Source organism: Vigna angularis, chromosome 4, assembly GCF_016808095.1.
Source record: "Vigna angularis cultivar LongXiaoDou No.4 chromosome 4, ASM1680809v1, whole genome shotgun sequence".
Lineage (NCBI taxonomy): Eukaryota > Viridiplantae > Streptophyta > Magnoliopsida > Fabales > Fabaceae > Vigna > Vigna angularis.
Genome location: NC_068973.1, coordinates 35,627,940 through 35,759,335, shown reverse-complemented (window position 1 = coordinate 35,759,335; position 131,396 = coordinate 35,627,940). Strand labels below are relative to the sequence as shown.

The 131,396-nt window shown below is 32.4% G+C and overlaps 9 protein-coding genes across 26 annotated transcripts; 5 read left to right on the top strand and 4 right to left on the bottom strand.

The window, feature by feature from the left end:
- Positions 1-3,005: 3,005 nt before the first annotated feature.
- Positions 3,006-9,806, top strand: LOC108331530 (uncharacterized). The gene is made up of 5 exons (XM_017566257.2): positions 3,006-3,261; positions 3,432-6,058; positions 6,209-7,945; positions 8,492-8,747; positions 8,828-9,806. Exons 2-5 carry the CDS (start codon positions 3,506-3,508, stop codon positions 9,385-9,387), a joined length of 5,106 nt encoding a protein of 1,701 aa, XP_017421746.1. The 5' UTR covers positions 3,006-3,261; positions 3,432-3,505; the 3' UTR covers positions 9,388-9,806.
- A 16,120-nt stretch (positions 9,807-25,926) lies between these two features.
- LOC108330922 (molybdate transporter 1) lies at positions 25,927-27,613 on the bottom strand. Its single transcript, XM_017565523.2, has one exon. The coding sequence runs from the start codon at positions 27,526-27,528 to the stop codon at positions 26,155-26,157; it is 1,374 nt and encodes a 457-aa protein (XP_017421012.1). The 5' UTR covers positions 27,529-27,613; the 3' UTR covers positions 25,927-26,154.
- A 2,873-nt stretch (positions 27,614-30,486) lies between these two features.
- On the top strand, positions 30,487-35,488 carry LOC108331938 (uncharacterized). 5 transcript variants are annotated; one of them, XM_017566968.2, is made up of 9 exons: positions 30,487-30,556; positions 30,710-30,981; positions 31,523-32,183; positions 32,501-32,700; positions 32,800-33,044; positions 33,350-34,503; positions 34,604-34,682; positions 34,779-35,015; positions 35,124-35,488. In XM_017566968.2, exons 1-6 carry the CDS (start codon positions 30,506-30,508, stop codon positions 34,066-34,068), a joined length of 2,148 nt encoding a protein of 715 aa, XP_017422457.1. In that variant the 5' UTR covers positions 30,487-30,505; the 3' UTR covers positions 34,069-34,503; positions 34,604-34,682; positions 34,779-35,015; positions 35,124-35,488. The 5 variants fall into 5 exon arrangements, with proteins under 5 accessions (XP_017422457.1, XP_052733059.1, XP_017422458.1 ...); XM_052877099.1 differs by having other exon boundaries at positions 34,592-34,682; XM_017566969.2 differs by lacking the exon at positions 34,604-34,682.
- On the top strand, positions 34,649-39,781 carry LOC108330483 (uncharacterized). The gene is made up of 4 exons (XM_052876534.1): positions 34,649-34,744; positions 35,124-35,183; positions 39,026-39,375; positions 39,574-39,781. Exons 1-4 carry the CDS (start codon positions 34,649-34,651, stop codon positions 39,680-39,682), a joined length of 615 nt encoding a protein of 204 aa, XP_052732494.1. The 3' UTR covers positions 39,683-39,781.
- A 1,775-nt stretch (positions 39,782-41,556) lies between these two features.
- On the top strand, positions 41,557-48,112 carry LOC108331533 (probable E3 ubiquitin-protein ligase RZFP34). Of its 11 annotated transcripts, none has more exons than XM_052877091.1 (14): positions 41,564-41,715; positions 41,836-41,943; positions 42,697-42,742; positions 43,675-44,381; positions 44,466-44,553; positions 44,984-45,043; positions 45,156-45,188; positions 46,165-46,242; positions 46,523-46,566; positions 46,875-46,915; positions 47,031-47,113; positions 47,214-47,305; positions 47,396-47,507; positions 47,760-48,112. In XM_052877091.1, the coding sequence occupies exons 4-14, from the start codon at positions 44,188-44,190 to the stop codon at positions 47,868-47,870; spliced, it is 936 nt and encodes a 311-aa protein (XP_052733051.1). In that variant the 5' UTR covers positions 41,564-41,715; positions 41,836-41,943; positions 42,697-42,742; positions 43,675-44,187; the 3' UTR covers positions 47,871-48,112. The 11 variants fall into 11 exon arrangements, with proteins under 11 accessions (XP_017421765.1, XP_052733051.1, XP_052733053.1 ...); XM_052877093.1 differs by having other exon boundaries at positions 43,666-44,381; XM_052877090.1 differs by having other exon boundaries at positions 41,565-41,715; positions 44,127-44,381.
- Positions 48,113-56,206: 8,094 nt separating this feature from the next.
- On the bottom strand, positions 56,207-58,861 carry LOC108329883 (FCS-Like Zinc finger 10). The gene is made up of 3 exons (XM_017564252.2): positions 58,528-58,861; positions 56,999-58,117; positions 56,207-56,737 (listed from the first exon to the last, which is right to left on the bottom strand). The coding sequence occupies exons 2-3, from the start codon at positions 58,102-58,104 to the stop codon at positions 56,581-56,583; spliced, it is 1,263 nt and encodes a 420-aa protein (XP_017419741.1). The 5' UTR covers positions 58,105-58,117; positions 58,528-58,861; the 3' UTR covers positions 56,207-56,580.
- Positions 58,862-79,394: 20,533 nt separating this feature from the next.
- On the top strand, positions 79,395-80,232 carry LOC108331204 (uncharacterized). The gene is made up of 3 exons (XM_017565851.2): positions 79,395-79,494; positions 79,761-79,812; positions 79,928-80,232. Exons 1-3 carry the CDS (start codon positions 79,428-79,430, stop codon positions 80,073-80,075), a joined length of 267 nt encoding a protein of 88 aa, XP_017421340.1. The 5' UTR covers positions 79,395-79,427; the 3' UTR covers positions 80,076-80,232.
- Positions 80,194-87,787, bottom strand: LOC108331203 (potassium channel KAT3). Its single transcript, XM_052877089.1, has 13 exons — positions 87,054-87,787; positions 86,737-86,955; positions 86,440-86,601; positions 85,415-85,472; positions 84,990-85,307; positions 84,418-84,663; positions 84,216-84,314; positions 84,108-84,140; positions 82,301-82,486; positions 82,074-82,145; positions 81,325-81,403; positions 80,612-80,764; positions 80,194-80,321 (listed from the first exon to the last, which is right to left on the bottom strand). The coding sequence occupies exons 1-13, from the start codon at positions 87,209-87,211 to the stop codon at positions 80,218-80,220; spliced, it is 1,887 nt and encodes a 628-aa protein (XP_052733049.1). The 5' UTR covers positions 87,212-87,787; the 3' UTR covers positions 80,194-80,217.
- A 515-nt stretch (positions 87,788-88,302) lies between these two features.
- LOC108331427 (uncharacterized) lies at positions 88,303-129,234 on the bottom strand. 4 transcript variants are annotated; one of them, XM_017566092.2, is made up of 36 exons: positions 128,309-129,234; positions 127,234-127,378; positions 126,725-127,003; positions 126,423-126,590; positions 126,109-126,324; positions 125,699-125,793; positions 123,086-123,260; positions 118,127-118,551; positions 113,892-114,015; positions 112,144-112,218; positions 111,968-112,039; positions 110,911-111,048; positions 110,122-110,275; positions 109,618-109,985; positions 108,479-108,942; positions 107,595-107,927; positions 106,969-107,193; positions 105,853-105,943; positions 103,256-103,333; positions 102,728-103,018; positions 102,413-102,610; positions 100,024-100,512; positions 99,701-99,862; positions 99,189-99,518; positions 99,008-99,090; positions 98,752-98,856; positions 98,080-98,308; positions 95,847-96,209; positions 95,085-95,186; positions 93,761-93,904; positions 93,389-93,477; positions 92,796-92,878; positions 92,573-92,688; positions 91,346-91,431; positions 90,529-90,628; positions 88,303-88,540 (listed from the first exon to the last, which is right to left on the bottom strand). In XM_017566092.2, exons 1-36 carry the CDS (start codon positions 129,061-129,063, stop codon positions 88,475-88,477), a joined length of 7,416 nt encoding a protein of 2,471 aa, XP_017421581.1. In that variant the 5' UTR covers positions 129,064-129,234; the 3' UTR covers positions 88,303-88,474. The 4 variants fall into 4 exon arrangements, with proteins under 4 accessions (XP_017421581.1, XP_017421583.1, XP_017421585.1 ...); XM_017566094.2 differs by having other exon boundaries at positions 127,234-127,373; positions 128,309-128,476; XM_017566096.2 differs by lacking the exons at positions 127,234-127,378; positions 128,309-129,234 and having other exon boundaries at positions 126,482-126,590; positions 126,725-126,742.
- Positions 129,235-131,396: the final 2,162 nt, after the last annotated feature.

Sequence of the window (131,396 nt, the reverse complement as noted above, 5' to 3'; positions counted from 1 at the left end):
AATTTAAAAAGTTATTTTTTGACTCTGTTTAGACGTCTGATCCCGCCACTCCGACTTCTAAAGCACTTTAGACGTCTGTTAATTGGGGGAACCGATGTCTAAGCCCTAAATCCAGAAATTTAAAAAGTTATTTTTTGACTCTGTTTAGACGTCTGATCCCGCCACTCTGACTTCTGAAGCACTTTAGACGTCTGTTAATTGGGGGAACCGATGTCTAAACCCTAAATCCAGAAATTTAAAAAGTTACTTTTTGACTATGTTTAGACGTTTGATCCTACCACTCCGACTTCTGAAACACTTTAGACGTCTGTTAATTGGGGGAACCGATGTCTAAATTTTGGCATTAAAACACCGTGAACGCGAGACAGCTGTTACGCGCACTCATTGTTTTCTCACTTTTGCACCGTTTTAAATTAATTTTACTCCGATTACATCACTCTTTGATGCATTATCTTTCATTTTGAATCGATTAAAAGGTGTTTTCGTTGGGTTTTGGTGCAGTTATTCTCATGTCTTTAGGCGGCGTTCTATGGCGGCGATTTCTTGCGTTTTGTACTCCTCCAATTCCCTCCACTACGTTTTTATAATCATCCAATAAAAAAAATTACAATACATTCTCTTCAACTAAAATATAAAGTTGTAAACTCGAATCACCATGAGTCAGGAGCAACCTCAGAAACGTCTAACATGTATGGATCAGACGTCTATATAGACGTTAGACTTATATAGGTCCGACGTCTATAGAGACGTTTGACCTAAACGGTCCGACGTCTATAGAGACGTCTAACCTAAACGGTCCGATGTTTCATTAACGTTACCCATATAGACGTCGGACAGAGATCAGACGTTAAAAGCCCAAAATAACAGACGTCTAAAGTCCTTTTTGCACTAGTGTGAGTTTAGAAAGTCAATGTGATGATGCTTAAACTTTGCATGATTTAGTATTTAAATCTCACTCACAATAAGGTTTATGTCCAACCACGTCTTCCTCACATTAACATTCTTGAAGATTGGTTATTTAAGTACCACAACTCTTTTGTTTATTATTGTCGAGCATACTTTACCATTTAATTTTTTGTATAACTTCTAAACCTCTTGTCTCTAAATTAGGTTACTTAGTAGAGTGTCATAATAGGTGTTACGCTATGTTCACATTAAGGGAATTCACTGTGCACAAAAATTTGCTCAAATGGATTGTGAATTAAATTCGTGTTCGCTTTCATTAATTTGAAAGCGTAATTGCGGGATGTTGATTTTTCGCATCCACTATAATATGTCGCGATTTGAAGGGAATGAAAAGAAAATCTCTTTTTTTCCCTGACAAAATTGCTATACTAGTCTCAAAGTGGTGCTTCAACTATTTTAATTTCCTTCAATTCCTCATTTTCTTATTCTTCAATATAGTGTTGCACCGTGTCTAATTATATAACCCGAGCTGTGTAGTGAATATATGCATGTAATTTCACACCAACCCATGGCTTGATAAGATGCTAACACCTCACAAATGTTACCACGTAAGTTCACGAAGGTTGAACTTTCAATTTATTATAATTAGATGTTTGTATTACATAAATTTAATTATATTATATTAATTTTAATTATATTTTATTATATAAAACCTGTTATTTACTTCTAACCAATTTTTTAAACATAATTATTTCACTTTACTTAAATAATATTTATTTATTTTAAAAGATAATTTTTATTTTTTTTCATCTTTATAAACTTTTTTACAATTAAATATAACGTTAACAATTATGATTTTATATTACATTAATAACTAGTGACATTTTAGTAATCTTCAATTTCTACCAATTAAACAAATTTTATTTATTTATCATATCAATCAAATCATACCCTAATCCTCATAAACTTTATTTTCAAATTTACTCTGGTTTGCCTTCAAATCCACTCAAATAAACAATAATTAATTCATCCTCAAATCTCTTCAAATCCATCCACTCACTTAATTCTTCTCTCCAAAGTGAACAAAACATTAATCACAATCTTCTCAAGCTCTATCATGTTATTCTTGGAGCCTATCTCGTGAAGAATTGTCTTTCAATAAATCTATCACATATTGACCTTAACACACATATGTTTATCTTGGATTAATCAAAGTTCCTTTTAAATGGAATATTTTCAACCTAATCATTGTGTTTATGTGTATTCCTAACTTTCTAAAAAAAAGTTACTAACTTTGTCACAGCCAATTCTCTCAGTTATAATATTTGGGTTGAAAATAATATGTTATCACTATTTCTTAAATATTCTTTTGAACATGTGATTTAGTTCACTATTACCATACAAAACTTTTATGTAACGTTATTACAATGTTATTATCCCACTATTTAGAAATTTATTATTATTATTTTTGAATTAACCATAATTTTGATTCAATAAAATTTTACACATTTGTTATTATTTTTTGTCATCAATAATTTATAATAGTCCTGAAGATGTTAAAATTGAGCTAAAAGGACACAAAACTTTTAAACCAATAGGAATATTAGTAAGGAAAAATAAATAAAAAAACTAAAAGAGTAGAAAATATAAAAATAAAATGAACATGATTTATTCTTTATTTTCAAAAACATATTTATTTAACACCTCTTGAAGGGTCGTCGTGGAACTGAACTGATTGCATGGTCTATTTTCAAAAACCTCGATGGCATTTCCGATATTTCACTCAAATTTATTTTACTTTCTATTTTCTCGTGAATAGGCGGTATGCATAAATCCTATCGCCCATGCCTCGTGCAACCTCTGGAACCTAATGGAATCTTCGTTACCTTCGGGTCAACAAGTTCAATCCTAGCCGTTCCTATCAGCAGCGAACCTTTTCAAAAAGGTCAGTCCCATTTTCTAATTGTACACCTCGAGCAGGTAATAGTAGCCCCATGCAAAGGGTTTTCCATCAAGTGGACCTTAGTGAGCCACGTGTCGAGACAAATCAGTGTTGGAGTGTTTTCATGCTATTTACCATTTCCATTAGTTATTATTTTCAGTATTTTTTCAATCTAAAAACCCTTGCTTGCCTAACCAAAAGAAACCCTACTTCTCGTGCGTCTCTCGCGGGTTTTGAAACAAAATATAAACACGTAGAAATCGAATTTGTCGGTGAATTTAATTTCAAAATTGGGGATTCATTGGGGGTTTTAAATCGCCTGGGTCGGATTCAAACCCTAATTCATGTTTCGTGATCGTGATCGCCGAGTTTTGGGGAGGAATCGACTTTGTCGTGCTGTGTTGTTGGTTTAGGTTAGTGTGTTATTTCGTTATGATTTTAAAGTTAATATGTTTGGTATGTTTTTTTTAAATTTTTTTTATAATGCAATTAGTCCAGTGCGTGGTGGGAATGGTTATCGTGATATTAGTTTTTGCGTTGTTTGAGAGATTTTTTGTGATTTTTCATGTGGTTGTTGTTACAGATCTGAAAAAGCGCACAGTCATGTATGATGGAATGTGAACATTGTAGAGTCTCGGTCTGTTCTGCTTATTGTACATGGAAGATAGAGAGGAGAGCACCCATGGTACTGCAATTCCCAAAAAATCGAGATCTTTGGATCTGAAGAGTTTGTATAAACCAAAACTGAGAAAAGAGAGTCCAGAGAAGGGCTTAAAGAGGAAAGGGAGTCATCCTGGGGGTGTTTATGAGAATACGAACAAGAAAAAGAAGACCAGAAAGGAAGTGTCTCTAAGTAGCTTAGAGAATGCTGATGCTGGCAACAAGAAGGTTATTGATGAAGAATTTCAGAAAGGGCATGGTCCTGGCAGGCAGGAATTGTGCGAACAAAAGTTGGAGCCAAAGCAGGGATCAGGTACCAATACTTTGCTGAATAAAGGCTCGTTATGTTTTGATGAAAATGTTTACATTCCAAAGCGAAGGAGGGATTTTGTGGGGAGAAGGAAAATTGAAGTTGGCTTGGCTCCGAAGTTGGCTGGAGAGTCTAGTAATACAGGTGACCATGGTGATCAGATACTTAAGTTAAGTAGTGATGATTTGGACAAGGGGATTGAGTCGTCAAAGATCAAACACAAACGAGATTTTGATGAGTTTAAGGGAACTAAGAGTAAATCTGCTGTAAAGAGTGGTGATTCCTCCTCAAAGAAGTCACTGAAGAAGGACAGAAAGCTAAAGGCATTTGCTCCAGATAGAAATAGGGTTGCAACGGAGGTTAAGCCTCGTATTGATAGTAGTAAAACATCTGATTACAAGCAAAAGGCTGTGGCTCCGGATAGGGGCAGGGTTGCCAAGGAGGCTCGACCTCTGATTGATGATGGTAAAACATCTGACTACAAGCAAAAGTCTTTGGCTCCAGATAGAAATAAAGTTGCCAAAGAGGTTAAGCCTCTGATTGATGCTAATAAAATATCTGATTATATGCGGGAAGATGAGGAGGAGAATCTTGAAGAGAATGCAGCAAGGATGCTGTCTTCACGATTTGATCCAAATTATGCCGGCTTTTGTTCAAGTAGTAAGCCCTCTACATTGCCATCATCAAATGGGTTGTCCTTTTTGATCTCTTCGAGTCGGAATATTGATAGTTGTGCGTCTAAGTATCATTCAGGCTCAGAATCAGCATCAGTTGATACTGCTGGCAGAGTCTTGAGACCGAGGAAACAATACAATGAAAAAGGTCGTTCCCGCAAGAGGCGGCACTTTTATGAAATTTCATTAGGTGACTTAGATAAACATTGGATACTGAACCAGAGAATTAAGGTGTTTTGGCCTTTGGACCAAATTTGGTATCATGGTCTTGTCGATGACTATAACAAAGAAACAAAGTGTTATCATGTCAAATATGATGATCGAGAAGAAGAATGGATTAATCTCGAAACGGAGAGGTTCAAACTCCTGCTACTTCCAAGTGAAGTTCCTGGAAAAGCAGGGAAAAAAAGAGCAGTAAGGAAAAATAAAAGCTCTGGCCAGCAAAAGGGAAGCCTGTCCAGCAAAGAAAGGCAAATAAGAGATGTGATTACTGAGAATAATAGCTGTGGTGAAAGCTGTATGGACACAGAGCCTATAATCTCTTGGTTGGCTCGATCTTCCCATCGGTTTAAATCTTCTGCCTTTAATGGGGTTAAGAGAAAGAAAAATCCTATTACACTTCCAGGTACAGCCTCATCACTATGCAACGAAGCTGTAAAAACAGGGAGGCCCTTAGTTGAGAGTTCCCCGAGGGATGGGAAAAACAGCTTTTCCGGAGATTCTTTATCAGAAGATAAATTAGGTGATAACTTTGGGGGTAAGTCTCCATTGCAAAGCTTCAATTGCCCTAAAGATGACAAACGACCTATTGTCTATTTTAGAAGGCGGTTTCGTAAGCCAACCCCAATGTTACATCATATTTCTCTAAATAAACATGTTAACACGACTGCATCTTGTTCCATTTCTTTTGATCCTGTGGCTGTTGGGCCTATGGATGTAAAAGAGTCCAATGATGTGAGGGGTGAGATGGAGGGACCATTGTGTTACACACATAATGGGGGGGTTTTAAAATTTTTTTTGGAAACTGGTTCAGCAACGTTCAAGTTTGGCTTAAAGTATCCAACACAATCTGTGTTGAATGGCTCGTTCAAATTAGAGAATTTGTGGTTGTTCCGTGCTATTCTGCTACTTAAGTATGGTACAGTTATGAGCCTGTGGCCAAGAGTTCATTTGGAGATGCTTTTTGTTGACAATGTGGCTGGACTGAGGTTTCTCTTATTTGAAGGCTGCTTGATGATGGCTGCAGCCTTTGTCTTTTGTGTCCTTCGGTTATTTCATCAACCTGCTGAACAGGGGAAGTATATTGACGTGCAGTTGCCTGCTACATCGATCCGATTCAGGTTTTCTAGTGTTTATGGTATAAGGAAGCCTCTTGTGTTCACATTTTACAATTTCTCCAGAGTGAAGAATTCAAAATGGTTGTATTTAGATTCAAAACTTCAGAGACATTGCTTACTCGGTAAGCAGCTCCATCTCTCCGAATGCACATATGATAACATCCAGGCGCTTCAAAATCAATCTAGTGAGTATCCAATTAAGTCCATCAGAGGGAACCCGTTAGTGAAGGTACTTTCTCCAACTTCGTTATGTTTGCTGATTGGTAATTCCGTGTCCTTCACCTGATTTCAAGGTTATGTGTACTATATTTAATAATGTATACTGCCAAAACCCCCAGTCACTGCTATTTGAGCTTTGTTGGTTATTTTGCATGAACAGGTCATGCAGAAGAGGATTAGGCCAGGGATTAACATTATGGGTGTTTCCAGAGAGTTTTCTCAGGCCGATACCAGTGAATATTCTGACTCTGGCAAGAGGAAGATTCCTCCATTTTCACTTTCTTTTGCTGCTGCACCTACATTTTTTATTAGTTTACATCTGAAGTTGCTGATGGAAAAGTCAGTAGCTCATATTAGCTTTTGTGATCATGCACTGGTAGATGATGAGGAAGACTTTTGTCCGATGACAGATGACTGCTCTAGCATCGATGATTGCTCTAACCGGAATGCAGAATTTAATGTGAAGAAAAATATGATTACTTTGTCAAAGGATGCGGTGCCTGATGGATTGACTTGTGCCAAGCCAGATTTATTAATTAGTCCATCTAATTGCAGTGATCAAGTTCTCTCCCAAAATTACCAGAATATTGATCGTAGTGCTGATAGAACTTCCATATTGGATTGTTCTGAGAGGCATCGCAATGTTCAGTTACCAGACTGGCAAACATGTCACTTTGACCATTCTTTTCCTTCAAATTCTTTATCTGATAAGATTAAAGCCAATGATGATTCTCATTCTTTCCTGTGCGATTTGAGTATACAAATACCTTCTGTTGATCAATTTGAGAAACCTTGTGATGGTGATTTGCGTGATGCTCAACACTCTTCTGATTTTTCCTGGAATGCAAATGGAGGTGTCAGTCTCAGCCCCAACCCAACAGGTCCCAGAAGTTCTTGGCATCGGAACAGGAATAATTCCTCATCTTTTGGATTCCAGTCTCATGGGTGGTCTGATGTGAAGGGTGATTCTCTTCACAATGGTTTAAGCAGTGGACCTAAGAAACCAAGGACACAAGTACATTATTCAGTGCCTATTTCTGGGTATGATTACAATTCAAGGCACAGAAGCCATTATCAGAGACAGAGAGGGTTGCCTCACAAGCGAATTAGAAAGGCTAATGAGAAGAAATCATTGGATGTTGCTAGGAGTCCTGAAAAGAATCTGGAGGCCTTATCCTGTGGTGCTAATGTGTTGATTACCCTTGCTGATAAGGGGTGGAGAGAATCCGGTGCTCGAGTTGTACTAGAATTGTTTGATCGTAACGAGTGGAAACTTTCTGTAAAACTTGCAGGTATTACAAGGTATTCATACAAAGCACATCAGTTTCTGCAGACTGGATCAACAAATCGTTACACTCATGCTATGATGTGGAAAGGAGGGAAGGATTGGATCTTAGAATTTCCTGATCGGAGTCAGTGGGCTGTTTTCAAGGAGATGCACGAGGAATGCTACAACCAGAACATCCGTGCTGCTTCAGTTAAAAATATACCTATTCCTGGTGTTGTCTTGATAGAAGAAAATTATGATAATGAAGCTGAAGCTACTTTTGTTCGTGGCTCTAAATATTTTCGACAAGTTGAAACAGACGTAGAGATGGCTCTGAATCCATTGCATGTATTGTATGATTTGGATAGTGAAGACGAGCAGTGGATTTTGACTATTCAAAATTCTGAGAAAGATAATGGTTTCATGGATGGGATCTCCAATGAGATGTTTGAGAAAACAATAGACATGTTTGAGAAGGCTGCATATGCTCAGCAGCGTGATCATTTTACTCCAACTGAAATAGAGGAACTGACTGTTGATGTTGGGCCCTTCTGTGTAACCAAAATCATTTATGAATATTGGCAGCAGAAAAGGCAGAAGAAGGGAATGCCGTTAATACGACATTTTCAGGTACTGTCTAAATGATAACCTATGTAATTTATGATATTATCATTTTATTTTAGGAATGTTACTCACGCTGGTACTGATTAATGACATTTTGAATGATACACTAACGTTACACATGAATAGGAAGGGGGATAGAGAAGTGAAGGGGAAGGGATTTTAATATGTGCGGCAGTGGATTATTTTTTACTTATTTGCCCTAATTGTACCTATCAGCAAGCTGAAGGCCTGCCGAATGTAATGCTAGGTGTTTTTAGTTGTTACTAAATCACTTGTTATTCGTTGGTTATTTAGGATGATGGTTGACGTGAGCACTTTTTATTGCTTGAATGTCTCTATGTGGAAACCATTCGTGCCTCTAGTCTATATTTCTGCCTATTGATTGAGATGTATTCAACGTTGTGATTTTGCAATTGATTATCTTAAAGTATGGGGTGTTAAGCAATTTACCTTTTGTTTCGTTTCAAGATTGTCTGTTTCTTTTGAACACCTGATATTTAGGCACGTTATCAAGGTTGGAAATTTACCTCTATTTTTTTATGCTCTATTCAGCCACCTCTATGGGAAAGATATCAACATGAACTGAGGGAGTGGGAAGTTGCCGTGACGAAGAATAATATTCCCATTTCTAATGGGTGCTTGGACAAGGGTGTGGCTTTGGAGAAGCCAGCTATGTTTGCTTTCTGTTTGAAACCAAGAGGTTTGGAAGTACCAAACAAAGGATCAAAACATCGATCACAAAAGAAAATTTCGGTCTCAGGCCATTCAAACAATGTTCTGTATGAACAGGATGGGTTCCATCCTTACGGTGAGTATTTCATTCATGAGATGATTAACATTTTGAACAACTTATGTAATTCTCCTTACATCTGTTTGGTGTGTCCTCAGGACGAAGATTCAATGGGTTGGCATATGGTGATGAAAAGTTTGCATTCCCAGGGCATAATTATGATTCGGTGGATGATTCCCCATTGCCCCAAATCTCTCCGATATTCTCACCCCGGGACGTTGGCAGCATGGGATATTATTCTATAAACAACCGTTATGACAGAAATCATATACCCAAATATAACAGGCACAAGTCAAGGAAATTTGGATCATTTGGGTTTCATAATGATTCCTATAATCAGAGAATTTCATCTTCAGGGAAGAAAACTGGGGATGGTAGGTGGAATGTGGGTTATTATGACTTGGCAGGCCACAGGCAGTACCTGTTGGATGGTTCTCAGAGACATGGGATTGATCAAACTGATGGTCCAGATCTCTATGAACTTAGAGTGCGTGATGCCTCTGGAGCTGCTCAGCATGCAGTTAGCATAGCTAGAATGAAGAGAGAGAGAGCTCAGAGATTGCTTTACAGAGCGGATCTAGCAATTCACAAAGCTGTGGTTGCTCTTGTGACCGCTGAAGCAATGAAAGCTTCTGAAGATTCCAATGGTGATGGGTAGATAAAACAAGAATGTCTGACTCTGATAACTTCATGGATCCCTCCAGTTTGCAATTGAGCTGCACAGGGGCTGGCAGCAAGTAGACTCAGCAGTGAGTTTACCAGACAAAGCCATTGGTTCGACTTTGTTAATGGCTGTGGCCTATTGTCATTATACTGAACTTCAAGCCGTGAGAGCTGAAATCAATGGGATGGAGGTAGTTTTGTTACTTCAAAGTGCAACTCTTTTGCACGGTTTGCTGGCACCTTCCCCAGCTATGCCTAGTTCAGTAATGTTGTTGCGCTGATCTGCGTGGTATGGATCTATGGAATTTTGGCTGCCTATATTTTGTACAGAATTTTTTCCCCTTGACCTCAGTTTCAAATGTTAAATATGAAAATAGAAATCGGCCAAATAATACAACACCACCTTGAATGGAATTGCAGTCCTATTTATGTCATAACTGGACACATAATTCGCCAGATAGCTGGTGGTTATGAAAATAGTAACGCAATTGCCCTTTTTTTTCAGCACAAGGATCATCGAAAGAAATTTGTCTTGCAGCAAAAACCAGCTTATATTTCATTTTTAAGCCTTGAGAAGGGTCCTGTAAATCTACAACCCTCTTTCTCGTATATGGCTAGTCTTTTATCTTGGTTGGGTATATCAAATGTGTTAACGGGGAGAACTTTATTGCACGGATTAGGATCCTGTTGAAATTTAACCATAATGGATCTGAATCATAAAAATTGATTTGGTATATAAATGCAAAAATTTAAATGGATGCTAGTTGCAACAGCACCGAATGCAGTTTATGAAATGCTGAAGATCCGATTCCGAAGGTAGGATTACCTGATACTGATTCAATGTCGGGCTTACACTGATAATTAAAATCTTCGGCTCGAAATGTGACCATTGTTTTTGGGTTAGAAGCAACCATTTGGTCCAAAGTTTCGCCTTGTCTGTGTAGCAAGTGTAGATAATTACTTTCTGCACCCTTTTACTCTTAGACCTCTAAACTTTTTTGGGATTGACGTATAATAATAAAAAAATAGTACAATTTTTTTAAATTTTATTAGTTTTGTTTGAATTTTATAAATGTAGATGTTATGTGTTTATTGAAAGTTAATATGTAATTAATTGTAAATTTAAATTTTATAATGATTTTAAACACATAAAATACGTGTTTAATTCTCTTAATCATTAACAACTTAAAATAAAATAAAATAAAAAACTAGTTTTCATTGATATTTTTTCTTATATGAAAATACTATATTAGATCAATTATTTATTCTTTTTATCTAATGCTCCTTTAGCCCTTTGTGATGTACATCTTGCCATTTTTGTTTCTACTGCAGCCTTGGCATTACTGTTGCATATTGAGCCTCAGTGAATTACTCATGAATAGCAAAAGTACCCCGCTGGGGAAGTTGAAGCTAAACTGCGATGGTTGTCTTCACGATACAACATAGTTGGACAGTTGAATATAGATGAATTAAGACATACAAATTGTTGAATATAGATGAGAATGCTCCGTATTAGAACTTGTTTCACCAAAATGCTATTAGTTTTAAACTCGTTTATTCAAGTATGAATTATGACAACTTGGTATACTGTTTAATACAAGATCAAATTTAGAAAACTAGCTCATCATTTACCACAAATTCGTTGGCTTGGATAGAGATATTTGCATACGAGACCCTGTTTATTTTGGATTTTAGATTTGAATGTCATTTTTTTTTTCTTAAAAACAATATTTATAATATTTATAAGGATCCTTAGCATGTCGAGTCCAAACTACCTCGAAGAGGAAAGGGATATAAATGAGTACTTTTCTTGTTGAAAAGTCATTTTTTTTTAATTTAAGTATCAAGAATATTGAACTCTTAGCTAAATAATATATATACGTTTGAGAGCAGGGTATATGAGGATGTAATGTCTTTAGGAGAGTAAGGGCCATAGATAATGTTTGTCATGGTTGAGAGAAGTATAGGGAACACTTTTTCTATGTGTATGTATCTTTTTTCCTGCATCTTCACGCCAGATTACCTTTCAATTAGTTCACAATGAGTGTTCTTTGTCTTTTAAATGTTGTGCCAACACAACTTCATACAAATATTTGGGGGTTGCCTTTAAGCGTTTAAATTAATATGCCGAGTCCTACCTATTCCCATCACCTGAATGTTACTTTCATTCTTACCTTACTCGACCAAAGGATCCAATTATCTAGTTTTCTCTAATAAGTAACCCAATTATTTGCTTGCTTAATGCATATTCTCAATCATTTAAGAAATTTAAGAATGGATTTTTTAGGGTAGTGGTGAACCCGGTTGGTCGATCATATTTTTATCACAAAAACAACAAGTCCAAATTTTCCTTTTACTGGATCACTAATGTTTTTAGGTATAAGGAGTGGTCGGAGGACATATGGTCCGTGATGGCAAACCCTTAGCCAAGGGTCCAATCACAAGAAGCATGACCAAGCAAAATATTATTTATGCAAGGTGAAACTAAAATGTTATTTACTTAAGCCATCATGAATAATTTCTTGACCTTGTATTAAAAGTCAAGTAATATAGGATTTCCTTTTTTGGCCTTGATGGCAAACCCTTAGCCAAGGGTCCAATCACAAGAAGCATGACCAAGCAAAATATTATTTATGCAAGGTGAAACTAAAATGTTATTTACTTAAGCCATCATGAATAATTTCTTGACCTTGTATTAAAAGTCAAGTAATATAGGATTTCCTTTTTTGGCCTTGTATAATGGGTCAAGTAATGTAGGGTTTTGGTCAATTTCGATCAACAAAGGTCACCACCCAATGTTGACCCAAGAGAGACGTTTTTCTAGAGAAGGGCGTCCCACCTTTGAGGAAGAGTGGTCATGTGTCATGCTCCCAATGAAGAGGTTTCCCTTAGGTAATGGACATGTGTCATTTTAGGAATGGAAAAGATTCTCTCATGTTAGTGGCCACATGACCTCCTTCTAATTGGAGGATTTTTACCTTGGTGTCCAAGCTAGCCAAGTTGATAATTTAGGGTTTTGATCCTACAAATTTGAAGACACCTTAAAGCTATAAATAAAGGTGTCTCCCGGTAAATCAACTTTGAGATTAGTATTGTTATGCCGCAATTTATTATTCCATCTTACTTGTTTCCAAAGTCATGGCTAGAGCATCCCATGTGGTTTTCTCTAGCCACCTTCCTTGAGAGTTGTCCAACTTCTCTTAAGAGCATTAAACATCACCAATCCCATCCTTCTAACATCCCAATCGAGAGTTTTCCCACCATACAAACACACTGCTTCTGCACATTCACCTTCATGCTTTGGATCATCCTCACTTGTCTTGTTTGTCCATCATTTCATCTTTATTTTTCATGGTTCTAGTTTTTACTATTCTTTGAACCACTCAAACGTCTGGCTTAAGATTTCATATATTTTTTGTGTTTGTGTACTTTTATATTTTGTTGAGTCTTTTTTCATATATGTGTTTTGGTCATCATGATATATTGGGTCATTTTGACTTTTAAATCCATCCATGTTGTCTAGAGTCATGTGTAATCATTTTAATGTCATTTCTTCTTAGTTTAACTTTTGAAAAAATCACAAAAGTATATGTTCAAGTTGGATTCAAAATTGCACCATATACATCCATTTGAGTGCTTTTACTTTGCATGTTTGAGTTCATACTTGTCATATAGTTCGTTGGAAAGTTCTTAAAGTTAAGTTTCTCTAGGTTTTGTTGAGTTTCATGTTTTATTTTTTATTCTAGTAGGCTTTTTTTCATTTTGTGTTTCTTGTTCTTTTTGAGCTTTCACATGAAAATATGTAATCTGTTTTGTATGTGTAGTGGTATCGGTTTGCACTTAAAAAAAGTGAAAAAGAATTGTTAAAAGATCAAAGAAAAGGCTACAAAAGAAATACCAAAAGAGCATATAAAAGTGTTGGAAATTATGTGCATTTGCCCACAACTACTAGCTTGTTTGGTGAATTAATTTTTCTGCATTTTGCTCTCTGTTTTTTGTGCATATTACTACATTTTCCAACAATGAGTTTTGGCTTTTGATGCTAAAAGAGTGTCCTTAGTGCACCATTGGTTCATAGCTTGCAAAGACAAGAAGCACCCATCTTTATTATAGTTTTTTTTTTGGTTTTGTACATCTATTCTAGTGTCTTTCTTTAGGTAATTTATTTTGTGTGTTTAACCTTTATTTCTTACCACTTAATTTCTTGTCTGTCTTCTTTGGTCTTCTCAATTTTTTCATCTATAAACCCTTTTTGGTAGCCTTGCTTATTTTAAGACCTTTTTCTTGCTTTTTCTTGGCCGATTTTTGTAATATTTTGTGGTGTAGGTTCCCTTTTGAGGTGAATCAACATCTTGAGGTAGCATCCTAGATGGTGGAGACCTAATTGAATCTTGAAGTCTTGCAAGGAGATAAGAAAAAAAAAAGAGAGAAACACTTGGGTGGAAGACCTTCAATTTATTTGTATTTCTTTTAAGTTATATTTGTTTCTTCTTTCATCTTGTATCTCATGGCCTAATTAGGTGTCTTGGAAGAGTCTTTAGTGCTCAATCTCATCTCCTAATTAGGTGTCTTGGAAGAGTCTTTAGTACTCAATCTCATCTCCTAATTAAAACATTTTTTTACCATATTGAAAACGTTTTTTTTTAGGTTGGTAAAGGTTTGAAGGTTCTAAGTGCCTTATAACTTTACCATTAGGATTCATAGTTTAGTTTATTGGCTTATAGTTTAGTGTGTGTCCACTTATGTATCAAACTTAATTCCATTTGAGAAGTTTGGTGCAAGAGGACTTGAGGTAAATTTTGCTATGAAAGACTTGGTTAACTAATACTTTATGATTCACCTCCTTTTTCTGGAAGTGAACTTGAGCTCCTTTTATCTCTTTAAGTCTCTTAGGAAATTTCCTTTTGAAATACAAGTTTTGTTTGCGCATATCATCTAAAAAGCTAACATGTCTAAATCTCCTTCCTTACCAACTTGGAAGTGATTCTAGTGAAGAGGCCTAACCAAGTTTTTAAACAATGTGGCCCAAGAGTTAAAATCACTTAAACTTTGGAGGAAGCAAGAGACAATCTTAAAAGAAAAAAAGAAAATTAAAAGGGATACTTATCTTTCCATCTTTGAGGAAGGGCTAAGAATAGTTAGACAAAAAGAAGAGAAAATTCAAGAAAAGTTTAGAAGTAGAAACCGATTAAGGAGAAGTTCAAAAACTCCAACACTATGAGAATGATAGTAAAATTCTTAATCAATACTATTAAAATTCTCTACCTAAAGTGAATAGAAAATAGTGTAAAAGAGAGCATACACTATAAGAAGATAGGATAGACCTTCTTCATTTATACATGGAAAAGAAAATGTTGAAACATACTTAGACTGAAAAATGAAATTAAAATAATTTTTCAAGTGTTATCAAATAATTTGATTTAGAATAAATTAAAAAAGTATTAATTTAGTTTGATTTAATATGTTAAATTTAAAATATTGATTTAGTTTGATTTAATATGTTAAATTTATCTATTAATACATTTAATTTTTATGGTTTGTTGAACTTGCTTTTCAACTATGGGTGAAATCATCAATGATCTCTACTCCCAAATTCTTACGTGTATATAAATAACATTTTGTAATCAAATAGACTTGTAGATTTAAAACAATAGTTTACTTTAGATTTGGTTTAAGAAATGACACTATGAGTTGACATATGACAAATTTATATTATATATATAACTACAAATTTCAATTTACACATCAATTTTATAATATAAATAAATATTAAAATAATTTTATTATAATTCCACTAATAATTAAATAATAAGAATAAAATTTATATCTACTTATATATTACTAATTCACTTTATTTTTCATTAAAATTGGATCTCCATCAACTTATCTGAGTTGAAGAAATAGCTATTCGAAAACATGGTTGAAGGAGAATGTCTGTGAAAGGGTTTAATTCTCTGGATAAATGATGAGATGACATCAGCAATGTGATGAAAAGTTATGGTGTAGCTGTTTTTGCAATTATTTTATGTTCCTGTAACCTCAAATTTTCATATTTGATTCGTGTTGTCTATTGAACAAATGATTCTGACAAAAGTCGGTTCAATTAGAAGTAAGAAATCATTGATTTTAGACAAATGTTTATTTGATGCCATTTTCTTTGCATATGCTGTGTCCATGATTGAAACGTTACATTATGCCATTAAAACAACATAATGAAGAGAAGGACCAATTCCAAATCCAATTCATTTCAGAGATCAGTTATGCTCAAGACAAATGCAGATACATTAAAATTATACCAAGAAGGTTTAATAATTTTAGCGGTTGGTTTTTTAAGTTGCTTATTACTTTCTTTATTTTATTTTATTTTTCTTAATAGATTATTCAAGAATCTTACTTTTATTTTTCTATCTTAAATTAGAATTAGATAAATAATTAAAAAAATTAATGAAAAAATAATCCAAAATGTTAATTGGTATTTATTGAGAACTTGAATAAAAAATAAAGTTTTTTTTTTATTTTAGATTAGAATTTTTTTATCAGTATTAATATAATTAATTAAAGTGTTCCGTCTGTGTTTTTTTTTTCAATTTTTTTTTTGTCTGTTTCAAAAGTAAAAATTCAGTTTAGACATAAAAAAATGAGAAATCATTCTATAACTTTTAACGAAAAACAGGAACAACTGAAATGGTTAAACCATAAATAAATTTTATTATCAATATTATACACAAAACAAATGATATATCATCAATATATTTTAAAATAAAATATGACAAAATGTTAAAAATTGAATTTTAAATTTAATTCAATTTCATAAAACTTATTTACAAGATTTGCACATATTTATATTCTAAATTAGTTTTATTGAAACTTTTAATATACAAAATTTTAAAATGATAGTGTATAACTATGATACAATATATAAAAGTTAATGTAAAAATATAACAATAAAAAATAGTTTAACTAAAAAATTGTTAATTAAGTTTCAAAGTTTTTTTTTTTGTAATTAATGTTATCTATCTAGTAAAGTTTAAAAAACTTTCAATTGAATTTTTCTTATTAATTAGAATAACATGACTGTTTGATTTTATAATTTTAAGAAAAATATTACGAACTTTGATAATATATAATAAAAATAATTTTAAAATTCTGATTATCTTTATAAAAAAACATCATTTTATTTTATTAATTAAATATTAAAATAAAAATCAAATGAAACATATGGAGACACAAAATGGTGATGTTTCGTAAAGATAATCAGAATTTTAGAGCTTCATTTTTTTATGGTTATATGAAACTATAAAATTAAATAGTCACATCATCATTATGATAGAAAATCAATTAAAAAATATAAAAAATTTAGACACTTGATATATATATTTTTAAATAGAGATTCAAATAAAAATATTTAATGAAGACACATAAATAATAACAATGCAAAATAGCATTCACATCATCCCAATTAACAGAAAAATCAAACTACATATATTCAATTCAAAAATATATCTTAATTACTCTTTAATAAAATTTACTTATAAATATAAAATAATCAAATCTCCAAGAAAAAATTAGACACAATAAGAATCAATATTTCAAAAAATAATTAGAGTCATTGTGAACATAACAATTTGTTATAAACTTAGCAGAGTGCGATATACCAATTCCTATTTAAAGTTTAAAATCAAGGGAAAAAATAGTAATGATTAGAAATATAAGTTTTAAAATAATTTAAATAAAGGAAAAAAATGTAATTATTAGTATAAGTGGGTCTTTGTAATGTAAAACATAAATATTCAACACAACAAATAAGTACTGGTTTGTGTCTGTGATTTTAAGAGTTAATAAATTCTATCTATATATTATTATCTGTCATACTCTTATATACTCATTTATTTAATGAAATTAAAAGAATCAGGTTTTCTCTCTTAATATATAAAAATAAAATAAAAATTTAAGGCAAATTTTATAAAATAATCAAGACAATATATATGTCAGTGAGTTCACAATTTTTTCATTCTTTTTTTTTAAATCTTTTATAATAGAGAAAATTAAACTATGTGACATTTACTTCCAACTTTTATCAAAATAAACTAAGATGATATGTTAATAACTTTTTTAAACAACAAATTATCACTATTTTATTAATTTTGTATATTTAAAATCAACCAATCACGAATTTTACATAAATTTTTATAATAGAGTTCTAAAATAAAATTGTTAAAAAGATATTTTTCCAACCTTATATCTCCAAAAAGGAATTCCTTTTATTTAGGATCTTTGTAAGACTTTTTCTTTCACATTTGGTTAGCTTTTGATGGATCTTTTGCATAAGTTGTGGGACATTAAAGTTTCATCTTTTACCTTAGTTTGAAGATATTGTATTATATCTTGTTAATATTTTTTATCTTAATTTGCAACTTTTATGAAAAGTGGATGAATAGAAGTCTAGGGTAATCTAGCAGAGTAGGAGATTAACTATCTGAATTTTTTAATACGATTATGGCCATTTTAAGTGGTTAATCTTTCATTTTGACCTAAACCCTAAACCATATCATATACTCATAATCTTTATTCTTTTATTCCTCACCTTGCTAGAGTGCATTATTATCACTCAGAGTGAAAGCAAAAAGGGCTATTCATTAATCTATAATAATTCACACCACAGAAATTTCATAGTTCCAATAAAAAATATTACAATTTAGCACTGTTTTAACTTTTATAGTGAGTTTTTTGTGTATTGAAATTATCTTTTCTATTTTTTTGTGTGTTTTGAATTCATTTAATTATAACTCAATAGTTTTCTTGACCTCTATATTTATAGTAGTAATTGATTTTTTTACTCTATTTATATTTAAAAAAGTTCAATGTGATGTTTTTTTTTTCATTTTAACATATTTTATCTTTGGGATTAAACAATAAACATATAAAAAATAATAGTAAGTAATTATATTAACAGGTGTCAGTTTATTATCTTATAACTTTATATATATATCATAAAGAATCACATACCGAGTCTTTTTAGAAAACAGTAAAAAAACAATAAAAAAACATTGAGTTATTAATATAAATATAGGAACTATAAATGCTATTAAATATTTAATTATTAATTCAAAATATAATTGTAATAAAACTTATGAAAAATTTATATTTATTCTATAATAACAATACATGTTACGATTAAGTAATTGAGTTCCTTAAACTAGAATAAAGATTTGATATGGTGAATGTGGCTACAATTATTAGTCCATTTTAACAAAGAAACCCTAATAAATAAAGAATCTTAGTTACGACATTATACCATATAAACAATTATTTTTTAGTTATCTTTGACATGTATGAGATAATAAAAACTATAAAAAGCGAAAACATGTATACTATTAGTAATGGTAAGGTCCTTTTGTTGGAAATGGTGTACGTCATGGCATCATTTTTTGGATAATAATTATTTAGCAAGATAAATCAAGGTGTAGCTATTTGTCAAACTATAATCATATCAAATTTTCATATCTAAATGGGAAAGGTGAACTCATTTATTAACTAAGAATGGAAAGTTAATTTTTCTTCTTGTTCTTTTTTTACTATATAGACATAATTATGTAATTGAAAAAAATTGAGAATTTATTCCTCTTTCTAGAAAATATTTCTTTAAATAAACTAACTTTCTTGGAATATATAACTATTAAATGATTGATTTCTTTACTTTGTTTTTGGAAAGTTACCAAAGATTTGTTTTCCATATCTTTTCTTGTTCTTACACTTTGAAGAAAGTTAAATTAACTCCATTACAATTTTCTTAGATTCTTAAGGGGTTAAAGATCTTTAATCCTAGTTGACACTTAAATGTATTTTGGAATATGATTTGATCATTTTCAAGTATTAATGTATTCTTGAAATACTTTAAATTGTATTTTGTAAAACAGTAACAAGAAATATATAGTATTATTAGTATTATTATTATTAGGCTTAAATGTTTACTTCGTCCCATACTAATTTTCAGTTTAGGATCCGGTTTTAAAAATGAAAACATTGGGTCTTTATGTTATGAAAATTGTATGACTTCAGTTCTATCCGTTTAACGGCGTTAAAATTGATAACGGTGAACTGACTGTGGATGTGAGGTATGCAAGAAATATCGTTATGGCAATGAGTTGACCTAAATTAGTTGAGGTGGCAGCCAATAGATTATATTACGTGTTTTTAAATTGGAGAAATTAAATAATTAGGATTTTTAATCGTGGAAATAAAAATATTAGGAAATTTAGTTCATAAATTGGGAATTTTTCATTCGTTGAATTGCAAGATAGTGTCGAAAGAGATTGTCGTTCTCGAAAGATTGACATTCTCGAAGAGATTAACGTTCTCGAAGAGATTAACGTTCTCGAAGAGATTGTTAAGCGAAGAAAGTTTTATCTTAGTAATCTATTTCACAGTTTTACTACATGAATTATTCAGATGAAAACTAGTTCCTGTTGTATAAGGAGCAGCAAACAAGATCTAAAAAATTTCATCTAAGCTTTCTACTTGAAAAACTCTTGCACTATTACATCAAGTGCACTATAGTACATGAAATAAGAACAACAAAAGAGATTGATACCAACAATCAAAGACCCGAATAACTAATAAGTACGAGAAGTCCTCCAAAGGAAAACAATGCAGACCCATAATTTAATTTAAAAAAAGAAATTATTTTTGTATCTGTATATAGAAAAGTAAAGTGAAATGTGAACCTCCAAAACGTCAATGCATCGCCGATGTTAAGAAGTCGTTTGGTGAGGCAATTGTCGTTTTCAAACATGAGCTCAATTGTCTCTCTGAACACGCCCAAGTTCTCAACTTCAGGAACCTCTATTCTACATATTTTGTTACTCCCATTCCAAGACACAGCTCCTTTCTTGTAATCCTCTATCAACACCGCGAACACTTTGGAATTCGCGTACAAAACCCCGGAGTTCACCTCCAGAACCATGCACCCGCCATTCTTCCCTCTCAGACTCATCCTCACATCCCTGTCGCCGGCTACTGATGTTGGAGATCGTGAAAGCGGCGGTTCCAGAGAGAGGGAGGGATCAGAGGTAGAGGCTACAGGATCAAAGTCAATGGGGGAGACTCTTCCCGGAGAGAGGATACATCGAGGGTCGATCCGAGTGGGGATGCGGGATTTGGGGGACGTCGGGAGGGAAAACGTCAATCTCCTGCAAGGAATGAAAAATTCCCAATTTATGACCTAAAAATCCTAATTATTTAATTGCTCCAATTTAAAAACATGTAATATAGTTTATTGGCTGCCACGTCAATTAATTTAGCCCAACTCATTGACCAACGCAAGGACCACCACAAGGACCGCTTCGAGTGGAAGCTTTCCAGTACAATGTTTCCAAAAACTAGTTTTCTCCAATTGGAAGGTTTCGAGCCCTAATTCGTAATCTGATTTCAATCACCCACACACGTGCCAATCACTTAATCTCATTCCATTAATTAAACAAGTAACGTGACATATACTTAAGACAAAAGCTGGCAGAAGACCTGGTCTCGCTGTTTGCCAAATCAATAAAAACTTGACGTCGTCCATTTTTAAGGACTAATATTACTTGTTTTAATACTATGAGGACTAAAAACCATCAAAGTGTTGAGTAAGAACTAAAACCAAAAATCAGTGATACTTAAGGAACCAAAAACATATTTAACTCATATTAATTTGTCATATTAATATACGATACTTGTTTTTTCTGTAATAAAGTTTATACGTCTTCATTTACAAATATTTAAGCTTAATACATATTTTAATAATGATTTTTTTTCATCATTTTTTTAAGTGTCTTACCTTCAAAACATAAAATTATGAAACTTTTTTTTTGCAGATTATATTTGTTAAGATTTTAATTGAGTTTGGAATCCACATACATATTATTTTAAGATTTTAAGTTAATAATAATATCTTGACTTTCTTATATAAAAAAAAAATGTTCACCTTTCTTATTATTATAAACCTTCTTAACATCAAATTTGTCGCCCATGTTCAAATTTGTATAAGCTTTTTTCTTCTCTTTTTCCACATACGCATTATGTTCAAGCAATATAAAACATAAAAAAAAAAAAAACTATTGCATATTAACTGAAATATCATACATACACGCATAAAATACATGTAAATAAAATAACAAACAGTTCTATATATATAGAACTTAAATATGATAGTAATAATACTGAACAGGTGTTATAACAAAAATAATGTAATACATTATTACACGAAATAACAAAGATGAAATGTTTATCATCTACTGGATAAATAATACTATGTTAAAAGAAAATTTTCTTACAAATAACTAGATTTTTACGCTTTGTTTGTATTCGGGTGAGAATTATTGACACATGAATTTGAAGAAGGTTCACATATTTATATTTGTTATTCAAAAGGTATCATATTAAAAAATAATATTTTATAATTTTATTTTTAATATTAATTAAATCAATTATATATATATATATATATATATATATATATATATATATATATATATATATATATATATATATATATATATATAAATTAAAACAAAAAGCAACATAGGTCAAATACACTAGTACCAGTTATAAAAATGCATGCGTAACTCAGACCCTATATTACACCAACTGAGATTTAAATTCCTAGACGAAAATGTAATCAGTATCGGTTCTAATTTAAAATTTAAAATAATAAGTTTATTGATATTTTAAGTTATTTATATCGTGTTATTTAGATTTAGAAATAGTAAATGTATAAGTGGAAAAACTCCATTATGAGTAATAAACAGATATTTTAAACGGGTGAGGAATAATTTAATACTTAAACAGATCAGATATTATCTTATTCGTATGTATTCATAGGTAAAAAGTTAAAATTAAAATTAATTTATATTTTATTAAATTAAAATTAATTAAAATTTAATTTATATTTTAAAATATTAAAGTTTAATTAAAATTAAAATTATATTTAATTTAATTTATATTATTTTATATTTCTTTAATTTTATTTATATTATTTTAAAAAATTATAAATTATTTTTTAAAATATTTATGAATATTTACTAGTGTTTTAAAATATGTAGATATTTTTTAAGTGAGTATATGATAGATAGAAGAAGAGTAACGAGTTAAATTTTTTATTATAAAATCAGATAACGAGTAGAAATTATATAATTTATAATCATATTTTAATTCTTAATATATTTATATTGTGATACAGAAACTATAATCAATTATCGAAATTTCATTTATGTTTTGTTTGTTAAAAACATTAGTCCAGTTTCTTCCCCAATTCAAAAGCCTGAACTTAAATCCACTTCAACTCTTTCTTTTTACCTTTGAATTCGATTAGTATATTATTATGTTTATAATTGTGGAGAAGAAATGGTTTCTAATGTCAATTCAGAAGTACTTTTTCATGTTTTTTTTTTCCTTAAAACGTGATTTCTTTGAATGAAATATGTATGAGTAAGCTATAGACTAATCTACTGATAAAAACAAATTCCATCAGCAAAACTTACTAAATCACATGTTATACATATATAATACGTATGGCAAAAAAAACTTTAGTACATACGGATAAAATGTGATATTTACATATATTTATGTAACAAATATTTTAATATTCGAACGGATTAGATGTGATTATTATATTATTTGTGTATTTATTATTGAAAAAATGATAATAAAAAAATTATATTTTATTAAGTTAAATTTTATTAAAATTTAAATTAATTTATATTTTATTAGATTAAATTTAATTAAAATTAAAATTTAATTTATATTATATTTTATATACTTTTTTGTAATTTTGTTTTAAAAGTTATAAAATATATATAATTTTTAAATATTTACAAGATGTGTATACTCATAAATTTTAAAATATTTATAAATATTTTTTTAATCGAGTATTAGTATAAATAAAAAATAGGTAATAAATTTTTTTTTTACAAATTAGATAGTAGGTAGATACTATCCATATTCATGATAGATATTACCTAGAACAAAAATAATACTTTTTTCACTTTACAAAAATATTCGTTTTACAACCATTTTAATGATATACATCAGTACTTTAAGTTTAAAAAAACATAATTAAAATATTAATATATAAAAAAAGTAATATGAAAAAAAAATTCCATGGAATAAGAATAAAGTGTCTACAACAAAAACTTTTCGAAACTATTATTATTTTAAGACATATCACTACATGCTGAGGTACTTATATAGAGTAGAATATGAAAAAGAAAAGTATGCTAAAATGCTAATTTTCTTTTTCTAAAACCAAAGTATCTAATAAAAAATACATTTTAAAAACCCTACCTAAATTTGAACTATAATGTCTCTCAATTGATATTATTCCATTTATACACATGAATTTGATTGATTATATATTCAAGAGACATCACGAGGAACAATATTATTAATACTAATTTTCGAGAAAAGTAAAATAACTAAAAATAATATTTATGGCATAAAACATTCAACAAACGAGATGAGATTGAAAGCAATCAATTCTTGTTTTTAATAAGCCAACGTGACCAACGGCCGGTACTACAACACTAACAAACTTTAAATACTGTCTTTTCCTTTTTAATTTTTATTTATATTTACAATTTATTAAAACTTGACATTGGTGAAATTTAGTCAAAGTGGAAAAAAAATTGATGAAATTCAAGTAATTTTGTGACAAAAATTGACATTGATCCAATTAAGCATCAAAGTTAAGACTTGAAACACATAAAAAAACCTCCATAATGAGGAAATCTCAAGTAGTGAACTTGAAACTAAGACATGAAGACTCATTTTAAATAAATTATCTTAGATGTTACAACACCAAAGCATGAAGTCTAAAGCCACATAAGCAAACTCACCTTGGAAAGAAATTTTGCAGTTAGAGGTAGAGGTAGAGGTATCCTCAACAGTTTATAAAAACAAAAGTTGCTATTTTGAGAGATTTTTTGGAAGTTCTTTTGAGAGAATTTTGGAAAGCTTCTCAAACACTTATCTCTATATTTAGATAACATTATTAAAGCTCATAAAGAGGATGATTTTAAAGTACTTTGTATTGTTGTAATATATCATGAGGAGCTAAATATCTTTATTGAAGCAAATATGTAATTCTTTTAAAATTATATTGTATTGATATTTTTTTATTTATCAAAATATATTTTTATGATATATTTGTAAATTAATTTATATCTATTGGATGAACTAATCACTCATTTTATTTCACTAAGTGAAAACTGATTTCATGGTCAAATTTTCGTTTTAAAAAATAAGTATATATTTAAATAATAAATGTGAACTCATTTATAGGAAATAATTTTTAATTGAATTTCTAATATTTTATTTATTTTAAAAAATTATATTCTTTTAATTGTGTTTCTATTATTCTTTTTTATGTGATTCTTATCTTACTTTTTTTGTATTCATGAGGTAAAAAATTCTAAAATTTTATGAATAATATAAAAATGATAATGTCAATTGCGAAGAGATTAATATTCTTATAATAAAAACATATTGGATACAGAGTTCATCATATTCTATTATGACTACCATGTCATTATGTCATCACTTATAGTAATCAATATATTATCTTTGATACCAATATATATTTATAGTAGAGTCTTCCTTTGTTATCTAATATTTTCATAATTTATTATTTATTGATATGAGAGTTTTTCTATGTTTTCTTAAATGTAAGTCGTTGTAAAAGTGAGATATTGTATATAACATCTCAATACAAAATCTTGTATTAATGATATTTTAGAATATGATTAGTGTTTTGATGGCTGTTAATTAAAATGAAAAAAAAAATATTTTGACATATTTTTACACTCTCATTTCACACATTATTTTCACTTTCTCGATATAATAAGCATATGAAATAAGTTTAAGTGTGTCAAATTATTGTGATGTTAAAATAGGATGTCAACGGCTTTTATATATATATATATATATATATATATATATATATGTATAAAGTTATGTTTGTTCATTCCTATCTAAAGTTGCATCCGAAAAGTTTGCTCCAAATCATGGAGAAGACATTTTTTTTATCATTGTGTAAAATAAGTTTAAAATTTTAAAAGCCAGAGAAATTAATTAGCACCAGCTGAACCATGCCAGCCAAAAAGCAATATAAAAAGGGATTATGCAACAGTTTCTTGGATATGGTTTTGATTGATGAAGACAACCCTCATGCATATTAGGATATCATGAAAGAAAAAGAATACAACAAACTTAATTGGTAAAATGTTACCTTCACAAGAAACCGGTAATAAGATACGAAAACAATCTTTTCACACTTAAACATAACCTAGTTTTAGGACTAATATAATAAGTAAAAGAATATATTTTTATATGAAAAACCAAAACCATGGATGTGAATCAGAGGTAAGAATTATTGGGTGAAAAATTAATGAATGTAAACATGACATAAGAGAGTCAAATAAAAAAAACAAAAAAAAAAACATCATACTCATCATTTTACATATGTATGTAAAAGCACAGATAGAATAAGAGCCATAGCTAAACTTGAAGTAGAAGCTACATTTATATTCTTTCCTTACAAATACAACACATGACTAAAACTTCAACACTTCAGTCAAATCCCAGAAAAGCTAGAATAATTGGCAACAAAAAGAAACTTGCATGAGACGATTTATTCTAAGTCATGCAATTATTTACACTACAAGACACTGATAGCAACAGCATATATAGATAATGAGATACATATTTAATATCCTAATTTTCTCCTTCACACTTGTTCATTTGGGTCTTCATGCCTCCAAATAGCATTCAGTGGTTTCCCATTGGTCCAATCCCTGAGCTTAAGAAGCATAAAAACAATCATCCCACACAGAAAACCAAGAGCAGCACTGGAACCCACCAAAGAAACTGCAGTACAAATGAGCATAACAAAGGAATCTTCTTTAGTGTTCATGTCCCTAGAAGCCATGGCTAGTTCAATCCCAGCAAACAATAGCAGCACCCCTAATATCCCCACAGGAAACTGGTTGAAAAAGTGAGCCAAAGAACTTCCCAACACAAACCCCAACACCAATTTGGCTGCACCAAGAAGTGCCACACACCCACCACTCCTCCCTCCAAACTTGTACTGCCCCGCAAGCCCACCTGCCCCATGGCAACATGGCATGGCCCCAAACCACCCTCCCACAAGGTTCATCAACCCCACAGTTACAGACAACGATGTCACTGAGAAATCCTTACCCGGAAACAAGTCTGATGAAAGCTTACAGACAGCTATCACAGAGTTCAAAATTGACAATGGGAGTTGAGGAATAGTACCCTTTATAAATCCTTGCCTCCATGCATGTTTTGACATTTTCACCACCTCTATGGAAGAGGGTCCAAATCTAAACTCATGCATAACCCTTGGCCTTCTTACAAAAGCCAAAACCACACCCAGCACAAAAACCAGAAAAGCAGAAGGAAGGGAGAAAAAAACCCTTCTCATCTTCCTCATTTTGCTTCTAACTTCGGTTTCACGGCTTACTTCTTGATCTGGATCCTGGCGATGGCAACCATGGTCCTCGTCAGCACCGTTTATAATGACAATAAAACAAACACATAGTGTGGCGAGAATCAGCCCGTCAAACCCGAGCCAGTGCCTTTTCTCCAAAGACGTGGATTTGGGGAGGTCTTGCACTTTCCTCACATATTTGACCGCGGTCAACGCGAAGGACAAGCCCTGCGCGAGCTGAATTCCCCTCACGACGCATAAAGGAATGAGCTTGTAAGCTAGCTGCATGAGTCCGGTGACGCCGAGCACCAAGAGTGTGGCTCCGGTGAGGATGCCGGAGGCCATGATCTCGGGAACGGAGAAGGTGGGGTCGGCGAGGGCGACGGCGGCGATTGATTTCATTGGCTGGACGGGCATGGGGACGCCGTAGATTGCTCCCGTGACGATGTTGTAGAAGCCGGTGAAGATCAATGTGGTGCCGAGGTTGAGGTGTTTTGCTAGGGTTATGGACAAGACTATGGGTATGTAGGTGCCTAGGTCACCCATGGCGCCGTTTAGTTCGGCCCAGGTGGAACGCATGACGAGGTTGCGTTTCACTTTCTGCACGGTGGAGGAACTTGAGTCTGCGGCTGGAGAGGGTGTTGCCATGGAAATGGAGTGAGAGCGTGTTGGTTAAGCAGAAGAATGGAGCATGAGAAGGGTGAAAGGGAACTCTGTTTTTATACTGTCCAAACCCGCGTTACTGTCGAAAACATGTTTCCATTTCATATCAATGTTTTTCTGCACCACTAATTTACCATTTTTATGTTATGAAAAATATTTCCTATATTTCATATGTTAATATATAAGCTGTTGAAGTGCTCTGAATCCAGCTCATCATATAATTTCATAAATTTTTTTCTCTTGGAATTTGAAAATAAATTAGAAATAACGATTATCTTATAAATAATTTTTACTCAAAAATTCTTATTATTGGATATCTTTTATGAATCTACCATAGACAACATCACAAAATTCACTGAAAACAAATCTAAAGTATAGTTTATGTAAATGCTTTAGAAAACAAATTCCTATTTTTTATTTTTTTAAATTTATTTTTATCATCTCCAATGTTCTCATATAATATAAAATCATGATAAAGTATAAACTTCAAAACAAACAATATTTTTGATAAAAAATATTAATTTTAATAATATCACTCTTATTTAAAATCAGAATTTATACTAACATATCAATTATATATAATCAATTAAAAAAATATAGTATTAAAAAAGAATATGAAGAAAACTTATATTGAGCTAATAAGATGTAATTGATAAGTGATATTATAATAAATAAATGAAAATAAGTTGAAATTAGCTTTCCTTTTTATCCAATTAAGATTGATTTTAATTTGACTATCTAATATTATTTTTTAAAGTAGGTTTAATAAATTAAATACTTTAATGTAACTCATTTTATCTATAATTTTATTTTATTAATTAATAATTTAGTCTTATATTTAGTATTTACTTTAATTGTTTTTTCTCAATTAATATTAAAATGTTTTAAATAATAATTTCATTAAATTGATATTAACGTAAAAGATGTATACGTAAAAATTTGAATATTTTTTGTTTTGGGATTCTTCTCATTAATACGTAACATGCTTAAAAGGAATTAAATTGACTTTATTTAAAAATATTGAGACTTAATATATATATATATATATATATATATATATATATATATATATATATATATATATATATATATATTAAAGTGAACCATAAATTAATTAAACCTAAATTTGTTGATTAAATTAAAATGTGTGATACATGTTAAAGTGTTAATAACAAAATACCATATTAAAAATAAAAATATAAATAAATATTTTTTAAAACCCTAAATGAAAATTTTATAATTTACTATTTATTCAATTTGGAAAAGTAATTTATTTCACGTTTCATAAATTTCATCCCACATCCATATAATATGGGAATTTCTTATATTATTTTCTCTTGCGCTTTCAAATTTTATTCCAATTGTAACACCTGATACTTAATATTTTAGAATGATAATCCTAAAATAAAATTATTATATTTCAAATTAACTAACTCAAAATTAAATATATATCATATTACAGGACATCTATCATAAGAAAATTATACACGTTTTGAATTATTTGTATTCGAAAACTTTATATAATTTATATAAATATGTTTACAAATAAATTCTTTGTAATTACAACAAATGTGCATGCATGTATATTAGTTCAGTCGTAAAAGAAAACAAGAACCAATAAAACATTTTTTTTAAATAGCTATTTAACGAATAACGCAAAAAAGAAAAAAAAAAACTGTGAACTAGTTGGTAGTTGGAATGATATTAAATCTAATATGCATTTTGTATAAAAAAAAAATAAAATATATTGTGATAACTTTTACACTTTTTTTTTCATCCATTTATATACATTCTTGTTACCCTACTTATGACTATGCATATAAAATTTATATTCTGATAGTTTGTGTTATAAGTGCATTTGATTATGTTATTGATGAAGAACTTTTTATAAATATTATCATACAATTTATATTAAACTCATAATAAAGTAAAATAATCGAACCGCTTATGCGGGAATTTAAACCAGTGTTTCTAAAAGTAATGATTTTTCGATGAGAAATTATCCAAATAAGAAAAGTAGCTTCTGAACTGAACTTGAATATTTAGTGAATGGTTCTTCGTATGAAAATAGTCAAAATTAATATATGTTTTATTTAATTTAGAGAAATATTTTGTATAATATTGACAAACATTATTTTTAACTTATGCTTCAAATTTTTTTATGGAAAATTTTATTTTAGTTTTTTTTTTCTTTCCTAAAGATTCTTATTCAGAAGTTTCTCTAAATGTTCACTTTTAGTTTTCTTACAAACAAAACTGAAAACATGAATCTCAACATCGCTGTTGGTAGTAAAAGGGCATTGTTTTTTCAGCCCATAAGTTGACTGGCAACCTTCTTGCTTTTTACACCCCACAGTTACTAATTCCACTACCCCACTAATAGAAAATTTTAAACATGAGGAAAAAAAGAAAAAGAGAGAGAACACCGTAGACGAAAAATGATAGAGAAAACGCAAAAATAGTTCATTTCGTATTTTAACTTTCATATTTCATTTTAGAAGTGAATTTTGTATTATATTTTTCTTAGTCCATTAAGTAGAATTAATTATAACACAAAATATGAAAGTGTTACATTCCTTTGTAATTGCTTTTACTACTCTCTAACTGTTGGTTGTTTTCTAATTAAAATAAAATTTCAATTTTAGAGTAAAATGGTAGAGGAGATTGTGCTGAGGTTTTTACAATAAATAAATAAGTGAAATATACTATTATTTTATTATTAGTGAAAAAGTTATAACAAGATATTTTACAACGAAATGTATAACCCATTCCTCATAAACACATTCAATAAAAACCTTCATATTGAATAATTAAATTTTAAAAAATAGATTGTACAGTCTAAAAGTTTTATTTTATATAAAAAATAATTTTCAAATCACAAAAGTTTTTTTAAAAAATATATTTTAAATTACATAATTTATTAACTCTTTTAATGTAAATAAGCACTTTCGGATCCTGACATATGCTAATCCCAAAACATTGCATCCACTTCGTTGACGCGAATGCGACCAAGGTAAACCGAATTTCCCACTCAAGAATTTTTACTATTAATGTTACACGAATTCTTTCGGTTTAATTTTGGAGAATGAGAATGATATATGATTCATTAATTGGAATTGAAAATGGGTGATGTTTTGAGTTGTTGATTTTGTTTGGGGAATGTTAGATGCCGAGAATGGAGGACATTCTGAACCTTCCTGTGCAAGATCCTCTTTGTACAGAGTTTTCTGCTGCTCACATAAATTGGGTTAGATTGGAAGGTGGTCGCCAAGGTGGTGATGATATTGCTCTCATTCCTTTTGCCAGAGTTGATGATTTTGTCAAAGGGGAATCTTTCAATCCCGAATGCCCTGCGAGTTTTCGCATAGAATCAAGAAGGAAGAGACCTGAAGGAAGCATTGCCAAACCAAGGGTTGATGGTTACCTTGAATACACTCTGTAAGATTAGTTTTCTTTCAATTCAAAATTACAGTTACGAAAATATGCTAACTATTTTCTTAGTTTAATTTCTATGTATGGTTGGTGTAGAGGTAAAATTGGGTTTAATTTCAACCGATAAGGAACCATTACTGATATGAATTTGAAGATAGATATTGTAGACATCAACAAACTTATCATAGAGGCCACATGAGATTGAATGACAATATGGGCTGTTGGGAGAAAGTTCTCTATAAACAATTCTTGGTTTGTTTATTAAGCTAAAATGTGTAAGGTAATTTGTAGAGGCTATCTCATATAGTTTCTCTATTTTTTATTTTTAACTCGTGCATTAGCTAATATTTGCTTACGGAAAAACTTATTTTATTTTTTCTCTTGGAAGTTCTTATAAAAACTTTCTCTCTATGTAAACTATTTATTCATTTTTCCCTCAAATTGTGGATCTTTTTGTTTTTATAGTTTTGTGATTCAAGCCTCAGTTGACTTATAATATGAACAGATTTGGCTAATTGGCAATATGAAACTATGCATTGATATTTAGATACTGGTGTTCTTATGGTCCCGAAGACTACCGAGACAGCGACTCAGGTGTAGGGGAGGGTATGAGCTCCAAGCCTGCTTCAGGGAAGGGGAGCAGGCCGGGGAGGCGTCACATGATGAGAGGGTGCCTTTGCCATTTCACTATTAAAAGACTTTACACCAGGCCTCTCCTTGCACTAATCATATATAACCAAAAAAGGCACGTAGATAAATCAGGGGCACCATGTCATGGATTGCTTGACAGGGATGCCGTGGGGACGAGAGCCATGTATGCTCCACGAATTTCGGATGAGTTACGCCAGAAAGTGATGTCTTTGCTTTACGTTGGAATATCTTTGGACAAGATAATACAGCACCATACAGAGGAGATGCAGAAGCAAGGTGGGCCCCAAAACCGTGATGGTTTTCTCACTCGAAATGATGTACGTAACATGGAAAGGACTATTCGTAATTCTTCACATGAGCTACACGAAAATGATGAACACAGTGTAAAGATGTGGGTTCAGAGGCATCAGAAGCATGTTTTCTATTTTCAAGATAACTCAGCTTCAGAACCATTTGTGTTGGGTATACAAACAGATTGGCAGCTGCAACAAATGCTCCGTTATGGAAATAATAGTTTAATTTCGTTTCATTCAGGTTTTGGCTTGAAAAAGCTCAAGGTATTGCACATTGCTCTTGTGTTTACCTTTTCAACCGAGGAACTTACATTTCATTACTTAGTTATGCATGAAGTCAGGACTGGCTAAAGGCTATGATTTTTAGCTTGTTTAGATGGGAAAAGTGCATGTTTAGAAGAAACATATATTGTCATCTTTTGAATCTGCCTTGGGCATTAGTAATAACCAATTTCATCAATATAATCATGAATATTACACACCCAGGCCATCTTTTGTTACGAGGAAAAATTAGTTACGTCAGCAGAACATTGCAGGACTTTAGAATGTCTCATACGCTTTTTCTTTATTCTCATTGACAGTATCCTGTATGTTCTTTACTTGTTTTCAATTCATCCCAAAATGCAATTCCGGTTGCCTGGATCATCACCTCATCTTTTGTTGGTAAATCTATTCATAAGTGGATTGTATTGCTATCTGAAAGATTACGAACGAAGGATCCCAGATGGAGGCCAAATGCTATTTTGTTGGATGATCCATCTTTGCAATTTTCTATCATAAGGTAAAGAGATTAGTGTGGTTCTTTAGTTTCGTTAAACGTTTTTGTATTTTTAAGAGACCCACCTGAATAGCAAATGTAGTGTGATCTTGCTCATTGCAGAGAGGCTTTCCAGTGCCGCGTCCTATTATGTGTCTGGCATGTTTGTCGTACTTTGATTAAAAAACTCATCAAGAAATGCTGCAACTTTGAGGTGCAACGTGAGATGTTTATGCATTTGGGATGGATTCTGTACTGTACAAAATGTGGGCCAAATGCTATGGATTCTGTTGAAGAGTTCATTCAAATTTTTGTTGACCAGTGTGCCTTTATGGACTATTTCAAAAACCATTGGCAAACTAGAATAGGTATTGCTCAATTGATGATTCATTTTGTATTCATTGAAGAAATATCTGCTCTTGCTGCTGTAGGCACACATCATAATTAGTTTTGATCTGAAACATTCTGATTCAGATTTTATATCCAAATTCATTTCATTCTCAGTCTCACCACCAGATAGGTGCCTTAAGTTTTGTGGGGCAATAATTGCGTTAGTGTTTCTACAACTGGCTGATTATTTTTATTATAATTAGTGGAGTATCCAGTCGTTTGAGAGTATTTTTAGAATTAATACCGTTTCTTGAATATCGTGGCTCTGTGTTTTCTAATGCAGATATGTGGATTGATGCAATAAAATCATTCCCGGTGACAACCCCTGAGTCCCATGCTGCAATAGAATCCTATCACCTAACATTAAAATCTATGCTTCTGAAGGAGGATTGTGGTAATTTCTGGCTAAGAGTTGACTGGTTAATCCATGCTTTAACTACCAAATTTCACTCGTTATACTGGTTGGATCAGTACAGTTTAGAGACAGGATATTTTGAGAATGTAAGTGACAATTCTTTCTCCCCTAATGCTTGGAATCATGCTCTTCATATTCCTGATGTTGACGTGATGCTGGATGAACAAAATCTCCATATTGCCAAAGTTTTATCCCAGACTGACAGAAGCTTGGTATATACAGTTTGGAATCTTGGTTCAGATTTTTCACTTTGTGATTGTTCCTGGTCTAGGTTGGGAAACCTCTGTAAACATGTCATCAAAGTGGCAAATTTCTGTAGACATCGGCAGGTTGCAAAACCGTCATTGACTGCTCAAGTTTATAAACAGAATTTGCTCACCCTTCTCCAAAATCCTCCTGATGATCCTTTAGTTCTGGACCATACCGTTCTACATGTGGCCCGTTTGCAACAAGACATTAAGGCCTTGGAAGACTTGTCCAACAGTGGATTGCTCCAGCCTATATCTCTTGATTTAAGTTCTCAAATGGCTGAAAATCCTATGCTTTTTCAACAATCCAGTGACTGGCCCATATTGAAAATAGATTGACTATGTTAGGGTTGAAACTCATTTTCAGCTTATCCACTTGAGGCTATGTCGTGGCTTGTTATCCTTAAGCAATGAATTTGCAAGAATAAAAAAATTATGTAATATTGCCTTTAAGGAGGTACCCATTCCAGAACTGTTCAGTTCACGAAACCAGAAGACTTTTTGCAAAAAGATTATTGACCTTCCAAATACAGCTTAGGGTGGAGTTTGACCCATGGTTGTTGGAAGTTTGAGGAAGCTTCTCTAATGCATATTTGAGGCTGTTATCTGGCTGGCTCAATTTTGTCAGATGCTTTCCCTACTTTGGGGAGGATGAACTCCAGAGTGCCAAAAGAAATGAAAAGGAACGAACAAAACAGTCAGGGTCTTGTTGAGGTTGTTAACATGCATTCAGACGTCAAGGGGTTTTGCAGATCAAACCATCATGCCGTTAGTGTAAGCAATCAAATCTATAACAACACTAGATTAATGTTTTGTTTTATATTCACTATACATTGTTTGTGTGTACAATAATGACAAAAAGGTTTGAATTTAGACCCTCATTCAAGCTACCTAAACCCCTACTGCCAGACTGAGCATAATGGGTTATGATCTCTATAACCCTATATCACTTGGTAAATACTCCTTTCTGGTGTTCCTTTTAACTAACCGGAATGTTCTTGGTCTTCTGACTGCTGTAATTGGCAATTTGGTCCATTGTTTTTGTATAGTGTGCCCTGAAGGTAGCCACAGACAAGAATTCAAGTTCATGCTCCAGAATAGAGAAAGAAGTTATTCATGGTTGACGATGGGGCTTTGTAGATATTCCGTGACCAGATGCATTTCTTTCTGAGCTTTAAGTTGCTTTGAAATCTACATCCTTGTCTTCTTGTTAATCTTTCGGGAGATCTTTTGACTTCTGTGCTACAATCGCCACCAATTCTGTGGTGGTTGCCTGGCACCTACATGTATGGAGCCATTCAACTTGTACACTAGTGGAATAGACATTTTCATTTTTTATTCTCACCATACAATGTTTATGGATTTGATGTCTAAATTGATTCGATAATTTTCAGGGCGTGATTGTTGAAGTAGATTTTCATGTGGTTCCCAGGCTCCCCGCAACTTCGGTTATGGTCTCTTGGTGGAGTATACTCAGGTGACAAATCATTAGATGTCACATAATAAAGGGTGGAAAGAAAATTATAGAAAAAGACATGTGTTGGCAATTAGCCGATCCACCCTACTTAAGTTCAACAATAGCATCATTGAAAGAGATATTACTATCTCAAAAACGAAACTAGGATTCTATGGTTGAGGCATCAACCATTTGTACAGTTTCATATCTGTTGAATTTCTAGGTACTTTTTTCTCTCTATCCAGGAGAAACCCTCATTTGGGAGCTTTTTGACTTGTTTAAGCATTTTCTTAGTTAGAAATTTATCTAAGTGTAAGAAAAGGTTGATTATTTCGGTATCTTAAATTTAAGAGGGTAGCAGTACATTTGTATCCTAAATAAATCAATAAAAAAAAACAATACTCTCTTCGTTATTAAACTAACATGGAAAATGTAAATGGATGAACAAAAAAGTAATTCTATGGATTATTTATCAATAAAGGTAAAAGTTAATATCCTAACAATAAGTCATTGGTACTATTATTTTTCCACCAACAAATTTTTACACATATTTTACATCCACTATTTTACTATTCAATCTCTTTTTTTTATGTAAACGTTAATTCAAAATATCTTAAAAGTGAGTTATCAGTTAGTGCAATCAAAAAAATGTTTTTCATAAGTGATCATCATTTTCATTTCATCTACTAAGTGAAAATTACAAATGATATATGTTAACAACTTTTTTTAATATTTTTTGATAATAGACCATGTATCATTATTTTATTAGTTTGTATGCAAAAAGATATTTTCCAATCACAAATGCATCTCATACCTACATGTATAGACAAACTACTAGTTTATTTCCTTCTTGCCAACTAAGTTTACTAAAACGTGAAAAGAAAATAAAATTATGGAAAATGTTTGTGTATTATTATTTTCACACACAATATATTTTTATACATACTTTACAATTTATTTTTAAGAATGTTCTGGTCAATTTTTGTATTTGTAAAGAAAGAGAGGGATTGAAAGATAAAATAGTTGATGTAAAGTGTTGGTAAAATTTTGTTGAGTATCAAAATAATATCCTAAAATTACATTGATATTTTTTTCTTCCATGCGAATATTTTGTCGTCATCCTAAGATACAAATGGCAATAAGTATGACTGAGTGTACAACCAAAACAAGAAAGTTTAACAAATTTCCATAAGTTACATAATCTTTAGAAAATAGTTAGACGAAATCGAAATAACTCTGACGCAAACAAAAAACTAAGACATTTCTTGTGTCAATAACGTATGGTAAACAATTTCCATAAACAAACCTTAGTTTGAACGCATTTGCATAAAACTGTTCGTGTATAACTTAGTTCTTATATAAATCATGTAACGATGCATGCATTGTATGAGTTAAAATAATCATGTTTCTCATACATTTTTCTTACGTGATTTCTAGCTAGTACACCTTATCAAAGTGGCAATCAAAACCCCAACACTACAATTTGATCTGTGTTTGCGAAAGTCCTTTTCAGCTTTCACCAATTTATTAGATAAATCTCTCAATGATTGACACTCGAAAAAGCTATCTTTGTCATGAAACGCATTATTGAGAATATGATTAACCAAATCTTTCCACATGGCACATACACATCGGTACACACTTCCTCTTTCGGCATCCTCAATCTTGACTTCAGAGGTTAACACATGAAAGCAACAACGTTTATTTGAAGTACTCCAACCAATCAGATTTTGCTTCGACTGAATTAAAGTAATAGTTTACTTACGGATTAGGTAATTATGCAACAACCTAAATGCATTTTTTTTTCATTGCCACGTAACACTCTTGCGTGTACATGATAAAATTCATTCTGTGCATCTTCTCTTGTTGAAGATTGCTTCTTAGGAAATTGACTTTAGAATAGAATGAATGTTCAGACAGCAAAAGAAAAGATTCATGCCTGAGGACCGTGCCTTTTATTAAATTTATTATTTATAGGAAGTCAGAGAAACCTACGTCTTCTTATAACATAATATTCTTTAAGGCAATCCTTGAAAAACTCTTATTTGGAAATTCTGAGACAGTGAATAGAAATAATGAAAAGTTTATGGAGTTTGTGTTTGATGATACATTTGTTGAAAGTTCCATATCGACTAAAGATAAGGTCAATTTATGATATATAAGTGAGTGTAAATTTCACCTTATAAATCGGTTGTGTGAGTTTGAGTTAGGCTTAAAGTTCATGTGGTCCGATAATGACGGCTTGATAGCGAACCTGGCTCTGATACCAGGCTTAGTGAAAATATCTACTTCTGCACTCGAGTGACACTCTTGAGATGATGTATATACTACGACGTGAGAGGTGTGTGAGTTAGGTTTAAAGTCTACTTTTTAACATATATTAAACTGATTAATTAATTTTTTATACCATATTTCATCTTTCTTTGACAAATAAAACAGTATTTTTTGTCTTTTTCCCAAAATTTTACATAAACCTCTTTGGGATGAATAGTCTTTTCGGTGCAATTCAAAATGTGAAGTAAGTCTTCGTATTCTATTGGTAAATTTGAATATTTGAAATTCAAAAAAACTTTATTTTTCTATTTTTATAAGAAAGAAAAGTGTTACTTTAACTATATGTGAAGGAATAATTTTTTTTATTAGATTTTGTAGGATTGCTTAGCATAAATTCTTATTAGTTTCGTTCTTAAAGATAGAAGAGATGTTGAAGTTTGTAAGAACTTTTGGTAAACAATAATTAAGTATTGAATGAAAACTTTATTTGATATTCATAATATGTATTTATAGGTAAAGCTAAAGAACAAAATTATATTTGATTATAAATAAATATTTGTATACCGACATTTGATTCTTAATTTAATACTTTATGCAATTGAGTTAAAATTATCAAGCAAACACATTAGATTTTGATATAGTAAACATTTAAGTATAAATTTAATATTAAAAAAGTTAAGCATTGTATAAAAATAAATACCTAAAATTTTAAAGTTAGTATTAATGACCAACTATATCGAAAATTTTATCCATAAAAAATTAAACTAAGATATCTGTTGAGATAAATGGGAAATCCTCATTAATAGGAACAATATCAATTTATTTACAACTAAAATAAACAAAGTTTTTACCGTTAAGATCAAATTTTAACACATTCACTAATCTTTACGTGTATATAAGCAATATTTTATTTATGTTTAAGTGAACTCCAATAAATGTAAAAAGTGATTTATTATACATTTTATCTCTTTATTAATAAATTAATTAGTCAAACAATCAACTTTGATTTTAATATATTTTATGTTTTGGAAATGATTAATTGTATTATATACATATATTTGTTTTTGTTGTATTTAAAATAATAAATTTGTGTTGTAATATTAAAAAATATTTACTATTTATTGTATTTAAATTTTATATCAATAACATTTTATTACTTTGTTTACTTTGAGTTTATTACAATATTAATAATATTAAACTATTGGTATTGTAAATTGTTACGACAGTTAACAATAACAATAATACTAATAATAATAATAATAATTTCTATTATTGCTGTTAAATTTCTACTGTCATCATTATTTCTTTTAGAAAATGCTTTTCAAGTAAGTTATCACTGCTTTTAAAGTAACATTTACTGTTTTAAAGTAAAAATTAATTATTGTTAGGAAAATATATTTGAACAACCTGTTTTTGATAACATTTAGACACTGGACGCGTGTATAAATGTGACTGGTGCACGTGGAAATTTTTTTTTAAATGAAAGAATGACGTGGTAATGAGAGAATTGGGGACAGATTCAAAATATAGGGTTATTTTGAAAATTTGAGATTGAAATATTTTCAGAGAGAGAAGCGGGAGAACATTTCATGGAGCACCTTCGAACCAGCCACCACAACTCTCGTCGGATACTCGCCGCCCCTAGACGTTGTCGTTTTCCCTCCATCCAATGTCGTCGTAGTGTCGTCGGTGTCCGTCGTCTTCCACCCAGCCAGGCAGTTCGAATTGTGGGTCGCCGCAGCTCCAGTGTTGGCAGACGAACCGAAGACGGCATCGTCTTCCCTCTGGCCCAGCCAACCAAGGGCGCGTTTTGAATATCGATTCCTCCCACCCGCTTCCTTCCCTGTGTCGGACCCTTGCGGTGGCCACCGGAGCATCGCCGGAGTATCGCTAGAGTGTCCCCGGACCCTTTCAAGGTATGGTTTAGTGTGGGTTGAAGTGGTGTAGAAGATTTAGTGGTTGATGGCGTTTTTGGGTGGAAAGTATGAAGTTTTTTTCTAATTTTTTTGACCATTTACTGGTTTAGATCTTTTGACACAATTATTATGCCATTTATATACAATTCCATGTCCAAGGAACCATTTTTTGTAAAACTCATGGTGTAGAAACTGCAGTGGTAGCAAAGACAAAATAAGTGAGGACTTCAGTCAAATGTTTTGCACAACCAGGTCAACTACGTTGCAGGTACAACACTTGCACACTCCAAGCCAACCAAACTTGTAAGTTTTTAATGCTTATTTCTGCAAATAAAAAATTTTATTGTTTCATTTATATGTTAAATAACATTATTTGTATTTTGGACTTTGTTTGATGTAAGTATGATTGTGGAGTTATTGTTTTGAGATTTACGGAGTTGTGGGATGTCGCTGAGGAATACGAAAGCAACACAATGCCCACCTACAAAAATGTAAGGTATAAAAATTTTCATTTTTGGGAGCTTTGATAGAAGATGTTGCATTTTATTAATATATTGTGCATTTATCTCTTTGCAGGAGGAACTGCAACAGGTTAGGGAGAAATATCTTTGTGATTGGATCTTGGATGTGGACAATGTGCGGAGGGATGAAGTAAAAAAAGTGTTTCTCGAGGTAATATATATATATATATATATATATATATATATATATATATATATATATATATAAAATACAAAAATAAATGAAATGAAGATAAAATAAATTGAGTTTAACTATCTTATATGAAAATTTACTATTCAATATTTATTTAACAAAAAAATGTTACCTTAGATGTCACTAATTCCAAAAAAAAAACTCTATAGAAGGTTTATAAAAATATGTATTTGTTGGAGTTAATTTTATAAATATCTGTATTCATTAGAGTTAATTTTAGATTTACTTTTAGTTTCATAATTAATTATGATAATATTTTACTGATTATCTCTAACATTAACTAAACTAACATTAAATAACTTCAATCAGTAACTACTCTTATTTCATTAACTAATTATGATAGTTTGATATTGCATTGATGAACTCTATCATTAACTAGTAATGCTATATTTTTCTTTTACATTTTCTTCTTTCTTAGTAAAAGCAAAATAAAAACAAAAGTACATGATAAAGTGATCTAATGTACATACAATAAGTAAAGAAGGATTATCATTTCAGTTTTAATTATATCTTATCTTATTGGAAGAATATAAGTATTACTTAACTCACCTTTTTGACATTTTACTTTTTTTATCGAGAAACCCATCAATAGTTAGATAAAATAATTTTGACCGCGAGAAAACTGAATTAAATTGTTAAAAAATATACTTCAATTGTTTGTGTCTTGTCAAAGATTATCTTCATGCACAAATTTAAAAACTATTAAAACTATTTTGTTGGAAACTATGGGCGGATACCATCCAAACCGACCATGTCAGGATTTACGGTGCTATTGTCGTGTTATGCGACAATGGTGTTATCATTATCACACGTGTTCAACACACGTGTCCTCTCTAAATATCTTTGTGTCTTCTTTAAGTTTTATACGTGTCCTTTTCTCTCTCTTCCTTCACTTAGAAAATATTTTAAATATATACCTTAAAATAATTTATAACTTAATTAACATAATCTAAAAATAAAATATTTTAAAAGTATTTTATAATTTCTATTTTTATCTCATTATTACTAAACAATTTATATTCAATTTTAAAAAATAAGTTAATAATATAAATACTTTAATTATTATAAATAAAAATTTAAATTATGAATATTTTCATAACTACTATGTCTTTTAAATTTCTATACTTTGTATAAGTAGATCATTTAAGTAGATTCATAGACTGTCTTTCAACTTGTTCCAATAATAATATTAAGAGGGGATAAAAGTCCTGGCACACATTGTACATAAATAAATAAATATTTTATAGAGAAACTTTAACAATCCACAATTTTACTTTCTCAAATTAAAATTTAATCATTCCCATTAGAAAGAAAAATAATGTTAAATATAAAGTGAAGTTGAGCATTGAAAAACCAATCTTATCTTATATGTAAACATTTCAGATGTGTAAAATCCAAAATGTAAAAGGGTAGTCTTGGAAGTTTGAGAAAGCTCTGGAAGGACTTGCATATCCCAGACCTATAAATTGGGTTGTGATTCTAATTCACTTTCTCCCTGTGTGTTCCTCCTCCACATCCTTTTGTGCTGGGTCAGGGGAGAGATACCAATCTCTACTTTCGATTTGGGACACCGTCGTCGTATCTATATTTTGAATTGGATCGCCCAACACTCTCTCTGGCTCTAAAGTTCGTAGTACTGTCACAAAATTTTTACCATTTCTTCTTCTTTCTTTGCTACCTTTGCCCGCTATTGTGCTTATTTTATTCTTGTATTCTCTTTAAGTTTGTGCTGTGCTTTGTTTCTAGAAATGCAGCATCATTTCAAGTATCGGGAAAGCTTGGTTGAATTGATGCTGTCAATTGACAAAATGTGTGGGATTGCTTTCTTTGTGGTGTTTGATGATTTTATGGACGGTTAGTTTTGGACTTGAATTGTGTGTTATTAAATGCTTTGAGAAGCATTGGTTGCATTTATGTTATTGTTTTGTATATAGTTCAGATTGTATGATAGTATGTATGTGCATCTATGAAAATTCAGGGTCTGAGCGTTTTCTGCTTTTGCTATTTCTTCCATTAATCTCGTGAGTGTATTCTGCATTCAAACGCAGAATCACAATCAGCTATTTACAGTGGTGTATTTAGTCTTATAACTGTAAGAGGTAGATTCTGTTTCTCCGACTACTATAATCGTCTTTTCTGTTTGTGGAGTCGCATAATCGCATTACGGTGACACTTGGACTACCCAATATTATTAAGCGTTTTGGTACTAATCTTATGGAGATGTTCTATTGTGGAGAATCTCTATACCTCTTCTTTGCCAGTCGAATAATATAGAGGATTTGTGACTGCAAATGTTTTGAGGTAGAATAATCGGTAGCATGCGACTGAGTTGAAATATTTTGCAGGGTATTGTAATTTAGGAGGATTCCCTTTATCAAAACGTTATCCCTTTATTTATGAAGGGCAGAGTTGCCCGAAAAGCACATCTTTATTACCGTATCCTTGCCTTTTGTCTACAATACCTTTTTTTTAGTTTGTCTTTAATGCCTTCTATTAGCGGCGACAAAAGATATATGATAGAAATTTGGTTTGGTTGAAGCATTTATGGAATTTCCTTTTGCATAATTCATGACGATTATGCATCTGCTTCTTTGCCTATATGAACAGTGAAAGGGTTGGCTTGATGCTTCGGCTGTTCAAAAAACACTTTCTGGTGAGTTCCACTCATTTTTCTCTCCTGATTTAGAAATTAAACCACTGAAAATTATGTTTTCTAATAAATTCTAACCAAGTCTTGGGAAGAGAGTGTCAGAGATTGTTAGCATTCCTCATTATGAATATACCGATCTTCGTGTTCTTTTTTCTTCCGTCCCGCTTTTCATCTACGGCCTAGAGAAGTTTCCATTAAAGACAAACCTATTTGGAATATGGACAAGGACATCATGATTTTGAATCTTTAATACGGATTTGTCTTTTTAGTAGTGCGAACCATCCTTTTGCAAAGGGGTCACGACCTTGAACGAATACGTTGTCGAGTAAACTAACTGAAATAAGAAGAAGAAGGAGAAAAAAAATGAATTTAACCAAATGGGATCTATCAAGCTGCAGATTGCATGAAATTTCAATAATAGGTTAAACTATTGGTCCTTTAGTTTCATTGAATTCTCAATTAAGCTTTTTTGGTGTCTAAAATTTTGATTAGATATTTATACTTTTATAATAAAGGCGATTGCAGGAACGGCAAAAAGGCATGCATTGACTTTAAACAAGCATCAATGGGGTCTAAATGGCGTTAGCCAATATAATCTATATGAAAACATCTGTGAGTGTTTGAAGGGGTTTATTTGGTCTTGCGACCTTGGAGGCCTCTTTTTTCAGCTGAAAAGGTCTTACGAGCAAATTTATCAAAATAAGCTTTTTAGCCTAAATTTGCAGTTAAGTTTTGTATAACTAAGCTCCCATTTAATAAGCGTGTTAGAAACTTGATTAAATTGTTCTTCCAAATGTATCCTGATAATTAGTAAAATATACCATGGTAAATTTCAGTTTTTGGAGGACTCACTCAGAAAAATTTATAAAGTTAGGGACCAATTGAAAAAGTAACCTTTTTAAGTTTTTGCTTTTGGTAAGTTTCAGTTCTTGCAGGAGTCTTGCAGAACTGCCAAGTATGGAAGGCCCGGTCCTCCATGGAGAATAAAATTAAGACATAATTACTCCATCTTCATTATTTGGAAGGCATATTTGATCGAGTGATTTATTGCTCTAAACATAGTTGGGGTGTCTATTGCTTGGCTCCAGTATACTGGGACTTGATTCCAGAAGTTCTTCAAGAAATCAAGTGATCATTGTGTTGGTTGCAATCTATTGGTTTATGTAGAATTATTGTGTATGCTCTTGTTTTGGTGTGTTCCCTCTTGGAGTATTACTGATTGGAGCTGGCCAACCTGAATTCAATTTTGTTGTTGCTGCTTTCAATTGATCTTCAGCAGTGTAGAAGAAAGCAACAGTGGATTCAGTGTTTACCTGGTTTGATGGGGGCGACAACATATGACTTCTAGAAGTTTTGGGCTTATTTCTAAATACTTTCTTGCATGCAGATCATCAGGCTTACTTCTGCTTCTAGATAGCTTTTAATCTTATCTGAAGATAGCTTGCATCATGGGAGTGGTGGCAGTATTGCACACTTCTGAGTCTCTGCAGCTTGACTGCAAGGACAAGAAGCATGTGACTGAGAAAGACGTGTATAATCATCTACCATCAAACGAAGAGCACATACTTGGAGAAGAATCAAGTCAATCAACAGATCACCAAAAGATCAATACTTTGCGTGAGAGAGGATATATGGAATATGGGTAAAGTCTATGTTCCTACACTATTTCTATTTACATTTTTGCATTCCCTTTTCTTTTTGTAGAAGACATTGGTTTCTCCTGCAGATGTCAACATTACCGGAGAAGATGCCGTATTAGGGCCCCCTGTTGCAATGAGATTTTTAATTGCCGCCATTGTCACAATGAGGCAAAAGTGAGTTGATTTCTCATCCTAGTATTTCGCTATGGTTGTTTTTATTCAAATACTTTATCTACGCTTGTTGTCTTTTTGACATTAATGACAAGGTTCCTTCTTATTTTAAAATTAGGAAACCCTTCTCTCTTTTTCTTTTGTTTTCTTGTAATTGAGGCAATATGCATAGAACCAACGAATACTGATTTCAAATTTTCTTGCCTGTTCATTTTGTGGCACTGCCTACGGGAAAAGGTTCTGTAAACTTGAACAGCAAATGAAAGTAAATTCGACCTACTGTTTTAATGTGGGGTCTTTTCTGATAAATTATGTTCAAGCTGACTCGGATGATAACTTAAAACTGAGAATAGAATGGAAATGTGTCATTGTGTATAACCTTTATGTTTAGCATTCCTTTAATTTTTGGTGCTGTTATTTTGTTATTTTCTAGAATAATATCAACATTGAGCAGAAGCACAGACACGATATTCCCCGCCATCAAGTTAAACAGGTATCCTTATTTATTTTAACATAACTTATTTGGATATCCGCTATTTCGTGCTCCATTTCTCTCTGTTGTTTCACTGTTGAAGTAGTGCTAATTAGTAACTCGACAAATGCAGGTTATATGTTCACTTTGTGAGACCGAACAAGAGGTGAGTTTAGATTTTCTTGCTATCTTTCAGTATAATCTTCCACAATGGTATGTTAATGGTAATGCAAGAGTTAACACTTTATTAGGCGATTAAATAAGTTTTGTCAAATAATAGAGTAATGATGACCTATGAAGCACTAGCTGTTGTGACAGGCACCTGGACATAACTAATATCTAAAATATAAGATACAGTGGCACGATGGTACGTAAGATACAATGACACTTCTAACACAATCACATTGACCAATAAAAATAATTAATTCATTTATCAATGTACCAATCTTACCTTTACTATTAATAGAATACACATTCATTCATAATATTTAATAGGGACAAATAAAGAAAAGAAATTTAATGTTTTGTAGCAATTATGAAATCCTCTGTACAATAGGAACACCGATTTCTGCTAAAGTATCCTTGATATTAAGGACTATAGGTAGTATATAATTATCACCACAAAGACCGTAACATATTTATTAATAGTTAAAATAACTAGTGTAGTCGTAAAAAAATTGAGCTATTCTTTTAATTTCTTATTGTTTTTTAGTGATAGTAGTATCTCGAAAGTACTTAACCAAGAATAGGTGTTTGTTTACTTCTTTATTCCTCTTCTGTTGAGTTTCCGGGGACCAGGGTATTAGTAAGATGTGTTGGTAGGAGATGACCTCTGCATGTGAGTACGCGAGAGCGCTAATATGCCTAGAAATAAACAGAACGATTCATTATTGAAAGGAATTTTATAGCTTTTTACTGTTATGAAATATCTTTTAGATGGTTTAAGCAAAGTGTAAACAATTACTAGTTTTGTTACGATCTTCTAGACATGACCGGGTAATGTGCCCCTCTAAGTTGAAACTACTGAACTATTCATACATTGTTTGTCAAACCGTCGATAAGATCACTATGAATATTGATATTGCATTATTAAGATATGTCATTAAAGTAGTTTTTCTTGTGTCAATATATGCTGCTTCCAGGTTCAGCAAAACTGTATTAAGTGTGGTGTTTGTATGGGCAAGTACTTCTGTGGGACGTGTAAGCTCTTTGATGATGATGTGAGTGCTTAATCCAGGGCTTTTTAATTTTTAATTTAATTTTTTTTACTTTGTTTTATGTATATACGTCTATTTATTCTATCTGCTAAATAGCCAGATTCTATTCTCTCTACTGAGATAAGTGGTTTAGTGATGGATTTGAACTGATTATAAGAACTGTTAACTATCCAGATTTCCATTATGTTGCATGTTCTCCAGTAATGCTGATAGTCTTTTCACATATTTGTTAGATAGAATGTGTTACATTATTAAACTGTGTTGTTTATTTTGTCTGCTGCAGGTATCTAAGAAGCAATATCATTGCAGTGGCTGTGGAATTTGCAGGTATGAAGTGAGCAAGGGTCTATTTGGACAAATTCTACCATTAATTTTAGAAGGAAAAATATGAACTAAAATTGAAGTTAATTTTTTCATAAGCTTCTTATTTCTTATAGATGTGTTTATGAGAATCAAGTTAAATTATCTGAAATATTGAAGCCCCCCACCCCACCCGCTCAGCTATATCTTAAGGGTTAAAACTGCATCTTGTGCGTGTCCTTTATATATCGATGGTCTCATCAGTGTACACTGTTAGATTGACTTTATTTAGTATCAAGATTCAGACTGATTGATTCGGATATGTTTTGATACAGAACTGGAGGATGTGAAAATGTCTTCCACTGCTACAAATGTGGTAAGTAATATGTTCTTATCCCATGTTGTTTTTGTTTTAATAAACGCTAAATGTCAACACTATGGTGTCAAAATGATTTACATACTGATAATGCTTTCATGATTTCCTTGCACAGGTTGTTGCTATCCAACTCAAATGAAAAACAGTCACCCTTGTGTGGAAGGAGCAATGCATCACGATTGCCCCGTTTGTTTCGAGGTAACATTTTACAAATCTCTTATTTCAGCAGCTCCGCGACTAATTCCCAATTTGTTAAGTTACTGGAATTGACAAAGTGCAACAAATTTGGTGATTACAGTATTTGTTTGAATCTGTGAATGATGTCCTTGTTTTGCCCTGTGGACATACAATACATAAAAGCTGCCTGAATGAAATGAGGGAACATTTCCAGTGAGTATCACAGCTCTTGTCTCCTCTCTTCTATCTGCTTGAAGTCCTATTGCAGTATATGAGCTGATTTTGGGTTTGATTCTGCATCAGGTATGCATGCCCTCTCTGCTCGAAGTCAGTTTGTGACATGTCAATGATTTGGGAGAAGTTTGACATGGAGATTGCTGCTACACCAATGCCTGAAGCATATCGAAACAAAATGGTCAGTATCTTTATTTTTATTTTTGCTCTCGTGTAATAAGGACCTCATGATAATAAACTGTGCAACAATATATCTAGTCCTTGATTTATTGATGCTTTGTTGTGACTGGGCAAATGAGGGAGAATGATAGAGGGTGAAGGTTGCATAATGAATCAGTAGTTAACTTTTAGAAATTTGTCGTGGATCGAAAACATATATAAGTTACCTGATGTTTTGATTTGTGAAGAACTAAAGGTGATATTCTCTCAACAGATTTGGATCCTTTGCAATGATTGTACTAAAACTTCTCACGTCCAATACCATCTTGTTGCCCAAAAGTGCTTGAACTGCAAATCCTACAACACACGGCAAATAAGAGGCTGATGAAATGCCTTTACATGTGGGAATTCTTATTTCAACTGCACGAAAGCCAAACTACATGTAAGAAAAAAATAGTTTATCATGTGGCTCAGCAGTTACCATGTTCAGGTTGGGGGCAAACTAGTTACGGTTACCCTTTTAGTTTTAGTGTTACAGTCTTCATTGTGTAACTTGTTTGTTTGGGGTGATGCCAACTTTCAAATTAGCTATTACTTTATATATATGTTCCTACAGGTACTGATAAACATGTTGCCAATCTTATCTTAATAGTTGAGCTATGGTCAATTTTATCGTAGTTTTCTTAGAACATTTGCGGAAGTAATTTATTTGAGTTGTTTTATATAGTAAAGAAATGTGATTTGTGTTCATTATTTTTTTTAAAGAATTTAAATAGTTTATAATTTTATAGGTTCTAATTTAGATTTAGATAGAGTGCATAATAAAGTTTTTATTATTAGAATGTGGGAAAATTTATAATTATTATTTTTAAGAAGAAGCTACTTGTAAAAGGATTTTTTTTTTTTTAAATTAAATAACTTCAAATGTCATAAGAATGTTTTATCAACTTCCATCCCACTCTTTAAGAAACAGTTTCAAGGATGATTTTGCTCTTTTTCTTTGTACAATTCTTTTGTGCTTTTAGTTGATGATGCTGGTCCATTCACTATTTCTTTTTCTTTTTCTTGTCTCGTGTCTAATGTAGAGAAACACAAGATTAGTAACTATAAAAACCAGAAAATGATATAGAGATACAAAAAAAGTTGAGGGTGTAGGAGGAAAATATAGAGGTGCAGCCAATACTTTTATGTTTTTTTATGGTGGGGACCGGAGGCCCAAATCACTTAATATAAACACAGAGCAGCTTCTTACCGCACCTCACAATTTGAAATACAAACATTGTTTTACATTCTGAAATATAAAGATTGTGTTTTGAAATGTACAACTCAATATAAATTTTGTATTCTTGTACGTTTTAAAATATAAAATAAATGAAAATTATCTGAAATATAACATTTGTATTTTAGATTGTACGTTTTGAAATGCAAATTTTATATTTCTAATTATACAGTTTTTAATTATTTTTTTATTTTGAATTTTAAAATGTATAATTCAGAATGTGGAAATTGTATTTTTTACACAAAGTAAAGTACATTCTAAAATGTATATTCAGAATAAAAAATTGTATTTTGAAATACAAAATGAAAAATACATTTTTGAATGTGAAAGAGGAAGAAGATGGAGGAAGTAGACAAGGACATATGAGTTATTTCACATGGAATGCAGGTTGAAATGTATCTATGGAGTAGCAAGAAGAAGTTTTCTAAACACAGTGAATATTTACTTTCTTTTTCTCAGTCTCAGTAGTCACTGTGATGGATTTGATAATAGTACTTTTGAATCAAGTTAATTTTAATAATTGATTTGGATATGACATGATTTATATTTAAACGTTTTTACATCAAAAGCATTCAAATAGTAAAAGTTTAATAAAAGTTGTTTTGATTCATAATTAGTTATAGAGACTTTCAGGCTTTGTTTAGATTAAAAGGAGGGTGGATGTAAGAAACAAAACACTATGAAGTGAGGTTATTTAAATTGGAAGAAAGTGGGTGACATTTTTTAACTAATTTAATTAATGTATTAAAAATAATAATTGCATATTTATATGTTTAGAAAATAACTTATAAAATATTTTTTAAATAATTTAATATAAAGGTGATTTGAATAGAGAAAAAGTGGGTTAAATTTTTTTAATTGATTTGATGGATGAAAGAGAAAAAATTTATGGGTTTATAAAATAACCCAGTAATTTATAGAAAAATGAAATTGAAATTACATTGAATTTTAAATTAAAATAATCAATTACTATAATTTTTAAGTATATAAAAATATATTTTAAAATAATAGTATAATAAAACAAATTATTTTACTTCATAATAAATTTTAATTAATTAATTTTATATACTTTTTATAAAATATAATTATTAATAATATTAATCCTTGTATTTTGATCTCAACATCAATAGAGTTAATCATCATAACATTTGGTAATATTTGAGGTAACATCTGTTTTATTATGAAGTTTAATGGCAATTTTATCTTTAAGAAAATTATAAATAATGTATCAAAACAACTCCTTAATCAAGGACCATGAAAACGAGATAGTCTTTGGATTGCTGGTTAAGTGTTTTTCAGTTTAAAAAATATTATTTGCTCTTATTCATCCATTCTTAAGCTAAAACAAAAAACAAAAAACTTTACTGTATTATCACCTTTGGGGTGTATACTAAACAGTAACCTTTTCTAGTCTTAAATTTCATGAAATAAGTTCGTATTTTCCCCTCATATTTGGTATCTGGATAAGAGAATAATCTTTTACATGATAATGGTGGTGCTGTTTATAAAGGTTTCAATGCAGATTCTTCAACTTTTACATTATACAATTTTTTATTCCTATGTTTCTAATCCAGTGATTCTAGTTCCTTAATTTGGAAATTTAGTGCCTTTATTATCCTCACATCTAAATACTGGTGAGATTTATTTATACAAATACTATTTATATCATCAACCTCACATCTCTAATTTTTTCTTTTCAGCTTTCTTTCATGCCCATGATTAATCTATAAGTTTTATGCCAATCTATATAAAAAGAGAGGGTATTGTGGACTTTTAACACCCTTAAAGAAATTGGGGAAGAAAGCATGGGGTGGCAGAATGTAGAAGCGGCACTTCTATTGATGCCACTTTACACTTTATCCTCCTTCAAATCTCGTTTCTAACGTGTTTCTTCTAGGATCTATTATTTTACATATCCAACAATTTTTTACATCAATTTTTTACATCCATTTTGTATTTAATATTTTCTTAACATTTCCATTAAGAAAATTATTTTTTTGTCATCACTTTCACTTGCACCATTCACAATCCAATTTTAGAAATATTTTTAGTCAATAACAAAGGCTAATTTTTGTATTTATAAAATGTGTGTAAAAATTTGTTAGGTAACAAAAAAATATATGTTCTGTTAATTTTAAAAGTAGGTTAGTTTGCAAGACAACCCCATACTCTCAACCTTTTGCTTGAGACCTATAACCTAACATCATATCGACCAAGACATTATGGATTTGAAAACATATATATTGCATTATGATCTTGGTTTTTTTATCAGTAAAATGTAATTTCAAACGTATTTCTCTAAACTTTGAAAACTTTTTTTACCAAAATGAGATTCACATGAACTATCTAAATGAAGCACACCCAACTGATAACAATTTAAGCCTACAAGAAGATTACAATAATATTATCAGCAAGAACCTATAGATTACCAAAATATTTAATTGATTATAAATTATGAAGAGTTGGATTGTTTAGAGGAGGAAATATTTTGTTATAAGCTGTCAGTTTGTTAGTGGATTTGTTGAGAGTTTGTTATTTTCATATCTTTGTTATATTTGCGTGAGTCATGAAAAAATAAGGGAGATGAGTTTTCCCCATTTTTATATTTCTCTCTTTATTCTGTTGTAGGAGGCTCCTTGACCTCGAATCAAGGCATTTTCTTCTATCAATTTGGTGCTCTCGTTGAGAGACGCGACGTGAACATAACAGATCACAATACTCGTTCTAAATCTATCACCAATTTGGAAGAAGCCATCCTGAAGCTCACTGTCAACCAAAGTGAAATCACCCACCATTTGGATGCCATTGCATCCCAACTTACCTTACGCGACCCTCCCTTTCCAAACCCGAAGATCGTCGTTTACCTTTTCTGAAATTAGACGTTCCCCGTTTTGATGGAATCGATCCTATGGGTTGGATCTTTAAGATCTCTCAGGTCTTCGAGTATCATCAGACACCAGAGGCTGGCCGACTTCGAATAGCTTCTTTTTACATGAAGGGCCTAGCCTTTAGCTGGTTTCAGTGGTTGCATCGGAACAACATGCTTCCTTCTTGGCATGAGTTTCTACAAGCCTTAGAGGTTCGTTTCGCCCCTTCATATTATGACGACCCACGCGGCTCTCTCTTTAAATTAACGCAAAAAGGTACAATTCAAGATTACCTAAATGAATTTGAACGGCTTGCTAATCGTATAGTTGGTCTTCCTGCCACTTTTCTATTGCACAATTTTATTTCTGGGTTAAACTCGGATATACGTTGTATACGCAGTGAGGTTCAAGCATTGCAACCGCAATCATTAACACAGGCGGCAGCTCTGGCCAAATTACAGGAGGATAAGCTTAACGACTAATGCCGACATTTGCGTCAACGTCCCCATAATATGTCTTCTTCCGGTCCTTCATTGTTACCTACCCCACTGCCACGATCGTACCCACACCGCCTAAAACACATTATAAGAAATTGACTCATGAAGAGATGTTGGATCGTCGTGAGAAAGGACTATGCTACAATTGTGATGAAAAATTCAGTCTCGGACACAAGTGCAAGGGTCGTTTCCTTTTATTGGTTGCCATAAATGAGGATGACGACATATGGGGGAGTCACTGGCCCTTGAGTTGGACCCTAATTCCCTTCTTTCAGAAGAAAGAAGTCTGACCCACAATGAAGCCCAAATCAGCTTTAATGCTCTAGCTAGTTTACCTGTCCCAGAAGCACTAAGGATTGTGGGCCACATTAAAAAATAGTCCATCACTATTTTAATTGATAGGGGAAGTACTCAAAACTTTATTCACGACAGAGTTGTTAAATTCTTGAATTTGGAAACCTAGCCTACTAACATATTGAGGGTCATGGTGGGCAATGGAAGTGAACTTGAATGCCATAGTATTTGTCCAAAAGTCAATTTGATGATTCAGAGCCATATGTTCGCAGTGGACCTTCACGTTCTTCGTATTAGTGGTGCAGATGTTGTTCTCGGCATCAAGTGGATAAAGGAATTGGGCCCCATCTGTACTGATTTGTCAAGAATGGAAAATTTGTTGAATTCACCGCCAATGCACCCCATAAGCCCCCATAAGCCGAGTGACATTTCAGCCCACCAAGTCAAACGCATGGAGCCGCAGGTTTCTTCCACATCAGAATACTTCCTACTACACCTTCACAATCTCAACCAAATATCCTTACTCATGCCCTTCCTGGCATCTTTGCCCTCTTACACAAATACCGTAAGCTTTTTCAGAAACCTCCTTCACTTCCCACATCACGCCCTAATGATCACAAAATCCACTTCTTCCCCAATTCTGTTCCCATCTCTCGATGCAACCTTACAGATACCCTTAGAAGGCTGAAATTGAAAAACAAGTAGAGAAAATGTTAACCAATGGTATGATTCAACCTAGCCATAGTCTGTTTTCCTCTCCAGTACTGCTTGTGAAAAAGAAAGATGGTAGTTAGCGGTTCTGTGTTGATTTCCGTGCTCTTAATGCTATCACCATTAAGAACAAATTTCCAATTCCAATTATTGATGAACTTTTGGATGAGTTGGGTGGAGCTTCTTGGTTTTCAAAATTGGATTTACGCCAAGGCTATCATCAGATCCGAATGAATACTACAGACATTCAAAAAACTGCATTTCGAACTCATCATGGACACTATGAGTACACGGTCATGCCATTCGGGCTTTGCAATGCCCCCTCTAACTTTCAAGCCATAATGAACGAACTGCTAAAGCCGTTCATGCGAAAATTTGTGATCGTTTTTTTTACGATATCTTGGTTTATAGTCGCTCATTGGAAAACCACCTTCATCACTTAGAACAAACATTCCTACAATTGTTACAATGGGAGTTCTTTCTAAGGGACTCTAAATGCTTGTTTGCCCAAACACAATTGGAGTATCTAGGGCATGTAGTTTCTTCTGCGGGAGTTGCACCTGAACATTCAAAAAGGTGGATTGGTCAACACCAACCACTATTAAAGCTCTTCGTGATTTCTTGGGTTTAACAGGGTTTTATAGGCGATTCATAAAGGGATATGCTATTATCGCTTCGCCCCTTACAGCTATCCTCAAGAAAAATGCATTTAGGTTGTTCACAGAAGCTCAAACTGCCTTTGATACTTTGAAGAAGGCCATGACAGAGGCACTAGTTTTAGTCCTCCCAAATTTTGACTTGCCCTTTGTTTTTGAGACAGATGCATCAGGTGTGGCCATGGGTGCAGTTCTTATGCAGGAAGGACATCCTATAGCATTTCACAGTAAACCATTTTGTCCCAAACTCATGCGATCTTCGACATATGTGCGTGAACTTCATGCAATCACTTCTGCTATCAAGAAGTGGCAACAATATCTTCTTGGACACTCTTTCACAATCCTCACATATCAACGCAGCCTCAAGGAGTTAATGTCACAAATTATTCAAACTCCTGAGCAACAAATTTATTTGTCAAAGTTGCTAGGATTTGATTATTCCATTCAATATAAGGCAGGAAAAACGAATGTCGTGGCTGATGCCCTCTCACGACCCCAAGACCTTGGTAACAGTCAGTTTTTAGTTCTATCCATGCCTCGTTTTGTGTTCCTAGAGGAGCTCTGCAAAACTCTACACACGAGTTCAGAATTTGCTCAATTATTCAAGGCAGTACAAATGGATCCTGATGGTCATGAGAACTATAGTATCCACCAAGAATTGTTGATGTATAAAGGAAAGATTTGGATTAATAGTGAAAATCCTTTCATTCCATTGTTGCTGGAAGAATTTCGCACGACACCATTAAGTGGTCACACAAGCATTGCAAAGACTTTATCGCGGCTCCAACAAAACTTTTATTGGCAAGGCATGCGTGAAGAAATCCAAAAGTTTGTGGCTCAATGTGTAACCTGTCTGCAGACCAAATATGAAACCAAAAGACCCGCTGGCCTACTTCAGCCTTTATCTATTCCCTTGGAGTCGTGGGTTGATTTGTCCTTGGACTTCATTACAAGTTTACCTTTCTTTCAAGGAAATACGGTCATTTTAGTGGTGGTTGATCGTTTCTCCAAAGGTGCTCACTTTGGCGTATTACTCACTCAGTTTCATTTAAGGTTGCCCAACTCTTCTTGGACATGGTTTGTAAGCATCACGGGTTTCCCCGTAGTCTGGTTTCTGATCGGGATCCCGTTTTCATTAGCAAATTCTGGCGAGAATTATTCCAGTTGTGTGGCACCAAATTCGAATGAGTACATCCTTCCATCCAGAAACTGACGGACAGACAGAAGTTCTCAACAGGATCCTTGAGCGATATCTTCGTTCCATGGTGCACAACAAACCCACAAAATGGGGAAAATACCTAGGGGTCATTGAATGGTGTTACAACACTACTATTCATTCAGCTACTGGGATGTCTCCTTTTCAGTCACATACGGGAAGGAACCTCCCTCCATTCTGCATTACTTAGTTGGCACTTCTGCTGTTGAAGCGATAGATTCTTTATTATCAAGTCGCCAAGACATGATAGATGCTCTTCGACGGAAGCTTCAAAAGGTGCAAGATGAAATGAAGATAATTGTTGATAACAAGAGACATTTGGTTGTATACCAGGTGGATGATTGGGTGTATATTCGCCTTCGACCATACCGACAAAAATCTATAAGGGGAATCGCTTAGAAAAAATTGGGTAAGCACTTCTATGGTCCATTTCACATATTGGAGCGGATAGGACTTCTAGCATACCAACTAAAGTTGCCTTCAACTTCCAAAATTCACCCAATTTTTCATTGCTCTGTGCTCAAGGCCCATCATGGTCCCCTTCCTGTTCAACAAGCTGATCTACCGATTGCCACACATGGAAACAACCCATTGATTAGTCTTATGGCTATACCGGACTCCAAATGGGACAACTCTACATCACTCCCAACGAAATTGGTTTTAGTACAATGGATGGGATTAACTATGGAGGACACTACTTGGAAAATTTGGAATGAGTTACGTGATACATATCACCTTGAGGACAAAGTGATTATCTCAGGGGAACAGTAATGATAACAATTCAAGCCCATAAGAAAATTACAATAATATCATCAGACCCAATGAAAAATCTAACTTAAATATATCAACAAAAAAATCATAGATTACCAAAATATTTAATTGATTATAAATTGTGAAGAGTGAAATTGTTTGAGAGGAGAAAATATTTTATTATGAGCTCTCAGCTCTCAGTTTGTTAGTGAATCTGTTGAGAGTTTGTTATTTCTATATCTATGTTATATTTGTCTTAGTAATGAAAGAATAAGAAAGATGAATTTTTCCCTTTTCTATATTCCTCTCTTTATTCTGTTGCAAGAAGCTCTTGACCTCGAATTAAGGCATTTTCTTCTATCACCAACACACTCGGTTCAGCTTTCCGATTTTCAGCCCAAAAGCTCAGGAAAAGGTAAGATTTTGTGTAAACTAGGACAATAGCATAATATATCATAGAAGTTTAAAAAAATATATTTTTTTTTGGGTTGTATACATTGACACAATATAGAGATAATGCAAGAAAAGTTCAAAAGGGGAAGCCAGAAAAATAGACCTCAACCCTTTAATTTTCTGCAGGCTATCAATGGTTTGATAACATATATCTCTATTTATATGGAAAACAAAACTAACTTATTGAGAGTCACAATTCACCAAAGACCATGACAAAGCTGAAACACCAATTCCAGCTTTAGACACAATGATGTACAAAACGATCATCCATGGCTGCTAACAAGATGCACATAAAACAGCTCCTTCTGAACAGATGATCAGGTGCCTGTGTCATTCTCATGGAGCAAATGGTGCATGTGGCAGATAATTCTTCTATGAACCTGTGAGAATGCCTGTTTCAAAAAGTAGCTCACCAAGTTTTGGCTTTGCAGAGTTTTCACAAGGAGGGTCGGTGTTGGATTTCTCTAGCTCCTCATCAATCATGATCTCCATGGCACGACAAGTTAAACTGCAGAATGCCTTTTCACCCCTGCAACATATCAAACCATACCAATCTCAACCAGATTCAGTATCATCATAACACACACTGATAGCATAGTATTAGCTTCTTAAAATTACATCAGAAATGTGAACATGATGTGAGATGTTCAACATAATGTACTTACAAAATTCAACATAGGTTCATTAATGTTCAACAAAAGAAAGCACAAAAAAACCCAAAAAGAGAATCTGGAGTCGGTGTTAGTCAAAATAAAAGAGATGTTGTAATACGAAGGGCTAACTAACTCACCCATAAATATAAATGTCCTTCCCCTCTTCTAGTTTCTTGTTGCAATGGTGGCAGAAACTCAAGAAGTCGCTTGAGGGATATGGGTTTGGACTCCCTGACCTGTTAGCAACAGTGTTCACTACCTTCTCCTTCTCTTCATGGATTTTGAATGCATTGGAATGAGTCTCCAGAATGCAATCCCCAAAAATGTGAGTTGTTTTGGGATTAGGGCCGTAGGAAATCACACATGTGTAGTCCTCAGAGAGTTCAATCTCAGTAGCAGACAGAGAGTTGATAAATTCATTAGAAGAGCTAATGGAAAGAGGGTTTGTGTTCAACTTTGTAGGTGGGGGGAAGGTATTTGAGTACTGGCTTCCCCCAATAAAATGAGGAGGAGAGCACAATTGCATGTTGACATCTTTCACAGCAAAATTTTCAGTGTCTGAATCAGAGAAGGAAGTGTTTAAGCCAGAAAGCTCTTTCAGTGGACTGCAAGAGTCCAATGAACAAGACCTGGTTCTGGTTCTCCCAAACAGTTCATGGTCAAGGCCACTTTCTCCAATCTCAAAAAGAACAGTGAACTCAGATTCACCCTTGTGGGTAACAGATCCATTTTTAGGGGCATAAGGAGCCTTACAAAAATCTTTGGGCAAAGACTTGGATCCCTCAAGAAAATCCCTATGGATTTGGCAATTTGGGGCTTTGATCATCATTTGGGGACTGAGATTAACCCTCTTGCTCTCTGGTGACTGCAGAATTTTCCCAGAAAACCTAGAACAGTCTTCCAAAGACTCCACAATGCCTAGACCTACTTTGCAACAATCCCAACTCCTTGGGTGCCCTTCATGAGGTGAAGATCTTGGCTTCCTAACAGGGTTGCCTAGATTTGAAAGAACTCTAGCATCAAGTGGAGAAGTGGGGCTCCTAACTGAATCAGAATCCAACAACCCTTTCGGACCTAGACCCACAAACAGACAAGGAACATTGAAAATTGAGTGTCGCTTGATGTTGTTGCGTCCCAAGCCATGATGAGTCTGCGAATAGTGCTCTGAATTGGCTTCACACTGTGTCAGATTACTCATGTGGTGTTGTTCCTTCTGCACGGACCTGTTCCTCTTCCTCAGCATTATCTCAAAACACCTGCACACGACACAAACACAACCAATTTCAAATAGCGGACAATGCTACAGAAGTAGCCACACCCCATAAAATAAAAATCACAACTTTGAAAAAATGTCACACTAATTGCAAGATTCCCCCAAAACCCAGAAGAGAAAAAAAAAAGTAAAAGAAGCCAAACACAATCATTATGCTATTTCACTCCCATCGCGAAAAAAGTGAATTAAAAAACCCCGAAAGAACAAAACTTTTTTATGTCATTGAAAGATCAGTGAGCTTCCCAGCTACAAACAAAACCCCACACTAACAAAACCAAAGTGAAAACAGCCAAAGGGAACAATACAATCGGTGACATGGATCAAGAAAACCAGAGAATGAAAAGGAAGAACAATGAAGAAGGCAAAAGAAAAGAAAACCACTAATCCACCCACCCTATTCTCTCTCTGTGCTATGGAAACTGGACAGAGATGAGGGTGTGAAGAAGAGTGTTGAGTCCCGAATACAGTAAAAAAAGAGAGCAGATATGTGAAACTTGTGCAGTACGAATCCTCTCTCTTCTTGCATGCCTCAAAATCAGCGAAGCAGTGAGCTTCTGAAATACTCCTCTCTCTCACACAGACTCTCTCTTTCTCTCTCTCTAAATAAATGTACTATACAATAATACTGTATCTATCTGCCCACAGAATTGTTTTCCGTTTGTACTTTCCCCATTTTTGCTCAATGGTTCATTTCAAAGCGGTGCTTCTTTTTTTGCTAAATTAGCAATGAAATTGAGCTTAGCAAACTAATTCATGGATGAGGTGAAGGGTTATGGTCTTAATTAAATTAACTACCCATTAAACTAATGTTTAAGACAACTGTTTGCACTTTCTCTTGCCAACAGATTTTTCTTTTGCCCAATTTACTCTCTAGTGTCTGAATCACCCATAAATTTCTATGCAGAAATATGCACACACATAATTGATGCCTTCCATTTACATATCTTGAAAATTTATTGTAGGCTGCTGCTCCAGTATTCACAATGAATTTTATTTCCAAAATATATGTTGTAGTACATAAATTAAATTTACATAACAATGCCCTTCTGTTCTTTTCAGTTTTACTTTTTTATTATTTTCATTCTACAATTACTTTATCCGTTAATTTGGGATTCTGTGTTTAATAAAAATGTTCAATTACTTAAATCCTGCGTTTAAGTCACTGAATTTACATCTTAATTAATATCATAATTGATTTTTGTTTATCATTTTAAGAAATCGAATCAAAAGGGAAAAGCAAGCTGAGACAGAACGAGAAATCTTGATGGTTGAAAAACACTTTAACTGAAATCAAGAAAAACGAAAAAAAATTACTTTAACTGTGTGATTTCAACTAAACTTCTGAGTTATTAGTATTTTATAAGCAAAACTTAAATATTAATGTAAGTTTTTATAAAGGAGTTTTAATTTTGTATTGAGAGTATGTGGGAGGAAACATGCTCAGATGTCTGGGAATAAACTTGTTCTTACTTTTGTTTTGTTTGAAAAATATAATCTTGATTTTAAATAAGAATTTTGTTAACAATTTTTTAATATTGTTGGTATTTTTAATTTTACAATTCTTAAGAAAATATTTATTAAAATTATCCTTCAAAAAATACAAGAAGTTAAACTATCATGATGAAAGGTAACAGAAAATGATAACCATGATTAAGGTTTTTTTTTACAACAACAAAAAAGTAATGGAAAACGATAATCATGTATAATTTTAATGAAATTAAAATTAGTACTTCACTGAACTTTTATTTTGTAATTTTTATCATGTATAATTTTCATCTAAGATGTAATGAAATTTTGTTACTTTAATTTATAATGTTAATTTTTTTTAGTTTGAATCGCATAAAAAACAATAAATGTAAAAATAGTATAAGAACTAATAATAAGTGAATAGAAATTAATAATAATGTACTAAAAACATATTAAATAAGATAATATTTAATAAAAGTGGTAATATATAGTGTTTATTCTGAAATAAAATGCTTAACAAAAATAATATGTTAAAGAAAAAAAACACCTAATTAAAGAAAAAAATTATCCTAGAAAGTTGAAGAGTGGTATTATTAAAATGGTGAGTTAGGTATGATTAATTAGATTGTGAAAAATGTATTTGTTGTTTGTGTGGGAGAACATGATGAAACATTTGGCAGCAGAAAAGGAAAACAAAAAAAAAGTTATAACAGAGAGAGATTAGAGAGAGTGAGTGATGAGAAAACGACAAAATAGGGTTTGTGATGATTGAATTAGAACTGACAATGCGTCACGGTCTTGGTCAGTTGACTGGGCAAACTGGGCCCACAAAACCATCACACAATTAAAGGAGAAGAGCAAAAGATGCTAAAACAAAACCGCACCGTTTCAATTATCTACTACCTAGGCAACCCAATCCCCAAAACTTCAATTTCAATTCGATGTTTCCTTTCTCTCTCAATAAATTAAATTCTATCTCTATTTTCATTACCCATCACAAAACACATGCACTGTATTTTCTAATGATAATATTTTTTACTATTATTATTATTACTATAAAATTGAATATAAACGATTTCTATAATTTTATTAGAAATAATTTATTTATTTTGTAGCATTTTATAATTTATAAAATAATTAAATTTAAAAAGAAAAAGATTAAACCAAAAGAACTGTTAAATTAAAAAAATACTAATAAAATTTATAAAATAATTATTTTAATTTAAAATAAAAATATTTGAAAAATAAACGTTTACGTTAAAAGGAAAATAATCTTTAGTATATAGATATAGATAAAGATTGTTTTTTATGCAATAATCTAGTACTCTTGTGCAATGTTATTAATATAGAGATTCGTTGTTTATTTTCTATGTATAAAGTTCAATCAAAGAAAAACTTTGTTTAATTTTTCTCTATAATAATAATAAGATTCAAATATTCATTTTTCGTACAACGTATAAATTTCAATTAATCTTGAAAAATATTTGTAATAGGAATTAGAAAATGATATTTAAAAAGGATGATAATTTAAAAATAAATAAGAGTCAGTTATTTTAACATTAAAATATTTTAACATAAATAGTTTTATCATTAACAAATTACTTTAAAATATATATATTATTATTTTTAAATTAATTTTTTTAGTGCTTTTACTTGTTTTTAAAGATTTTTTTGCTCTTTTGTTTTTTTTAAGAAACCAAATAGCAGGGTTAATTATTGTGGTGTCAGTTCTCTGATGAATCCATCAATTTTCTCTGTACATGAGTTGACTTTTATCTACTTCTTTTGTCTTTTCTGTTATGAATTACATGTGAGTATTGTTTTAGTTATTTATATGAGACTGCATTGATTAGTGATTTTAATAGTGTATCTCAATCATATTTGTGTTGTTGTAGATAGGGTGTAGTTTGAAGTCTTTAGAGCAAGTTCACTTGTCTCTCGGCCTAAAATTAATTGCATATGTTTTTAAGTTATATATATTTTGAAATTTTATTTTGCATGATTGAACAGTATGATGATGTTTGATCTACTGAATCTGGTTTGAGTTTGATGTTTATTATGCTGTTTGTCTTGATTGAATTGGTGTTGATTGAAAAAAAATTGAATCTGATTATTTAAGCTAGTTGGTATGTGGCATGAGATTAAACGTTGTTTATAACCCGAGTATTATCAAAGGAATATCAATTTGATAATTTGAACAGAGTCCTTTTTTTCCTAAATCACAAAATTTTATTTGCTTATATCTAATACAATGTTGAGTGGTCACAAATTGACGCTGAGCGTTAGTTAATTGTGTAGGTCTTTGAGCATTTTAGACTACTGAATGCTAGAACTGTTGTTGAGTGTCACTTTTTGTAATAAATTTAGCATTGACCGCTATATGAACATTGATAAGTATGTGGTGTATTATTTTCTTCTTCTTTTTTGTTTGAAATAAATTTGGGATGAAATTTATTATGTTTAGATATTTTCATCTAATGGAATTATTAAAATATTTAATTTCCGTTTAATTATACCATGAAAACATATTATACATTTTTTTGAATCCTAATTTATCAATTTAAATGGATTAAAATCCATTGTTAAAGACCTGTTATTTAAAAATTTAGTAATATATGGAAATTTTCAATTAATAAATATATATATATATATATATATTAAATTTATCTTAGATATTATATTATCTAGTACTTTAAATATATACAAGTGGAAACATACATGTGTATGAAAAACGTTTTATTCCATAAGTACACATTTTCTCCAAAATGCATTAACTTAAATATTTTTTAAAAATATATACTATTTTTTAGTTATGTATTATTTTAAGATATTTCATTCGTACACTGAATAATAGGATACATATTTTTATAGTTTGTTTGGAAAAAATATTTTAAAAAAATTGAAATATTCTATTATAAAAGTATATTAATTAAAATTTTATAAGATTAATTTAATTACTTAAAATTAAATTATTTTAAATTCTACTTAGAAAAAGAATTAATTAGTAATATTCAAAATACCTACATGGCGTAAGAAAGAATAAAATCATAAACGTGTAACAAAAAGAATAGGATGACATGTATAAGCTCATTTAATATATTACATAAATTAGGGTAGATTATATATATATATATATATATATATATATATATATATATATATATATATATATATATATATATATATATATATATATTGTTAAGGGTATTATAATAATTTTCATTCTCAAAACTAAAAAAACAGAAACTCTTGCTCACCTCCCTCATCCCTCTATCCTTTCTCTTTCATCTCTCTCACTCGAACATTTATTCTGTCATCCTATGGTAGCTCTAATTGAAAAAAAATCAGAAACACTGATAATTAAACAGTCTTACAAAAAATGATTTTATAATAAGTTTTCATTTTATAATTTTTGTCTTATCTAATTTTCACAAATTTTATATTGAGTTTTCATTTTATAATTTTTGTCTTATCTAATTTTATCTAATTTTCTGAAGCATGATGAAATTTGTAATTGGCCTAAACACTCGTTCTTAGACAATTTCTTAATTTTATAATGAGTTTTCATTTTATAATTTGTATCCTATATAATTTTATCTAATTTTCATAAGCATAATGACATCAGAAGGAATTGGTAATTGGCCTGAAGGGTTTTTTTTAGAGATGATGATTCAACAAATGGATGAAGATCATGAAATTAGAGAGGTTAATGAAGATGGTGAAATTGAAGAGATCTTGAATGAACCTTTGCCTGAAAGTGAATATGTTAATGACTCAACTCTTAACAAGGGCAAATTGTTTAACGATAAGTGTTTCTGATTTTTTCAATTGGGACTAAAGTAGAGATGACAGATAAAAGGTTGGAATGAGAGAGATGAAAGAGAAAGGGTTGAGATGAATGAGAAAGGTAAGTAAGGGTTTGGGGGTTTCTTTTTTTTTTTCTTAGTTTTGAGAATTAAAATTATTAAAATACCCTTAACCTTAAAACTTAGAATCCAAGTATATAAGCGTATTTTTATCTGCTAAAACCCGATACACATTGTTAAAATATACCAACTGTACGCGCGTTAACAAACCCATATATATATATATATATATATATATATATATATATATATATATATATATATATATATATATATATATATATATATATATATATATATATATATATATATATATATATATTCAAGAATTGATAATATATAATATGATATTAATAATAAATAATTAAAAAACAATAAAGTACAATAATAACAATAATACAAATAATTTGAATATTGAATAAATAAAAATAGTAATAAGAAAAATTAAATTAATAATTAATTTATAAAAAAAATTATATTATTTTGTAAAAATATTTATTAAAAAATGACTTTAAACCTAACTTAGAAATTAAGCTTTTAAAATGAATTTATAACAATTTATATACTTTAAATTAATTTTACTTTAACTTCAACCCATTCTCTTATTAAAATTATACAATTTCATACCAGATTAGATATTCGTAGATGATTAATGAACTTTAAGTAATTCAACTTTATAAAACAACAAGTATTAGCTTATTTATAAATTATAAATTAATCATATATTTAGTCGATATATTTTCTTTTATAATTTTTAAAAATTATTATATTACTCCTTTTTTTTATACCCTCTATCAAATAAAAAAAATTACAAAATTATAATATATAGATCCTATAAATCTTATTTTACAAACTATATTAAAATTAAATTAAATTTAAAGCTTATTTTTTAATATATAAAATAAACTTGTTCTTTCTTTTCTTTTATTTTATTTCCCCTTTTTTTTCACATTCTCATTCTCATCCTTTGATCCATATAGACTTAGTGTTTAAGAAATATTTAACCTAAAAAAACTATAAATATTATAAATGTGTCATCACCTTTTAACATATAATTAAATAATTAGACATGAAAATGAACGTAAATTTTTTTATATAGATGAATGGAGTAGCAGAAAAATTGATGGAAGTTAATAAATTGGTTAACCAACATTTCAGATACTTTATATGTTCAGACTTGTTCTCTTTCTCATCAAAACGAGATTTTTAGGAGTTTTTCTTTCTTTCTTATTCTTCCACGCATTATGATAAAAACTTAATTTATCATGTTAACGTTTATATTGGCAAGACATATATTAGTTTCCACTCTCCGCACATGTGTTTTTATTTTCCACAAATATATCCTAACATGTTAAAAGAAAACTTTGTAAAAAAAATTAAATATTTTTTTGTTTTCAAATTATTATAAAAGATTATATTTTGTTTTTGAATTAAATTATAAAATATTTTATTTATACATTTTTATAAAACTATAGAAAACAGTATTTTCAACTTTAAAATTATATTATATTTTACTGTATAATTCTATTTATAAATTGAAAAGCACTTTATATACAGTTTGTTAAAATTTCTTTTACATTATTTTAAAAAAAAACGACTAAATATTTATAATTTAATTTAAAAATAAAAGATCAATTTTATAATATTTTAAGTACAAAAACTATATTTAATTCCAAAAAATACTATTTACATTGTTACAAAACACAAGATATATGTGTGTGTGGGAAGGCATATACGTGTAAAATTGAGAGAAAACATGCAATTTAAATTTTGAATATATTCAAAATTTAAACAGTTATTATTACTATTAAAATTTTCATTATTATTATGTAGGAATTTCACACGAATAAATTTAACTAACACTCTTGTAATTATTTATTAATACAGGCTGAAGTATAAATTAACAACATATTCTTCTACTGATATATTTCAATATACTTGACTGTTAATTGAAAATTCGCGCAAAGAAATATAAAAGATTAAGATTTCACTAATAATTCAAAATCTTAAAAATATAAATTTAAGAATATTATTTATCTTATTTATATTTTTTAAAATATAAAAGCTCCAACTTATGAGAGGTTTTAGGGCTAAGATGTTAGTAATAATGGGAAGGTAAAAAAAGGGAGAGAGGAATGGGTAATTGGTGTAGGAACAGAGAGAGGATAATTATTGAATTCAGACTATACCGTGTGGTGATAAATGGGAGTGGTGGTGACTGGTGAGAGAAAAGTGAGGTGAGTGAAGAATTAAAGTGGCATGAAGTGAGGAATAGCATAGTGTATTTTATGGGCTTTCTAACTTTATGATGCTCAGTCCTTGCTTCTTTGTCGTTTTCCTTCACTCTACTTTTCATGATTTAGTACTCACTGTGTCTATGAAAGAGGTTCAACAGTAACCAGGCACGTGTGTGCTTCTTGCTTATCTCCATATAATCCAACCGTCCTCGTTGCAAGATTCTTCTACAATCATTTTTTTTATCTCTCATTCTGCTGCTTTCTTCTGCAACAAACCGGACCCACCCTCTGCGCACGTGTTCTAATATCACTGGCGTCTTCCTTAAGACTTTTCTTTTTCCATTGAGTGAATAATTATACTTAAAAGAGTGTCTATATCATGTGTGTTTAAGGTTATGAGATGACAAATTATTTATGAAATTATCTTACACAACTTCATGAGAAAATTATTTTCTATAACTTTTATGTATTCGTTACATGAGGAAATCGATTCCCTGTCACTCCATGAATCGCGAGAGAGGTGAAGGGTGAGAAGTTTTCACAGAAAATTTGGAGATGATTGTATCGAACTGCAATTATTTTATTGTGAGAAGAATCAGTTCTAAAAATAATTTACAACCTTAAGGAATCGATTCTCGAGTTTAGTTGATATGGGGATCGGTTTCGTGGTCCATATAGTTATTTTAAGTTTTCTTGTGTGTTGCATGTGTATGTATTGGTTGATGTATTATATATATATATAATAATAAGGTTTAATTGCTTGTTTTGTCCCCAGTTTAGCTGTAACGTGTCAAGTTAGTCCACAATTTTAAGAAAGTTTCAATTACGTCCAAACTTGGTTTAAAAGTGTCAATTTCGTCCAAACATAGTAAAATTTGCTTCAATCAAGTCCCTTCCGTTAAATCCACATAAACGGACGTTAATTCTTTTTCTCTCTCCTCTGTTGCTCTGCTCCTCTCCTCTGCTCCTCTGCACAACAGCAGACCCTCTCTTTCTTTTGAATATTTGCATACACTAAATGAATAGTTATAGTGATCACAATGACAAAGTGAAGCAACGGTTATAATTTTTGTTATAGGGATGAAAATAATGCATTTGCACTAAAAGTTGTCTATCATATTCTATATGGTAGTGTCTAATTTGGTCAATCAATATTTTAAGAAAATAAAAAGGTGTAAACAAATAATCATTTCAATGAAAAGTTTGAAAGAACGAAAAACTTTTAAATAATTTTCAATATCTTTTATTTTAATAAAATTACTTTCTTTATGTTTTAATAAATATTTTTTCGTATTTTATTTATATAAAACATACGCTTATATTTTTAAAACTTTATTTTTTACCTTTTTATATTTTTATTCAATATTATATCTTTAAATAAAATAAGAGAAATGTGTTGTTTACTAAATATATCAGGTAGATTAATTTTATTTTTATTAAAATTATAGTTGAAACGAATGTGAATTCTAAATCTAGAGGACATATAAATGTCACACATAATATTAAAATCTTCTTTAACATCATTTTAAAGAAGGTAAATGATATTTCTGCAATTATAATTTTTAATTTAATTGGTCTATACATAACTCTCCAAACTATTTAAAACATGTTTCTATTATAATTTATAAATACAGTTTAACTAAAAAATTATTGTTTTATAATAATCAAGTTCAGTTTTAACTAGTAATTAAATAGTTTGTTAATAAAACTTTTCTTTTATGGAGTGGATCCTTCTCTTTTGACAGTAAATGGAGACTCTTCCATTCCAGAAATGTGAACCATTTGATTATCTTCCTATTTTAATTAACCTCTTTATATATAACAATTACATTATATGTATCTCTTAATCTAAACTATTCATTTAAATTCAAATATTAAAATAAATTTTAGTGTATGCAAATATTCAAAAGAAAGAGAGGGTCTGCTGTTGCGCAGAGAAACAGAGCAGAGGAGCAGAGGAGAGAGAAAAAAATTAACGTCCGTTTCTGTAGAATTAACGGAAGGGACTTGATTGATGCAAATTTTACTACGTTTGAACGAAATTGACACTTTTAAACCAAGTTTGGACGTAATTGAAACTTTTTTAAAATGGTGGACTAACTTGACATGTTGCAGCCAAACTGGGGACAAAGCAAGCAATTAAACCTAATAATAAATAATGATAATAAATATTATTAATAATAATAATATATTAATTTTAACTATAAGAGTAATATTACATTTAATGCATTGAAACTGATTTTATTTATTACAATCAAATCTTTGATAAACTCTGTAACATCCCAATATATATATATATATATATATATATATATATATATATATATATATATATATATATATAGTGTAGACTATAATAAAGAAAAGTAATATGCATGATAAAGTAGTACAGTTATCCATCTAAAACATAAAGTGATATCTTTACAGTCATCCAAAAACAATTATAAATTTAAAACTTTATATACATACTGAAGACTATTCCAAAACTATCTACAAGTCTCTAAAGAACCAAAAGCAACTACTCAGCAGCAGCATCACCTCCATCCAATGCTTGCTCCAAAGAGACCTCTTCTTCTGCTGCTCACATCCAAAGGATGGTCATCGCAGAAAAAGAACAACAGAACATACAAAACATAAGCACCCAACAGGGTAAGCTAGTTTAAACAAAGACTAATCATACCACAATCAATAGAATTCATACAATCATATTATCCATCTTCATCACTTAAACCCTTCACACATAACACACACTGACTCTGACTGTCCGAACTTAGAATGATTGTCAAGCTATGGCGGGTCGTGCACTCGTGGTGGCTTCTACTGCTTTGCAAAGCCATTGCCAATGGGTTTCACCCTACCACACTCACGAGGTTAGTCCGTTATCACTCACCTTGGGCCATACTGGAAGAACCCAAGACTAGGACCTCCTGCTACTCCTCACGACATGGATCAATCCTCTCTACTTGAGAATGAAAGACCATTGGAGTTTCAGGATAACCCCCAAGACTGAGCTCCTGCATCCATTCTAAACTTACTTGAATCTCAACTAGAGATTCCACTTTGAATCACAACATAGGGCACCACCATGTCTCCTCTCCTTGAGGATCATGGAATTACATCCATAAACCACACTTGAACTTTACCATTTTGATTACAACATACTACAATCACCACAGATATTACATGATACACTTCAACTTACTTCATACAACACTTATTGATGCATATCCAATAACATAAGAACACACAAAACTTGAACTAGAACGTATCCCTCGCACAGCGCACACCTTCGCATAGCGAGACCATAAACTTCTCGCACAGCGACCTAACTCGCCTTGCGAAAGCCATAGACAGAGACCAACTACTCTGGATCTCTCGCATAGCGACTAAACTGGCTATGCGAATAAAATTGTAATATACAACAGACCTCAACCCACTCGTTAATCGAATAAAATGAATAATGGTTCCAGACCTTAACCAGTCGCATAGCGATTACACTCGCTATGCGGATTGACAAACAGAGAGCAACCCTCTCAAATCACTCGCACAGCGCACCCATTCACTATGCGGGTACATTGGCAGAGAGCACCTCGCCAAGGGAACTCGCTATGCGAATCCATTCACACAGCGAGTCTGCATAATATGCAGAACGAAATTCTGCAGAATTACACAACTCAACCACTCCTTACCAATTCTACTCAACTTGGCCAACTTCTAACACTCCTAATTCGATATATATACTAAATTAGACTTGACTAAAGGATTCTAAACATTCCTAACACCAATCTAAAGTGTTTATGCACCAATCTCTACTCTAAAACCTCCAATTCATCAACTTAGAGACCCAAAACCAATTCTACCACTTAGAACCTGTTTTTGACCATTTTGATGACTCAAACCAGTCACATATGACCTATCTACCCTACCCCAGCAGTCACTAACAACCCTTGACCACTTATACTCAAATTCACTACCTCACTTCCTCTAAAATACACTAAATCAGCCCAATTCACTTTACACTTTACTTCATCAACACTACAACATATTACAGCCAATAACAATCATTAATTTGCACACATTACAACATTTAGATTAATCCAAACCAGCTCATCAATCACATTTCACAGTTTCCACCATTTTAACATTTAGGAACATACATTCACAAGCTGAATTTCTAACTATACAACACTTTAATCACATAATTCCTCACATACAGCAAAAATTGATAATTAAAGCACAACCTGGCTTCCCTTACCTCAGAGATACACAGTCCCAAACACATAAACGTTTCAGTCGTACCTTGCACAGCAAGAAAACTCAACAGAAACCTACAACTCACCAATTGGTGATAGAGAACAACACTTAGAACCTAAATTGAGCTAGAAATGGAAGAAACAACTACTAACCACATGCAACCCGAAATCATTACATGCTCACAGTTCAGAGAAGAACGCACAGAAAAGGAAGATAACTTACCAGCTGAAGAACGAGAAATTGATCGGTCAAGATTGAAGCTCTCAATGCCAGGATCGCCTAGGCACTTCCTGATCGTCGAACAGTAGACTCAGCAGAGAGAATTTGTAGAGAGAATTCAAATAACTCTGAGGAATAGAATTCTAGAGAGATGAAGTGTTCTTAGAATAATGAGAAGTGTTTATAAAATTTTCATTTTATATTATCAGATTATTTTAAAGTAAAATAATCTATCTCCTTATTCTAATACATCAATCTACTCTATAACACTCTATTTTTCAGGTCTTTACAAACTCTATTCTTTAATTCACTTTTTTTTATATCCGAATATCTTAATATATATATATATATTTAAATTTACTGAAATCCATTAATTTATTCTTTTTTAAATCTAAAGGACCGAGAAATATGTTTTCACATAACTTACTTTGGATTTTCGCTCTCCCAAATTAGCATTAAATAGAGAAGAAATAGTGTCTTTTATTAAATTTTAAATTTTTTAGAAACTAAATATTTTCTTATTTTAAAATGGATGATGACAAAAATATTTTTTTGTTAAGTATGGAAATGTTTTTCGTATAATTTATTTTCTCTACAGAAAGAATAGTCAAAGCGATAAGCCTTTCTCACTTTTTTTCTCTCTTCTTTTCAATTTTTTCGTCATATACATTTTCTTTTATTTGTCAGAACTCCATTTTATCCAAATAAACTTTTAGTACTTTCTTTTTATTTTCCTGTTTAGACTCTGTATTATTTTTTTTCTAATACTCGTTTAAGTACGTAGGATGTAAAATAAAGAATATCTATAAACACCATTAAGAAGGAGTGGATGATTTGAAAAGTTTTCTTTAAAATATTCATATAATTTGTTGTTTAAAATTGATAACAATTATAATGGTTAATAGAGCCGAGAACAGTATAAACTGATGATAATAAACAAAAATAAAATTCATGAACACATGTAAAATTTTCACACTAACTTGACTCTTCTTAAAACTACATATAGTTAATCCAAAAAAATTGATGTATTTTTCACAATCTTGAAATATTCAAATATAATATATATATATATATAATTAGATAAGATACGCAAACTACTTCTTGAAACACCTTCAAAAATATTTACAAATGTAATATAAAAACTAAATTACTTACATAGCATACCAAACACTTGGTGCAAATATATCAAATCCAATTGTAAGAGAAAAAAAACATTCCTTGTGTGTGATATATTTTACAAAGAATTGTCTTATAACGTGATTAACCTTTTATTATTAAATATTGAAAACTTATTTTCATAACAAATTAAATGTGCAAAATTACTATTTAAAAAGAGTTATAAATTACCCAAAATTCTCTTTATTTGAAAAATATGAAATTATATTTATAAACGTGAAAACACTTTTCCTTCAAAGATTTTTTTAGTTAACTTAATAAAATTATCATTGCTATTAAAACTAATTGATTAATTTGTTCGTTCATTAATTAAAAAAAGTACTTCCAAATAGTTATAATCAATTGTTTTTAAAATGATACTTTTTCTACAAAATTAATTATTTCTAAAATATGTGAAAATCAAATTTAACAAAAAATACTTTTAGATTAATTTATTTTTTACATTTTAATCAAACAAAAATACGAAAGAAATCAACAGCAAAAAATAAAATAAAAACATTATCAAATCATTACATATTGCTCTGTCACGCTTTAGTAACAAGAAAAAAAAAACTCAGAAAAGAAAGACCTTATTCAAAATTTATTTTAAAGCGTTTATTTTCTGTTTACTTCAACTAAATAACAAAATACATAATTTTTTTCTTTCTCTCGTATATGTACGTTGTTTAGGTCGTTTAAAAGCGAAATAAATAGAAAAAGTAAAAGAACAAAGAAAGTAAAAGAGAAATGAAGTAGAAATGTACTTTTTGATTAATATAAATAAAAGATAAATATCTCATTTTCATTTATTCCATGATTTATTTAATATCTGTAAATTTTGTTCCTTCTGTATTTTTTTTTTCAACAGTATATGATTATATGTATATATTAAATGGGTGTATTTATGATGACAGCAGCATTTAATGGGTAAGGTGTGGGAAACTTGATCCAAGAAGGATGCAAAGAATGCATGGATGATGATGCATTACACATGAGCATGCACGCATGCGGTCAATCGATTGACCAATGAAAGTTGCGAAAGAAGTAGCTATATAAGCCTAGCCATGGCATTGCTACTAATTATAGTGAAAAAGGGCCCTATCTTACGTCTCCCAAGCTAATTCAGAAAAAAGGATGTACTCTGTACTGTAATATTTCAAGGTTAATGAATATTTTATGACGCATTCCGTATATTTTGTCTCCAACAACAGTTACGTACTTCTTCTCTCCATAAGCTACAATACAACCATTGACCATGACTCCAACACAGCTTTCTTCCTGGACTTTCGTCACTAACCTAACCTAGTTTTGTTTCTACATAAGTGTTTCGAATATACATGTGCAATGCACCCTCACTTCTTTCTTCTAGGAGAACGTGTCACAATTTTTAAAACATAATATATTATATAAACTAATATAATTTTACTATTTTAAAATATGTACATTTTCATATTCAATTAATTTAGATGTTTCGGTAAGAATTTTATGGGACCGATACGTTAACCTTTTTAACGTGATTTCGACGTTTGAGTTGTGTGTTTCGCTTGTTTGTTTTCAATATGGGCCACTTAGTTGCTTTTAGTATTGGTAGTTCGGTGGACTTTAATCTTGACTGAGGGGGGAGATACCTGCAAAGACACTCCGACGCTCAAGTCAGGCGTATGTTGAATGAGTTTTTACTCACAAATGAATGTTTTGTATTTATTGTAATTGAGTATTATGAACTCAATAGAACGTAGTTGGCTGTTAGCCCTGACCTTATATTTACAAGTCACCTCATGGATCCTAAATTAATACAGACCAATAAAATAGAAACAGACTTACCTTTAGATTCAACATTAGATTCGGTCGGTTGCTCATAAACAACTTATCAATATCTTTAATATATATCTTTGATTATTTTATCCTCAGGACTACTGGTCCAATAATACCTTAAGTGTTGGACCAACACCGTGATTGTCCTTAGTTGATACAATAAATGATGATCTAGTTGATCATTATTGTGGTAGTGACCGAACGGTTAACAATTAGTAAGAGTTCATTAGTAAGAGTTCAGTATACACTAGATACATTAGATATTTTGGATCAACATTAAACAAAAAGCTAGATAACAAATATAAATATGAATGTATTCCTTACTTCTACTTCTCCTCCATCGTCTCTACACTATTATCGTTTTTTAACTTTATCCAAGACAAGCTAATTAAACATTGTTTTTTTTATGTAACCAGTTACACGAGATCTAATAAACGAATAATTAAAGAAAAGATGGAAATGATTTTTAATTAAAGTTAGAGTTCTTTTAAATTTTAACTTTTGGCAATAAATTTTTTCTCATTTTGAATTATTTATAATTAAAAGTGATTGTTATTTGTTGTTATCCTAATGAAACAAGGATTAGAAAAATACTTTACTGTAATTTTTTATTTGACACAATAACATTTTAATTAGTGATCTGACTTATTATTGTTCAAGGCTTGATGCAAGAGTGAATATTGCAAGTTATAATAATCTTTTTCATCTAAGCTGTTACAGTTTTAACTTTTGACAGTGTAGCTTTCCTAAATTTTCAAATTGTTTTTATTTGTAAAAGTGCTTTGTTTATTAGCCAACCTTCTTTAATAAATTGTCAGTAGTTAAACAATTAAGATTTGTTTATTAATATTGAAGAATCTAAATATTAGTTCAAAGTGTTATATTGAGTAAATATAAAAATATTAAGTAATATTAACACATAAAAACATATTTATAAATTTATTGTTTTAGGTTTTTTGATGAGAAATGATGTTAAAAGTGATGTTAATTTTTAATATAAGTTTTACTCATGTTTTATGATTGATGTTTTTAACGGCAAAACAAAATATATTAAATAGAATATATAAGTTAACTAAACTCCTATACACAATTTATATACATGTATTATTATTTTTATTTAAGATCTTTATCATATTTAATCATTGGTATCATCTATTCTAACTCATACATATTTTAAAAAGACATTTTTTAATATTATTACAATAAGACATAGACAAACATTATGTTTACCAACTTCCCTTGCTATATATATATATATATATATATATATATATATATATATATATATATATATATATATATATATACTTTTCTCGTAGTAGAGTATCATTTGTTTATTATTGTGCAACCAATTTCAACTCATGAAGATATACATGAACACAAAATAAACACTAAACAATAATTCACAAAATAAACACTAAACAATAATTTTTAAACTTTAAAGCCTTATTATTATTATTTTAAACTTTAAAGCCTTATTATTATTATTTTAAGATGTAGGGTCAAGATGAACGTCAACAAAATCTCCTAAAGGTTTAGAGTTGTCTTTCACTCTAAGTCTTCTAATCTAAAACCGTTTAGAGATTATTTGTAAAAGACATTTGATTTTGAAATCAACTCAATATTTAATAATTCAGATATTAATAATATAATAAATAAAATCACGTATTTTCTGCAAATATATATTTATAAACATTGAAGTAGACTTGTGATTAGTAACTCTCTAATTAGAGTCCAATTATTTGTGATTATACTTGACCTTAAGAATACTACAATTGCCTCTTCATCTCTCATATCATCTTCCCAATCCAAACACACCGAACTTTTTCTTCTTTCTTGAAAAGCTTTTTATGCAGCAACCACACATAAACAACCAATCATACATAAGGAACCAGAAACAAAAGACCTCCAACATCCACTCACATTCATTGTTTTATTCTTTCTCCTACTCACAATAACAACACCATAACAATCACAAAAGAGTAACACCCAAGACAACCAGAATATTTTGTTTTCTTCTTCCTAATATACGCATCCACCACTAACGAGTAACTCCTTCCCAACATTCAACCACGCATAAACATTACCCATTGCAAAAAAACACCAATTGGTTTTTCTGTTACAAAATAATCAATTATCAAACGTGAAAATCGATTCTTCCCAATACATGAATATGTTCACGTAAAATGCAAAAAAATAATAATTGAAAAAGAGAAATATGATTCGGTAATTAAACTCTCCCTCTTTAGCAAGTCTGTTCGTTTTAGTGAAAATACAAAATCAACTCTCTCTCTCCTTTGAATCTTTGTCATTTTCTTGCAAACATGCTTAATCAAACGTTATTATCATTTACTCTGACAGTAAAATAAATTAAAAAAAAAAACAAAAACATTATAATCAAATGTAAGATAGGAAAACAATACCCATTTCTTATTTCTTTGTTTTATAATTTTTTTTCACATAATTGTTTATTTGCCCTCTGATGAATGCATCTCTAAAACATTCAATAGATATACCTTTGACCCAAATTCAAATGTAAATGATTAGTGCTATATTAGTTCTATACTTGCACAGAAGTCTACCAGAGTTAATTAACAATGTTATAGATGAATCACCTATTGTGTTAAGTCTCAAATCAATTATGAGTTATCGTGAAGCAAATAATCATAAATTAAATTGCATTTATTTGATGGATCAAGTCACAGTGTACAACATTTAATTCCAACCGATGGTTTTAAATTAAGAGTCTGACACACAATATTTTCTCTCAATTTTTGAAGATAGAGGGTATCAATTGAAACCCCACTTACCCTATTTCCGCCGGCCTATTTCTGAATGGGTGAAAAACAAGTCATCTTCCAAGGTTCAATTATAGCTCTATAGCTTCAGCTGACACCCTTACAACCCATCAATTTATTGCATTAATTTCCTTCACATATTATTTATTCCTCTATTTACATTTTAAAATATAAAATTTAACTAAATTATTCTAAACATTTCATTCTGATTATTATTAACACACACGCCTTTATATTTACATAACATTAAGCATATTAAATATAACATTTTATTTGTCAAAATACTATAATTATAGTAGCATAGCATTCACAGACTCTTTCAAGTCATGTAATTTTACTACTTTATTATTCAGGCCCAGCGTGTGTATATCTTATTCTGTAAGTTATTCGAGTTTATTATTCAAGATCATTGTTTGCCAGTTTCTTAAATTTATACACATGCTTTTGAAAAAAAAAATTGTAATATAAATTTCATTGTACATAGACATGCATCACACACAGAGGTAGATTTAATTATGGTTGGGTTTAGATTTCTGAATTTTAAAATATTAGTTAAACTTTTTCTGGAAAATATATATCTGCAAAATTATTAACCCATCCATTGTTCATGTTATGGTAGTAAATACAACACATACAATTGCTATAGAAAAAACACAAAATAACATCGCACCACTAGCATTTCTCATTAATAATTGATAATGTTTATCGTCGGTAAACAACGAAGTTTATTATTATTGACAAGCTATAAATTTATCGATGAGTATTTATTTTTAGTAGATTTGTTTACCGACGAATCATTAACCGTTGGTAAAAATTCACCAATAATTATAATAATTTTTATAGTAAATGTAGCATGAGTATTTGATAATTAAAAATACAAGAATTTATGTAAACTGATTTATAGCTCAAGGACAACTGTACACACAAAAAGTCTAACAATATTAACTATTTTTAATGTTTTTTTTTTGTTATCAACGGATATTTCAAAAGTTTCTATAAGCAATAGCTCTAGTGTATTTGTATAAACATTTGACTGATAATTTTGTTATTTTTTAAGTTATTTTGAATAAAACTACAGGCATGAGAAAATTGTACTAAATCATATTGAATTTTTAAAAGCAAGGTCAATTAATATTCCCATTGTTAGAAATACTAATTTCATTAGCGTTCTCTTTTTCAGCTTATTTATCACTTTAATATAATTCAGCTGCTATTGTTGAAAAAAGAGTCATGTACACAATAGTTAAAGCATTGTCTGTAGAAAATGTAAGGACGAATAATATTTAATATTATATTTTATATTTAGTAATATATTACAATTGCCTTTACGATATGTAATTGTTTGGGTTTAATCATTTCGGATGCAAAAACTTCCATATACATATTTTTTACAAATTTATGCTTAAAGATAATGTAACACATCTAGTCTTCAGTATAGTGGTGAGTGTGTTAATGAACATTCAACTTATATCAGATGATATTTTAAATATTTATATATCCAATAATTTTAATATTGCAATTTAATAATTTTTTTATTGTATATTTGACATATTTTATATTGATTTTATAATATATGTATGTGAAATAATTTCAAAATAAATTATGTTAAAGTGAAAATAAATATGTTTGTGAATTATTTAAATAAATATGCCGAAGAACAATATAAAAAATTATGTTTAATTCTTATAAATTCAATAGTCATATTAATGATGTTATATTATATATTATGTTTATATTCTTTTGGTGACTATAAACATGACATAATTGTTTGGTCTAATAACCTCGCATGTACAACCTTTTTTCAAGTTGCAAATAACATAAGGTTATCACTATTAATTAATTGTTTAAAGAAAATATCATATGAAGTATGCTTTCAAAAATAGGATTTCTACTATGTTATTTTTCCTTTATCCTTCACCAATATTAAAAAAATCACAATTAAGACAATGTGTAAAAGATAAAAAAGTAAAAAAATAACGTCACTTATCATCTCAAATATTGACTGAAAATTTAAAACAGACTTACCTCAGTACTTTCAACAAATATTTGCTAGACACTGCCATAGGCTTATAAAAAGGTCAACTTAAAAAAACTAATTTAAAAGGCCAATCGTCTTAAAAAAGTTCTTTATCATATTCTTACAATTCGTGAGACATTTAAGTAAGCCCAATGTGTTAAATATATCTCAATTAATCATGTCTATTTAATATAATTACTTTATACTTTAAAACAAAAAACTATCAATTTCTTAAGATAACAATGAACAAAAGCGGGATAAAAGGAGTCCTTCATTATTTCCTTACTAAACAAACATAAACATGTTGGAGCTTTATCCGACAGATTCGATAAATGACACGAAATAAACACTAATATATTAGCCACCATTTCATGAAATTTAAAAATAAAAATTATTTTTTGCCGTCATCATCATGTACAGTATGAGATTATAGTTAGTTAATTATTTGGCACCACCATGTTTTGTAACGTCTAGTGAGGCTTCCTATGTTCCCAAGTACCCAAAAATTCTTGCGGGGAATTATGAAATACTATTCTAAGGCAATTTGTATTGTTTTGTGGGCACTGCATTTGGTTAGGTTACGAATACACGTGAACATGGAAGGGTACCACTCAAGTAATCTTTCTGCTTAATACTAATTTACTAGATTTGTTCCAGATGCCACAGATTTGTCTGCCAGAGATATAATCTTGTTTTTGGTAAAGTCTCGAATTAAACTATTTGACGGAAAGTAGACTATTTTATTTCCGTCTTCGGTTAAGGACAAAAAGTCTCAAAGGTGGGAAGGTTCAAATACCTTATTTCTTAAGCAAAAGGAGAGAAAACAAACCTTTTAAATTTGTATCACCTTTAAAATATTTAACGCAGAAACAATAATTTTATCTCAATAATATCTTATTAGAAGGGAACATTATCAAATATTATTTGATAGTTTTCTTAAAAAATACAAATGCCACTGGTGTCAATTTTTATTAGAGAACTTGATCTGTTTTTTTTTAAATGTAATTTTGGTCTAATGTTTAGTTTTTTTATACTTTAATTAATGAATTTTTTTTAATGATTCATTAAATGATATGTTTATGTGTAGAATTAAATTAAATTAAAATAAAATAATAAAACTTATTAAAAATCAAGGATTAAACCAAAATATTTATCTTGCAACGAGAAAAACTAAATTTTGTGACGGGCCGATAGCACATTGTCAAAACAACTTGCTAAACAAGCTGGGCCTGAAGAAAATGAAGCCCGCCGTGGGTAAAAAGGTAAAAAGGCTCATGTTAAATAAATTAATTTCCTTTTTTAACCCGTATATATATATATATATATATATATATATATATATATATATATATATATATATATATATATATATATATATATATATATATATGCACATGTCATAATTTGAAAATGAATTCAAAGCGCGCGTATATTTGCCATTTCGCTCGAAGCAAGGTTCACATCGATGGCGTCCTCAGAGCTAATAACTACAGAAGTAGAATCCGAAAATCACCTTTCTTCTCTTATCTACGGTGAGTCTTAACTGTTCCTTCCAGCTTCCGTTGTAATAATTCATCGGCATTCATGAAACTTGAGGTTTAACAATCTATGCAAATGCAAATATTAAACCTAATTGTTAATTCAAACCACGCGTGACGCGATGCGATCTTTCACTTGTAATGAACTATAATGATTTCGTGTGTTTATTGTAATCCAATTCTGAGCACTGCATGGTTCGATTGATTGACGAATTCCTTGTGTTTACTTCGTTTTCTGTTTGTTCTGCTAAACCGTGCAGAGATATCAAATGAAGTCCAAGAGATCATGGAGAACATGCTTAAGACGATCACGTCAGTTACCTAATCATTTTCAGTACAGTTAATATTTATTCATCACGATTTCGGTCAAAACTTGTGATTATTTTATGCTCTTGAATTTAAACGGCGATTTGTTTATTCTGTACAGTGAAATCAATCATAATTCTGCAGTTATAGAGGAGGAGATAGAGAAGTGCAAAGGTTCTGCTCTTGAGAGGAAAAGAGCCTTAAACGAAGATAGAGATAACTTTCAAAAAGCTGCTTATGCTGTTCTTGACATCCTCAACAGAGAGTAAAGCGCTCTAGGTATCGTTCTACATTTTTCATTTTTATACATTGTATTCCCATATATCTTGTTTGATTAAGTAGATTGCCGCCTGAAACGGATACGTACCGAAATGACCAGAGCGCATTGTTAATCTCTGTTTAGTTTGATCATTAGAGGATATACAACTCATCATTCTCCCTTATCGCGTTTAATTGTTCTACTTCTATGCCGTCAGCCATGAGAATTTTGCTTCCTCTTTTTCCGAATTTTCTCTCTGCGTAGACAAGGCTCCAATCAACTTAGTTATCCAATTGAATTTGTTGTTACCTCAGTATGTTCAGTTCTATGAGCACAAGTGCGAAAGCATAATAATTTTTTTGTCCAATATATTTCTGTTGCTGAACGTAAAGGCTTTAAATAACGAGCCCTGTCTGTGTGGAATGCGGGCAAAGAAGGGATTTCAGATTATTTGGTGATTAGGTTATTTTCTGTAATTGATGTCATTTAATCATGAAACGCTGAGAATCCTTTGGAGGCATGCATGCATGTTGAATGTAATCATACCTGCAACTCTGAAAATATCTTCTATCGAATTTGGGAGAAGTATGAGCTTTGGCGTTGATCCATTTCCCGTTTTGTTTTCATTGGGACGGTGTCCGTGGATTGTAACTCTAACGGGGACTGGGCTTCTCAGTGGTTTGGAATTTCCTGTTTTTCCTGCAATTAGTAAGTAGCATGAGTCTATGCCGGTACTTTAGGTAAGCAGGTAAATTGATGAATTCCATAGCATGTTCATTTTTTGGACACTGATCAAGCAATGAAAACAAATAAAGCAACCTAGGCTACTTTTCGAAAGGTTCCTTCCTGTATTGTGGAGTTCAAGTTGTTTCTCAAACTGAAATAATGTTGCAATTTGCTTGTTTATTGGTAATGGAGATATATCTGTTTTCTATAAGAAGGAATTGTGTTTTCATGCATGACCGAAGTTTGGTTACCAAGGGGCAACCTTGTGCACTGTGTGCCTTGCTTTATACCCAGAAAAGAAAAAGACGAAGAGAAATAAGGAATGTAAAGAGAATGTTACACTGTTTGGGATGTCAATAAATCAGCATCCATATCCACAGACAGAAATGAACATGAAGTTTCTTGGGTTGTCATTTACAGAACCCCCTAGTGTCTGATGATTCTTTTTCTTAATTCCTCTACCGTGTCTAACCACTATAGATTAGACTATTAAAATTTCGTATTTCTGTAACTAGATAGTGGATCAAGGCTACCTTCTTTATATGGATCTTGATATCTTGAAACTTCATGAAGTGTACCCTCATTTTGTCTCAGATGCTGCAAAAACCAGTGCTCATCATATATGAAGCGATTCACATATTTGGATTACTAGTAGCACATATAGTCTAAAAACCATTGTTCACTCAAAAATAATGTGTTTGGAAAGGCAATTAGAGAGTATACTGTTGGCATTTCTTATGCGTAAATATGTGGCCAAAATTATCATAGATTTATTTGTCTGTGCCATAAATTCTACTTGATGGAGTGTAAACTATATATTTAGGAATTCTTTATTCATTTGCCGATCTATGATATCAAATGCTTGAAATGTAATATAAAACTATTCTTGTGCTTTCACCATAAGCTTTCGGGAAGCTGTTGAGTTAGTTCATCACACATGATACAATCAAATCTTCTTTGAGATGTTAACATGCATCTCAACGGTACATACGTTCAATTCAAAGAAAGGGATATCCACGCATCATCAGATAACTTTAAGGTCCCTTTAGGGAAAAACGACGAAGGGAGGGTATTCGAAGGGAAGTTTTCTATTTTTAGGGCCTTTTCTTCTGTTCTTAATTTATCCAATACATCCTTTCTTAATTTCTCAGATAATAAGTTTGCCTAAGGTTTTATCTATGCCAATGCAACGTTTACCATCCAAGGAATTTTGTGTATCCTTTTCTTATATTCTATATTGGCGCATTAATTAAATGTTTATGCTTCAAAATTAAAGAAATACCTCAAGGTAACCCAGCAATTCTGTTACATACGATATTTCTTCTAGCACCTTGCTTTTGAGGCCCTTCAAATGCTGCGAATAGAAGAACCAACATCAGCTGGGAAATCTACATGTTGACGTGTGAATTGTGATAACCATACAAAATTTGGATATAATGTATTGACAATAATATTTGGTTAGTGTTAAAGTGTGCAAATTAATTAATCGGTTGATGGTGAATTTCAAACCTGAATAAAGTTGTACATGATTGCCTTCCCATCGTCACTGAATGGTTGCATCATCTGCTTGAAGTGATGATGATTGATTCGTATGACCTGGGAGAGCCCTCTACTTCTTACTGTAAAAGGTTGTGGAATATTAAACATCACACCTATTTCTCCTGCCATGTCTCCAGATTCAAGTTCGAATAAAAACTGAAAAACATTCATGAGCTCAGTCAAGCAATGCGAGAATTGTTATCTGTGTAGAAAATAGACACTTCTTTTAAATAATTACTTTTAAGAAATGATAGGTAAAACATTTTTACCTTCATTTAACACAAATTACAAAGATAAAATAAACTAAAATTTTATATTTTTTCAATAAAAAAAGAGTAAAAAGTAAAAAAATAGTGTTAAATAAATATAAAAATGTTACGTGCAAAGTATATTTTTCATTATTTTTTCATTCTTTGTTAATGCAATAGAATTTCTTTTTGCTGGTACACTTGAGTATATTATTTCCTATTTCAACTGTTCGATTTACGATTTTCATGAAGATGTTTTTTTGGGCACAAAGAACGTGTTTGCTTCAGCAGGTTATTGGGCAGAGCTAGAATATTGAAAAAAGCTTCTTATTTTGTCAAGAAAACCTGATCTTCCAAAATGACTTATACTCAGGTTAACACATTAGTTGTGAATGTCATGCGGTCTATGAAATTCTTTTATTCTCTATAGTTCAGACGTTCTTATATCTAATATTTAATACAAGGATTCCCTGATTTCAGATGCAAATCAATTGTTATTATATCTTTAGTCTAAATGAGACTAATATTTTATCCTCTTTAAAGTTGAAACATTTTCTCCGGCGTGATGCTTTGTAGTGGTTTATGCACTACTCTTTCCATTCACTAGGTATCTAGGAGTTATTACCTCTTTACTTTCTTTTGAATATGTTATATATACTTCCTCCATCACTCAAGTGCTCATGCACTTCTCCACTATTTTTTTTATTTCAAAAATACTTTATACCTCTCAATTACTTTTTTATTCCAAAATTATCCTACACCTCTTCACTATATTCAATAATCTTTCTCTTTCTCTCTTTACATTAATGAAGCATTCACATAGTTTAGATTTAAACTTATGATATATTATAAAATTTTATTTACAGTTTCCCTTAAATAAGCTTGATTTAATCTTATTTTCACTGTTCAATATATTTTTTTTTCTTCAAATCACTTAATAAATTGTAAAATTTTGTTCTAAATTTCTAGAAAAATATTTATATATATGTGTGTTTTTTTTATATTTAATATCTATAATTTTTAACATTATATTATGTTTTAACTTACTCACATATTTGACTCAAATAACTTGAATAAAGTATTTAATTTATTAGATAAATAATATAAAAATATTATTAAATACTTAAAATATAAAAAAAAATTATTTTTTAAAAATTTGATATTTATTTAGTTCTTTCGTCATTATAAAGTTAGTATATAATAATAATAATATATTATTTATTATTAATATTATTAATATTATTATGTTTATTGTTCTGTATTTGCATATAACCTTTAAGTTTATAAAATGAAAGTGGTAGAAACAATAATATTGAAGTTTTCTCTCAATTTTATATTTTGCAATATATCACAAGTTTAAAGTCGTATAAATGCTCTAGTAGAAAGAAAAAGAAAAAGATAATGCTTCATTAATGGGGAGGAGTAGAGTATTTTTAGAATAAAAAAAAATATTGGGAATGTGCAGAAGTACTGGGGACGGTGGAGGGAGCAACACTCTTAAATTAATTGCTTGGCAGATCTCATCTTACCTGTTCAGACCCAGTATTGTATATCAACACATCCTGCGGAATAGTTCAGTTAGTTAGCAGTTAAACCTTGTTAAGAGGGTAGGATTTTAATACGCAATAGATTTTTACCAGTGACCCAGATAACAAGATGTAGAAATATTTTGGCATCTCATTTTGCAAGATAATGTCAACCTTAGATGGGTAGTATTCTGCCTTTGTTTCTGAGACCTGTTTGTTTAGTGTCATGATTTCAAATTTGGTTACTGTTGAGATGTTCAGAATATCGCTACCTAGAAGAAAAAGAGAAGAGAACTGAAACAAGAAGTTTTACCAGCTGGGTGATAAAATAATCAGAAACTCCTTTGAATAAATATGCTGTTTCAACAATGTTTTTGAAAAGATGCTGAGCAATACTGGATCTTATAGTTTTAGGTAGGTCTTGTAACACTTCTTGCTGTAACTCTGCAGTCTTAAATTTCAATTGCATGTGTGCCAATATTTGCTCCTTTAATCGTCCCGGGAGTCTATTTTTGTTTGCATACTGTAATATTTTGTTGAAGACATCCCTCTGTGAAGCCTGGAGGTAAAATGTATTAGTTTTTGGCAGGGAAATTATCATTTAACAACTACTTTTATATTTGGCAACCACTTTTTGATTTTAAAAAATATATATGAATTTTAAAAGAAAATTGTAATAATAATATATATTTTAAAAGAAAATAATAATAATAATAATATATAGTTGTTAGATGATGGTATAAAAAGAGGAAATGTTGAAGCTATCATGATCTTTTGGTATAGCCATTCAGATAAGCCTTTTATTAGAAGCATGATTACTGCGTTAAGGGTTATCAAATGTAAAGCTAAGAGTTAAATGATCATAGAAGTCGTCGTAACACTTACCACGGCAAAGGTTCCGACAGAGCTATGAACCAACAGAGTTGTCATGTTTCCAATAATATATGCTCCGAGGCCGATGTTAAAAAGCATGTAAAAAATGGAGAAAAGCATCTCCGTTAAATTTACTGCATAAAAATCTCCATATCCAACGGTGGTAAGGGTTGAAACAGACCAGTACACAGAATAAGTGTAACCCAACCCGACGCCCAATTCATGAAAATCCTGTGTTTTGTTCCCGATCCATGTGTGTTTCGGTGTCTTGTGCTGGACAGCCAACCAAAAAAACATGCAGCCTGCGAAGTGTGCTGCAAATAGTGTAACCTGTGATAAACCAAATGAAATAGGAAGCATGGACGAGCTTACTACATTAATAAAAAAATGCTAAATGAAGATAAGCTCAAAAACAAAAGATTTAGAAATTTCCTTACACATATAAGTTTGCAAAATCTTGTTGCAGAATAATTGATTCGTATGTCTTTCTCTAGCCTGGGAAAGGGTTTGCAGTTTCAGTTACAGATAGGAAATCCTGATCATTCCTTTTTCTGCTTAATGGATGATTGATAGTACTTGTATAATCTACAAACATTCCTTATTCTTCTTTATATTTCTTTTGTCACCTTTTATCACCAACATATGATCTTATCTACACTTTCCCTCGTATATTTAAATTTGTTAATATTAATAATTAGTTTGAGTACAATAATTTGCACACAATGATATAATTGAAGCCATCTCCTGTGGCAGGGCTTAGGAAGGTAGATTAATGCTAAGCATTATTGATTAAAGATTATTATGAAGGGCTTAGGAAGGTAGATTAGGAAGTAGGCTCATAGAGCCATTTGAAGTCTTAGTACAATTCATTTATAAGTAACCCTTTGAAAAAGATTATGAAGGGCTTTTTTATGTTAAAAAAGTAGGAAATAAATGAATTAATAGCTTTTATAAGGAATAACTGGATAATATACGAATTTTACATCTAAACATTTGACATATTCGGCCTTTAAATATGCTATAAACACATTTGTTTTTTTTTTAAATTCACAATTTCAAAATTAGGTGCACACTTAAAGTGAACTAGCCTGAATGGGATTGATATTTACTAAGTATATAATAAACTCAGACACTCCTATAGTCCAATTATATCTTCACAGTTTACTCCCTCAACAAAAAAGAGGTGGACATATTTCCCACAAGAAAAATGAAGAGGTATAAATTTGAGTGGATTTTTTATTTGAAAAGTTATTTATAGACACTAAAAAGTTGTATTAACACTTACTATATACTTAGAAAGAGAATAAAGATGATAGATTTATAGTTTATAGATGTGATAAGAAGAAAGAAAGAAAAAAAAATCAAGTATGTAATGGGGTAGATAAAATCAAGATTTTGTATCTTTTTATTTTCGTTTCTCGCTTTCTATTTCGTGCTAACTACACTTCGTTTGTGAATGTACCTCGCGAAGAGTTCGCTAACACGCCTCAATCTCCAGAGTCTTAGCATAATTAGGAAACCAAATACCTCGCTTCTGGTTGGCTTGCCCGTCAGAATTTGATATATCTTCTCAATTGGCAGAGTGGAGGCTAGATCCATGGGGAAGTGCAACTTTTTGACGTACCTGTTGAAATCAAAATGCAAAAAAATTTCCGTAAAGAGAACAAAAAATATGTGCGTTTAAACGAAATATAGGGTACATGCAGGAAAGACTGTAAAATGATAAAACTTCTCCACATGGATGTGTATATATACGAACCTGAGAGCAATCTTCTTATGATCGTCGACGAGGAGATAAGTTGATGTATCGAAGTAAGCCACAAAAAAAGTAAGGATTATATCAACTGCAAAGAAGGCATCAACAAGGAGATCAACAACAGTCAAATATGACCCAACCAACAGTTCTCTGAAAGCTAGCTCGAATGGAGATGCCCATGCAGAGTACACTACCAAAGCCGCCACGAACGTTTGCCACAATCTACGTTTAAATTGCAATTCCATTCCACAATTAATGCATATATATTATATAATAAACTGAATAACTAATTGTGTGAAGGAAATTAGTTAAACACGTACTGATATATACGGTCATAGGGAGCAATGACGTGTTTTCTTAGGTTGGAGTAACCTTCTACATCAAAGATGGGGGTGCCAAATACTGGAAAGATGGTACTTGAAACAGAGGCCATTTCGCTGCTTGAGCATCTTCTTCTCTCTTTAGACGACATCGACATTCTTTGAGCCAACGTCTGACAAAATGGCTTTCTGAGTTAGTATGACAGAGAGAGAGAGATCAAAACTTTTCTTGTTACAGATATGCACAAGGCAAGACCTTGGCTTCTTATTCTGCTAACAAAAACACAGCTGGTTCTTGTTGAGACTTCAGACTCTCAATTATATGTAGTACAACTTAACGACATTATTTAGCACAAAGAGAACTTTTTATATGGAGCGACGAGATGCTGTACGGGTGATCCAAGGATATGTCAACGTCCAGAACATAACAAGACAAAACTCCTCAGTGCAGGTGGTTTTCCATGGAAAAAAACTATTAACTGTAATATATAATCAAAAGCTTCTCTATATAAATCCAAACGGACCATGTCAAAGGTGTTTTTTCCTATATAAATCTAAACCCCGTCTCATAAATATTTCATATGATTTAATAATGAAATTATCTTAACAATTACGTGATGAACTATTATATACTTTGATAAAATGGTTAACGGGCATTTCAGGACGTAGAGTTATGGACGTAGCAGACCTCTTTATTGTTCATTTTTTTAAAAAAAAAAAAACAGTGAAAAGACGGTACCCCAATTAATGGCAGTTATTCTAATACTGATTTAAAAAATGTAAAAGCTGTTTATATATGCTTAAAAATTAGGGATGAGATGGTACCGCAAATACAGACAGTCGTAAATTCAAATTAATGACATCTTTACAACTAACTTTGATACAATGAGAAAAGCTCAAAATTCATGTACAAATATTCTATTCTAAAAGATTCAAATTGTACTAAATATTGTAGATTTCTTCTTAATGTCGTATTGAAAGAGTAACTTTTGTTGGCTGAAAGAGGATCATATTTATTGAGCGGGTAAAAACTTGATGTATCGTTGCTCACATTCTGATGGTCCCAAATTCAGTGATTGTTTGAGATTCAAGGATAAAATTGGATCAATTTCTGCGTAGGGCATGTGATGATTTATCTCCAACTAATCTTTCAAACCTGGCAACGATAGCAATACCAGGCACATGCTAGACGAACTTGGATGTTGTATATACCTCAAGATCAATAAACCAACTTCAACTGTGAAATCAATGAAACAAAACAAGACATTCTGATTTTTAAAATAAATACGGGTAAACATTTGCTTTGGTTGATTCCACTTCTTCCGATAAGCGGTTATGATCTAACTCCAGTTTTCTCGACATATGTTGAATAAATAAACCAAAATATGCGCTTTGGACACTCAGATTCTTCTAGCAATTGGTTACATGTATTGAGCCAACCATTGCTTACACATATCAAGCACGGGAAGTGCATTTGCATGCAGTGCCTGCACGAAGAATGATAGTAATTTAAGAAAAATAGAACATTTTATTTGCAGAAATACATTTCTACAGGCCATTAAAATACTGTCAAGTTCACCCATGATAAAAAGAAAATTCTTGATAAGTAATGTGCAGGTGGTATTGATAAACCCAGGGCAAGTACTAGCACACCAAATAACAGGAGCTGTAGTAATCAAAGAAATGTATTTTTCTCAATTTTTCAGTTCATTGGATGCACTATAGGGAGTTGGGAGAAAAAAAGATGAGAATAACAAGTTCGTAGACATTGAATCTAGCATCAGGTTCTTTCCAAGGAGATCAGATGGACTTCCTCCCTTAATAACTGAGAATTTTCGTCAAGTGATTGCCGATTAGAAATCATATGCATAACAAATTGTTAACTTTTTAAAAGGCAATATATGAAATCTTAGTAGAAACACACGGCAATGGAAGAGAAGGATATACTGTATACAATGATACACAATAACATGACGATTTTCGATACAGCCCAACTATCTGTTGGGCCAGAAAATATATTGGACAATGAAACAAAGGAGCAAAGGAAATGGGGACAAGTTTATATTAGGAGAAAAAATAAAAGGGGCTGAGGTGGACACAGTAGAAGAATTAGTTAGAGAGAGAGAAATTGGAGGATACTAGAAGATTTTCCTTTTTGTTGTGACCTTTATAGTGTCAGAGGAGCGTGTGGGGTTGGACATTTTATTTTTAACAAAATTGAGTGGAGAGTACTGTTTGGGTCTCTTAAGAAGCTTAGCTCTGGGCAATAGGATTATTCCTTCTGTTTTTGCCTTGATTTCAATGAAACAGGATCAGCGATCCTTTCTTTATTCTCTTTTCCTCTTATTTTATTACTTTTCCTCTTATTTTATTACTTTTCCTGTGGTTTCCTATCAATTTTATTGATAAGTTTGGTATAGTATATAAGAGACGAAATAAATAAGGGTGGTGTGCCAGCAGATTTTGGGAAGGAAGAGTTTAGAAGAATTGTAGAGAGTGAGGTTCTCTCGAACAATCTTAGTGAGAGAATACTTTGTTAACATTCTATACCAGTACTAAATTGGTAGGAGCCGAATTGGAGTCAAGCAATAAAAAATTACAAGACAGAGTCTTGTATTTCCATTTCTTAATATGCAATTCTATCAACTAGAGCATCGGTCTTGGTACTGTGGTGATTGTGTGGGGGGTTATGGTCAATACCAGGATGGAATCCAGATTAGACGTATTAGAGAGCATGTTCCAAGAAGTTCTTCGACAAAGAGAAAGCAGAAAATAAACATGAGTGGTTTCAGAGGTTGGAAAATCTAATCAGTGGTCTTACGTGGTGGTTGAAAAACTGTCGGGCAGATTGAAATTCACGGCAGATCACAAAATAGTACCCACAAAGTCATAATAATCCCTCCTAATTGTTAGTCAATCATTATTTTCCGTTTCATAATTTAGGAAATGAAAAAGCACAATTTCTATTAACTGGGTGATACAGTTAGAAAAAGCTATCAATAATGCGAATCCAAACTTGGAAGTGGCTTGTAACATGCCGGAATCAAAGATAGAAAACATGCCCAACGTTAGATAATCCATGTGACACAAGTAGAATGAATCAACCTCGAGGCAACAGATGAGATTAATCAGAAGATCCGACCACTCAATTTACAAGCAGATACAGATAAACCAAAAAGCCTGGATACCAGATTTATTATTAATTTAAAGACATGTATATCTGCAGTTCGAATATGACAGTTTAGAATACACACACATATGTAGGGTATTCAATCCAAGATTATATGTATTTGGAATTTAGGATTCAGTGTAGATGTTGGGTTAACCCCCATAACTAACTACAAGTGAGGATTATCTAACAGTAAAACTCAATTGGCAGTTTTATTCAATGTAGCTGATTAGTTAAGTTTCCATTTGGAAAGTTACTAAAAAAAGAAATCAAAGGATGAGACTAAAATAGATATAGATAGTTTACCTGATGCGCAACATATTGAACATCAGCAACACTACCACTCCTTGAAGCAATTTGAAATGCACTTTTTAATCGACCACAAACTACACAAGCAAGAACCTTCCTGCATGACCAATTCAAAAATAAAACAAAACATGTTACAGCAGTGAATTTGATGGACACTCAGTTCAGGGCAGTTCTGAGAGTTGTTTAGAAAATGAATTAGAAAACAGTTCTGCATTATAAATTCTAGGATTAAGTGTACACAATAACTGGATGAGGTTACTTTTATATTTTATTTTATTAAAAATTACAGGATGACATAGTTATAGAAAATAACAGCTAGTAGTTATGTAATAGGAGTATATCTGATGGAAAGCTGAGTAATCGGGAAGTGTGAAGTTATTTGTTTGTAGTTTGTAGACAGAGAATACTCTTTGTAGGATACTTTGTATCTGGGACAGCAAATGTATTGCTGCACTGTATGTGACAGGAGACCTTCGTTTCTGAACTATCAGTCTATCGCTGTATTGTGTGACCAGTGTTCTATATTATATTTTTTTACTTTATCAATTGGTGTTCTATCAGAATAAATACAAAGAAAAGCCTATGGAGAAGGCACCTGGCATCATGTATTGAGAGCATTATAGTTAGAAACTGTTTGTCTAGTTCTCTTTTGAAAAATGACAGTAAATGTAAGACTTTCAAAATTTTGCCCTTAAATCTTCTAAGGAATGAAGATGGATCATAAAAATATCAAAGACTTTTCAATAAAAAAAGTCCCCCGATCCCCTAAAAAAATATAGGAGGTGCATGAAGAAAAATAGATAAAAGCCCTCACCTGTGGCTGCTAGTTAACATGTCTATCAGACGATCTGGACGCTCTTTATGCTTATTAGCATATACATTTATTGCGGCACCTAACACCTGCATCATTGAAAATGTTCAAAATATTTCTTTAAGATAAGTTCCCTTGATACAATAGATAGACTTCCCTCTTTTAACAGGACCAAGAATCACTAATAACAAACCATAACCTCAAGTGATTAGAAAAAGCACATTTTAGTCTCCTAACCTGTTTTGACAGTATAAAGCTCATGTCTATATAGGACTCTACGAACCTACTTTATAAAGTCAAGTTTCACCATTAACAGAACAATAATTTAAAACAATTTTAAAAGAGGGTAGTAGACGGATCATTGAAAGACACATTTACAGGGGAGGAAAGAAACAGAAAGATAACCCTAACTGTAGAAAAGGGCTGTTGGATATGAGAGGATAAAAAAGAGAACAAGGTCCGAAATAGATTTTTTTTTTATATAGAAACTATTGTTTTAAGATGTGATATGTAATGTGGAGGCAGTTACTAAACTTTTAGTTCACGTGCTCTGTATGTGGAGAAAAAGTGTAACCCAATTCAAATATTAACATTATCCTAATCATAAAATCAAACTGAAAAGGTCCTAAAATCTAAATGTTAAGAATAATATTCTATTTCTTTTGTAAACTATTCCTAAATTTCGAAACAACCAAATTATTCAAATCCAAACTACATAAATTTAGGCATATATTTCCACCAGGATGAAAGGGAGTGAAGGAATGGAGAATTTGGTTGGATCAGAGAAATGACTAAGTGTATGGAAAGTTCGAAAGACAGAATTGGAGAATCATGGGCAAAACAACCAGAGGAATGATAGGGGAGGAGCTGAAATATGAGGAAATCATCAAAGAATTTGGGAAGGAGGAAGCCTTTGGCCTGGAGGAGTGGTACTTGTCTCGTGTCAAATCTTATTTTCCATGTCCTTTTTTGTTTCCGCTTTCCCTGGTATGCCATGCTGTATGTTTTGGGATTGTTTGTTACAGAAACATTCTAGTGTAAGGAGCTGAGCTCCATTTTTAGAAGTGGAATTTTGAAATTTTAGGTCTATAAATCTGGTAGAATCAAATACATGCTATAAGATTTATAGTCACTGAACTTTTGAGACACATTATGAAATCATTAAACTAGAATAAAAAAAAGGTTTTTTAAGAGTAGTAGAAAAAGAAAAGAAAATTAAATTAGGATTACCTGATCCCAGTCATCGTCATCTATTGTACCCTTGATGTTTCTAAAGAATTCTGTCAATTGGCTGCCTCTTTTTCTCTCAGCAAGAGATGCAGCAACACCAGCATATATGTCAACAGCTGCATGATACAATTAAAAGACCTAGATAAGTATGCTGAAAAAACATTGTGGAGCTAAAAACCAAGAAAACAGAGCCAGATTGTAAAGAGGGAAAAAGCAATGTAACCAGGAAGATTGAATTCATAGATCAATTGGAATGCCAAATCAAAATTCTTCTCGACAAGAACCTCTGCAATTTTACATCTTCGTCTGAAATTTCAAAAATATCATGAACTTTTGTAATAATTGTCATTATGTGAATAGAAATACTGCATATCACAACAGAAACATGTAAATGCATGTAATATCGACAGTGGAAAGATCCATATAGCATTCTACAGTTAACTTTAGCAATCATTAAGAACACTATAATCACAGTTGACCCTATCAATATCAAATGACTTCAAAATACTTGAGATGAAAGATATAATATATCTTGTCCTGCAATCCATCTAAATACTTTTATGTGTTTTAACCAAACAGTATAGCTTCTAGGATAGATGCTTTATGACGTATCGAATCACGTCGTTATGAGTTTAACCCCCATTCTTCTAAATAATAGGTTAATTTCAGCAAATGTTGTTGACGCTAAATATTTAACAAAGATTCATGTGCTATCACCCAAACTTTTTTACTGTGAATTTTCAAAAAATTGAACTAACCCAATTAAAGAGAAATGGATAGTGGAAGTTGCTAAATAAAACATAAAATAGAACAGACCTAAAAGTTTCTGGATCATTTGGATTCCCAAAAAGTGAATGTTTCCACTGTGGTCCTTCCGAGTCATTAAAGGATTTAACAACTTCAACCTACAAAATACAACAAATCTGCATAACCATAGGATTTAACAAACCATTCTTCACCAAAATATATTGAACAGCAGAAAAATTAAAACTAAAACGAATTATTTCAGAACTCTAATTTAAAGAAGAGGTAATGCCTTGAACCAAAGCTTCCCAAAAAAAAAATGTAAGACAGCTAAGCAGCCACAGATATTTGCATGTCCATTATACCGTATAGCCAAATTTACTCTTAGAAGTTGATAGTTAAACCACTTAGAATTCAGTATTGGATTTGGGCATATCTGATTACCTGGATTGATACTCGGGCAGAAAATTTTACAAGACCTTCTTCTGTAAGCTTTTCAGATGCACTTTTTCCTCGAACACCTTTTGTTACAAGCTTAGTAGATTCCCCACCTTTATGCCTTGCAGACAATCCTTCGTCAAAGTGCATCTATATCAATAAGCAGAGAAACAAAGAGTTATTAACAAATAATAACATAAATTCACCATATTATTATAATTGCTATAATGAAATGTCTTTTTATGATTTGTTGCATATTTTCTTAGTAAATTTATAAGAATTTACAAGTAAAAGGATCTGATTTCTTAGTAAATTTATAAGAATTTACAAGTAAAAGGATCTGATTTCTTAGTAAATTTATAAGAATTTACAAGTAAAAGGATCTGAGGACAGAAGGCTTCTTTTGGCTTTGTAAGTCAAATAAGAAGGTTGTCTGCACAGAAAGAATGTTTGCCCTTTCTTCTATAATTCCCAAACTCCTCTTCTTGGCCGTTGTTCAGTTAATGATATGTAATCCAGGAGCATCACTAACCATTTAATAACTATCTTGTGACTAAAAAATGCTTTGACTTAAGTTCTGCGTCTACTAACAGGATATACCTCGAAAGATCTCATGGGAGGGGCAAACTCTTGCATTTTGGTTAGTGGGACCTTCACCAATCAATGCAATCTTAAATCTTAAGAGTAGGGATACCTAGTTAACATTTCAATTTCAATAGAATTTTTCTCAATTCAATCAAAGCTTCTTTTTCGGCCCAGGAAGAGTGACACAAGCATGAAATTAACATACTGATTCACCTTCTTCCTTCTTTCCAAAAGAAAAGAATATATTAAAGGGCGAATCCATATTGGTACTTCAAAAAAATCAACCTCCATATGTTAGCAACGAAGAGTGATATCTAGCTGGATAAGTTACTGTAACCTCAACCTTAATTAGTGTTCACTGAACCAACCACAATTCCAGATTATGTCCCATGATGATATCCTTTTGCCTTCTTAATCATAATAACTAGAACCTATAACAACTTAATCACTCAAGCTCTTCTTTAAATTTAATGTTCTTTCTTGTAACAAGGTGCTCAAAACAAAGCATGTAGAATTTACTTGAAGAAAAAAAGAAAGTACTTAGAAAAGTAAGCCAATCATTACTTATAAATTGAACAAAATAAGCATTCTTAAAGATTTCACATCGATTAGACATATGACCAAATTATAGTATATAAATAAGTACAAACATCATTTTCCAAATTAGTTTTGTAAGATTAAGTTAAGCTTACAATCCACTTAGCATGCCATCTTTGCCTTTTATTTTATTAAATTATGGACATACCTTGGCACGTTCCAGATGTCTAATGGCTTCCTCTTGTGAAGAAGAATTCACAAACAACTGAATGCAACACAGTCCAGCAGCAACATGGTCCATTTTGATTACCTAAATATTGTACATCATTAGAAACTAAAAAGATCCCCATAAAAAAAAAATTTAAAAAGTCACAACGTGTATGAAAGCCTGTTATTGTGGTGATGAAACATTTTATTCCATGCAGATAATATAAGTAACACAAAAATGTAGTTTTGCTCCATGCAGGAAACTGTGTTCTAGTTGACAACCTCTTTCCTTGGTTGCATAAGGTTGTTATAAAGGAGGTCATGTGTTTATGCATCTTTTATGAATTGTTGTGGATATTAGGTTTGAGATTTTCGGATATATCTCAAGAAGTCTCTTATATTTGCGGGCATTGGCACTAACTTGCATTCAAACTGAACGTACAGGTTCTCAAGTTGTCCAAGACAGTGTTTCTAAAAATGTTTTACACTCTAGGGACAAACATTGGTTAGCCATTGCGTTTTGAATAATAGGACAGAGTAAGAATTTAATGATCACTGACAAGAACCATACTAAATGAAAAATAAAAAAAGAAAAGGAAACTTGTTACAGGACCCAAGAGAATTTTGGAAAAAACAGCAATCCTAGCATACAAACTCTAAATGGTCTTTTGTGTTCCAAATGAAAAATGCAGACACTTTGCTCTCCAAAGATAAAGGGCAGACCCAGTAAAATTTTATAATGACTCATTACTTAGATAGTTACCTGAAACCTGTATAAATAATTGAAATGCTTGTGAGTTTCACAATAGAGGCAAATACGGGTAAGGGCAGTCATTGTATACTGATTCACCGCTGCATCCTGAGATTCAGTTGATGACATTCTAGTTGAAAGGACTTCCTCCAAAATAGGCATAGCACCATAACCAATGCACAATTCACACAGATCATCAATTGTTCCATAATCAGTTGCCAAAGAATCTAGTCGTTGGGGTGATGAAGAAGACACTCCACTTGTTATTGATGGCTGTGGTGGTGGGGGAACTTCATCAGGGGGAAAGAACAAGAAGCAAGCATCATGGTAGTGACCATGCCTAAACATAAAGCCAAGCAAATGCTGGCGTGCATACTGCAAAATTTGAAACAACCATTAGGGAATCCAAAAGTTGCAAGCAAATTGTAAAGAACACAAGTCCCATATCACTTAGAGACATCCAAAAAAGAGAATGTAAGTGGGAACAATTTTCATCTTATAAGCTTGTTTTATTTGGTTAAGTTAAATCCACTTTGTAATATGTTATCAAAGTCAGTAAAGGAGTCGCTTACCATGTTATCCTCATATCAAGCTCAATAATGCTAGACATATGGATAATGCACTGGGAAAAACCCAAGTGGAGACAATCTTTATTTTACAAGTTGATTTGATACAGTTAAATAAAGCCTAAACCTCTTTAGTCCCAATAATATATTGTTGTAAGTGGGAACAATTTTCATCTCATAAGCTGGTTTTGTTTGGTTAAATTAAATCCACTTTGTAATATGGTATCAAAGTCACTAAATGAGTCACTTACCATGTGATCCTCGTATCAAGCTCAATAATGCTAGACATAATGGATAATGCACTGGGAAAACCCCAAGTGGAGACAATCTTCATTTTACAAGTTGATTTTATATAGTTGAATAAAGCCTAAACCACTTTAGTCCCAATAATATATTGTTGTAAGTAGGATATTAAATCATTACTAGAAGTTGGTAGAATATTAAATGTATTACTAGAAGCTAATAGAAGTTGATAGAAGATTCTTAGAGATCATGTAATTATTACCTTTTAGGATTATAATTCTCTATATATAGATGTCAGAATATGTGAATTTATTGCACAATTAATATAGCAATTATGTGTAATCCTGCAATTATGTGTAATCCCTAAAATTAAGGAATTAGGATTAGTAATTATTGGGCAGATTTCCTTTTATTAAGATCAGGTATTATTGGGAAGATATCTCCTGATATAGACTTTATTTCAGGAGATTTTTTACCTTAATTAGACAATAGTTTGTTTCTTTTTAAACACCTATGTATTGTTTCAAAAGCATGAATGAGAGAATAATTAATTCCAGCATCCTACTACTGTTTTACAACAATAGAGACTAATGTACTGTTTCAAATGAATCAATTGAATAAAAATCTTCTTTCTTTTATATTAATTCTTTCTAGTTATACACACACACACACTCACACACACACATATATAAGCCTAAGCTTGTTTTTATCACCTATAAGATGAACCTAGTTTTTGTTTGGTCTCTAAAATATTTTTCTTTGGGTTTTAATCCCTCCAATCTAAAGTAACTATTTTTTGTTTCTAAAGTTCTTTTTAAGGTTGATGGATAACATTAAGTTTAGGCATCTAGAAATTTTTATAACATACTTCATGTTGACATAGAGCATAGCTCTATCATGTGTTACCTATGAACAGTCACCTGACCTTCCACTAAACACAAATAGTTAAATATTATTGCATGGCAGTGGGGACCAAAAGCAAATTTCAAGCTTTATAGGGATGAAAACCAAAAGACAAAAACCTTTTACAAGGATGAAATCAAAGAAAATTTTACATGAGCTAAATACATATTTAAGCCATATATATACATAAATAAGATTATCAATGGAGGCATAAGGCCAAATTTTGGCATATAAACACACAACTGCACCCTAAGGCACCATCACAGCGAGGCTTGGGTCACAAATTGTCACACAATACCATTATGGGGGAGTTAAAACATATATATTAAAAACATGGATTAGTCAAACTTTTTAAGTTTTAGTTTAACAATAAAAAAAGGTAGAATAAAGACTTGCTACATAAGCCCAAAATCTACAAACATTTTTAAAAATAATGTGTAGCTATTTTAATTTGACAAAATATTAAGCAAACTGTGAAGTTATGAGAGCATTTACGATCCATTTATTGAGATACAAGGGATAGTTATCCTCACCTCTTTTAAGTAATTAACACATTCAGCATATCTAGTATTATCCAGGTTACTCCGAGGACCATCTTCAAAGTCTCGACTATACACAGAATTATTATTTGCAGACAGTTGTGAACGTCTTGACCTCTCTGAACGAGGGAATGTTGATGGCATGTATAAGATGTTGAGATATGAATCAGCAGAAAGAGAATCATCCAAGATTGTGGGTGCACTTTTAGCCAGGTGTTCATACCTGAAGCAAAAACATAGTCAAATTTTACTTCTGTGCAATGCAAAGAATCCAGAGGTGCCCTTTTTAACCATTCTTCCTTCCTTTTCCCAGCAAGCAATAATCACAATCAATACTTTTAAAGAACTAATCAGCTTTACCAGTCAGAAGTGAAAGCATAAACATGTTTAGGATTTTACTTGAGTACAACAAAACATGTGCCGAGAGATCAGATAACTTTTTGTAAAATTAGCAGCAAAAACCCAGATGTCCAAACATCTAGACATCTAATTATCGGAACAACACCTTCAACCAAAAAGATAAAATAATATAAATTTGAATAGGGAACACAATGCAAATATATGATACAAATGTAGAGACATTCTTGACTCTTGTCTGTGATTTAACAATAAAAACTTAGTACATTGCAGCAAAAAGAAATATAACATAAATGCATAACATCTTACATAGAACGAACAGCTGAAACATCAACTGGAGGGCCACCTTCAATTGTATTAATAATGTCTAGAATAACTGGTCCAGGGTCACCCTTGTGCAACTGAAGAGCTTGCCTGAAATGAGATAGATATATAATTTGTATATCACCTCTGTTCTAAATAGATATATAATATTTAACTGCGTTTCAGTCCTGACACTAAAATTGATTCAAAGCTTTAGTGATGAACTAGCAAAAGTATAATCACCAGAAAAAGGTTAACATACTTAAATTTCACACGAGCATGTCCATAGCGCTCCATCCGAATTAATGCATGACCCCATGCATTCCACACTGGGAAGACATCAATCTAAAGAGCAATATTCTTTCTTTAAAACCCATAATAACATAAATCAAGCACTTCTAATACATAAAAGAGCAAGACTGGTAGGCAGGGGATTTGTCTACCTTACACTTTTTGCAAGTATAAACAGCCATGCTGTACCGTTCCTCTGCAACCAATCTGTCACGAAGATGGGCAGATGACTCTCCATCAGCTATGTCATCAAGAGAAGCAGCAATCCCTGATCCCAAAAGGCTTTGCAGCAGCTCTGCGCGTCCCAGCCACCTATCTGCCTGTGACAAAATTTCAGAAAGCTCATCTGTGGATTGACTACCCACACTGGAGCTACCAGCATCAGATGATGTGTCATCGGTATCTCTATTTCTTTCCCAATTACTTGGCAATTCACTACCACCTGCAAGCTTTCTTAGCAATGATTTGGCATAAAGTAGACCCTGCAAATTTAACAGTAGATTAATTACATTTTTCATTACAAGAAAATGCTAATGATGGACATTAACAGCAATTCCAACATCTTACCGTGCAAGTAAAGCAATAAATATGTTACCTAAGACCCATCATTATTAACCACAGATAGAACCTAAAATGAATAAATTACTCTATTCCCATTAAATACCTGGACAAATGTTTCTGTGGCATGATATGCTCGACCAATTGTTTCCATAGATGCATTCTCAGGCAACTGCTGAGAGTTCAAGACATTCTTCATTTGATTAATGCACAAATCAAGGGCTATTTTGGCGGACACTAATTCATCAGAGCAAAGAGCAAGCAGTGCCTATGGAGTGGAAACCCAAGGAGTCAGCTTAAATGAAATAAGACATCCTATGAAGACACTAAGCAACTACAATTGCTTCAGTTAACACTATCAGTAGTAACAAAGCAACGGCAGTAAATTCTAACATGATATCCTACTGGAAGATCATCTCATTACTATACCTTGAACAATGTGATGTCAGGGGCACTTTCATATCTGTGAGAAGAACGAATGCTTTCATCTTTTGATGGGTCACCTGTAAGCATCCATTCCTCAGTAATTGAAACGGAAGGAAGCCGTTCTTGCCCATCTGTTGAAAAAGATGAAACACGGTCCTCTTGTATTCCAGTCATTGCTTCCCAAGCAACTCTATCAGAGGGAGACAATCCCGAGCTTTTTCTTTTCCTATAAACATCTTTAGGAGCGTTTTTTTCCACAGTATTTTTTGGAGCCCATGAAAAAGCTCTACGAGCCTCTTTTTGTAAGTTACTTAGACTGCTCGTAAAGGATGATCTTTGTGGGGCACCTGATCTTGTCTTCTGTTTTGGTCTGGATCCTGTAAGAGATATGCGATGTTCCCTAGGAGGCAAGCTGATACTGACAGCAATAGCCTTAGTTGCATATGTAGTAATCACATGATTGTCTCGTAAAGAAGGAAATTCCTTTAATATCTACAAAAATACAGGACAACATTACATTGAATGAGAGATAAGTAATTTAGACGAGTGAACAAAATGTTGCATAAAAATTACAAACATAAACTTGTCATACATAAGGCAGGGGTATCCGAAATGTTTCACTATCATAGTTCTAAAAATCACTCACTTGCGCATAGGATGGTCCAACTCTACTATGCTCTCATGAGGCTGAGTCCCATTTCTACACAAGATTGAGGGCTGGTGGGATAGTTAGGTAAGATTGTGCCAATGATGGAATAACCAATCTTCACAAGCTGCTGTAACTTTGAAGAGTTGAACAGTAGAACCATGACCTAAGTGGTTTTGACCCAAACTATCCTTGTCTGAATTTCCTATCCATCTGTCATGGTTCATTGCTTTTCATCTGTCTCCACTCTACAAACCGGCGATATTATCAATCTTGCAAACCAGCGATATACAACTATGTTCTTTGCTGCTCTCAATAACAGCATGAGTGGTTCTTTGTTCCCAACATAATCACTCACGCCAACAATCTATGCTTACGTTCCTTGCCACCATCTATTGCAGGGTTAGTGGTTTAGTATGCTAGACATCCACAACCTACATCTATTTTCTTCACCAACATCTAGTACAGGATGAAGGGTTGAATTTTAAGAAGTGAAAGTGTCTTTAACGCTAAATTATTCTCTCGAATACACATCATCTTTTTTAAAGGGTTACAATTTTTGTTACGCATAAGACTGTCATTATCTAGAAGCCACTTTGGGCTATCTTAGAATTTGGATTTATGTCTAGCCCAACACAACAAAATCGACTCATAAGTGAGGGCTACACACCAGTTATATACACTACTTTGGCGTAATCCTTAGTCAACATAGGACTAGATTTCTTTTTTTTCAATGCACACCCATGTCCAGCACTATTGGGCTTGATTCGTGGATAATATGGTAGCTGACATGTTAATAGATTTAGGTTAGACTCTACTATTGTAAAATTTGAGTTTAAGTCTGGCAATTATGGCATCTGTTGTTAAAAAAATTATGTTGTTTACTTGAAAAAGAGAATGATTTTATTATTTTCATTAATAATAATTACATTCTCCTTACCTCTGTTTGTAGCAATCTAATCTTCTAAAATAAGGAAATAAGGAAACAATGTACTAAAAAATAATCTAGAAGATCATACACCTATTTTCTCTAATTAGGATGATTCTATAGATATTTTCTCTAATTAAAAAGATTCTATAGATATTTTCTCTAATTAAAAAGATTCTATAGATATTTCTTCTAATTACAACATGTTTCTATAAGGATATTAAGCTTGTGAATTGAGTGATAAGTTAGTGTGTACGGAGTTATATAAAATCTTTATATATAATTGTTATATGTGATTTGCTGGTCTCTAAAGGGACAAGAGAAAAAAGTGAGGGTAGCAAAATAAGAATGTTAGAACAGATTGTGACAGCAAAAAAAGGACAAGATACAAAATGATTGTATAGAAGGAGGTATTGGAGGCATCAATGCAAAAAGTAGACTGATGACTTTTAGCTGTGAAGATGGGGGAAAGGGAGACCACGAAGGACATTATAACAAATTGCTAAGAGGGAATACTACATAAATAATATCCCTAGGAATTTTGGCTATCAATTGAACCAATGAAATACAGGAAGTGTAGCCAACCTCACTTAGTGACTTAAGGATTTTGTTGTTGTTGCTATGAGTTGTCATGTAAAGTTTTTTTTGTTACTTTATGTCTATATAAATTTAAACACAACTTTGTATTTTAGGTACGAATTTACAACCCATGTTTCCTGTATTTCAAGATCTTTATTTTGACAACCTTACTATTAATACTCCAAGATAAATTAGTAGATGGAAAATAATTATTGCTAATTGAAGTAAATTTGCATTACCAATGTCGCAGATTGCAATTGTTTTCTCATCAGTAGCACTTCCATAATCAGATGAGGATGCTCATGCAGGGAAGAACACCTTTGTTGCCATGGCAAGGGCAAGACAGCCAACACACGAAGCCCCAAAGCCCATGAGTTAAGCCGGGAAATCTCAACATCGGACAGATTCCCTTCTCTTCGCTTCAGGAAGAAATGAACCTTCAAAGATACAGAAATGGTCATTTGAGAGATTGAGTTTCAAAACTTCAAAGAACAGTTTAAAATAGTTTACACAATTGAACAAGGTAAAAATATGCTAAATAAATGCTTGATTACAAGAAGTTGCTTTGACCGCAAATTGGGTAAAAGCTGCATTGCACCCATAGCAACTGGCAAAGCATCATCTGTGTCCCTTAATGAAGAAAGAAAGCGCGAGGCTTCAGCAGGTCCTCCTCCATTAAGGGGGTCAGCAGTCAGAAGCTTCACAAGCTGCCGCCCCTGCAATTCTCTCCGTAAATCAATTGATAATCCTGCACTTTCTGCCACTTTAAGTGCAGCAGAAACAGCTCCTTTTCCAGCTAACCTAAGTGCCAGACCCTCTGGATCTTCCTTGCAATCTGCTTCAACCTGAAATACAAACATATTTTAAGGAGGGCATATGAGCGACCATAGGAAACAGGTAATTGAAAAGGACAAATATGTTCCCTAAAATCTAGTATATTATTGGCTTTGGCATTAATTACAGGTAGTTCTAATTCAAGCTATCATGTACAGAGATGAGATAGAAACCTCTGGAGAAAAAGAATAAAACTGGCATAGAATTTCTACATCAGACATGTAACAGTTCAAATGAAAGAATAGAACCTCTTGCCAGCTTGTATAATGATCATCTGCACTCAATATGTGACTGTATCTCTGCAAAGCTTGTTTCATTTGCAAAACCTAAGCATCACAACACGATAAATAATGTGAATTACGACTAAAAATAATGGATATGAGATATAGGGAAAAAAATAAAACCAGAGCATAGGTATGGGAGAAAGAGTATATTGTATAGAAATATAAAAAACAAAGAAACAACAAAGTTACTAAATCATAAAATACATGTAGAAAATGTGGAATTACAAGAGGGAACAAGATTTAAGGGAATGATGTCTCTGTTTTTTTCATTTAGAGGAAAAAAAAAAGTATCTTTTACATGGCTGGCATGTATTTGAGTGTTGTAAACTCATTGTAATGCTTGACCAAGATGTTGGCGTTTAATGAAAGAGAAAAAAATAATACCATTTATCTTTCATTTCCTAGCAAAAATGTACCGAGCACCAAACAGCCTACATTAGGTATGTACTTTGTACACATAAACCATTTAAGAGTACCTAGGCATCACACCATGGTAGTTATTGAATATAGTGAAAACTTATGTATGAGATTACTCTCCCTTGTATAGAAAATATACATAGGGTATTATATTTATAATAAAGGAAATATGGACTAAGCCCAAAATACAAATAAAGAATAATAATAAAGTAACTATAGATAAAAGATAAAGATAAGATATCTATTTAAGATATCTAATAATCTAATATATCTAACATTCTCTCTCAAACTGGTGCATACAAATCATATGTACTAAGCTTGTTACAAATATAATCAATTATCAGTTTCTCGTAAGGACTTATTGAAAATATCTGTTAATTGATCACTTGAGTTAATGAACTTAGTCTTGATGTTTCCATATGCAATATTCTCTTGATTGAAATGACTGTCAATCTTAATGTGTTTGGTCCTCTCATGAAAAACATGATTGTAATTAATATGAAGAGTAGTTTGACTCCAAATTGTAACTCTCTAAGCAATTACTTAAGTCAAACAAGCTCACAAGTGACTGAGACCATAACTCTGTATTTTGCTTTTGCACTAGATTTTGCCACAACACTTTGTTTCTTGCTTTTCCAAGTGATAACGTTACTACCAATAAAGACACAATATCCGGATGTAGACCTTCTATCAGAAAGAGATCATGCCCAATCAACATCTAAATAACAAACAACTCTTGTATAGTTGTTGGAACCATATAACAACTTTTTTTCTAGGAGGTCCTTTAATGTACTTTAATATACGGATGATTGCATTCACATGGGGAATTAAGAATTTGGCTTAGCACCTTGACTACAATGGAACAATCACAATGAGTAACTGTAAGATAATTTAATTTTCCAACTAATCTTTTATACTGTCCGGGATCTGACTTAGGCTCCCCCTGATTTGGTAGAAGTTTAATATTATGATCCATGGTTGTATCAACAGATTTTGAATTCATCAACTTAGTTTCTTCCGAAATATCCAAAGCATACTTCTTTTGAGATATAACAATACCATTGTTGGATTGTGCCACCTCAATACCCAAGAAATATCTGAGTTTTCTAAGATCTTTGATCTAAATTTCGTTGCAATGATGTTGTTTCATCTAGGACATGTCATGGTTGTCACTATCTGTAAGAACAGTGTCATCAATATGTATTATTAAGTAGACACATCCAACACTCGAGTGATGATAAAAAACTGAATGATCTGTCTCACATGGAGTCATACCAAATTGTTGAATAATGTTGCTAAATTTTCCAAACTAGGCCACAGGAGACTATTAGGCCATATAAAGATTTGCAAAGACAACATAACAACACAGAGACTCCCCATGAACAATAAATCTTGGAGGCTGCTCCATATAAATCTTTTCTTGCAAATCTCCATTGATGAATGCATTTTTCACATCCAATGTCAACTACTTTGTCTCTTCCAGCTCTAACAATTGAGTCTCATCTACTAATTGTCCTTCGGAAAGGTATCTTTTCTAGTCGTAATCCCTTTCCACATTATATTGCTTTGAGTTATAATAGATTATCTTCACCTTTTTATACCTGTCTTTCGTCTATTTCTTTTGTGAGCATTCCATAACCTGTCAGTGATACCAAAACAATGGCGAAACCGACTTGTAAGGTAAGGTTTGCACCCAATTATATATTATAAAATCACCTTATATCTAGTCGATGTGAGATCTCCAATACACTTTCCTCACACCGAGATATATACATCTCAAGCGTGGGACTAGACATTAATGGGTGGTCCGATAGTAGCCCAATAGTGGTCTGATAGTAGGTTGCACGATAATCCCAACAAACAACAAATCTAGCTAGAATAGGTTCAAACTCATGACTCTGATACTATATTAAATACAGTGAAAAAAACTATGTATGGGATTAATCTCTCTTGCGTAGAAAATACAAATACAATATTGTATTTATAATAAAGGAAATGGGTTAGGCCAAAATACAAATAAAGAATAATAACAAAGTAATTGAAGATAAAAGATAAAGATAAGATATCTATCTAATAATCTAATATATCTAACAAGAGTAATATTGATATAACAATAGAGTATTAAAATAAAAGTATAACTTCACCTCCTTCCTTATGGAATCGTTTTCAGGAAGATGGCAGCTGCACATTGTGAGAACATCCAAAGCAGCATCTAATTCCCATGAGTGCACATACCTGTGACAATTTTGAAATTTAAAATTGACATCACAGGCTGAAAAAAAATACTGGATATGGAATTTAATAGTAACATAATTATAACCATGCTACAAATAAATAGAAACCATTAAAATGCCTTTTATATCTCCAACATGGCCCACTCATGCACAAACCCACTTTACCTAGTGTTGAAATTTAATTACTTCCGAAAAATGAGGCAAAATGGACTGAAATCTTGACCATTTGGTCATAGCCACTATAATAACATGTAAAGAATTAAATCACCTAAAAGCTTAAGCTGTCAGGTGAAGGAGGCTTATGAATGGTTTTGAGAAGAATAGAATAAACTCTACTCATGTATTTATATCCTAGTAGTTGGTGATTTCATGGAAAGTCAAGCAACAGAAAAGGCTATCTACAAGTCAGATTAAGTTGAAAAATAAATATTAATAGGTGAGTGAAACTGTGTAAGGGAAAAGTACACCGTTGACCCAGTGTCAATGAAGTGGAGGTCAATGTGGTAATTGGTTATTAACAGGAGTGACAATGCTAGGAACCCCACAGAGTAGACTAAATTAATAGATTTGGTACTTAAGCCTCAATACCTTTTTACCTAATGGACAAATATTTGGGTCCTTGTGCTCAAGTCCTAACAGGTTTCATGTCTCTATCAAAAAAATGCAAATCACAGAAGACCCTTGAACAATGCAAAATCACACACTGTTTATAACGTACCACTATCAGTAAATGTCAAATAGGTCCCAGCAAAAACTTTAAGCCTACTACTCTTTTGGGATCCACGTAAAATTCACCCAATAATAGTTTGTCCAAAAGAGTATTTTAAATAGTTGGTTACTAGCATTTCCTATAAATACTTCATCAGGTATATTTAAGGCTACTTTCTTTTTAGTGAAATTCACATGAAATTGACCGGAGAATAATTTGTTAGAAAAAAGTTCACTGCTAGCATTTCCTAGAAACCCTCCATCACAGATATAAACCTGCATCCCACAAAGCCATAAAAAAGGAAATTATTTACAAACCTTAGGGCTAATCTAGCAGCCAGCTGTTTGTCTTTCAACCTTAGGCAGTATTGCCAACTATTACTCCAAATATTTCGCCCCCCAAATCCTTGATGCTGTGCAGAATTTGAATGGACTTCTTCTGTTCGTTCAATGACTATACGAAGAAGCTGATCAGAGGCCCCATTCCGTAGAAAGCGATCAGACAGTGCAAGAGCATCCATTAACTTTCCTTCATCAATCAGTCTAATAAGAAAGCACAAAGGACAATCAGTAACATGTAAATTGCTAAGAAAGGCAAGTTGCAATTATTAAATGTCTCAACTATATATAAAGAAAATACATGAATATTCAGAATATCGGTACAAACACTGACTGTACAAAAGGTATGCTTGTCCTCTGTTCTATCTCATAAAAAGGTTTAGTGACTTTTCACTTAAAAGTCAATGCAAAGTTCAGATCACCATGAATGAAGCTAAATTGCAATTATGCTAGCATCACTAATCACTAACATGAAACAACATTGAGTAAATAGTGGATGTGTATATCTTGTTTGCATTGATTATACTAAATTGGCAACATTCTAGTTTAAGTGTAATGGAACTTGAAAAAAACTACAGTTTGAACAACAATTTGAACTATAATACCGTTCTACAGCCCTTTCATATGGTTGCTCATTATCCCAATCAAAGGAAAGGAAAACTGTCGTGTCAAGTTGAGAGCCTTCAGATTTTGAGGAATCCAGCCAGAAATCTGAGGCTTCAATCCCATGGCTACTTAGGTCAGACAGAGCTCCAGGGATACTACTCACAATGTCATCAGCATCTGACTCTGTCTCAGTGTCAAGTTCACGAACTCTCTTAACAGAAGTTCGTGCTTCAAGATTGCTGTCATCAGCTGTTTGATTTGCAGTTACAGCAAATTCTGACACACGATGGAGGTTAGTTTGCATCTGTATCCACCTGTTCAGAGTTGGGAACCTGCACACCAGAAAAAAAGGTTAAGCTAATTATTCAATAAAATTTCCAAAATAAGATGTGAACAAAGAAATGTACAGAAAAAATATCTAGCATTATGCTCTGTCTAAAAGCACCAAACACAAAAGAACAAAAATGATGAAAGGATCTTAAATAATTTCTTCTACCAAACCCATTGCTCCTTACAAATTCTAATTCCTTTCTAACTTACATCTTAAAATAAAATACTTTTAATCTTATCTTTATAAAATTTATGAAAGGCTTTTCTTTAAGAAAAAGTAAGAACTAGCATGACCTACTAAAATAATTTTAATTGACATACCCTAACTCATACATTCATAGTATAAATGTAAGTTACAAAAGGGTGGATGTGTAATGTTATTTATATCTGGAAAAAGGGAGAGACTATATGTTCATTTGTGAACAAGAATACTTTATAGAAGACTTTTAATATTTTATATGAATGATTAAGTATCTAAGAACTTTAAGATTAGGACAAAATATTGTATATATAAAACTGTCATGCCAACCAATTCACACGATACAACAACTACCTTTCAGATTGATCAAGAGCAAACTCATAAAACAAGCGATCAGCATCAGGAGCCTGAAGTAATCCATCACTCAAAGAGCTTGAAATTGATGAGCTACTGCTGTTGTACAGTATACTACTCCCAAATACACATGCTAAAACAGCCCTCACCGGGGATATTTTTGCCAAATGTTTCACCAAATCCAACTGGAGAGGGTACAAAGCCACTCCAGGTGTTGCTGAAGAACGGCAATAGCAATTAGGTTTTGCATCTTTAGATGAGGGAGACAGCACTTTATTTTCAGAGCTACTCTTGGGAAATGTAGGAACGACAGGAATGCATGCCCACCCATTTCCAGATCGTGGAGGATAAACCGGAGGCACACATGCAGAAATCACCTCATGTACAAAATCTGCATACATTATTTCCGCTACCTTCCCAGCAGCATCAGTACTGCCTCTTTCAAAAACAAGACGGGTCAAAAGCTGCAAGAAATAATAGTAAAACATAGCCAATCAAAAGAACGCCATGTATGCTCAACACATAAAACATGAAAATTTCTAAAATGACAAAAATAAAAGGAGATTAAGCACATGAGGTTCCATCATTGCAAGGTTTAGAATCAAATGTCTTCAGCCTGGTCTCCAGGAGCAGAAAGGCTATTTCTACAGAATACATGACCACCTAGTCACAAGACACCAACCTTACTAACATCAAGGCCCAACCTCCACATAAAAAACCCAAGCAAGACTTTATAAGTAAAAGCATATTTTATTTCTAATTATATGTGAAAGTGCCACAATGGCTGTAGATGTAAATACAAATATATAGTCAATGTTGAATACGTGCAATAATAGAACAGTTTTTTTCTAAAATAACAAGCATGTTGTCGACAATAAATAACAAGTAATGATAAATCATGTTTTTACTTTAGTAAAAAAAATATAGGTACTTTTTTCAAAATTTTGCAAATCCCCGTATGTAGCAACAATTGCAATACAAAGGGGTAAGAGAAATAAGAATAACTTCTGGTTATGAAAAGAAATCTGCCCTCATGTGCAACAGAAACTTGCTTACGATTTTCATAACAACAGTAGTTCTCATCTCTAAACTCTAAAATAAAGCACTGTCAAATTATTTAAATATTTTGAGAACCTTACATCTTTAGGCCATTCATACACGACGGAGAAAAAGTTAAAATCATGTGTAGTATCAGTCCCATCAACTATATCACCAATTGCAGCAACATGAAGAATGAATTGTGAGAGATATGTCACGGGTTTTCCACTCAAGGGAACAAATATTCTCTTCCCAGCATCTTTAATGTCATAACCAGCAGACTGAAGGCTAGACTCTCCGCCACTTGAACTTAAAGGTATTTGTTTAACAACTCTTAACCCCAGCCCAAGTAGAATGTCCTTGTCACTGTTGGAAGTAACACCCTGATCAGCATACAATCCTTCAGCTCTAGTAGTACTTGATTCAGTTTCTTCATCAGCAACAGCTCTTGCTAGGTTATGAAGCTTACCTGATTTAAGTATAAATATATACTATAACCATATAAGAAAGAGAACACACACACATACATACATAACTGTGTGTATACATATTTTTTTCTGAATAACAACATTCTTAACATGCTTAAAGGAAAAAGAAAGACATACCACTCAAAAACTGCCGCTTGCCCATGTGCGCATCTTCAATCATCAGATGTAATAAAGCAAGAGCTCGTTCCCTCTGCTCTTGCCGGTGGGACTCTTTAGATGATGTGAAAACAATTTCCCCAGATAGGATTGCCTGAAGTGCTGGAGGGTTGTCCTGGAGAAGCAGACAATATAAAAGTCATTACTGGGATCACAGCATTTGTATGTGCTAACTTTTTCGGTATGGCATTTGGAAGTGATCTTAATAGGATAGAAGCAAAAAAGTATAGGTGGAACTTTGGCACAATCTCAGATACAACAGAAGCCCTAACAAGTCTATACCAAACCAAACCATAAATAACTGACTTTGACAATTATCAGTAACAAAAACTGACTGGCTAAGACAGGATACAGTGCAGTCACTTTGAAGCAGTACATTCAGCACCAAATTCTGATGTGTAAGAAAAGCAACAAACTCATTCGGCAAATCCTGACTTACCAAAGTAAACGTGGGAAAGGACCAAATGTCAAGTACTTATGCTCATTGAAGCTTACGATAAAAGGCTTTGCTGAAGAAGGGAAATCTTTTTTTCAAAAAAAAAATATTGAATAATTAATGAACCAAGCTAACCCAACATACCCCAAAAAGGTTTAAACTCTGAAAATAGCAAAAGCTTACATGGGCAATATAGTTGACTTAGGCCCCTAAAATCAAAAGAAGAAATAATAGCTTGCAAGTTGCAAGGGACATTCTGGTTTTCTTGAAATTGGTTCCTACTACACCACTAAATAATATATTCAAGTCCTCACCTGCTCCAAGAACTTGTGCAAGCGTTTCAGAAGACGCCCTGCCACAGAGATAACTCCTATCTCAAGGATCTGGTCCCAATAAGTGGAGCCATCTTTGGGAGATCCTCCAGGATATATATCAGACAACATATTTTCGGCCTGTACATTGTATAATAAAGCAAACATCTGATCAACCGGACAAAAGCTTGTAAGAGTAAAGGACAAAAGGAGGACTAGATTTCAACACTATCCAAAGCATATCATGAAAATAAAATATGCCAACTGGGTGACAGTCTTTGAGAAAATCACCGAATAGAATAATAAATATGTCTAGAATGGTTAGTTCCTCACCAATATAAAAAAAAAATTTACTACTTCTTTACTCTAACAATCTCTCCCTTGTTTAGAACTTCTTAGTTCTTCAACAGAAGAAGGAATAAAACTGATGAAAAGAATTGGCTTCACCCTATTTGTTTTTGTACATTGAGATCACATCAACTATAAATTTGACAAAAGAAGAGCTTACAAAGGCTTGGACAATCTGCATCTAATAAGTTAGCTTTTGAGGTTATGTCTAACCAAAACAAAAGATTCGATATTGACCACCCTCAACTGTCCAAAAAACATACCTGGCCCTCTGGTTTTCCCAATGCAACATTTAAAAAAAAAAGTCCTACAGTCTTAGAGATCCTCAATTCCTGGTATCACAGGCTTTCCCAATGAAATATAAAAAACAAAAAGCAGACCTAAATCTGCACAATCAAGATATTCAATCTTAGGTATGAGAGGCTTGTTGAAATCTCACATCAACTATAGATATAGCTAAAATAGAGCTCTTAAAGGCTTCGAACCCAGAAGAGAAAACACAATCTACAACTAAAAAACAAACTTCCCTAAACCAACAATTTGTTAACTTCAACATTGTCTGTCCAGTCCTTAATTAGGTGCGTAGTGAAAATCTCTTCTGCTGCTGCTTGATTTCATCTTCCCATTCTCCCTTCCCTCTTGGTAATTAGTTTCGTACGTCAAGGGGAAAAGATTAACCTGAGTGAAATCCATGGAAAAAAGATAGAAGCACCTGTTTAAGCAATTGCTGAGACATCTTTGCCGACTTCGCAGAAGTTGCAGCAACATCAATACAAAGAAGAATCTGGCAAGAAGTGTACATTCTCAGAACTGATGATACACCAAGCATTTTTTTTTCATTTGAAATAATAAATTATAAATTGCTCTCTCATCATTTTAGGCACTTACTGTAGCCAAGGGACCCAACTGGGAGCATAAAGAGGAAAAATCTAAATCCTGTACACGGGACACCACGTCATCAACCTGCAAACATGCAACAAAAGTATGTGTAGTAGCAATTAGAAACCATTAAGAATGTACTAAAAAGAAAGCCATACAAAAGATTGCAACCCTTACTAGTCAAATGAGTAAGTAATACGGGATAAAAAGTAAATTTGATAATTTCAATTGCTGCATACATTACGAAAAAGGGTGGGGTAAGAGACAAATCATACAGGTCATGATTTGAGAGGGGCTATGCTGTCTATCAACCTTTCAACTTATGACCAGTGTACCCAAAGAAAAAATCATGCCTCACACTTCTCTTCCTACACAAGACCATACTTATACGTTGCAGCCCGCATGATCACTGCACATAAGCATTTTTGGTTGGTTAATTATAAATGCCTTGGCAGAATTAGAAAAGGGGCCAGAATTCTGGCAATGAACAGTGCCTCTACTTTGTGGTGCATTTGACTGGAGCACAACATGCATGGGGTGTCCCCTAAATATGCTTTTGAAATATGATTCAGGTTTTTTAGTTTCTGTTTAATGTCTGCCCATGGATGTTTCCAGTGCAAAGGTTCAGCTTTGTGTGATATGTGGTATACCACTTCCAAAACCTTTCCCACAATCATATGCCTTCCTGAGACTAAACTAGATATCAAGTATTTAAAACAGTGACAACTCTCCTGAATACCAAACTTTACTTTTGCTGGAAAGTAGCACTTCAAAGGATGTAAGTTCGGGAACAACTTCCCATGCATATTTCCATTGTCAGAATGCTACTTTCTAATCGACTAATCTGATTGAAGCACTTGGCAAATACCCAAGTCCTTTGGCCATGGAAGAGTTTCTCATAAGGCATTTCACAGGTTTCGACAAGAATGAGAAGGTAAAAACTCTATACTAGTGTGCAATTTATATGGTTATATATGCATTACGAGGTTGGAAGAAGCTCACATTTGTAAGGTTGTCTTGTTGAACTTACAAGTGATAAGGATACCTCACCGATCCCCTACCATGGTATTTATTTTAAGAAGTTTCCTTTCTATTACAAGTCCTACATCTACTATAACTAAATCAGTTTACAGTATATAAATGGATGTAAATCTCACTTTACAAGTCGGTTTTGTGGGACTGAGTTAAGCTTAAAATTCACTTCTTAACATGATATCAAAGTCATGAGTTAGAGTCTATTCTAGTAAAGTTTGTTGTTTGTTGAGTTTATTTTTATGTTATAAGACCACTCATTAATATCTAGTTACACGCTCAAGATATATATGTCTAGGTATGAGGGGGTGTGTTAGAAGTCCCACATCGACAAAAGATAAGACTAATGTATAGTTCATAAGTAGGTACAAACTTCACATTACAAATCAGTTTAATGGGTTCGAATTAAGCTTAAAGTTCATTTCTTAACACTTTCATTATTTTTCTACCAACTAAAAATCATTTCCACACCTACCCTGTTGTATTCTCATTTTTCTCATGGAGTTTCAGCTCTTGACACCAAAAAATGAATTGCAACTTGCAAGAAAATCACTGTCAGAAATGTAAAAATGGCCTCTGGTAAAGGAAAATAGAAGATAAATATTTTCAAAATCAATAACTAAATCGTGCTCAAATGTTCCAATAACACATTGGTAAGGCAAAATAAGTTGACCAAACCCATAAGTTCAACAGTGATAGGAATCTAAAGGCAATAAAGAACATACTGAATTTTGTCTAAAGGCACTATCTACCCATTCAGCTAACTCGAGAGTAGCTCTATCTTCAGCAGATAACGAAAACCGATGAACTGCTTCTTCTCCAATATCAAACTTTGCCTTTTGCATGCAGCTACAAAATAAAAATCGATATCAAATTCTTAGAGACAGAAAAGATCAATTAAGACAATAAGTACACAGAAGGACAACAGATTTTCCAAACAGATAAATAAACAAAAGAAAGAAAACCGGTAAAAGCAAACTGTCGGAAACCCTTGATTTATGTTATAGTTAATATTTATTTGTACAGTTTTAATTACATTTCATAATTAGGAGGATTAATAGGCTGTCAGTATATTTTATATTTATTATTGATCCTGAATTTTAGGGGTAGATTATATCCATCACAAATTAGGATTTTCAGTTATTAAGTCTGTGTAGTCTACTTAGGAGCAATTGCTCCTCTATGAATAACATCAGAAATAGTTTTTCTGACATGGTATCAGCACTCTAAAATCCTTGGGACCTGTGTAATCTCGTGTGCAGCCTGCGTTGTTTTTGTCCTCAATTTCAACACTATATAGTTTTTGTTGATGTCACCTTTTTTGAGACTAACCCCTTCTACACTTCCACTATATTGGATGTCAATCTTATAGTAGAATCTTTAGAAGTGATGGGATATGGAGAGTCTGAGAGAAAGAGAAGAGGGAATGAGGAGGTTAGGAGAGTTAATGAGGCATAACTATAATAACAATTGGTGGGGGAGAAAAGAGCTGGTGTATTTCTGTATTGGTCAGTTTTTAGAAATTGAATTTTTGTATAGACAGGACACATTTATCCTGTGGAGGGGGAACTTGGCTCCCTTGGAGGTTTTGGGTTGTACAGATTGAAGAGATTAATACATAATTACTCTGTTTTGCTATCTTTCTTCTTGTTTGGTGTGTGATAGTGTTGAGTTTAGATAGGTTTCCTACTCAAAAACCTATAGAGAAGTCTCGCCTATTCCGGCTCAGGTAATTGCTTCTCCTCAACATCCTTTACTTAATACCATGGACGAGTTCAAACTCCAATTATGACTCACTCTTATAATCCTCAAGCATTGATGAGTGCTTCCACATTTTATCAATATTCTTTAGATAAATTAGAATTAATAGCTTTAATTTAGCTAATTCGCTTTCGTAATATTAAAAAAAAGTATTCTTTATATTTTCATATTCTATATTCTAATAAAATGAAAAAGTTTTTATTCTAAAATCGAATAAAAAAGAAAAAAAGTTTTTTTAGTTATTTTAGAAAACGAATCGGGAGACATTTAAGGGATTCATCTCTTCCTCCAACTATCCCTTCGCCCACGCCTCCTACACCTGAACTTCCTATTGTGATACGAAAAGGTATTCGCTCTTCTCGTAATCTTAACCCTCTCTATTCTTTTACCATTACTTAAGATCATTTGTCTCTATCATGTTTCTCCTTTGTTTCTTCTTTGCATTTTGTGTCTATTCCTAAGACTACAAGTGATGCCATGGTTGATCCCAACTAGCATTAGGCAATGGTAGAGGAGATGGCAACCTTACATTCCAATGGCACTTGGGAACTTATTCCTTTCCCTCCCGGCAAACAAACTATTGGTTGTCATTGAGTTTATACAGTGAAAATTGGACCTAATGGTCATATTGATTGGTTAAAAGCTCAGTTGGTCGCCAAAGGATATACACAGATTTTTTGTCTAGATTATGGGGACATCTTTTCCCTTGTGGCCAAAATAACTTTTGTTCTTCTTTTACTGGCTATGGCTACTATTCATCATTGGCCTCTTCATCAGCTAGATATTAAAAATGCATTCTTACCTGGGAATTGGTGGAAGAAGTTTTAATGGATCAACCCCTACTTTTTTTGTTGCCGTCGATTCTCGTTTTTTATAAGCTTCAACAGTCTTTGTATGGTTTGAAGCAATCTCCTCAGGCTTGGTTTGATCGTTTTAGTTTTGTCTTGATTCAATTTGGCATGACCAAGTGTGAGGTTGATAATTTCTTCTCCTTTCATTCCTCTTCTCGCAAGTGCATTTACCTTGTTGTTTATGTTGATGACATTTTCATCACGTGTGATGAAGAGACTGGAAATCGACAACTCAAAGAGAACTTTCATACTAAAGATTGGGGCCCTCTAAAATATTTCTTAGGTATTGAAGTTGCTCAATCTGCTTGAAGAATTGTCATTAATCAACATAAGTATGCCTTGGACATTCTTACTAAACTGCTATGTTTGATTGTCGTCCTTGTGATACTCATATGGATCCCAATATCAAGTTTCTTCTGAGTCCGGGGGAGCCATTGAAAGACACGAAAAGATATCGTCACTTGGTAGGTAGACTCAATACCTCACCATCACTAGACTCGACATCACTTTCACGGTTAGTGTGGTAAGCCAATTTCTAAATGCTCCTTGTGATAGCCATTGGGATGTTGTGACACGATTTCTTCAATACATAAAAAAAATGCTCTAGGATGAGGATTATTGTATGAAGACAAAGGTAGTACTAAGATCACTTGTTACTCTGATACAGATTGGACAGGATCACCATGATAGGTTTCTGATAAAGAAACCTTATCTTTCACCCAACTAACAGAATCAAACAGAGCAAAAGTTCTGTATAACCGCTGACTTTATTGATTTCCAAGAAAGAATACAAGAATGAAGCAATAAGGGAGCCTAATCTCCCCCAACAAGACTAAACAATCTGTTTATACACTTGAATTGCCAAAAGTCCCTCTCCTCTCCCCATCTCAACAATTTATACAAAAGTCTATTCCCGCTCTTCCTAACTGTTAACACAGTTAAGCAACTAACTCCCTCTAGGCAACTAACTCCCTCTAACTGTTAACTAACAGTTGACTAACCTCTCTTTCTCCTTACATAAACTCTCAGCTTCCTATCACACCATCACATAGAAGATCCACTTCTAGGTACTATGTTCTTATCAGAGGAAACCTTATGTCATGGAGAAGTAAAATAAAGTAGTCAGATCTAGAGCAAAAATAAAATATCATGCTATGGCAACAACCACTTGTGAGCTAAGGTGAATTAGGCAACTACTACTACAACTAAAAATAGGGGACATCCATGAAACAAAGCTTATTTGTGACAATCAAGTTGCACTTCACATTGCATCAAACCCAGTCTTCAATGAAAGATCCAAACACATTGAAATTTATTGTCACTTTGTTAGAGAAAAGCTGCTCTCTGGAGAAATCACTACTGATTTTGTCAACTATAACAATCAGTTGACTGACATATTCACCAAGTCCCTTACAGGCCCTTAGATTGAGTTCACTTGTAACAAACTTGATGCATATGACATATATGCTCCACTTTGAGGAAGAGTGTTAGAATGTAATCAACTGTTACGGAATTGTAGGAAATTAACCATTACATAATCTAGGAAATTAGCATGATTGATTCCTAATTATTAGGTGTTTTTATTATAATTGATTCTGTAAAATAGTATAATTACATACTGTGTGGTCTGTATTAGACACACAATACATTCAGAACATATACATTTCTATAATTAGAAACAGATCTTCTGACATATTACTCCATAAAAACCTAATACTCTTACAAAAATCTACTGCAGAGTCACTAAAGACAGAAAAGAACAGAACTACAAAATATAAATTACATCGACAAGTAAATCACTTCCAGGGCAAAGTGCACATGCATGCCTAAAAGCTCCCATCATATAGTGAACTCTCGCTCCTCTGGTCCTTTCTTATAAGACCCAGTTAACTTGTTCACAAAGATTAAGGAAATTAGTTAATTTAGTCACTGGCATTAAAACTTCCTAAATTTACATATGGTTCCATAACTGTCTTTAATATCAATGAGATATACTATTATTGCTTTTTAAAAAAAGAAGTATTGACTCTGATTTTTTAATCTCTCTCCTCTTAAATATATTTATTGCTTTAATTTTTATTGGATGTGAATGTCAAGGGACAAAGGTTTTCAAAGAAATGATGTGAACTCAAATGATTCACAAGGATATTTTGGAAAAAAAAAACTAATGCACATTGGTTCTTACAAAATGGACCAGAGAGAGTATTGAATATTTTTATTAACAAGAAAAAGAAAAAGGTAATCAGGGTTATTGTGACTATACCTTCCACAAGTGACTCGATACATAAAAACAAACATAAAGTTGCATTCTTGTTGAATTTCATGCATTAGAAATAGGTAGAACTCACAGGTTGAGTAGCTTGGAGGGAGCTGCACGTAACACTGTTAGTGCCTCTTTCCATCTCCATTGTCGTTCAGATAATGGTAGGAGATGCTGCAAAATTGACAAACGCCATTCCCACTCTTCAATGAAACTCTTTGAGATTAAGATTCTCCACTCGAGAGCCTGTCTGCTGGTTGTGCTTATACCATCATCTAGTGAGTTCTCTAATTCAATCATAGAGGATGGAATATTATGGCGCAATATATCAAGTAGCACACTAGTAAAGGATATAACCATCTTATTGCCCCCTTCACTTCTAGTCGAATAACTATCTTCTGAAGACCAAGCATTTGATAGTTTCAAACTGCTTCCCGGTAATCCACAATGCATCAAGTTAACAGAGGTATTATCCATATGCAGTAGTGAAATGATGACATTCACCATCAAAATCTACATCATCAAAAGATTGGCATTAGATTCGTACACTATAATAATAACCAGAAAAGGAAGTCACCACATCTCTGAACAATTGATATTAACACTTTAAATATTAAATGTAATAAATGTCAAAGATCATGGAAAAATCAAAAGAATGTCAAATAGGCCCTTTTTTCTTAGATGTATCATAACACATAAATACTACTTGATAATTTTTACAACTGGTCTCAGATACATGGTAAGTTACATCCTACAGAAACTTTCCCCTAGTGTCTTTTTTAGTGAAAAAAATGCATCTAAGGAAGAAGCATTAGAGAGAGAAAGAAAAGTAATTAACAAAATGTCGTAATACATCACTGAACACTTGCCACTGAGAGATACTTCATCTAAGTCGGAAGGCACAAAAATGATTGCAAAAGAATAATAAAAATAAAAATACACGTGGGACTGTTAGGAATGAGAAGAGTTGGAGAGTTTATGAGAGAAGGAAGAGAAATGCTTAGTTAAGCAACCCAACTGCTTATTGCAGTTGGGAAGGGCGGGAATAACGATTGTATAAATAGTGGAGGGGTTAGTAGTTAAAGGACTTTTTGGGTAGTTTGTTTGTTAACAGGATTAAGCCTGTGAAAGGGTTTAAGCCCTTGTTACTATGATTGTACAGACAATACCTTTGTGAATAATATTCAGCTCTGTTTCCCATTCTGGTTTTCTTGATGCCTAAGAGGTGTTTTGGAGGTTCTTGAATAGGTTTCTTAATCGGAAACCTATCAATTGGTCCAACCTGCCGGATCCCAATTGGAGGAGTGACGTGCACGCGTGATGGAGGGAAGAGTAGTGGCGGTTGAAGGTTAGTTAGAGGCGGTGGAGATCGTCGTGGCAGAGACAAAGGCAGATACGGGGGTTTTGAGACAAAACTACGAAGCGATGAGGCAGGATATCCAGGCGATCCTGAAGATGCTGGGGGATCGCAACCGCGATCCAAATGGAAATCGCCAAAGGGCCAGTGACTCGTCCGTGAACGACAATGGTGGCGGAATCGGAGGAGATAGGGAGCGAAGAGGGGAAGGAAATCAAGAAGGCCCTCCCAATTGGAGGAAATGGGTAGAATTACCGGGGTTTGAAGGGGGCGACCCATTGATTTGGATAAGTAGAGCTGAGAAATTCTTTGAGGTGCAGAAGGTGGCCGAAGACGAGAAAGTACAGTTGGCGTTCATCAGTATGGAAGGGTATGCAGCGTATAGGTTTCGCTTTTGGAGAGAAAAAACAAAGAACAAATCTTGGGAAGGGTTGAAGAGAGCGTTGGTGATCAGATTTGGAGAAGGAGGACGAGGGTCCGTTTATGAGAGATTGGCCGCCATTAAACAAGTAGGGGCAGTGAGCGAGTATGTTAGGGATTTCGAAGTGTTGGTGGGGCAGACGACGAGGATTCCGGAGGAACAACTCTTGGGTTACTTTATGGCAGGGCTGCAAGAGGAGGTGAGCGATCTAGTGAGGCCCCATGACCCGCAAGATTTAATGACTGTTATGCTTATCGCTCGGGACGTACAAAAGTTGTGTTCCCAATCGAAGATCGGTGGTGGACAATCGACCAAGAATTCGAACGTTTGGGGAGGGACAACGAGGGTGGCCACAAGAAGCGAACTCAGTCGCGAGGTACAGGGACGAGGGGGGACCGCGGAGAGTGTGGGGTTGGTCAGGCGTGAGACGACCCAGGGAAGTGGTGTTGCCAGGCCTAATGTAGAGGGAAGAGAAAGAAGCGTCTGAAACTTACCCTATTCGGAATTCATAAAAAGAAGGGAAGAGGAAAGGTGTTTCCGATGTGGGGGACCTTTTAGCCCGGGTCATGGATGTCCAGAAAGAGGATTAAGGATGTTGATTCTGGCAGAAGAAGAGGAGGAAGATGGGAGTGAAGCAACGGATGAGATGGACCAGTCCCACATGGAGTTATCAGCTTTTTCAGCAGGGGGGTTGACGTCCCCTAAAACAATGAAATTAAGAGGAAGCATAGGGGGTCGAGAAGTGCTGGTTCTCATTGACAGTGAGGGGATTTTTGGGTTTAACTGGTTATTATAGGAGGTTTGTTAAAGACTATGGGAAGATTGCCAAGCCCCTGACTGAGTTACTAAAGAAAGGAGAGTTCTTATGGAATGAAAGGGCTGAAGAAGCCTTGCAACAACTGAAGAGGGCTATCACGACAGCTCCGGTGTTATCTTTGCCAGACTTCCAACAACCATTTCACATAGAGTGTGATGCCTCGGGTGTGGGCGTGGGGGCGGTTTTGACTCAGGGGGGAAGACCCATTGCCTATTTTAGTAAGGTGTTATCAGCAGGGACGTTGAGCAAATCAATTTATGTGAAGGAACTGATGGCTTTGGTATTGGCCATATAGCATTGGAGGCCTTACCTGTTGGGGCAAAGATTTGTGGTGCACATCGACCAGAGGAGCCTTCGCCACTTGTTAGAGCAGCGTATAACTACTCAAAACCAACATAATTGGATTGCAAAACTGTTGGGATACGATTTTGAGATAGTATACAAAGCAGGGGCTACCAACCGAGCGGCGGATGCCCTATCAAGGAGGGAGGAGGGAGACAAGGAGGAGGTAAAAGAATTGGGAGTGATGGTCAGGCCATATTGGCAGGACTTTGGCGAGATCTTAAGAGAGGTGGAGGAAGATGACAGGTTGAAGAAAGTGATGGAGGATCTTAGGAGGGATCCAAATACCCATCCAGCGTATACCATTGAGCAGGACAGGTTACACTGTAAAGGAAGGTTGGTTTTGTCAGCCAATTCCACATGGATTCCCAGGTTGCTGGCGGAGTTCCATGTTACGCAGACGAGGGGGCATTCGGGTGCTTACAGAACATATAGGAGGTTGGCCCAATCCTTATATTGGATTGATATGAAGAAGAGGGTAACTGAGTATGTGGCGGGATGCTTGGTGTGTCAGCAGCACAAATACTTGTCCTCTTCTCCTCAAGGACTGCTGCAACCATTGCCAATTCCGAATGCCATTTGGGAAGAATTAAGCATGGATTTTATAGTAAGGCTTCCAAAATCTCAGGGATTTGATGCTATACTAGTGGTAGTAGATCGCTTGAGTAAATACGGTCATTTTCTACCACTCAAGCATCCTTATTCAGCTAGAATGGTGGCGGAGTTATTCATCAAGGAAATTGTTAGGTTGCATGGCATTTCGAAATCAATCGTGAGTGATCGGGACCCCCTCTTCCTAAGCATTTTTTGGCAGGAGCTATTTAAAGGGCAGGGTACACAATTGAAAATGAATACTGCATATCACCCCGAGACAGACAGCCAAACGGAGGTTCTAAACCGTGTTTTGGAGGGATACCTTCGATGCTTCTGTTCAGAACAACCGAAAGGATGGATGACAGTCTTACCCTGAGCTGAGTATTGGTATAATACCAATTATCAGGGAGCAATCCGGTGTACACCGTTTGAAACGGTCTATGGGCGGCCACCTCCATCCCTGCAACGATTTATACCGGGAGAGTCATTGGTAGAAGCAGTGAATCAGGAGTTGCAGACACGAGATGAAGCTTTAAAGCAGATGAAGTTCCACTTGGAAAGGGCACAAGAGCTGATGGTAAAACAAGCCAACAAAAGGAGGAGGCCTGCAAATGTTGAAGTGGGTGATTGGGTATACTTGAAGATAAGACCCCATTGACAATCTTCCATGCCAACCAGACTTCACCCGAAATTAGCAGCCAGATTTTTTGGTCCATTTCAGGTGATTCAGAGAGTGGGAGCAATGGCCTATAAACTTCAGTTACCGGAGACAGCACGCATACACCTTGTCTTTCATGTTTCACAATTAAAGAAGGCAATAGGGGAGCAGAGAGTGGAGAAGGAGTTGCCTCCAGACTTGCAGGCCGATGGACCCTCTTTTTGGCCCATCAGTGTTCGGGGGAGGAGAGTCACGCCGAGAGGGGAAGAGGACCTGTCACAATTGTTAATTGAATGGCAGGAAGGAGGACAAGAAGGGGCAACGTGGGAAGATGAAGTTGCTATCAAAGAACAGTACCCCGATTTCAACCTTGGGGACAAGGTTGAACTTCAGGCAGAGTACAATGTTAGGAATGAGAAGAGTTGGAGAGTTTATGAGAGAAGGAAGAGAAATGCTTAGTTAAGCAACCCAACTGCTTATTGTAGTTGGGAAGGGCGGGAATAACGGTTGTATAAATAGTGGAGGGGTTAGTAGTTAAAAGACTTTTTGGGTAGTTTGTTTGTTAACAGGATTAAGCCTGTGAAAGGGGTTAAGCCCTTGTTACTGTGATTGTACAGACAATACCTTTGTGAATAATATTCAGCTCTGTTTCCCATTCTGGTTTTCTTGGTGCCTAAGAGGTGTTTTAGAGGTCCTTGAATAGGTTTCTTAATCGGAAACCTATCAGGACTGAGGAGAATAAGATTATGGGAAAATCATACATATAAAACTACATGAAGAAAGTTGCTAACACATTACAACAGTTATCATTTGAAGAAGGGAGCATTTAGTCAAAAAAAAAACTGAAAAGTGACTTACCTTGCGTGGAAGATTACTAATTGCATCCAAATGGTTCTGCAAGTCCTTTAAATGAAATAATGGCACATCTTGGTGGATTTCTATTTCGCCAGACATACTCCTTTCCATTGCTCCTAAAGCAAGAACAGTTGATTCTAAAGCATAACGCATATGCATGAGTTCTATATCTTGCTTCCTATGCCAAAAAAAGGAAATTCAGAAGAGAAATTAAAGCACAAAGAATAAAATAAATCGTAATCATAAGAGATTACTTATTAGAAAGCATAATGTCAAGAAAGTCAAGCCACCCAAGTACAGATTTCACCCAGTCCAGGGCCATCAGGTTACATGAGAATGAAAAAAGAGATAATACAACTGAGTCAAATCTAAATCCAAGCCAAGTGGCATAGAAAAGAAAAGGTCTAGGCCTAGCATTACTCTTAAGTTTAATGTATGAACAGAACCCAATGCAAGTCAGTTAATAAAAATGCTCATACTCTTACAGTTGTCAAAATTATCATTAATCCCATCTTAAACAAATAAAAAATAATCAATTATCACATTTTAGCTGCAGACAAGAATAACAACATAATTAAACTGATGAAAGGACACTAATAGATTGCAGAAATAAAATAGTCGATGTAGGAAATTAAAATTTTATTCTATAATAAACACATGTAAGAAGTTGTTGGCAGTCTTGTGGCATTCATGAAGCATCCATTTTCTGTTTGCTTTTTATAATGCTTTTGGTACATACCTATTGGTTAGTTATACTAGAAATCTTATGGCATTCACGAATCATTTACTTTTCAATTGTTCTTTTATACTGCCAATGTAGTCCTTATAATGTCCACATAATAATAAGTTAGTTTTGTAAGATTGAATATAACATATTAACACACTACTGTAGAATTCCCAGTTCCTGACCTCATTCTCTTGGCTCATCTCTTTCTATACACTCAATTAAAGTATGACTTATAAACACGTAATTGAGTTAGTTACCCATGGCCTTCCACTTTTCCTGTCTGCCGGAACTGCAGCCACCCGTCCTTATATGATAATTTAACCATATCCCTAATCAATATAGAATCTCCAACAAACCCTCTCACGCTAAGTACTTCATTTTGAATATGGAACTAGACATTTGTAATGGTCAAATAACATGTGATACTATAAACCCAACAAACCTCGTGAGGATAAGCATCTTAGAAAATAAACTTTTTAAGTCTAATTTAAACTTACAAAACTAAATTATAAAGTCATGTTTACACCTACTTACTATATTTTAATCATATCTCTATTAGATATGAAATCTCCCATAATTTCTCTTTTAAAGTGGAGATATCTCCGAGGCCGCACTTAGGCAGAATTGCTACCATGCATTAATAGACTCCGATTAATTAATGAGAAAAGACAAATGGAAAATGGAATGATGGTAGTATTATTAAATCAGTATGAAAAGACTAAGACTCTTCTATAAGGAAAAGCAGAATCCTTGATTACAACAATATTCCAGGAGCGAGAAGATAACAGAATTCTCAGTTCCTACCCCATTCTCTTGCCTCATCCTTTCCTAAATACTTATTTCAAGCCTCGCTCACAATCACAAAATTAAGAGTTCGTTTCCACTTTTCCTGACTTCTCTTGCCTTCAAATCTGTAACCACCTGTTCTTTCTTTTTCCTCCATTTTGTCTTTTCAGTTTTCCCTTGCCTTGACTGTAATTGTGACATTGAGTAAGGTCCAAAGTTCATATTTTAAGATGGAATTAAAAATCCAACCTCACATCACTTAGTGGGTCGGGTTTGTCTATGCTCTATATGTCAAATCCTAGGTATGAAGTGGCACCGTAATTGTCACCCATATTTGTTCGTGTTCCAAATGTTCAGACTTGAATGCAAAAGAATGTCTTGAGATCTCACATAAACTAGAAATATGATAAGGTCCTTATAAAACTTGGGAAATTTTTATCTTATAAGTTGGTTTTGTAGAGTTGGCTTAGGCTCTAACCCAAAAATCTAAGAGTTGTGAAGAAATAAGGCATGTTCCCTATAACTAGGAAGGGAGGTGTTGATAGATCTATTGTCTAAATTTGAGAGAATTGTGGCCTTTGAACATCGGTACGTGCAAAACCTCTAAGTCCAGTAGTAAGTTATTTATCGTAAATTCACAATTCTTCACAGACTTCCTGTAGTACGACAAATAAAATTTTATCTTTATCACTATAAAGATACCAGTTCGATCCACTCAACTTTATAAGATATTTTATCCTACTTCATTTCACTTTTCACTTAAGCTCATCATAAAATTCCTTTTTCTTTAAGAAAAAAAAATGAATATAACTTCTAGGATGAAAAATAGATGTCTTTCTTTATTTTCCAATCAAGATGTATGTTTATTAAGTGCATGTGGACACATGCACAAAAAGACAATAAAATGAATTTTCACGTCTCAACATCATTCTTTTTTAAAAGTATTCCCTTATTTGTATTTCTTTCTAAGAAAATATCCTCCAATATGATGTCTTATCTATTAACAAAGAAACTCAACGCAACCAAACATTTGGGAAATATCTGTCTTAATATCAAGATGAATCTAAAAGTGGTCACTAGAAGAGAAAACATCAGAAGCACACCTCTTGTTGGCTTCTATATTAGAAGAAATTGGCTGCATACTAATCAATTCAATGGCTTCCTGGAATTTTATGCCTGGAACAACATCAAATAGTACCTACAGAGAAAATGATGCAATCATATTCAACACTCAGATTTCTTAGTACAATAAACTCAGATTTCTTAGTACAATAAATCCTGAAATATTTCTTTAAAAGTGTTACTACAATCAACATTTGATATATTTCCTTTAACATAGAGGCTGCATTTTTATAGTAATTAAATGCTATTTAAGGCTGAATAATTGTCCTTTATGATTTTACATATCATCACAATCTTTCCTAATCAATTCTCTTCATTCTTCAACAATAAAGATAGGCAAGAATGTTATCTATACCAATTAAAAAGCCATGTCTTCCACATAGAGTATTACCCGAAGAGGACTTTGGACCGAAAGTCGTTCCAACACAAAGTTCTCAACAAAAGGATCAGAATAAGCATCTTCATCTCTAAATTCCACTTGCTCTTTTCCAGAAAGCATTAATGAGAATTCTGAATTCCAAGACTGGCCAGAATTCACACAAGCAACAAAAGAGGCAAGATCAAGCTGATAGCATAAGGTGTCACATAGATGCTCCACACAGGACATCTGCAACAAAATTAAATCAGTTTTTTCACTAAAGTTTCACCAACTCGTTCATTTAGTACCAACAAACCACATTCCAAAACATAAAAGTTGAAAAATACCTCATCTGATTTATTACCATAAAGAGAAGATTCTTCAAGCCGAATTACTTTTGACTTACTTGTCCAGAGAAGTTGCATTAACTTCCTTCGTGCTGCTATTTTACCAGCCAATAAATCCCAACCCATGGCCGCTACCAAAGGCTGAAGCAGTGGAAACAACTGGAGGACCTGTCACAAAAAATAATACCTAAGTATTAGAGCTACATAAGTAGACTTATGTCAGAATTTCATATAACAATTAACACAATATCAACTTTTACACAAAGGAACGTATCATAAAGTTAACGAAGATGGGTACATACATTGCTAGCTTCATCCAGCTGCTCCCTCTTCACAGAAGACAGGGAAGTATCCATAATACACTCAAGAACGTGTAGTCCAGAAACACGAGCATAATGATACATAGATGTCTTGCAGTGCCTAATTACGTCATTCAGGGGTAATGTTTTATCATCTGAATTCTCACCAGACTTTACTTCTTCTAGATATTTTTGAAGACGTACAAGAGGATGTGGAATGAAGTTCTCAGTTTGAACTCTATCAATTTCAATCTCTTCAGACAATAGCTCATCGTGAATGCTCTAAAGAAAAGCATTGACATTGAATTTAGTTAGACAAAATAAAGTTTCTTTCATATTAAATGGCTAGGGGAGGGGAACTCTATGTTGTAAACTCATTTTATCAACAGTAAGACCCATAAACCCCATAATAATGTGACAAACTGAAGGAAGAGTGTTCAGGAATCAATTCCTCCAAGTTTGTTTCATGGAGAAAGAGGAAGAAACCCTGTGGAGAAAGACAAGAGACTGACCTGCAACATTTGAACAATATCACTGCAATTTGATGAAATGGCTTCACTATAGATATGTAGCAATTGATTACGCATGATAAGCCATGAGTCTCCAAACTTATCACTTTTTGACAAGACAACCTTGAGGAGATCTTTCAAAACTATGCTACAAAAGAATTAGAAAACATGCAGGTATGAACATCTAGGACAAAAAAAATGTTGTAAGGGAACTTAAAAAACAAATACAATATAATTAATTAAGAAAGACAGAAAGATCCTTAATTACTTAAAGAACAAGTTATTATTTATTCTTCTTCTACCTAAATAAAAATAAATATGAGAGAGCCTCCACCATAACTGAACATACAAATAAGAATGAATTTAAGAAATCAGTGTATTATTTGCTTACTAATCTGGAAACAAAAAATATAAAATCTATACAGGCTTCCTGAACTTGATGAAACATTTTATTTTAAAAGTCAAATATGTTTTTAATCCCTATACTTAGACGCGAAATTGAAATTCTTTCATGTCTCAAACTTTGATACATTTTGCTTTTCAAACTTAAAAAATGAAGAAATATAGTCTTTTTAACCCAATAACATTGAAAATATTGTGTTAAATTGTTATCAGGCTGACAATTGAGCTGAAATGTGTCAATGGTGTCAACAGCTAAAACTTCAACCTAAAACACCATAACATGTCAAACAAAATTAAGACAGTTTGATTAGAAGGATTCTATCTATTTATTTTTAAAATTTAAGGACCAAATTGTATCACAGCTTGAAACAGAGATGAATTTTAATTTCATGTCGTAGTTTATAAACTTAAAACATATTTAAGGCTTATTTAAAATACTATAAGGGATTCACCTAGTGCTATATACTTTCTTTCACTACTGTTAATACAATATCAAGGGGGAAACTAATTTTTTCATTGAAGAATGGTCCAAATTCCCTAGGCAAATGCATGCATATGGTTTAAACAGAAAAAGCAGGGTCAACTCTCTACACAAGAAAGACAAACAAACCACACAGTTTGTTTGTGTTTGCAAAAAAAAAAAAAAAGAGAGAGAGAGAGGGAGAGAGAGACATACCGGTACTCCGATTGCTCCTCGACTCCATAATCAAAATGCAGATAACGTATATGAGAAACGGCCCCTTCTACATCACCCGATTCAAGACTGTCCCTCATAGCATCCAAATGAACAACCTGCACCGTTCTCTGTATCCCACGAAGCACCCTAGCATCCTCCTCTTCCAACCCTCCACTTCCCTCCCCCGAATCCTCACATTCCCAGTGCCTAATTTGCCTATGTATATTCCCACAGAGAGAGTCAAAAACACGCTCGTGATCCAAAATCAATTTCCTCACACTCGCCAACTCTCCTTCTTCGATCACAGTAACACTCACACTCCCATCAATTTCACCATCCCCGTCCACTCTCAACCACTTTGCGCCCAATTCCAAAAGTTTATCCAATACTCCTCTACAATTCCCCAACTCTCCATCACCCTCCGGCAGCAGGTCTATCAAATCTTGAACTAACAACAGAAAGTCGGCGCGCAAACGCAGCGTTTCAGAGTCAAAGTTCCACGCCGAGGATGCGTTGTCCAATTGCAGCAATTCCTGTGTAGATAAGAAGGTGAGGAGCGCGGGGGAGGAACAGGAACTGGACCACGCAACATTAGGGACCCGACCCGATCGGGCAACGATGGTCTGAAGAATATCCCGAGCGAGGTCGCGGTTTCGCGCCCGTAGGGCTAAGAGAACACCACGCAAGGGCTCGAATTGAGCGAGGTGGAGGTGGTTAGCGGCGAGGCGAGAGAGGATTTCTGTTTCTCTCCCCATTGCAATGCGTACTTTCGATTTCACTGCATCAGAAACCGGTGGAATTTAAGGTGTGTGGGTTTATCCTAGTGATTTCTTTTCTTCCAGGATTTGGCTGGTTCAGAAATGAAGATTAATTGAATTGAAGAAGTTAGTGAAAGAGAAAGGGTTGGAACATGAAACTGTTGGATATTTCATGAAAGGGTGTTTTATTATGCAATTATTGATGCTGTGATTTTTATTAGACTGCAAAATCAATTTAATTAGTTAATTTTTTCCTGCCAACATTATGATATAAAAAATTAAAAAAATAACTATTATTATATTATTAAATTAAAAAATAAATTTATAAAAAAATATTTAAAAAATATATTTAGAAAAATAAAAAAGTAACTATACAATGAATATTTTTTATAAGAGTTAGTAGTTATTAAATTAAAAAAAAACAGTTTTAAAACTTAAATACATAATAATAATAATAAAGATAAAGTTAATAATAAAATATGCACACTAAAATTAATTAAAAAAGTTATAAAAAATAGTTCTCTATTTTAATTTCTTATAAAATAGAAGAAATAATTTATATGACTAGATAAAAGGATTATTCTTTTTTGGTATACATCCTTTCTTTCCTACTTTGTCATCTTAACAAGAGTTTTTAAATTAAAACTCATTTTACCAATTTTACTCTTTTAATCATAACTTATGTAAAATTTTATTATTTTTTATGTGGCTCTAAATTTTTAACTTTAATATTTTTCTAAATTAAAAAAATTCAATCAAATGATTAAAAATATTTAAATTTATTTTTATAATTATAATAACTTTTATAATTATTATTTTATTAGTGAAAACATGTATCTTTACATCTTTTTATGATAATAAAAATTAATAAAATTATTATTATTATTATTTTAATCATAAAATTAAAATAATTTTGTAACTTTGTTATAAATAGTTTTTATTTATTTTGAAATAAAATGATTAAGTTTAAGAAAATGATAAAAAAATCAGTTAAATTTAAATAAACAATAAAATTAATAAAATAATTATTTTAATTAAAATAAATATTAAAAAATAGAAAATAAACGTAAAGATTAAAATAAATAATTTTTTATATAAATATGTATACTAAGCCGGACAAAAATACTCAAATGTATAAAATCCATCAAATAAGTACTCTCAACCTGTTTATAAATAAATAGATTTGGTGTCATTATGATATTAGCCTACTCAGGTAACCATTGCCTAAAAATAAATTAACCTATTTGCTAACGTGCGTATGTCAATTTTTGAGTTGGTACATTTTAGTAATGTATATCGGGTTTTAGTAGACAAAAATATTCTTATATAATTTTAAGTTTTAACGGTATTTTAATAATTTTCATTCTCAAAACTTAAAAAAAAAACTCAAACCCTTACTCACCTTTCCCATTCCTCTTAACTCTTTCTTTTTCATCTCTTTCACTCCAACCTTTTTGAGTCATTGACATATTCACCTCATTCAAGATCTCTTCAATTTCACCATCTTCACTAACCTTTTTAATTTCATCATCTGCATATATTGAATCATCATCTCTAAAAAACCCTCCAGGCCAATTACCAATTCTTTCGGATGTCATTATAATTAGATAAAATTATATGCGACAAAAATTATAAAATGAAAATTTATTATAAAATCATTTTTTGTAAGAAATTATTTAACAACGAGTGTTTCTCATTTTTTTTTCAGGCAAATTACCAATTCCTGATAAGACAAAAATTATAAAATGAAAACTCATTATAAAATCATTTTTTCAGTTGGGGCTATGATAGAGAAAATGTTGGAGTGAGAAAGATGAAAGAGAAAGGACTCAAAGGAATGAGGGAGGTCACCAAGGGTTTGGAGGTTTTTTTTTGTTTTGAGAATGAAAATTATTAAAATACCCTTAACTTTAAAACTTAGAATTCATGATATATAAGTATATTTTTGTCTACTACAACCCGGTACGCATTGCTAAAATGTATCAACTGAAAGCGCATTAGCAATATATATATATATATTTATGTTCATAAATATGCTTTAAAATTTAAATTTTTGATGAAATTATTATGCTAATTAAATTTATTGAGTTTGAGAATTAAAGATACTTAAAATGTCATTTTTAGTTGCATAAATTATGTTGAATATTTTAATGTTTATTTGTACAACTAAAGTTAAAATTTTATGCATTTAAACTAGACAAAACAATTGATATTTAAAAATAATTAATTTAATTTGAAAATATCAACGGAAAATATCAATCAAGTATTCTTAAAAATTGATTAATTTGGTTGAATATTTAAAAGATATTAAATACAAAATAAAAGATTAT

Coding starts and splice junctions, on each gene's coding strand:
- LOC108331938 (XM_017566969.2), top strand. CDS start 30,506: ATGCTAATCCCAAAACATTGCATCCACTTCGTTGACGCGAATGCGACC. Junction 32,701..32,799: donor TTGCAATTTTCTATCATAAG/GTAAAGAGATTA, acceptor TGCTCATTGCAG/AGAGGCTTTCCAGTGCCGCG. Junction 33,045..33,349: donor CCATTGGCAAACTAGAATAG/GTATTGCTCAAT, acceptor TTTCTAATGCAG/ATATGTGGATTGATGCAATA.
- LOC108331203 (XM_052877089.1), bottom strand. CDS start 87,211: ATGTCGATGTCGTCTAAAGAGAGAAGAAGATGCTCAAGCAGCGAAATG. Junction 85,473..86,439: donor GTTAGCGAACTCTTCGCGAG/GTACATTCACAA, acceptor ACCCTTTCCCAG/GCTAGAGAAAGACATACGAA. Junction 85,308..85,414: donor GATTTTGCAAACTTATATGT/GTAAGGAAATTT, acceptor GGTTTATCACAG/GTTACACTATTTGCAGCACA.
- LOC108331533 (XM_017566276.2), top strand. CDS start 44,188: ATGGGAGTGGTGGCAGTATTGCACACTTCTGAGTCTCTGCAGCTTGAC. Junction 45,044..45,155: donor CCCGCCATCAAGTTAAACAG/GTATCCTTATTT, acceptor CGACAAATGCAG/GTTATATGTTCACTTTGTGA. Junction 46,916..47,030: donor CTTCCACTGCTACAAATGTG/GTAAGTAATATG, acceptor TTCCTTGCACAG/GTTGTTGCTATCCAACTCAA.
- LOC108330922 (XM_017565523.2), bottom strand. CDS start 27,528: ATGGCAACACCCTCTCCAGCCGCAGACTCAAGTTCCTCCACCGTGCAG.
- LOC108331204 (XM_017565851.2), top strand. CDS start 79,428: ATGGCGTCCTCAGAGCTAATAACTACAGAAGTAGAATCCGAAAATCAC. Junction 79,495..79,760: donor CCTTTCTTCTCTTATCTACG/GTGAGTCTTAAC, acceptor TAAACCGTGCAG/AGATATCAAATGAAGTCCAA. Junction 79,813..79,927: donor AACATGCTTAAGACGATCAC/GTCAGTTACCTA, acceptor TATTCTGTACAG/TGAAATCAATCATAATTCTG.
- LOC108329883 (XM_017564252.2), bottom strand. CDS start 58,104: ATGCTGAGGAAGAGGAACAGGTCCGTGCAGAAGGAACAACACCACATG. Junction 56,738..56,998: donor AAGGACATTTATATTTATGG/GTGAGTTAGTTA, acceptor GATATGTTGCAG/GGGTGAAAAGGCATTCTGCA.
- LOC108330483 (XM_052876534.1), top strand. CDS start 34,649: ATGGGTTATGATCTCTATAACCCTATATCACTTGGTAAATACTCCTTT. Junction 34,745..35,123: donor TTCTTGGTCTTCTGACTGCT/GTAATTGGCAAT, acceptor GATAATTTTCAG/GGCGTGATTGTTGAAGTAGA. Junction 35,184..39,025: donor TCCCCGCAACTTCGGTTATG/GTCTCTTGGTGG, acceptor AAATATTTTCAG/AGAGAGAAGCGGGAGAACAT.
- LOC108331427 (XM_017566092.2), bottom strand. CDS start 129,063: ATGGGGAGAGAAACAGAAATCCTCTCTCGCCTCGCCGCTAACCACCTC. Junction 107,928..108,478: donor GCTCTTGATCAATCTGAAAG/GTAGTTGTTGTA, acceptor TCTGGTGTGCAG/GTTCCCAACTCTGAACAGGT. Junction 100,513..102,412: donor AATTGCAATCTGCGACATTG/GTAATGCAAATT, acceptor GTATTTTTGTAG/ATATTAAAGGAATTTCCTTC.
- LOC108331530 (XM_017566257.2), top strand. CDS start 3,506: ATGGAAGATAGAGAGGAGAGCACCCATGGTACTGCAATTCCCAAAAAA. Junction 6,059..6,208: donor GAGGGAACCCGTTAGTGAAG/GTACTTTCTCCA, acceptor TTGCATGAACAG/GTCATGCAGAAGAGGATTAG. Junction 7,946..8,491: donor CGTTAATACGACATTTTCAG/GTACTGTCTAAA, acceptor TGCTCTATTCAG/CCACCTCTATGGGAAAGATA.